The sequence below is a fragment of the Lycorma delicatula genome, chromosome 12 (genome assembly GCF_047948215.1).
Source record: "Lycorma delicatula isolate Av1 chromosome 12, ASM4794821v1, whole genome shotgun sequence".
Classification (NCBI taxonomy): Eukaryota; Metazoa; Arthropoda; class Insecta; order Hemiptera; family Fulgoridae; genus Lycorma; species Lycorma delicatula.
In genome coordinates, this window is record NC_134466.1 from 2,299,229 (window position 1) to 2,443,407 (window position 144,179).

Consider the following 144,179-nt stretch of genomic DNA (forward strand, 5'->3'; position numbering starts at 1 on the left):
ACAGTATTTTAAATGCAATTAAAAAAACTTTTGAAGAACTAATGTTACTTTATCGATGCATTTTTAAATAATACAAATAAAAAAACTTAAAGTTCTGCATCCTTCACAGTGTGTATATAAATGTCCTCAATTACTTTTTGTTAATGCCTTCTGATTTGAAGCTCATGACTTTTTCTTTTTCTTTCTAGCCTCCGGAACCACCATTAATTATTACATCAGAGAATGAATGAGGATGATATATATGAATGTTAAGTGATGTGTAGTCTTGTACAGTCTCAGGTCGACCGTTCCTGAAGTGTGTGGTTAACTCAAAACCCGACCACCAAAGAACACCAGTATCCACAATCTAGTATTCAAATCTGTATAACAGTAACTCCCTTTACTAGGATTTGAACCTTAGAACTCTTGACTTCAAAATTAGCTGATTTGCGATGTCGAGTTCGAAAAAGAAGTTGCTACTAGTAACTTCTTTTTTGAACTTTTTTTCAATGCCACTACTAGTGACTTCTTTTGATTTCATGACTGCTACACCATAGTCCAACAATGGACATGTTTCAAAGCAGCAGCTTACTGAGCAGTTCGTAAACTCCAACAATTCATTTGCTGCATTATATTAAAATTCCTTACCATTCATGACAACGGTTTAAAGAAACCGTCTGCAAAATTTTTCATTCTTTGTCTTGCACAACAAATATGAGACAAAAGAGATCACATTGGCGGCTGCTGCAACTGCACCAGTTGTATAATTTTCATTGCGAGGACTACTGTATTTGATAGAGACTTTGCATTGCCATCAACGTTTAACACGCGGTGAGACAAAGCATAAAATGGCAAACATTGAAGTTAATGTTTGAAACAAATTTGAGATCAATGTTACATTTGTACATTTCTTATTATAACCCGAATGTATTCTGAAAATTTAAGTAAATTTTTATTTTATTAAACTTATTTAACGGTTACGTGAATGAAAAATTATTTATTAAGTCTGTTGTGCAATATCATATGTGTGTGTTTGTGTATATATATATATTTATTTATTTTCATCATTATAACCAGATATCGTTTGTATTGAAATATACAAATACATGTGTTGGCGTCACTGTTTAGTAGATTGGGATCATTTGTTTATAAGCGTTGTTAAAGTGAAATTTGTATTGTAATATCAGTATTATTTATTTGTGTTCACTTTTGTTGACCAAGTAAGTAATTTTATACCATTCTAACATAAATTAATATAATTTAAGTTTGAATTTTTTGTGTTTATGAACTGATAGTGTAGCTTTAACTTGCGATGAAAATTTATTTAAGTTCGATGTAAAATCGTTTATTTAAGCAGCACATTAAAAAATTATTATATCGTGGGCATATTATTATTAGTCGTTTTGTAATTAGTAATTTAGGCAATTAAGCAGTTTGTTCCACCTTAACTTTTGTATCGTATACGTTATTACGCACGTGGTGTAAGGCAAGGTTAGCTTGCGTAGGTTAACCCACCGGGTTGGTCTATTGAACGCGTCTTCCCAAATCAGCTGATTTGGAAGTCGAGAGTTCCAGCGTTCAAGTTCTAGTAAAGCCAGCTATTTTTACACGGACTTGAATACTAGATCGTGGATACCGGTGTTCTTTGGTAGTTGGTTTTCAATTAACCACAATTCTCAGGTATGGTCTGACTGAGAATGTACAAGACTACACTCATACACATCATCCTCTGAAGTATTACCTAAACGGTAGTTACCGTTGGCTAAACAGGAAAAAAAAGAAAGAAAAGCTTGCGTAGGTTAAGTTTCGTTGAATTATATTTATAAAATAAATAAATAACAATGGTAATATAATGGTTATATTGGATGATATTAACTATAACCCAAAAGTTTGCTGTTTATAATTATAGATATAAATTAACCAAATTTAACCTCTGAATCTTAAGTCACTCTGAGGTCAGAGCGTAAAAAGTAACAACTTTTTACTTGTCTAGAAAATAAACTCCATAAATGCAGTCTGCATATCTAACCTTTAATGATTTTACATCAAATTTTCTTCTTTTTTTGTCTAGAATCCAAGCAAAACATTCAGTTCAAAAAATTCTGAGGTAGTTGATATTCCCTTCCCTTTTCAGAAACAACTCAACAGAGGCATTTCCTTTCATTTTTGTCAGTGCTGTTCTATTTATTGTATATGTAGCAGAAAGGACTGCTTCATTACTTCACCCCTAAGCAATTTGGGTAAGTTGAGTGCAGAATGCAACCAGGATCTTGCCACCTCACAAATGATTGTTTTCTTTCTCAGCTATGTTGTGGAGTATAAGATACCGTCATAAAATGTTAACACTTGCATTAATTTTTCCAAGCCTGATTCAACTATAGCAAAGTGTTGGTTTATTAGATGGACATTCATTTGATTTATGCCATATAATTTGCTTTTACAACAAATAAGTCCCACTTAACAATTTTTAGAGAGATGACCTAATTTTCTACAACAAAAACATTTCTTGCCGTTGTGATTAGCCTTAGCATGACTCCCTTTTGCTAAAGTTTGATCTAGAAGCATGCTTCCTGGGTTGACTGACAATCAACCTCGAGTTAAAGATGTTTCGTATCATAATCCCAACTCGTATTTAAAAGTAGTTTTGCAATTCAGACCGTGTCTTCTGTTGGCAAGTCATGCTATGTGATGTAAATGGGGTAAAACACATGAGGCAATGTTTATTAAAGCCTTGCGCACGCCATTCTCATATATTGTTTTGCCTAGGAGTATCATTTCATTTGAAGTTCACTGTACTTTGCAAGAGGAGTGTCAGATTTATTTTAATTTCAACCATACTTTGTGGGCAGTAGGATGTAACTACCCAATACAAAATTTCTATCTAGAGAAAGAATAATTCTTTCTTGACTATTTTTCTTTTTTCTATTTGCTATGATCCATTCACCAGTTTCTTCTGATAATCAACACTTCCAGTCTCAGACTTTTCAAAGGTTCTATTAACAACTTGAACAAAAATATGTTGCTCTAAACATGTCTGCACAATAATATGCCCATAAGTTTTTCAATTTTGTTTTCTTCTGATGTCTGTGAATATTCCATAATTTCCAACTAGATGTTGAAAAAAAACACCCCATCGCTTGATAACCGTAAACTTATATTTACAACAGTATAAAGGAAAAACCCCCACGTCAATTTTCCATCTAATGTGTTTACCGAAAATTGCCTGCTCACCTACTATATTTGGTAAAACTCGCTAAAAAAAATCTGAGATCGGTTACAAAAAACTATTTCTTTAATTTTTGATTGTGAGATCCATGTAATCCTTACAGGGATCACTTGATAAATTTTAATATTATTTACAAAGTATTCTTATATATAAAAAAAAAAAAAGTTATATTTATAACCCTTAAGGAAACTACCTATGTACATCTCTTAACTACTACTGCTATTATTACTTACATCATACTATGTTATAAAAAACTATTTACAGAAAACAATAACATTTCATTATATCTATCATTTAATTATGAATTTTGTTATAAATAATTCAATACAGATTTGTTTACACAAAATCATGATCAACAACGTTTCAATCAAAAGTTTTATGAGATAACAAAATTAGTTAACAGCTGAAGCAATTAAGATAAAATAAAGCTTCAAACACATAACATTTTGTCATTACCCTTTTGATAGTTTTTGCTGAGGTTTCTCTGTCTTCTGTCTGCATCTTTATTTTTTAGTAGCCACTGCAGCTCTGTCTTGCTGTTTTGATGACTTCTTACCTTCAGTGTTGATAAGCCTATATATAGAGACTGTTGCAGTCTCTTTTGTAGCTCAATCTTGACTGACTTAAATTTGCATATCATTGTTAAAAATTTGTAAAAAAAAATGTAAAGTCAATTCTTCCCTAAATATTTTGGTTCTCATTGGAAGTTTCTGTTGTTCAATAACAAGGTTGTACGAAAACCAAGCGCTGGCAATTGAACTTCAAACAGTATTTAAAAAATGATTTTTTAATATCACTTGATTGAATGTCGAAGGCTGTTGGAATATGAGCTCATTTGGTCAGACAAATGTCTGAAAAGTTTCCGAACTAAATTTAATAAAAATATGATTTAAAGATAAACGAATTTACTCACATTGCCCTTTACATACAACCCTTCTCTATTTATACACCTGTTCCAGTGCCGGTAGAGCCTGTCAAAACGCTCTGGAGAAATCACTTGGGGGATGCCCTCCAACTGCTCAGTGCAAGCCCATTGGGTGGCTGGAATGTCGTCGAAAAGCGGTCTTTCTTCTTCAACTTGAGTTTCAGGAACATTTAATAGTCTGGTGCAGCCAAGTCGGGTGAATAGGTGGTGATAAGACAGTGATTTTATTTGCAGCGTAATAACATGTTAAAACTGTTGCCATGTGTGCCGGGACATTATCGTTTCAAGAGATTCCAACTGCCTGGATCCTGGTACTCAGGCCACATTCGATGACTGCAGCAGATCAGGGGTTTCATTACTTCCAAACAGAGTTTAGAATTCACAGTTTAACCATTTACAACAAATTCATAATTCATGAATCAGACCCTTAAGTCAAAGAATGCAATCAACATTGTTTTTACTCTTGATTTTTGCTGCCTGACTTTCGCCGGTTTTTGTGCTTTAGGACTCAGCCAAGCAGCAGATGATGCTGCTTTGTTTGTGGTTCATACAAGAAGCATCAGCTTTCATCTCCAGTTACAATTTGTAAAAAATTTGGGTCACTATCGGCAGTTTCAATGAAGTCTTAAGCGCAAGAAAGATTCATCTATCTTTATTTTTTGGTTAAGAAATGTGGAACAAAACGAGAGCACATTTTCAGCAGTTCATTTTTTCTGTTTATGGTTATTTTTTTCTGTTCATTTTTTTTTGAGGTAGAAAAAGAGATGAGGTTTTTCCAGCAGGAGTGCATGCACTTTCGTAATGTTTTCGTCATGAACAGCTGTGATGGCCTCCCGCTTCGTTCATCATCTTTAAACTTTTTCCACCATGTGTATGTTGTAGTACAAGATCCGGCTTCATCACCAAATGCTTGCTGTATCATAAAATAAATTTCATTGAACGATTTTTGAAGTCGAATATAAAATTTTATCATGCTTCTCTGTTACATATATCGTGCTCGCACAAGATCACATAAACACAATGAATGTGGCCGAATATGTCTAGTTACTGGAGTGACAAAATGTGATGAAATTTTATACACACATTCGTCACACATTGTGCTACATAGTTCCTTGGTTGTCTGAGAGGTGGCGCTACTTGTATCGACTACAGAAATTTAGTTCGGGAACTTTTCAAACCTATTAATGTATAAATGCTTTTGCACTGTTGTTTATAACCACCTTGGGTTTCACTGTGGCCTTCACTTTCTTCTGTTTTGTCTGTGTTTTGATGAAATCCCTGCTATTTTTCCATTTCATTTTTTTTTTTGTATCTGAACATTGCGCTGTAACTATTTCACTCTTTCCTCTTCATCTTTCAAATCTTAAACATTTGTGAACAAATATTCGAGTTCATTTTCGTCACACCAACTGAATCCATCTACAGGCAATGGTTCCATCATACAACGACCATAAAGAGATCCGACATCATAATATTTAATAGATTTCATCGGTTTATTTTCATCATAATTATCTTCATTTGGATCATTTGCCAAGGCATAACGGTTGGGAATCATCAACACCCCGCCACGAATGCCTTTTTCAAAAAACAAATACATATCCGGGTCTGTAACAAGTTCCAATTGTACTTTCGTAGCCTTGAGTGCTGCAAACCATGATAAATGTGGACAAGGATTCAAACTGTTTATGTCAGTCATTTGATTACAAAAATTTTCAAATACACAACCAACAGCATAACGTCCAATTTCATATAGAAATCATGGTATTCACCAAGCGTGTTAATTTTAAAACTATTCCAAACATTTTGCGCGTGTTTATAATCGGATTCAGAGATATTTTCTCTCTTTAAATCATCATAAAAAGCCTCGGTGGGTTGTAATTGTGTTTCATTGAAAACAGAGCTGATGTAATATATGTATAGGGATAAACACCTTTTTGTCGGATTAACATATAAAACAAATCTTTTTCTTTATTATTTTCATCACAATTACTTTGTATACTTTTTCAAATTGAGAGTATGTTGTTTTAAACAACTTCTTTTTAAATGAACCATCACAATCAAGTAAACTATACACCAAATCATCTAAGCTGTAAGATAGAAATTGATAGGAATCTATAAATCAAGATGATATTTCATTCTTGAGTGTTAATTGATTCGAGTTTTTCACTGTTGTTTGCAATACAAGAAATTTCAAATTTATCTGTCAATTCATCCATCCCCAATACAATATGATGTGAATCGTATCCACATAAATTATGAAATACAATTGGAATAAATGTTACGTGTTTACAATTTTCATGCGCAGGGCCAATAAATTTATCACTTGTGTGAGAAAGATGTCTTACACGATTCCCATCAATCTCATCTCCACATATAATACATTTACTATGTTTTTCAAATTTTTTTTTTGAACTACCTTTTATCATCATCTATAGTAGTTCTGTGTAATTCAAAATCATAACAATATCCAGATGGTTTATGAGTGTGTGTTTTTGTAGTATTACTAGTGTCTGGTTCAGAGTTTGCAATTTGATTTGGAATGATAAACTATACGAAATCTGCATATATAACAAAAGGCACGCGTAATGTTGAAGAATCGTCTTTAAACGATACTATATTACCTCGTCTATGATTCTCTCCTTTGCCAATCCATTCATTTGGCATTCTAATTCTCTGAACCTTTCCTTGTTTACAATCTTAAATATGTTTTGCTAGCTTTTCTTTAGTTTCGCTTTTACTAGTCCAAGATTTAAAACAATAGGGGCAATATTCACGTTTTGTCTATAATGTCAGTTTAAACTTCAAAATCATTGTTAGTTCCTTATCTCGAAAATGGTGTGTCCTAGGCCAATTCTAACACGATTTTGAATGGGTTAACTGAATGGGTACTTTCCAACTTCCTGGAAAAATAGCTGCTAGTTTCATGCGTCTAGGTCCAACCATTCTCAAGATATGCTTTTTCTTCCAATATTTTTTGTATTTGATGATGAAATAAAATAAAAATATGTTTTTATTATCTAGCAATCAACAGGTTAACTGTTCTGATCACTTTTAAATTTATTACTATGTTTTGAAAAAATCGGTCATCATTACTTTAAGCGAAAGCGGGATGATATGTGATAAAGGTTGTGGAATGTTCATTTTTTTATTGTTGATATAGCTAATGACATTATCTTATGTATATTATACATAAAAAATTGATATTTATTATATTAAATAATGATTTCTAAAAAAGGGCGTATCTTGAAAAGGGTGCGTCCTACACAATCTTTGATGCGATTTTGAAAACCTTAACGGTTTAAAAGAATACTTTCCAGAACAATAGGTCCTAGTTTCATGCATCTAGGTCCAACCGTTCCCGAGATACTTGCGCGAGTAGAATTCGCTAATGTCAGTTTACCTCAAACCTATTTCATTATCAGTTTTTCAAATAATCTTCTTTATAGTATATGTTCCTTCAGATTTGCAAGGCTAAAATAATTTCACATAAAACCGGAAAAAAACAGTAAATGCTGAACAAACTCTATAATGCTATATTGAACCCGACGTTGAATGTGAACGTGTTCAGTGTAGCAAAAGTGAATAGCATAATATTTATACTCATCATTAGCTTGTTGTTTATTTAAAATTACAAGACAATTATCACTTTCATCATGTGGGAAATGTGTGATGACAAATATGGTGTGGGCATGGATTTTTACATTACCATTTCGTTAATTTGTAACTTGCGTTTTAAATTCTCATCTCCAAGTCTATTATTTTCTATATATTACAACTTTGAATGCAGCTGAATATTATCGTTTTGATATGAAAGTCTTTGATGAAATAATCTTTCATATCATAACATTTATCATAAAACTCTTTTGATAACCATGAAGCAATATCGAGTAATAATAATATTTTATAAACATACGTGTACCAGTAGTAATTGTAATAGTTTTATTTTATTATCACCCGTAATCTCATAAAAAGCCGATCCAGGATTCATTTAATTCTTTAGATTGTTTTTTTTTGTAACAAATTATCAAACTGTTTCCCTTCATCATGATATAACTTTGTCGCATTAAAAAAAGGGCCGATGAGATTTAATGTAATAATAGTTCTTTAGATTGACTCACCTTAACATTCTTCTTTTACTGTTGCTGTGATTTACAACTTATTAAACGTTTTTTTCATATAACATCTAACTTTTATATGTACCAGAAATTAGTAAATCTAATTGATTTTTATTACATTTTAGACTAACTTCATATATAGTGTTTGACTCATCGGAATTCTGAGTAGCCAAAGTTTCTGAATACTGAAATCGATTGCAGAATCCTGATTGCGGCTTTTCTATTATAAAACTCAATTAATTCTTTTGAATGAAATCAGCTTTAATGGACATTCCCCTTCTAAAAATAATAATATATTAAATCATCTAATTCTTGTTTTAAACTATCAATGTCGATTGCTGTATCAAAATGATTGCCTTTCCTTTTAAATTTAAGATCATGGCATGCATAATTGAAAAATTTAATACTGTTTGGCTCTTTTACTTTTCGATATAGGATTTCATAATCGGGATCTTTTTTTTAATTTAAAAGAATCATAGAATAATATACGAATCATCCGGTTGTATCTATAATTACAATACAATTATCTTCATTATCGTGTGTAAATGGTACTGCCATAGTTTTATGTCTCTGCTTTATTGTTTAATCTATCATTTTCAAACATATGATTTGAATTTTCATGCACAGTTGTTTTCTTTTTCGATTTGATGTAATTAATCCTCGATATTTTCAAGTTCTTTTAATTTTGCTTGTAACCGAGTGTTACACTCAGATATATGCATCTTGATATAACTTAAAATTTTTGATGAAAAATCAATTAAATTTTATTACATTTAATATAAAACTTGGGGATATCCAGGAAGCTATTGATAGTATTAAATTATCACAAACCTTTTATGACATTCATAAGACATTCTCTTATTACATTCCTCTTATGATTTCACACTTTGACCAGTGACTTTAGACATTTCCACAGCAGCCGGAATTCCGGCTGAGATCAGTGTTGTAGTTCCATTCATGTCATGATATATGCAACAAATATTTATTACCATTCATTGCTTAATATGAACTATTTTATTGTAATTTCAACTGTATGTAAAACATAAATTATTTATAAACCTCATTTATAGTTCAAAAATGATTTTGTAATTTACTTATTACAACAGTAATTATAGGTACTTAGTATTAACACCACCACAGCTATAGCTTTATTTAAAAACAAAGTAGTCAATCGGATTTCGGTGGAAAATGGGCCGAAAATAGAGTTTAACATAAATAAATATTTATTTTATAAATATAATTTAATCAAACTTAATCTACGCTCGCTAACCTTGACTAATTAACACTGTAATTTTTGGAGTATTTATTTAATAAATTCAGTAATTATTGCAATTTGATTATTTAAATAATAAATAATAGTAATTACTGAATTTATTAAAAAAATTACGGTGTTAATTAAGTCAAGGTTAGCGAGCGTAGGTTAAGTTTGGTTAAATTATATTTATAAAATAAATAAATATAAATAACCATTTATATTCTGTTTTGAATCTGTTTCAGCCCATTTTCCACCGAAATCTGATTGACTACTTTGTTTTTAAATAAAGCTGTAGCTGCGGTGGTGTTAATACGTGAGTACCATAATTATATATTAAAATGATCTCATGTTTACAGATTGCAGATATTTTAGAAAAATATGATGATTCTACATACAATATATCTGAATATCTTACATTGTTATATTCAAAATTACATGAAACTGTAAATGTTATTGATTATAAACTTAAATGTAAAAATAAAACTAAATATAAATTATATTGAACATGGAAAAATTGTCCAAGTTTACTATACATAATTTTCAATATAAAAACACAGCGTCAAATATATTGCATAATATTGCTTTTGAATTGGTATATCAGAAAGAAAATTTTAGAAAACGAAAGAAATCCTCTTTTAAAAAGAAGTTTATGTTTAATGTAAATCAAAATGATTATGTGTATGAAATGGTAGTTGAATTATATAAAAATTTAAAACCTATAATAAACTTTTTTATAATGTTCTTTATATATTAGATTATTAACAATTATATTCATATATCCAAATTTTTATAAAGAAATTTATAGTTCTAACCATATAATGCACCTACATAAACTATCAAGTTTTGTATATAACCAGTTTCTGATTGAATTAGCATACGTCTTAATGCCAAAGGGTGCCGTTTTTATTTTACTAAACTAGTTCAGCCTACCTTTCCAGTAAACTTTAATCAATCGCTAAATTTTTTCATGTGTATATACTTCTCTGAATCTGTTAACAAGATAACAGGTTTTATTTTTTGGAGATGGTTAAGTATTATTATCATCAGTAAGGTGGAGGAAATGTGACAGAAGTTTGGCTCTTACGGGATAATTTTTTTTCAAATCCAAGAGTTGTAAAAAGGGATTTGTGTTATAAATTTGAATTTTTGGCTTCCAAACAATTTCTGATAGCATATATACAGCTGCAAACAAGAGCATCTTATAATTATCAGTCTTTTTCCACAGGTGAAACCTCAAAAACCGGTTTAGTATTTTTTTTAAAGAAATTTTTGACATGAAGATTAGTCTGCTTCATAGAATATCAACTAATTTATTCGTAAAAAATCTAAATAATGAATACATTGAATAATATATTGTTAGGGTCATCAATTGGAAAGTTTATTCCTGGAGTTCCAGTAAATATTTGAGCATTACAAAGCTTTGTGGTAACATCGTATGTCAACCATTCTAAACCCAATCTTTTGTCTCTTTTTTTTGGCAACAGATATTCAAGGTCTTTTACCTATTTGAACAGGAGGCTGTAAATCCTGTCCCTTATCATGCTCATTATCGGTAATATATCCAAGAAAAAGAGCAACTAACATCAGCCATGTACACAGAACCCTTCTCTAGTTATACTCGTTGCAATGCCAGTAGAGCCTGTCAAACTTTCTGGAGAAATCACGTTGTGGAATCGTCTTCAACTATTGGGTACAAGCCCTTCGGGTGGCCGGAATTTCGTAGACAAAGCAGACATCCTATCGTCATCGAAATTTACAATGCAATCGCTGAGTTGAACCATCACGACACACAAGTGAGTTTCTGTTGGATCTCTAGCCATGAGGGGATTCTGGGTAATGAATGTGCAGATTCCGCTGCTATAAAGACGCATTTAGTCAACCCTCTTTCACTACTATTGTTACTACATCCTAATTTATTAACTGTGTAAAACTCACACTTTGCGCAAAGCGGCTAGATGACTGGATTGCTACAGTAGACAACAAACTTTGATATCAAAGATACTGTGTTGCTATGGGACTCCTATCACAGGAAAAGAGTGAGGGCAAAAGTGTTGTTTTTAAACTTCAGTGATATCTGAAATACATGTATTTTAACTTGTCGATAAGTTGTTTAAGTTTAACTTGTTCTCATTTTAATAAACTCTGGGTAATCGGTTGTTAATTGTATTCCCTTGTCATATTTGAATATTTATCAGATTAGTAATTAAAACTTGACCTGATACAGATTAAAGACAGTTGTGACATAATTTTATTAATGAAATGAAATTAATTATGTATTTACATTAGGAAAAGTTAACTATGATATTTACCATATTATTACAAAATATATTTGAAGTTAGTGCCCTGCAGAGCTAATGCAGCAACGCTAAAGTAATCATACTGAGAAACACCTGATGCAAAATGTTATCAGTGTAAACGTTCGTTTTTAGTTATCGATAGTGCAATTTCAAAAGTATGATAGTGTAGAAGGTTTTATATTTGTATAGTATTGTAATGTTATAAAAAGTATATATTCAAAAATAGTAATTTAAAAGTTTTTTTAACTTCTGTGTAAAATTCCCATATTCTTGTAAGGTAAAAGGATTAATCTATTTTTTCCTCAATGAATATGTTTAATTTACAAGTTCACCCACCTTGGGGGCGAAGAAATAATGAATATTTTTAATATCTTAATCTTCAAAGGAGTTAGGGCCTCTGTTGATGGCTTAAAACCTTCTCTGAGATAACCTTCCTGCAAATTTAAAAGTAATTGGTCAGTTGGTTCTCTGGTTCTTGCATGATGCATTAACAAACAGACAATAATATATATATATATTATTTTTTATTTATTTAATCAACCAAAGTACAGAATAAATAAAGTAGGATGAATTAACTTATTATACTACAACTGCATTATATATTCATCTCAAATTACATTACAAACTTCGTAAAATATAACATATCATGCATTTATTTATTTTATTTAAAATTTAAAACCTTTAATCTTTTTTTTAAACTTATTCAGTTAAATTAAAAATTAAAGAAAGTAGTAATTAGTAAAGTAGTTGGTGAAGTAAGTTCAGTTAAATGGACAACATGCATAATTAACTGCTTTACTTAAAATTATTTTTTTTTAATTTTAATTTGATTTTATGCCTTGATGTCATATTTTTAGATATGTTAAAATGTTTAAATGTTAATTTTAATTTTTCATATTTTAAATTTTGTTTAATTTTTAATTTAACCGAATAAGTTTAAAATAAAAATAAAAGGATTAAAGGTTTTAAATTTGAAATAAAATAAATAAATGCAATGATATGTTATTATATTTTACGAAGTTTGTAATATTTGAGGTGAATATTTGCATATATAGTGGAATAAGGTAAGTTATTCTACTTTATTTATTCTGTACTTTGGTTAATCTAATAAAATAAATATATTTATATATAGTGCAGAGGAGTATAATTCTTAAAAGAATTGTTTAAAACAAAAAATTTATATATATATACATTTCTAAATAATTGTGTTCTGTTAGATTTTGAGTGTACTTTGTGCATGCAAAAGTTAGCCTTTAACCTTCTAACAAATACCCCATTTGAAAATCAAATGATTGTTTGCAGACATATTATAAGAACACAACTCTGCCCTCCCAAAACAGTACCCCAGGGACATCCCATTTGTTACCAGTTGATGGTAATGATTGGTCTAGCCTCCCACGAGGTGCGCTCATATATCTCACCACTCTTGCCTCACACGCAGTCCCCACGGAAAGCCCATTATTATTGTTAAACAGAAATTTTTTTAATTTATTTAATATTATTCTTATTATTTTTGTAATATTATTTAGTTGAATGATACGAATAATTCAGTTCAAACCCAACTCACACAGTGATAGAAACACACAGTTTAATTAAATTCAAACTCTAATTCAATTCATTAGAGTTTGTGTTTTAACCGGCAAATCATATACTTATATACTCATATATATATATATTTTTTTTGAGATTGGTATAATATCTAAAATCTTCTTAGTTATGCTGAGAAATGTGGGTAAAAATCTGGTTTCATTGATCGAGTGGTTTTTTTTGTGTATCTCGAACAAACAAAAACCGTCTTCCTTTTTATATAATAGTATAATAAATCTTTATGACTAAGAATATACTTTGTTCTTAAATAATTTTTGATAATAAGTAGATCCATATTGTTTTTGAAACCTATGGAAGTTTTTCTTATTAAAAATTGTGATAATAAGTTCACTAGAGATAATAAATCACCGCTTTGAAAATTACATATTTTTATGAATATTTTTGGTATGTACCAAAAATATTATAGTCATGTGACTAAAAATATTGAATAGTCATGACTATCAATATTTTGATAGTCATGTGACTATCAACAATATTATTTATTAATACATAGTTGCAATTCCTAAGCAAAGATTTCTATATCATGATCAATATCAAATCTCAGTCAGGTGAGATATTTTTCATATCCTGTAAAATTCCGTTTCTATGTTTCACACATGAGCTTCATGCTTATGTGGCGATATAAAAAATAATTATTATTTACAATCAAACTCTCATTAAGTAAATGCTGTATATTACAAAATGAGTTTTTTTATAATTTGGTAAGTATTTATGAGAAATAAGATAGAATTCAAAATCTTAGATAACGTTATCTGTGATGATGTTTGTGATGTGATAAATGAAAAATTTCACCATAAGCAATATTAACACTAATGTCAGTAAGATGAGTAGCAGCATTTTTTGATAACGTTTAGCAAAACTTGGCATATTAAAGTCACCGAATAATAATAGTAAGTAAATTAGAGATACAATTTATTTTTATTTAATAAATTTTACAAAAAATCATAAACATATTTACTTTATAACATTCATGTTTTGCTTTTTATTACAGCAAGTAAATTTACTACAACTGGAAGAGGAAGTGCTTGATATTAGTAATGGTGATATTGAAAAAGATCCGTTAGCAATTGAAGAGACTGACTTAGTTAAATCAGAAAATTGAAAAGATGAAAATAAAGTGGTATAAGGGTATTAGATTTTACATACAGTGGAACACCAATTATTCAGATGGACCTTTGCAAGGCCAAATTTGGATAATTGTAAAGGACAATTTAAAAAAGTTTCATCATATATACTGCAGATATCATTTTAATGTTTAATAGGTAAGACACTAAGTAAAAAAAATAAAAAAGTAAATGTATTTCTGTAAAATTAAGAAGAAATTTGGAACATATGTACAATGTAAGAAAAAAGAGATATAGTAATACGGTACAATGTGTAGAAATTTGCTTTTATAATTAGTTTTACAGAGGCTGGTATCTATATGTTTTTGCTAAATGAATACAAAAACGTCAATTGAAAAACTCAGTAAAATAAATATCAATAAAAATAATTTACATTGAAGCAAAGATTTATTTTTTCAAATAATGTATTGGTTTTTTTTTTAAATTGCCTAGTTTGGATTTAAGTAGTCCAGTTAGTTAAACATCTGGAAAATTGGCATCCTACTGTATTTTTCATTGTTATTACTTTATTTGTAAATTGTAAATTTTGGATTACATGCAGTTCATTTCTTAACTCATATATATAAAATAACACATATATAAAAATGTTTTTGGGTCCATGCCCATCTTTAATGATATTTTTTATTTAATAAATTCTTCTTTGTTTACCTTTACACATTAATTTTAAGCTTTCTACATTTCATTTTTTAAAAATTGTTTGTTAATAAAATTAAAATATTTTAAAACTTTCAGAACAAATATTTTGTTCAGTCAAGAGAATGAAAACGTATTCCAATCTTATGATTAAAATTGATGTATGTATATATACACATTAATCAATTATATAATATATAAATATATTTATTTATTTATTAATATCACATTTGGGTGTAACATTTAAGATCAGACTTTCTAAATTTTCTTCAAAGTAACTTTTACAAAAGTCAGATTGAGCCTCCACAGATTAAATTCCACATATAGCTGTTGGCTGTATGTGGAACAAACATGAGAAAATTGTCTGGTGAACTGAATCCAAACAAACTTCATAGCTTCATTTATCATCAAATCACACCTCACTAGATCACATCTAGAGTTGTAACTCAGGACCTAGTCTCACTACAGGTGACCCCTTGACAGTCAACCATGAAAGGTCTTTTAAGAAATACTCCACCGTCTGAACTAAACAACACCAGAGTTCAGAGAAGGCAGCATTTGCATATGGTGGGCTGCCATTTAGAAGATAACATGCAACCGGAGGACTGGAATGCCTCAACACTACATACACAAATAACAAAAATACAAAGTCCAAAGTCAAACCAAAGCAAATGACCTACATTTCCATACACAATCTACGCTCACTGATGCAGACTGGTAAACTAAAAATAATAACTGGCTAAATTGACCACCGCAAAATTCTCATCATGGGTCTGCAAGAAGTAAGAAACACTGACAATGGCATGGAATCTCAGTAATTATAGAGTCTACAAAGTTATACCTGGATAGAAGTGGTGAAAAATGTCCCACAGTTTGGAACAGGCTTTTTAGTCAGCCTCAAAGTAATAAACTCCATACAAGGATTCAAGTCGCAGTCCCCAAGAGCCTTACCACTCAACCCAAATAAATGTAATAAAATCGGCACTATAGTAAATGCCCATGCATCCACTAATAATAAAAATAACTCTCCAAAAGACCATTAGGAAACAGAAATGTTCTTGGATCTGCTCGACCTAACTATAAATAACATCCTCAAAAATCATCTTAAACAATTAATTGCAGTTTTCAATGCTCAACTAGGCAGAGAAAGAAGATATCATGACGTCATCGGGAAATCCAAAAGAAAACAAAAATGAAAGAGGCTCGTCGATTTCTGCAGAAACTACAACCTTATTTCAAAATCCACATATTTCAAGAGGAAAACTCAAAACATGGAAACATCTTGACTACACTAAAGGAGATTGGCAACTGGACTATGTCTTCATGGATAAACACCAGCTCAAGGAGATCTGCAACGTAAAAGACCTCAGAGTAGACACAGGCTTAGACCACTATGTAGTCAAAATTAAATTTACTTCTCAAAGAAAGCAACAAAACCAAGCCCCTAAAACTAAAAGAAAATTGAATCCTACCCAACTGATCAAGAGTGAAAATGACCAAAAAGCAATAGAAAAAAATAACAGTTACAGGTACACTCGAATATCTAGTTGATAACATTAAACAAATCACAGAAGAATTAGCTCCAATAAAATCCTGTAAAAAACATCAATGGTGACGAACAGTGAAAAAAGACATCGAGCATGTCTATTTTACCAATCCCAAAACTCAGAGATATACTTCTAGAATCTAGTAAAACAAAGAAAAGAAACCATCCGAACCCGAAGGAGAATAAAGAGACAATATAAGGACACACTGAAATCAATAGAAGAATTCAATTAAACACAGTCGAGAGACTAGTACAAAATCTCCAAAAATACCAACTCCAACCCCAAACCCTGCTAATAAAGAATGAAAATGGTAAACTGGTCCATAATAATAAAAACTGTTTGGAAATCCTAGCTAAATATTTCAACAAACTCCTAAAACTGACTGAATTCCTAAATTTCAACACTAACACCCCAATAACAACACAACCATCATAACATGTACTCTCCCTCAATAAAAGAAATCTACCTAGCACTGGGTGAGATGAAGAATTACAAAGCGGCAGGAGAAGATCAAACTTTTGTAGAGATTTGGAAACTTGCCAGAAGATCAATAAAAATTGCACTTCATCAATAGCTTGTCAACATGTGGTTCAATGAAGAATTACCAGAACACTGGACGACAACCCTCATCCATCCGCTACACAACAAAGGGGACAAAACGACCCTAACAATTACAGGGGAATGTCACTCGCAACATAAAAACTTCTTTCAAGAATAATCTTCAGCAGGATCGGTCCACAACTCGAGAAAGAACTAGGAGAATACCAGGAAGGTTTCAGAGCCTGGAGGAGTTGTCCAGACCAGATCATGAGTCTCAAGCTAATAATGGATTACAACTGGAAAATAAAAAGAGACGTGGTCATAACATTTGGAGATTTCAAGAAAGCTTGTGACTGCATCCACAGAGAATCCTTACAAAAAATCCTGAGACACCCTGGACTATTTATCAAATTAATAAACATGATAAAACTGACCCTTGCATACATTGAGTCAGAATTAAAATTTAGAGGTGACCTCTCAGAACCTTTTGAGATCAAAACAGGACTATGCCAAGGTGATGGGCTCTCACCGCTATTATTCAACTGTGCTGTAGAAGTTTTAGTGAGGGAATGGAAAGTTTTAGTGAGGGAAAAACTGTTAAGTGTAATTTTGTATTCAATTTACGGCGCATAAAAATCAAATCTGTTAAAAAATGTGAAATTCTGTTTAGTTTTGTTTTGAAAAATGTATCTTCACTAATGCCAAATATGCCGACATGATTTTCATCTATGGATTTTGCAATTGAAGTGCCGCAGCAGCGGTTACGGAATATAGGTCTAAAATTATTGTACTTACTAGACACATCTGTTTTCTTTTTTGTAACATTTTCTTCTAAGTTTTCATTGGTTTTGTTGGTAATTAAAGTCGGCATGTTTAAAATTTTATTTCTTTTTTGTTGACATTATTTACATCAATCTTCTTATAATTAAATTCTCTACAATTTATGTTTAAAACATGTATGATTTATTGCCAATTTAATGTAATTGTACGTCAAACGTAAAAAATGTGTTTTTTGACCCTATTTTTGGCGTTTTACACGGGATATCTTAGAAACTAAGAGAGATACAGTTCTGGGACCTATTTTTTTTTATTTCCCAGCTCAAAACCCATAAGAAACAATTGAATTTGCCCATTAATTGACCTTCCCAGAATTTCAGAAAGCCTTAATTTACCTGGAGGAACTAAAACTCGGGTGAAATGTTTCACCTGTATAACTCGTTAACGAAGCGTTTTCAGACCTATGTTTATATGATTTTTTTCTTACTTTTCAAGAATGAGTTGTCTATATATATATATATATATATATATATATTTATATACACCATCATATGTATATTTACATAACTAATTTACCTCCTTGTTTTTTTTTCTTCAAAACATCCAATATTTAAATCCAGTAATTAAAATTGTAATTAGCTGCTATAATTTTGTTGTGCTCATGAACTAAGTATTGCATTTTCAAGGTTTCTCTTACTGTATCTACTAGATTTATTACTATAGTTAAATTAATGTTTTTACTAACAACAAGGTCTTAAACCTTTGCTGCTGAAACTAAAATAAATTTGTAAAATAACATTAATATTTTTTTATTTTAAATGAATCAACAAAACTATATTTCTTTTAAAAATGTACAATGCTTGTATTGTATTATATATTTTAATGTATTTTGTTATTAAATAAATTAATAAATAAAGGTGACAGAAAAGTTAAATATTATTTGTTTATTGCCGACAAAATATACCTACATCTTAATCAACTGTCATTATCAGAAATTAATTTTTTTACAGAAATAACAGGTTGAATGAAGAAACAACGATGAAATAGACCATTCTACAATTCAAGTAGATATAGAAATTCAGTATTTCCATTAACCTTTTCATTTTTAAAAATATGTTCCCATATAATAAGAGGTGTTGAATTATATGACAAATTGAAAACCATCTCTATTATGACCTTGTATTCTTTTAAATCTTTTTTGTTTCATCCATCTTTAATAATTCTACTTTCCAAATAACAGAATTCTTCTACCTTCATATTCTTTTCTCGCCCTGTTTTTATATTCAGTGGTCCATCTACATTATTTCAACTACATTTCATTACTTTCGTTTTGTTCATGTTTATTTGCATATGGTAGTTCTTGCGTCGGACATTATCCATCCTGTTCTTTGTTTCTTATAAATCTTTTTTACTCTTGGCTAGAATTACTGCATCATCAGCAAATTGTAGCATCTTTATCTTTTCACCTTGCACTGTTACTCTGGATCTAAATTGCTCTTTAACTGCTAGTTCTATGAAAAGATTAAAAAGTAGTGGGAATAGGAAACATCCATCCTTGTCAGACTCCCTTTTTTATTACGGCGTCTTAATTATGTTCTTCGATTATTACTGTTGCAGTCTGGTTCCTGTAAATGTTAGCAATTGTTCTTCTGTCTATATTTGAACCCTAAAGTTTTTAAAATACTGAACATTTTATTCCAGTCTGCATTAGCAAATGCCTTTGTTTTTCTTTAATCTTCTTTCTACTATTAATCTGAGCCTCAAATTGCTTCCTTTGTCCCCTATACTTTTCCTGAAACCAGATTTATCTTCTCCTAACACGTTTTCCACTCTCCTTTCAATTCTTCTGTGCAGACTTCTAGTTAACATTTTTGATGCACGAGTAGTTTAGCTAACTACTAACAATTAGCTATTGTTCTGTATTCTTCACATTTATCTGCTCCAACTTTCTGTGGTGTCATGACAATAACACTCTATTTGAAGTCTCACGGAACTTCCCCTTTTTTGTAAATATTACATACCAGTTTGTATAATCTATCGATCGCTTCCTCACCTGCACTGCGCAGTAATTCTGCAGGTATTCCGTCTATTCAAGGAACCTTTCTGCCATTCAAATCTTTTAATGCTCTCTTAAATTCAGATCTCAGTATTGCTTCTCTCCTTTCATCCTCTATAACACCATTTTCTAATTCATTTCCTCCATATAACTCTTCAATATATTCCACCCACCTATTGACCTTTCCTTTCATATTTAAATCGGTGTATCATCTTTGCTTAACACATTATTAGATTTTAATTTATGTACCACAAAATTTTCCTTACCTTTTCTGTATGCTCCGTCGTATTTTAACAATGTTCATTTCTCTCTCCATTTCTAAACACTTTTCTTTTGCTAGTTTGCACTTCCTGTTTATAGTATTTCTTAATTGTCAATAGTTCCTTTACGTCATCAGTAATAGTATTATATTTTCTACGTTCATCCATCAACTGCAACATATCCTCTGACATCCAAGGTTTTCTACCGGTTCTCTTTGTTATGCCTAAGTTCACTTCTGTTGATTTAAGAATTTCCTTTTTAACATTCTCCCATTCTTCTACATTTTTTAACTTATCTTTTTTATTCAGACCTCTTGCAATGTTCTTCCCAAAAATCTTCTTTACTTCCTCTTCCTTAAGCTTCTCTAAATTCTACAGATTCATTTGACACTTTTTCTTCAGGTTTTTAAACTCCGTTCTACATTTCATTATTACTAAATTATGGTTGCTATATGGTAAGTATCGTCACATACGAAATATGTTAGGTGAAAGCTGAAATATATGCTTATTTGGACTTTCGCCGGTATATGTCGACAAACATGGATAAGCTCTGGTGGGAATTGAAACAATAATTAAAAATTAAAAAAAAAGAAGAATACCTGATATCAATGTACAAAGTAAATTTTTTTTTTGTCTTCAGTCATTTGACTGGTTTGATGCAGCTCTCCAAGATTCCCCATCTAGTGCTAATCGTTTCATTTCGGTATACCCCCTACATCCTACATCCCTAACAATTTGTTTTACATATTCCAAACGTGGCCTGCCTACACAATTTTTTCCTTCTACCTGTCCCTCCAATATTAAAGCGACTATTCCAGGATGCCTTAGTATATGGCCTATAAGTCTGTGTCTTCTTTTAACTATATTTTTCCAAATGGTTCTTTCTTCATCTACTTGCGCAATACCTCTTCATTTGTCACGTTATCCATCCATCTGATTTTTAACATTCTCCTATAGCACCGCATTTCAAAAGCTTCTAATCTTTTCTTCTCAGATACTCTGATTGTCCAAGTTTCACTTCCATATAAAGCGACAAACCAAACATATACTTTCAAAAATGTTTTCCTGACATTTAAATTAATTTTTGATGTAAACAAATTATATTTCTGACTGAAAGCTCGTTTTGCCTGTGCTATTCGGCATTTTATATCGCTCCTGCTTCGGCCATCTTTAGTAATTCTACTTCCCAAATAACAAAATTCTTCTACCTCCATAATCTTTTCTCCTCCTATTTTCACATTCAGTGGTCCATTTTTGTAATTTCTAATACATTTCATTACTTTTGTTTTGTTCTTGTTTATTTTCATGTAATAGTTATTGCGTAGGACTTCATCTATACCGTTCATTGTTTCTTCTAAATCCTTTTTACTCTCGGCTAAAATTACTAATTATTATTATCAGTAAATCGTAGCATCTTTATCTTTTCACCTTGTACTGTTACTCCGGATCTAAATTGTTCTTTAACATCATTAACTGCTAGTTCTATATAAAGATTAAAAAGTAATGGGGATAGGGAACATCCTTGTCAGACTCACTTTCTTATTACGGCTTCTTTCTTATGTTCTTCGATTGTTACTGTTGCTGTTTGTTTCCTGTACATGTTTGCAATTGTTCTTCTATCTCTGTATTTGAACCCTAATTATTTTTAAAATGCTGAACATTTTATTGCAGTCTACATTATCGAATGCCTTTTCTAGGTCTATAAATGCCAAGTATGTTGGTTTGTTTTTCTTACAAAGTAAATAGATTATGAGAAATCATCGTAAAAAAAGGAAGTTAAAAATAAGCCAGACATAAGCTGTGTAACCCACTGAGTGGTGAATGCGTCTTTCCAAATCAGTTGAGTTGGAAGTCGAGAGTTCCTGTGTTCAAGTCCTTGTAAAGTCAGTTATTTTTACATGGATTTGAATACTAGATCGTGGATACCGGTGTTCTTTGGTGGTTGGGTTTCAATTAACCATACATCTCAGTAATGGCCGAACTGAGACTGTACAAGACTACACTTCATTTACACTCATATGAGTGTAAATATCCTCATTCATTCTCTGACGTATTATCTGAAAGGTTTTTACTGGAGGCTAAACAGGAAAAAGAAAGAAGACATAAGCTATACTCGCTAACCTCGTGTTAAATACACAAATTATATATGATATTCTCTAACACTCTGGAGGCGATTAATCAAATTCACCGCATTCAGTATCCACTGATGGTAGAAGTTGAATAAAGATATTTAAAAAAAAATTGAGCATTTTTGAACATTACCGTTCATCAATGCACTTAGCATATTCTTTATATCCTGATTGGCCCTTCCAAATTATAAAATGTGGAAAATTTGATTAACTTTTTTTATAAATGAGGTGAATTTGATTAATTGCCTCCAATATTAGAGATTAACATATATAATTTTTATATTTAACGTTAATTAGACGAGTTTAGCGAGCGTAGGTATGTTTTGCATAAATTTAAACTTTTTTTTTTAGAAAGGTTTCTCGTAAAAAATTATTTACCTTAGAGATTGGTATTAGATGATTTTTGTTTTTTTAATTATTATCGTTTCGACCCTCACCATAGGTTAACTGTGTTTGTCGACATATACCGGCGAAAGTCTGAATAAACAAATATTTCACTGACTTATTTGGTATGTGTCGACATTCAACGGAGAATATCGATATGTGCCATATATTGATTTTTCACAGTAACATATACTAAGCTTTTATTATGATGATTAGTCAAGAAATTAAATTGGTATTACGTAATAGATATATCCGCCATACTGTGTGTGAAACTTCTATTTCAGTTATGTCAATCTGTAACCTTATAAAATTAATACATTCAATCGAGCTTGAATATATATATATATATATATATATATATATATACGAGGTGTGTGAGAAAAGTAATGAGATTGACTTTTTACTTACTAAAGTTTTTATATGTTTCAAACAAAAATATTATACCCTTCAAAGTAGTTCCCTTGGGCAGCTATACACAGGCGGAGTCGTTGTTTCCACTCCTGGTAGCAGCGCTGGAAGGCTTCAACCGGTAGGGCTTTTAACTGATCGGTCACAATCTTTTGAATGTTCTCCAGAGTTCCAAAATGACGTCCTTTTAAGACACGTTTCAATTTCGTGGAAAGGAGAAAGTCACAAGGACTCGAATCAGATGAAGAGGAGGGTTGAGGAACGGTAGAAATGCGTTTTGAGGTTAAAAATTCCGTGATGGAAATAACTGTGACACGGGGCATTGTCATGATGAAGCATCCACTTGTCAGCAATGTCTGATCTCACGCGAATCACTGTTTTCCTGAGCCTTTCAAGGACACCTTTGTAAAACACTCGGTTGACAGTTTGTCGTGGAGGAACAAATTCTTTATGCACGATATCCCTACTGTCAAAAAAGCAAATCGGCACGGTTTTAATCTTTGATTTGCTCATTCGACATCTTTTCGGTCAAGGAGATGACGGAGTGTGCCACTCTTCGCTTTGTTTCAGGATCGTACTCAAATATCCAGGATTCATCACCTGTGGTCACACGATTGAAGAATTCTTGGTCATTGTCAATCCTCTCAAGAAGATTAACGCACACATTTCTTCGATTGTTCTTCTGTCCCGTTGTGAGGTTTTTTCGGCACCGATTTCGCATGTCCAAATCATCTGTCAAAATTTGATGTACGGTGAAAGAGTCTAAATTTAACTGTTCACTCATCATCCTTATAGTTAAACGACGGTCTGATCTCACAAGAACCTACACACGCTCAACATTTTCATCAGATTTTGAAGTTTAAGGTCTCTCTGAGCGAGGTTGATCTTCGACGTGTTCTCGGCCTTCCAAAAATGATTTGTGCCAGCTGAAAACTTGTGCTCTTGATAGACAGCTATATTTCAACAAAGTTTGTTTCGTTAAAGGACACTCAACTCAAAATCTAAGCTTACAAAATAAAATGCAACAGCCTGTGTTTGGACAGAAAATGAATACAGTAAAAGATCTGATGACATCTCATCCTTCTTTTTGATTGTTTGAATGCCACTAACCTTGAACCCTAGGGCATTGTTCGCCTTATAGGTGATGGGTGTGGAGAACAAAGTAACAATTCTATTTTGACAACTATGATAGGTAATTGGTTATAAATTGCACCACCCCATATTGCAAAGCTGCAGATTGTATTTCCTATGACCGGGCATAGTTTCCTATCTCTGGGCTGAGTATTCAGAAATATCGAAAAAGGAGAATAAATATGATAAATATAAATATATAAATATGATGCTTTTTACGATAGAAATAAGATGAAAATAATTACAATGCAAACTTTTTTTAAAACATATAATATACCATGAGGTTGACTGAAGACTTGAGGTTGTGTTTTGTTCTGCCCTGCGATAGTACAATTTGTGATACGGTTTTATGTTTGTTAAAAAGGATTATTTTACGTATTAAGATTAATTTGGATGATGGACTATAACATGTTGCTGTTATTTTTGCGATTGGACCTGTTACACATAGGATACAATCTTTTTTTATATATTTTATTGTATATAGTATAGTTTTAATAAAAAAAAGATGTTTATTTGTTTACTGCATCGGCAGTAAACAACTTGTTTTGTTTGAACATTTAAATTAAATTGTTTCTTATCAGTGATTAATAATTTATTTTGACTTTAATAATAAATACTGCTCGAGGCATTCCAGAGGTCACCTGTGCGGAGTAGTAGTCTTGGTTCAAGTTCTGAAAAATACCATATATTATTGAAGAAAAGTGGAATGCAATTGTTAAGGTGTTTTGGAAGACCGATATTTTATGTTTGTGATGTCTTTGCCTGGGACATCTACTCCAGTTGAGAGTTTTTTCAATTACAGAAAACATTTGGTCTGTAGAAAGGAGTAGACTATCAGTATCTACTGCTAACCATCTGCTAAATGTTAAAATTAAGTCAGAATTTTCTTGTTATGAATTTTATGATGTAATTAAAACAAATCTTTTCTGAGAAAGACATGTCTAGTAAAAAATACAACTGAGTAAATAAAGTTTAATGTTTCAGTAAACTGCTAAGACTTTTAAATTATTTCAAAAATATGTCCTGGGTCGGACCCAAAAAAATATGCCAAGCCAATTTAATTTCACGTAATACACACATTTGTGTAAGTAGACGGTTATGCTGCTAAACTCAACACAGTTGAATATCTGATATAAGTTGGCTGAACATTATTTTTGTAATCAAACTACTATTAACAGAGAACAAAGTCATGATTACATAGTGATATATTTTAACTGCCACAATGTTCAAGGAAAAAGGTATCCATGCAGCTTTAAAACAACACAAAATTCATGAACTTCATAAACAAATTTACAAAATATAGTAACTCAGGAGTATATGCCGATTGAAATTTAGTAACTTCACAAATATAATATTAGGTAGATTGGATGCAAATTTATTTTCAGATATTTGGAAGATATGCTAGCAATAATGCAGTATTTTTTTAATGAATTTTGTAATTAAATTATAACCAAATATAAATCTGTAGTAATAGTTGATTTTGATTGAACTGTATTTAACTGCAGTTATCTCGCCCCTCACATATTAATCGCAGCATAAATTGAATTCTTTGGGCCATGAACTAACAGATATCTTATTCTGATGTTGTCAGTGGAAAATCTCATTAGACACGATCACAAAATACGAGGCGTGAAAATTCTGGCAACGTTAGGACTGCTACCTAACAAATGTTTTACAGATTTGACGTATTATTGAAGAATGATGGATCACATAATTGATCTTGCGGAAATTATTTCCAGCAAGTGAATCGGGACAATCATTACTAATTTCACTGTAAGATGCAAACAGCTTGTTAGGAGGAAAACTATATTTTTTAAAATATAGCAACATTGATGTAATTTCTGAAGCGAGGTTATTTGCAGAATATCACCCTTAAGTATTTCAATTTTATCAGTCTCAAATAGTACAGAAGGCAATAACGAAAACAAATTTCCTTCCTAAGGTGTCTCTGCCAATGAAACGTTATAGTCCATGAGAAGTTCTGAAAGTGATTGATAAATAAATAAATGCAAATTTAACTCCAGGTTTCAATTTAATCACCAGTCATGTATTAGAAGCATCACCAGAAGCACGTATTAGAAGCATTACAGTCTAATTTTCTATCTTTAAATATATATAAAAATAAATCTATTTTTTAGTTAGTTATTTTCAACATAATTTTATGAATCTGACATTTCTGCAGACTTTTGAAAATACCATAACTATTATGATTCATAAGCTGGTAAATATCTATATGGTGTGAAATCTTACGGATCCATTATTCTCCTTCCAGTGTTTAACTGTTCTTCAGAAGCTGAAATCATTTTTCTTTGATTTTATGAAAGGACAGCCATAGAACAAGTTTTTCCATGTTGTCAGATCGGACAACATTATTTTTGAATCAAAGGAACTGTTTTGACTGTATCTGGATGTTTGATAAGGTGCGGCATTATTTTAAAATGTAAAAAGAAGAAAGCCCTACCATAATGTTTTATAGATAGTTCTATACCTTGAAGTAAGCTGTTTTTAAACTAGATTTAAGATTTTCTCACAGATTTGTACGATATAAAATCCAGTATTCAACAAGGAAGTGTTCTTGGCCCAATATTGTATTAAATGTACACTGCAGATTTGCTTTAAACTGACAGCCATTCTTGTTTATAGAAATCCACGTGTTACCTCAGAGAAACTGTAAATTTTTTAAATAGTCTTTGAAAGCAGTCAGGTTTACTTATGTCACGTTTACAGTATCTAGAAACAACTTCCTATACAGGAATACTCAACGGTAAGTTTTGTTGACATCACTCAAGCAGATGATGTACATAGGATTTTATCTTGACCATCACCTGTACATGAAGAAGCATATACTATCTAAAAAGGAGCATACATCTAAGTCTACAAAAAATTTATCGGTTACTTGGACGCAAATCTAAATGAAATAATTGAGCATTTGAAAGCAAAAACGCTCACAAAAGTGTTATCAGCAACAAGCATATCAAGATCTTAAAACGATTACTGTTATGCATGAAATAATCTAATTCAGTTCAAATTATCAATAAAGAGTAATCAGTTTATCATCAAGTAAAGTGTAATAAAAAAAAAAGAACTAGGTATCTTTCAAATAAGAGTGAGTAATGATTATGAAAAAGGAATAATAAGGAAACTATTTTGAAAGATAAAAAAACAAAAAAAGGAACAACAGAAGGCCAGAAGAAGAAAAACAAAATTGAGCAAAATGTACGGGGAAGAGAAATATAAAGTATTTTTTTTAATAAATATAAATAAAATATTTACCACAAATAATACTGTCACGAGTAAATTTAGAAATAATATAGAAGAAAGAAACTATTATAACAAAAATGGAGTATATCAAATAAAATGTGAGTGTAACAATGATGTATATAGGACAAATGAGATGACAATTTAAAACAGGATTTAATGAAGTATAAAATCATATAAATATGGAAAAAAGGATTCAAATAATGCAACGCATTTGGTACAAAAAAGGACATATTACCAGTGAAATGATAAAAATCCTTAAAAAAATTACACGCAGATAAAGGAAAACTTTTAAATATTCTAGAAGACATGGAAATATTCATGCTGAAATTTAAAGATCAGCTGATAATTAATGTACAAATAAACACTCGATTTGATGTAATTTTTTTATAAAAATTTAAAATTGTTAAAATGAAGAATCAGGATTATTTTCAAGAAATTATATAACTATTAGAGCAGGAGGGACAAAGTAGAATAGACCATGACAGTAGTACGGATGGGTAGTGGGAGTGATATTTATTCGATGATCCCATCTCAGGAAGACTCAGTGCTAAAAGTAGTTAAGAGAATGGAGGTACTCTGAAATGCGTAAACTACAAATGCTAGAGTAACAATGCTAGGACGGGCAGAAAATAACACTCAAATCAATCAACAAAGGCTAATGAACATCCAAATTTTTTAGCACTTAACCTCGCTGATAGTAGTTCATTTTGTAAGATTAAAAAGATACAATTTTATATAATTATAAGATTTTGATTTGACGGTTAAAATTTTGGGTAATTATTGTGTGTAATGTAAAAGTTTTAAATAGTTTAATTATATTAATATTGATGTTGCCATAACCGTGATGACATATCTTATCATTGACACCCTATTCTTCAACTTGTATAATTGCTGTATAAATAGCAAAAATAGTTCTAGAATCAGTAATGGATTTGATAATAAAAAAGTGGGATACATGTACACTTTTAAAGAAGAAGATAATATTGAATAATGTATCAGTGACCAGATTTCACAAGTCTTTTGTTACAGGATTGTTTTTAATTTCCTGGGATTATAGCTAAGAGCTATGCTGCAAGAAGTTAAGTATGGTAATCAGTCAAAAATGGGGTATGGGTTTTTTTGCATTTCTTGATGTTCCATGACCCAGGGACCCCAAAAAAAGTGGGGGGTAACATTTTATGTACATATGTACACGTGGATATACATACGATATCTTCTATCGGATCAATATCTCCACAGGGGGGGGGGAAGATAGTTTCTTTGGGATCAATTTTCTCAAAATTTTGCCAACATAATCCCGCTTCATATTAAGCTCAGCAAATGTGTGAATGTGTCTCAACCATTTAAAAAGAATTTTGCCCCCAAATTCTCGCTCTTTCTAAAAAATGCGTATTTTTTAATTGGATTTTTTTAATTTTCAATTAAAATATCGACTCTTAAACTTTTTTCATGTATATTTATTTCTCCACTATGTAGTAATAAGAACCGATGCCAGGAAAGTATAAAACTTTGTCGCCGAGTTTTTTTTATTAGTGAAGAATTTTTATTTCATTTTTCTGTACAGGCATTATATCGGAGAGCAAAAGATGAACTCTGGGTTCACTATAAACCTTTTTTATTCCAACATATTGGAACACAATCTTCTTTAGATTTTTAATGAGAAAGAGAATAAAAAGAAAGAGAAATTTCTGTAATGAAATTTCTTAGCGGCTAATGCATCAAAGAAGATTGCGACTAACCGATTTTTGAGAGTAATTTTATTAATTTTAATTATACGCTTTGTTCAATATCAACTAATAGGATACATAGATTTAAATAAATAATAATTTTCATTATATTAATATTATTAATATAGCAAAATATATAAAATACTAAATAACAAATTATTAAATTTGTGCTTAAATAGTTGGCAGCTCAAAAACATCCACTAGAAACTGTTGATTGGGAATGGTTGCCCCAACAAAACCAAGTAATTATTATTTTGTATTGAATATTGATTCATATTAGAAAAGCCAGGAGGTAAGTAAAGTTTACTTATTTTTTGTGAAATAATGGGACCGAATAATAACTGCCCCGTTGGAATATAGGAAATTAGTCATGATAAACAACAGTCAGATATTCAGAATGATACAGAAGGCATGGGAAACTCATTGGTTCCACACACGTTTGTTTAGTAGAAGCCTTGAGAATCCATGGTGGTTGCTAACTTGCTACCCTATTTCATTGTTTTTACATATAAGGTGGTTGGTAGTCATTAAAGTTATTTTTATTTAGTGAAAGAAGTGCGTTTTATATACGTGTCGTAAGTATATTAATATAACTAAATATAATAATATAGAAAACTCTATAATAACACATTTAATAATTAATCACATTTGCATAGCCAGAAGGTAAGAAATACTTACGTATTTTTTGTGAAATTATATAAGCTCACCGGTGATGGAGTCAGACTTTCTAATTAGCTAACGGGAAATTAGTCGTGAACAAGAGACAGATATTCAGAATTATTCTGGAGGCGAAATATTTTATGTATTCGCAAACAAGTATAATAAAAACATTAAACACATTTATGGAAATAGGCAGATTTCGATGTGCTTGTGTTTTTTCAGTTGAAATCATATCCTGCATATATATAATATTTTTGATTAAATTTGATGTAGTGGGGTCATGATTGTACAATTCTCTGAAAGATAGTTGTGGAAGGTTCTTGTAAACTTTCTATAAAAAAGATAATCTCATATTTTTCTGTTAAATTTTTAACTTTTCCACAATGGCTTCTTTGTACCACAGAAAATTAATGCAGTTTGGCTTTACAAGAAACAGTGTAATAAATTTAGATGTTTAGTTAATTGTATGCTTCTCCTGAAATTTTCATGCAAAAAATCAGTAATGTCTTTATTAATGGTGCAAAGGGCTTATGAGAGGCAGTACAAGTTTTCATGTCAAATGTTACTATGTCAGTTAATTAAAAGGGAAAGACGCTTGTCAATTACAGTAGCCAAATAGTATGCTTGTGTTAAAGTATAACATTGAAATGTCATATTATGCTAATCGATAAGTATCAACTCTGGCGTTTGTCAGTCGGACTTGTGTGACAGAGTTATAACTAGGGTCAGCTTAGGACACTCCTTTTTGACTCGTGTTCTTCTAATAGTTCATGGAAGACAGCCTTATTTTATGTTACTGGCATCTTAACTCTTGAATAATCTTTTTACCTAAAATTAAACTAAAAATTAAATTTTCATCTTTTATACAAGTGAATTTGCTTCCATTAATACTTAAAAAGCATGCAATAATCTTTGTTTAATTTAGCATCGAAGTCTATATACCTTGCCTTAAATAAAGGTGACTAACATATTCATTTTATACCCACATTTAACATCGTTTATGAAAATATTTTATTAAAAGAGTTCAAAGCTATCCTTGCCTTTATCAAGCATGTTCAGTTACGAGAAACTTTGTTATAGGTTTCGATAATCCTTATTCTGTGTCACTGCATTTTTGTTTCCAAACAAGGTTGATTGTTTTTTTATATTTACACCAACAACCTGTTTCTTTTACCAAACCATTTAGATTGTGGTTAAGATCATTTTTCTATTGATCTATTAATTTACTGCAAATGCCTACAATATTTCACTTTTCTGGAACTATCATGTGTGATTATATATTGAAAGGTTCCAGTTGAATATTATTATAGAAGTACTCACATGGATGAGTTATTTCTATGAAAACCAATTTGTTTTATCATTGTAAGAAAAGTAGATATATTTTTAATATTTGTTAATTATATAAAGATAATAAATTATTATTATTATTATTATTATTTTATGTTTTGCTGCAGAGTATGGATGCACAAACTGATAGTTCATTTTTTGATGAAGATCCATTATCTTTGAGTATTAAAAAAGAAATCAAGCATGAAACAGAGCGAACAGAACATTTGATTGCTCCTGTTGCTATGACAGATGATAAACCGACAACATCTAGACAAGTAAGATATTTTCATTTACTTTTTGACGGTTTACCTAATATTTAGCATTCTAGTTTAGCACTAGATATTTTGATTAAAAGCTTAAAAAAGTGATACCAAACTGTATGTGAAATGATAAAACAGTATGTGTAGGATAGTACGATTGACAAGTCACTCCTGAAAACTCGTGGCTTTTGATAAAGAATAAACATTCCGAGCGAGGTTTTATAAAAGGTCTCTTGTTTCTTTCTTCATATTGCCAAAATATACTGTTCCTCATCACGCAACAAACCTACTGAAATGCAGCTTATATATTCTTGCAAGTAAATTTATAATCTATTCACAGAAACCAGTTTTATGAAGAACATTGTTGTCCTCAGAGAAACTACTTCATTGTGTCTCTTATGGTACTGTAAATGTGGCACAGCCATAACAAATTCTGTAACATATCAAACTGTTTACTACCTCCCAACAGACAGCATGTTATATTATTGCTGTTAAAACATCCATAAAACATAGAAATGAATAAACATAAGAAATATTGTACTTCTTAATACCATTCTTATTGATCTTTGATAACAGCCATGAGACTACTCTTCCAGGATCTATAATTCATGCATAGTTTTTAGTATGGTATTTATGAGGGTTCCTGGTGATTTTTAATGTGGTTTTATGCCATTTCTCTAGAATTTTTCAGTATTCCTTGATTAGAATCTTTTTTTCATGTGTTTTAAATTATAATCGGTAATTATAATAAAATGATTATACAATAGTAATAATAGTACTGCATGATATAAACCTGAAAATTAGTAGAATGTATTGATATGCCACTATTTTTTAGCAAAAAAATTGCTTTTTTGAAGCCATGGTGTGCAATCAGCTTACTCAAAACAATTTCGTAGAGTTTCTTTGCACAGATAATTTTAGAAAACTTCTGTTTTAAGTACATGAACCAGGAGTATTTTCAATGTCCTTGACGAAATTGTTCATTAATCCTAGTTTGGTATGTAACAGAGGTAGATACACATTTTTAGGCTTTTATTTTCTAATAAATGGTTTTCTGTTCCTACTATCCCATTCACACAATAAACAACAGTAGTTTATGTAACCAAGCCGCAAACCACTAAATATAAATGCAATCGCTTTCAAATCACCACAAATACTACATTTATATACTGCATATTGAAGCTTTTCCAATATAGATTTAATATTTTTATAAGTTTCTTTCATAGTAGCAGAGTGGGCCACAGGTACTGACGGGAATTTATTGCCATTATGCAGAAGTCGGCTTTTAAACTAACTTTAGAGGAATCTATGAACAAGTGCCATTCTGTTAGGTTATGTTCATTACAAAGTGGCTGCATAAGAGAAGAAATGTCATTACAAAACGCTAAGGCATTTTCTTCAGAAAAACAACCTTAAATTCAGAATGATGATTACGATAAGTGCTACAGTTCTTTGTATTCCTTTGAAGAAGATTCCATCCTTTTTGCCGGGAAGCAAGCATTCCAGACTGTTTTTTTGATACTTTAAATCTTTTATGAGTTCGTTAAGATTTACTTTAATCAGTAAATGAGGCTCAGATGAAATGCTTTGTTCATAAGTTGTATCACCAGAATCTGTTTATTTTTCTTTCTTACTTCCACCAGACTCTGAGCTCCCTTCATCTAATGTCACATGTTCTGGAGACTTTGGTGTTGTCAATTCTTTGCAGTATGGATCTGTTCTCATTGCGGATTGTAAGTTTGATTACAACACTCTATGTTTTGATTTTGATGTAATCCCTTTAATGTTTGCTAAGCAGAAATAACAGTCGGAAGAGTGATTTTTGGGTTCCTCCAAATCATAGGGATAGCAATGGCATATAGCGTGTGGCATTTCTCCACACAGTGAGAAACCTAGAACATGATAAACAACAGATGTATGGGACCCAGGCCCTTGTTTTCAAGTTCAAGAAAGTAAAGTGATTTAACTAACATAATACAGATTCCTCTCCAGTATCTTAACATCAATTTTTTTTCATGAAAATATTTTTGAAAACCCTATTCAATAATTTGGAAAACTGCTGCCAGTGAACATTGCATTAATAATTTTTTAATCCATAAATTTGCAAAAAAGTAGAAGTTACATTTTGCACAAAACCCCTCAAAGAATGATAACAAGATAGAGATCTAAAAGTACTCGAGTAAAACTCAAAATTATAAGTATAATTTATTTTTTAATGATTTCTCAATTTAAGTTGAAGCTTAACAGATAATCATATAAACACATCACGAGATAACTGAATTTTAATGAGTGGTAGTATTTTAAATCTAGTGTTAAAATAACTATTTTTTCTTACTTAGTTTTGTTAGAACCAAGGCTTTTACAGAATTGTAAAACAGCTTATACTAACAATGCTGAACATGTGCCTCACCTCATCCAGTTAGGTGATTGCAGATTCTTCTTTCCTTTTATTCAACTGAGTTTTGTAAACAGTAAACTAACCCGTGGTACAATGAGATGTTGTACTATACAATTCCTTAAAAAATCAGGTTTTCTTTAAATTTGTATTTCTAAATTCCCTGCCCTTGCAGATCTGAAATCGCCATAAAAGTAGCTATAAGACTCCATTGAATGAAAGCAACATGTAAGTGGCATCAGCCACAATAATTACTTTATTCAAATTAATAATACTCACTATACAATTAGTTCCTTTCAAGGTGTCACTAGTAGGGTGGATTTACATTTTAGTAGGTTTGACATATAAATTTACAAAGAAGTATGATTAGCTCACAGAAGAAAGTAACGGAATACAACTTCACTTTTAAATTTCTTAAGGAAGCTCATCATGGGATTCTTTTATCATGAGATTGATTTTGCAAATTCAAGTGCCAAATATCTCATGTAATGTTGCCAATAACGATGGTCAACATGATTTTTGTCTCATGAGTACCAGTAGGTGTATTTAATGCAATTCTTTATCCTGTTTTCAAATATGTATTCATAATTTCTCCATTACCTACAGCTTCTTTGTTATTTTAATTTGTATAAATATTTAAAAATTTTTTTTTTTCATTGTCAACTAAAAGATCCTAGAGAATTATAAATATGATTGAACCAAATGAGCCAACTCAAAGAGTAGTGTTGTTATTGTTGTGTAGATTTAGACGTGTATAAATATGTACAAATGTTACCTAGTGCAGCATACATTCATCAGAACAATGCCAGTTGTGAGCTAGTGAACCAGGAAACACATCATTGTAAGTGCTTTGTGTGTTACATATTTACAATTTTATTTCTTTTAATTAGTCGTTAGTTACAAAATGCCTAGAGTTTTTTTAAATCTTTTAACTTCTTTTTTTATGTATGTGGTGAAGTAGTGCTCTAGTCCCAAAGGCAAACTTTATTTTGGGTGTAAAGTCAAGACCAAACAAGGGCCTGGGTCCCATATATCTGTTGTTTATCATGATCTAGGCTCCCCACTTCCTTCTCACTGTGTGGAGAAATGCCACACGCCATATGCCATTGCTAAATTTATTAAAATTACTCTTTTGACTAAATGATTTCTTCCAAAAATTACATGTGAATTTCTTCAACAGTAGGAATAGAGAAATGTGTTTTTAAACTACAGCTTTCATTAAAAGTTTTTTTGTAAAAATTAAAAGTGAAATTTTTCTCATCTGTATTAGTAGAGATATGTGTTTTTAAATTACTGTGTCGAATAAATGTTTTTTGTTTTTTTTGACAACATGAATATTTAAGTGTGACTTAAGTGTGTGTGAATGTTTAAGTGTGACATTTCTTTCTGTAATTTGCAAGCATGTTTCTTTAAAAGTAAAAGTGTTGAAATCATCATATTCTTCATTGAAGACAATCACAAATGCACTTATAATTTAATTTATTGCAAATCACACATTTTGATGTCTGTAAAATACTTCCAGTAATTCTTTCTTCCACATCATCGATAACTTCTTCAATAAGATCCTTAAAAAAAATGTAGCTGTTGAGTTAAAAATCTATCGTAAAAATAAGTTATTTTAAATAATGCCAACTACAAATTGAACACTTTATACTTTAATATTAAATATCTTATGTTCATATTTAAGCAAGCACTTTATATTTGTTTCAAAGTAGCAAAAATAAAAATTTCATTTATATTAGCAGTTAAAATACAGAGGACAAAATGTAACACAATCAAACTATATGCTACATAGCGCAGAAATTAAAACTGGTCAGTCAACAGGCAATTTCATAATACCAAATAAAAAAAAAAAATTTTTTAATTTACTGTAGTTTAATTCTGTTAATATTAACTGAAAATAGAACCCTGTAAATAAATGTAGATATTTTCCAAACTCATCCCCAGATTAAGTGATTGGTCATTACATTTGTTCTTAAAACATCAAAGACAGCGAAGAGTAATAAAATTGGTTTTATCATTTTTATTAGATATTCATCTACTGGAAGAATTGAATGAAATGAAAAATAAGAGAAAACAGGCTTAGTACTGGATGGGTGAGTCAAGTAAATAATGAAAGAATTATATACTGAAGATCCAAAATTATATTAATTGACCATGAAAATGTCAAACAAATTATTTTAATTTCTCTTTAATACATTCTGATGCACAAAAATGAGAGTGCCATGAGAAAAGCAGTGTAATAATTGTATGTTATTTATCTACAAGATTGAGCTACACATTTCTAGAGAAATGTTATCATGTTTCTAAATCACATATATTCGGATACATATCATAAGTTTTTAATGCAATTTATAACCTGCTGAGAAATTTCTTAAAATATTTTTAAATGTGTTTTGATTTTAAGAGAACTCTATGAGCAACAACGTTAGATCTTTAAAAACATATAAAGTAAAAAACGATTTAATAATTCATCATATTTGCATAGCCAGAAGGTAAGAAATACTTATGTATTTTTTGTGAAATTATATAAGCTCACCGGTGATGGAGTCAGACTTTCTAATTAGCAAAACGGGAAATTAGTTGTGAACAACAAGAAACAGATATTCAGTATTATTCTGGAGGCGAAATACTTGGAAGTATTCTGAAACAAGTTTAATAAAAACATTTAACATATTCTTGGAAATAGGCAGATTTCAGTGTGCTTGTGTTTTTTCAATTTAAATCATATCCTACATATAAATGATATTTTTGATTAAATTTGATGTACTGGTCTTGATTGTTCAATTGTAGAAGGTTCTCGTAAACTTTCTATAAGAAGAGATACTCTCATATTTTTTTGTTAAATTTTTCACTTTTCCACAACGGCTTCTTTGTGACACAGATAATTAATGCAGTTTGGCTTTACCAGAAACAGTGTAATAAATTTAGATGTTTAGTTAATCGTATGCTTCTCATGAAATTTTCATGCAAAAAATGTGTGATGTGTTTATTAATGGTTGGTTGATAATAGCATATGTGAGGCTGTAGTTTTACAAGCTTTTCATGTCAAATGTTACTGTGTCAGATTAATTAAAAGGAAAATAAGCTTGTCAATATTTTACTGGCATCTTAACTTTTGAATTATCTTTTTACATCTGAATATTTTTTGATTCTGTAAAAATTAAATTCTCTTCTTTTATACAAGTTAATACTTAAAAAAACTTGCTATAATCTTTGTTTAATTTAGCATCTATACCCATTACATACCACGTAATTATAATTATACCATTATAATTTAGTCTATATACCCGGTGAATACTTTTCTTATGAAAAATATTGTATCATTTTTAGTAATAAAAAATGATGACCTCTACTGTTATTGTCTACTCATGTATATTTTTTGGAGATTAAGAAACTCATTTGTATCATAAACTTTGGTTTTCATGTGGTGTTAGTTATAAATATAGATTATTTGTATAAAAAGTCATTTCCAGACATAACCGACACATATTAGTGCTTTAAAACCCGCTTTGATAGTCACACTATTAATATTACTTTTGTTTTGCAGAGTTTGGATCCACAAACTAGTGATTCAGTTTTGGAAGAAAATCCATTATCTTTGCCCATTAAAAAAGAAAAAATGCATGAATCTGTGCAAGAAGAACATTCTTTTGTACATCTTTCTAAGACAGATGATGGTCTGACAATATTTAAACAAGTAAGCTATTTTCTTCTTTATCTTGTTTTAAGTTAAAAACATAAAACCTAGTTATTGTAAGAATTCTTAATTATTCTATTCATTATGATATTTTTATTTGCTGTTTGTTGCTCACATATAATCATTTTGCATTTATGTCTAGCTTGAGATATTTTGATTTATGGTGTAAAAAACATTTTAGTAGAGTATAGGACGGTAAATAGCTTTGTTTAACCGATTGCATCTAACATTTTGTACAACAATACGTAACAAATAAAATACAGTGAGCAGGTGCCTCACGCCTTAAATGAAGGTGACTAACATAGTCATTTTATACCCACATTTAACATTGTTTATAAAAATGTTTTATAACAGTACAAAGCTATCCTTGCCTTTATGAACCTTGTTTAGTTTGTTACAGAAACTTTGTTATAGGTTTTGATAATCCTTATTCTATGACATTTTTGTTTCCAAACAAGGTTGATGTGTTTTTTTATATTTACACCAACAACCTGTTTCTTTTACCAAACCATTTAGATTGTGGTTAAGATCATTTTTCTATTGATCTATTAATTTACTGCAAATGCCTACAATATTTCACTTTTCTGGAACTATCATGTGTGATTATATATTGAAAGGTTCCAGTTGAATATTATTATAGAAGTACTCACATGGATGAGTTATTTCTACGAAAACCAATTTGTTTTATCATTGTAAGAAAAGTAGATATATTTTTAATATTTGTTAATTATATAAAGATAATAAATTATTATTATTATTTTGTTTTGCTGCAGAGTATGGATGCACAAACTGATAGTTCATTTTTTGATGAAGATCCATTATCTTTGAGTATTAAAAAAGAAATCAAGCATGAAACAGAGCGAACAGAACATTTGATTGCTCCTGTTGCTATGACAGATGATAAACCGACAACATCTAGACAAGTAAGATATTTTCATTTACTTTTTGATGGTTTACCTAATATTTAGCATTCTAGTTTAGCACTAGATATTTTGATTAAAAGCTTAAAAAAGTGATACCAAACTGTATGTGAAATGATAAAACAGTATGTGTAGGATAGTACGATTGACAAGTCACTCCTGAAAACTCGTGGCTTTTGATAAAGAATAAACATTCCGAGCGAGGTTTTATAAAAGGTCTCTTGTTTCTTTCTTCATATTGCCAAAATATACTGTTCCTCATCACGCAACAAACCTACTGAAATGCAGCTTATATATTCTTGCAAGTAAATTTATAATCTATTCACAGAAACCGTTTTATGAAGAACATTGTTGTCCTCAGAGAAACTACTTCATTGTGTCTCTTATGGTACTGTAAATGTGGCACAGCCATAACAAATTCTGTAACATATCAAACTGTTTACTACCTCCCAACAGACAGCATGTTATATTATTGCTGTTAAAACATCCATAAAACATAGAAATGAATAAACATAAGAAATATTGTACTTCTTAATACCATTCTTATTGATCTTTGATAACAGCCATGAGGCTACTCTTCCAGGATCTATAATTCATGCATAGTTTTTAGTATGGTATTTATGAGGGTTCCTGGTGATTTTTAATGTGGTTTTATGCCATTTCTCTAGAATTTTTCAGTATTCCTTGATTAGAATCTTTTTTTCATGTGTTTTAAATTATAATCGGTAATTATAATAAAATGATTATACAATAGTAATAATAGTACTGCATGATATAAACCTGAAAATTAGTAGAATGTATTGATATGCCACTATTTTTTAGCAAAAAAATTGCTTTTTTGAAGCCATGGTGTGCAATCAGCTTACTCAAAACAATTTCGTAGAGTTTCTTTGCACAGATAATTTTAGAAAACTTCGTTTTAAGTACATGAACCAGGAGTATTTTCAATGTCCTTGACGAAATTGTTCATTAATCCTAGTTTGGTATGTAACAGAGGTAGATACACATTTTTAGGCTTTTCTTTTCTAATAAATGGTTTTCTGTTCCTACTATCCCATTCACACAATAAACAACAGTAGTTTATGTAACCAAGCCGCAAACCACTAAATATAAATGCAATCGCTTTCAAATCACCACAAATACTACATTTATATACTGCATATTGAAGCTTTTCCAATATAGATTTAATATTTTTATAAGTTTCTTTCATAGTAGCAGAGTGGGCCACAGGTACTGACGGGAATTTATTGCCATTATGCAGAAGTCGGCTTTTAAACTAACTTTAGAGGAATCTATGAACAAGTGCCATTCTGTTAGGTTATGTTCATTACAAAGTGGCTGCATAAGAGAAGAAATGTCATTACAAAACGCTAAGGCATTTTCTTCAGAAAAACAACTTTAAATTCAGAATGATGATTACGATAAGTGCTACATTTCTTTGTATTCCTTTGAAGAAGATTCCATCCTTTTTGCCGGGAAGCAAGCATTCCAGACTGTTTTTTTGATACTTTAAATCTTTTATGAGTTCGTTAAGATTTACTTTAATCAGTAAATGAGGCTCAGATGAAATGCTTTGTTCATAAGTTGTATCACCAGAATCTGTTTATTTTTCTTTCTTACTTCCACCAGACTCTGAGCTCCCTTCATCTAATGTCACATGTTCTGGAGACTTTGGTGTTGTCAATTCTTTGCAGTATGGATCTGTTCTCATTGCGGATTGTAAGTTTGATTACAACACTCTATGTTTTGATTTTGATGTAATCCCTTTAATGTTTGCTAAGCAGAAATAACAGTCAGAAGAGTGATTTTTGGGTTCCTCCAAATCATAGGGATAGCAGTGGCATATGGCGTGTGGCATTTCTTCACACAGTGAGAAGGAAGTGGGGAGCCTAGATCATGATAAACAACAGATATATGGGACCCAGGCCCTTGTTTTCATGTTCAAGGAAAGTAAAGTGATTTAACTAACATAATACAGATTCCTCTCCAGTATCTTAACATCAATTTTTTTTCATGAAAATATTTTTGAAAACCCTATTCAATAATTTGGAAAACTGCTGCCAGTGAACATTGCATTAATAATTTTTTAATCCATAAATTTGCAAAAAAGTAGAAGTTACATTTTGCACAAAACCCCTCAAAGAATGATAACAAGATAGAGATCTAAAAGTACTCGAGTAAAACTCAAAATTATAAGTATAATTTATTTTTTAATGATTTCTCAATTTAAGTTGAAGCTTAACAGATAATCATATAAACACATCACGAGATAACTGAATTTTAATGAGTGGTAGTATTTTAAATCTAGTTTTAAAATAACTATTTTTTCTTACTTAGTTTTGTTAGAACCAAGGGTTTTACATAATTGTAAAACAGCTTATACTAACAATGCTGAACATGTGCCTCACCTCATCCAGTGAGGTGATTGCAGATTCTTCTTTCCTTTTATTCAACTGAGTTTTGTAAACAGTAAACTAACCCGTGGTACAATGAGATGTTGTACTATACAATTCCTTAAAAAATCAGGTTTTCTTTAAATTTGTATTTCTAAATTCCCTGCCCTTGCAGATCTGAAATCGCCATAAAAGTAGCTATAAGACTCCATTGAATGAAAGCAACATGTAAGTGGCATCAGCCACAATAATTACTTTATTCAAATTAATAATACTCACTATACAATTAGTTCCTTTCAAGGTGTCACTAGTAGGGTGGATTTACATTTTAGTAGGTTTGACATATAAATTTACAAAGAAGTATGATTAGCTCACAGAAGAAAGTAACGGAATACAACTTCACTTTTAAATTTCTTAAGGAAGCTCATCATGGGATTCTTTTATCATGAGATTGATTTTGCAAATTCAAGTGCCAAATATCTCATGTAATGTTGCCAATAATGATGGTCAACATGATTTTTGTCTCATGAGTACCAATAGGTGTATTTAATGCAATTCTTTATCCTGTTTTCAAATATGTATTCATAATTTCTCCATTACCTACAGCTTCTTTGTTATTTTAATTTGTATAAATATTTAAAAAAATTTTTTTTATTGTCAACTAAAAGATCCTAGAGAATTATAAATATGATTGAACCAAATGAGCTAACTCAAAGAGTAGTGTTGTTATTGTTGTGTAGATTTAGACGTGTATAAATATGTACAAATGTTACCTAGTGCAGCATACATTCATCAGAACAATGCCAGTTGTGAGATAGTGAACCAGGAAACATGTCATTGTAAGTGCTTTGTGTGTTACATATTTACAATTTTATTTCTTTAAATTAGTCGTTAGTTACAAAATGCCTAGAGTTTTTTTAAATCTTTTAACTTCTTTTTTTATGTATGTGGTGAAGTAGTGCTCTAGTCCCAAAGGCGAACTTTATTTTGGGTGTAAAGTCAAGACCAAACAAGGGCCTGGGTCCCATATATCTGTTGTTTATCATGATCTAGGCTCCCCACTTCCTTCTCACTGTGTGGAGAAATGCCACACGCCATATGCCATTGCTAAATTTATTAAAATTACTCTTTTGACTAAATGATTTCTTACAAAAATTACATGTAAATTTCTTCAACAGTAGGAATAGAGAAATGTGTTTTTAAACTACAGCTTTCATTAAAAGTTTTTTTGCAAAAATTAAAAGTGAAATTTTTCTCATCTGTATTAGTAGAGATATGTGTTTTTAAATTACTGTGTCGAATAAATGTTTTTTGTTTTTTTTGACAACATGAATATTTAAGTGTGACTTAAGTGTGTGTGAATGTTTAAGTGTGACATTTCTTTCTGTAATTTGCAAGCATGTTTCTTTAAAAGTAAAAGTGTTGAAATCATCATATTCTTCATTGAAGACAATCACAAATGCACTTATAATTTAATTTATTGCAAATCACACATTTTGATGTCTGTAAAATACTTCCAGTAATTCTTTCTTCCACATCATCGATAACTTCTTCAATAAGATCCTTAAAAAAAATGTAGCTGTTGAGTTAAAAATCTATCGTAAAAATAAGTTATTTTAAATAATGCCAACTACAAATTGAACACTTTATACTTTAATATTAAATATCTTATGTTCATATTTAAGCAAGCACTTTATATTTGTTTCAAAGTAGCAAAAATAAAAATTTCATTTATATTAGCAGTTAAAATACAGAGGACAAAATGTAACACAATCAAACTATATGCTACATAGCGCAGAAATTAAAACTGGTCAGTCAACAGGCAATTTCATAATACCAAATAAAAAAAAAAATTTTTTTAATTTACTGTAGTTTAATTCTGTTAATATTAACTGAAAATAGAACCCTGTAAATAAATGTAGATATTTTCCAAACTCATCCCCAGATTAAGTGATTGGTCATTACATTTGTTCTTAAAACATCAAAGACAGCGAAGAGTAATAAAATTGGTTTTATCATTTTTATTAGATATTCATCTACTGGAAGAATTGAATGAAATGAAAAATAAGAGAAAACAGGCTTAGTACTGGATGGGTGAGTCAAGTAAATAATGAAAGAATTATATACTGAAGATCCAAAATTATATTAATTGACCATGAAAATGTCAAACAAATTATTTTAATTTCTCTTTAATACATTCTGATGCACAAAAATGAGAGTGCCATGAGAAAAGCAGTGTAATAATTGTATGTTATTTATCTACAAGATTGAGCTACACATTTCTAGAGAAATGCTATAATCATGTTTCTAAATCACATATATTCGGATACATATCATAAGTTTTTAATGCAATTTATAACCTGCTGAGAAATTTCTTAAAATATTTTTAAATGTGTTTTGATTTTAAGAGAACTCTATGAGCAACAACGTTAGATCTTTAAAAACATATAAAGTAAAAAACGATTTAATAATTCATCATATTTGCATAGCCAGAAGGTAAGAAATACTTATGTATTTTTTGTGAAATTATATAAGCTCACCGGTGATGGAGTCGGACTTTCTAATTAGCAAAACGGGAAATTAGTTGTGAACAACAAGAAACAGATATTCAGTATTATTCTGGAGGCGAAATACTTGGAAGTATTCTGAAACAAGTTTAATAAAAACATTTAACATATTCTTGGAAATAGGCAGATTTCAGTGTGCTTGTGTTTTTTCAATTGAAATCATATCCTACATATAAATGATATTTTTGATTAAATTTGATGTACTGGTCTTGATTGTTCAATTGTAGAAGGTTCTCGTAAACTTTCTATAAGAAGAGATACTCTCATATTTTTTTGTTAAATTTTTCACTTTTCCACAACGGCTTCTTTGTGACACAGATAATTAATGCAGTTTGGCTTTACCAGAAACAGTGTAATAAATTTAGATGTTTAGTTAATCGTATGCTTCTCATGAAATTTTCATGCAAAAAATGTGTGATGTGTTTATTAATGGTTGGTTGATAATGACATATGTGAGGCTGTAGTTTTACAAGCTTTTCATGTCAAATGTTACTGTGTCAGATTAATTAAAAGGAAAAGAAGCTTGTCAATATTTTACTGGCATCTTAACTTTTGAATTATCTTTTTACATCTGAAAATTTTTTGATTCTGTAAAAATTAAATTATCTTGTTTTATACAAGTTAATACTTAAAAAAACTTGCTATAATCTTTGTTTAATTTAGCATCTATACCCATTACATACCACGTAATTATAATTATACCATTATAATTTAGTCTATATACCCGGTGAATACTTTTCTTATGAAAAATATTGTATCATTTTTAGTAATAAAAAATGATGACCTCTACTGTTATTGTCTACTCATGTATATTTTTTGGAGATTAAGAAATTCATTTGTATCATAAACTTTGGTTTTCATGTGGTGTTAGTTATAAATATAGATTATTTGTATAAAAAGTCATTTCCAGACATAACCGACACATATTAGTGCTTTAAAACCCGCTTTGATAGTCACACTATTAATATTACTTTTTTTTTGCAGAGTTTGGATCCACAAACTAGTGATTCAGTTTTGGAAGAAAATCCATTATCTTTGCCCATTAAAAAAGAAAAAATGCATGAATCTGTGCAAGAAGAACATTCTTTTGTACATCTTTCTAAGACAGATGATGGTCTGACAATATTTAAACAAGTAAGCTATTTTCTTCTTTATCTTGTTTTAAGTTAAAAACATAAAACCTAGTTATTGTAAGAATTCTTAATTATTCTATTCATTATGATATTTTTATTTGCTGTTTGTTGCTCACATATAATCATTTTGCATTTATGTCTAGCTTGAGATATTTTGATTTATGGTGTAAAAAACATTTTAGTAGAGTATAGGACGGTAAATAGCTTTGTTTAACCGATTGCATCTAACATTTTGTACAACAATACGTAACAAATAAAATACAGTGAGCAGGTGCCTCACGCCTTAAATGAAGGTGACTAACATAGTCATTTTATACCCACATTTAACATTGTTTATAAAAATGTTTTATAACAGTACAAAGCTATCCTTGCCTTTATGAACCTTGTTTAGTTTGTTACAGAAACTTTGTTATAGGTTTTGATAATCCTTATTCTATGACATTTTTGTTTCCAAACAAGGTTGATGTGTTTTTTTATATTTACACCAACAACCTGTTTCTTTTACCAAACCATTTAGATTGTGGTTAAGATCATTTTTCTATTGATCTATTAATTTACTGCAAATGCCTACAATATTTCACTTTTCTGGAACTATCATGTGTGATTATATATTGAAAGGTTCCAGTTGAATATTATTATAGAAGTACTCACATGGATGAGTTATTTCTAAGAAAACCAATTTGTTTTATCATTGTAAGAAAAGTAGATATATTTTTAATATTTGTTAATTATATAAAGATAATAAATTATTATTATTATTTTATGTTTTGCTGCAGAGTATGGATGCACAAACTGATAGTTCATTTTTTGATGAAGATCCATTATCTTTGAGTATTAAAAAAGAAATCATGCATGAAACAGAGCGAACAGAAAATTTGATTGCTCCTGTTGCTATGACAGATGATAAACCGACAACATCTAGACAAGTAAGATATTTTCATTTACTTTTTGACGGTTTACCTAATATTTAGCATTCTAGTTTAACACTAGATATTTTGATTAAAAGCTTAAAAAAGTGATACCAAACTGTATGTGAAATGATAAAACAGTATGTGTAGGATAGTACGATTGACAAGTCACTCCTGAAAACTCGTGGCTTTTGATAAAGAATAAACATTCCGAGCGAGGTTTTATAAAAGGTCTCTTGTTTCTTTCTTCATATTGCCAAAATATACTGTTCCTCAGCACGCAACAAACCTACTGAAATGCAGCTTATATATTCTTGCAAGTAAATTTATAATCTATTCACAGAAACCAGTTTTATGAAGAACATTGTTGTCCTCAGAGAAACTACTTCATTGTGTCTCTTATGGTACTGTAAATGTGGCACAGCCATAACAAATTCTGTAACATATCAAACTGTTTACTACCTCCCAACAGACAGCATGTTATATTATTGCTGTTAAAACATCCATAAAACATAGAAATGAATAAACATAAGAAATATTGTACTTCTTAATACCATTCTTATTGATCTTTGATAACAGCCATGAGGCTACTCTTCCAGGATCTATAATTCATGCATAGTTTTTAGTATGGTATTTATGAGGGTTCCTTGTGATTTTTAATGTGGTTTTATGCCATTTCTCTAGGATTTTTCAGTATTCCTTGATTAGAATCTTTTTTTCATGCGTTTTAAATTATAATCGGTAATTATAATAAAATGATTATACAATAGTAATAATAGTACTGCATGATATAAACCTGAAAATTAGTAGAATGTATTGATATGCCACTATTTTTTAGCAAAAAAATTGCTTTTTTGAAGCCATGGTGTGCATCAGCTTACTCAAAACAATTTCGTAGAGTTTCTTTGCACAGATAATTTTAGAAAACTTCTGTTTTAAGTACATGAACCAGGAGTATTTTCAATGTCCTTGACGAAATTGTTCATTAATCCTAGTTTGATATGTAACAGAGGTAGATACACCTTTTTAGGCTTTTCTTTTCTAATAAATGTTTTTCTGTCCCTACTATCCCATTCACACAATAAACAACAGTAGTTTATGTAACCAAGCCGCAAACCAAGAATAAATGCCATCACTTTCAAATCACCACAAATACTACATTTATAATACTGCATATTGAAGCTTTTCCAATATAGATTTAATATTTTTTAAGTTTCTTTCATAGTAGCAGAGTGGGCCACAGGTACTGACGGGAATTTATTGCCATTATGCAGAAGCCGGCTTTTAAACTAACTTTAGAGGAATCTATGAACAAGTGCCATTCTGTTGGGTTATGTTCATTACAAAGTGGCTGCATAAGAGAAGAAATGTCATTACAAAACGCTAAGGCATTTTCTTCAGAAAAACAACTTTAAATTCAGAATGATGATTACGATAAGTACTACATTTCATTGTATTCCTTTGAAGAAGATTCCATCCTTTTTGCCGGGAAGCAAGCATTCCAGACTGTTTTTTTGATACTTTAAATCTTTTATGAGTTCGTTAAGATTTACTTTAATCAGTAAATGAGGCTCAGATGAAATGCTTTGTTCATAAGTTGTATCACCAGAATCTGTTTATTTTTCTTTCTTACTTCCACCAGACTCTGAGCTCCCTTCATCTAATGTCACATGTTCTGGAGACTTTGGTGTTGTCAATTCTTTGCAGTATGGATCTGTTCTCATTGCGGATTGTAAGTTTGATTACAACACTCTATGTTTTGATTTTGATGTAATCCCTTTAATGTTTGCTAAGCAGAAATAACAGTCAGAAGAGTGATTTTTGGGTTCCTCCAAATCATAGGGATAGCAGTGGCATATGGCGTGTGGCATTTCTTCACACAGTGAGAAGGAAGTGGGGAGCCTAGATCACGATAAACAACAGATATATGGGACCCAGGCCCTTGTTTTCATGTTCAAGAAAGTAAAGTGAGTTAACTAACATAATACAGATTCCTCTCCAGTATCTTAACATCAATTTTTTTTCATGAAAATATTTTTGAAAACCCTATTCAATAATTTGGAAAACTGCTGCCAGTGAACATTGCATTAATAATTTTTTAATCCATAAATTTTCAAAAAAGTAGAAGTTACATTTTGCACAAAACCCCTCAAAGAATGATAACGAGATAGAGATCTAAAAGTACTCGAGTAAAACTCAAAATTATAAATATAATTTATTTTTTAATGATTTCTCAATTTAAGTTGAAGCTTAACAGATAATCATATAAACACATCACGAGATAACTGAATTTTAATGAGTGGTAGTATTTTAAATCTAGTTTTAAAATAACTATTTTTTCTTACTTAGTTTTGTTAGAACCAAGCGTTTTACAGAATTGTAAAACAGCTTATACTAACAATGCTGAACATGTGCCTCACCTCATCCAGTGAGGTGATTGCAGATTCTTCTTTCCTTTTATTCAACTGAGTTTTGTAAACAATAAACTAACCTGTGGTACAATGAGATGTTGTACTATACAATTCCTTAAAAAAATCTGGTTTTCTTTAAATTTGTATTTCTAAATTCCCTGCCCTTGCAGATCTGAAATCGCCATAAAAGTAGCTATAAGACTCCATTGAATGAAAGCAACATGTAAGTGGCATCAGCCACAATAATTACTTTATTCAAATTAATAATACTCACTATACAATTAGTTCCTTTCAAGGTGTCACTAGTAGGGTGGATTTACATTTTAGTAGGTTTGACATATAAATTTACAAAGAAGTATGATTAGCTCACAGAAGAAAGTAACGGAATACAACTTCACTTTTAAATTTCTTAAGGAAGCTCATCATGGGATTCTTTTATCATGAGATTGATTTTGCAAATTCAAGTGCCAAATATCTCATGTAATGTTGCCAATAATGATGGTCAACATGATTTTTGTCTCATGAGTACCAATAGGTGTATTTAATGCAATTCTTTATCCTGTTTTCAAATATGTATTCATAATTTCTCCATTACCTACAGCTTCTTTGTTATTTTAATTTGTATAAATATTTAAAAATTTTTTTTTTTCATTGTCAACTAAAAGATCCTAGAGAATTATAAATATGATTGAACCAAATGAGCCAACTCAAAGAGTAGTGTTGTTATTGTTGTGTAGATTTAGACGTGTATAAATATGTACAAATGTTACCTAGTGCAGCATACATTCATCAGAACAATGCCAGTTGTGAGCTAGTGAACCAGGAAACACATCATTGTAAGTGCTTTGTGTGTTACATATTTACAATTTTATTTCTTTTAATTAGTCGTTAGTTACAAAATGCCTAGAGTTTTTTTAAATCTTTTAACTTCTTTTTTTATGTATGTGGTGAAGTAGTGCTCTAGTCCCAAAGGCAAACTTTATTTTGGGTGTAAAGTCAAGACCAAACAAGGGCCTGGGTCCCATATATCTGTTGTTTATCATGATCTAGGCTCCCCACTTCCTTCTCACTGTGTGGAGAAATGCCACACGCCATATGCCATTGCTAAATTTATTAAAATTACTCTTTTGACTAAATGATTTCTTCCAAAAATTACATGTGAATTTCTTCAACAGTAGGAATAGAGAAATGTGTTTTTAAACTACAGCTTTCATTAAAAGTTTTTTTGTAAAAATTAAAAGTGAAATTTTTCTCATCTGTATTAGTAGAGATATGTGTTTTTAAATTACTGTGTCGAATAAATGTTTTTTGTTTTTTTTGACAACATGAATATTTAAGTGTGACTTAAGTGTGTGTGAATGTTTAAGTGTGACATTTCTTTCTGTAATTTGCAAGCATGTTTCTTTAAAAGTAAAAGTGTTGAAATCATCATATTCTTCATTGAAGACAATCACAAATGCACTTATAATTTAATTTATTGCAAATCACACATTTTGATGTCTGTAAAATACTTCCAGTAATTCTTTCTTCCACATCATCGATAACTTCTTCAATAAGATCCTTAAAAAAAATGTAGCTGTTGAGTTAAAAATCTATCGTAAAAATAAGTTATTTTAAATAATGCCAACTACAAATTGAACACTTTATACTTTAATATTAAATATCTTATGTTCATATTTAAGCAAGCACTTTATATTTGTTTCAAAGTAGCAAAAATAAAAATTTCATTTATATTAGCAGTTAAAATACAGAGGACAAAATGTAACACAATCAAACTATATGCTACATAGCGCAGAAATTAAAACTGGTCAGTCAACAGGCAATTTCATAATACCAAATAAAAAAAAAATTTTTTTTAATTTACTGTAGTTTAATTCTGTTAATATTAACTGAAAATAGAACCCTGTAAATAAATGTAGATATTTTCCAAACTCATCCCCAGATTAAGTGATTGGTCATTACATTTGTTCTTAAAACATCAAAGACAGCGAAGAGTAATAAAATTGGTTTTATCATTTTTATTAGATATTCATCTACTGGAAGAATTGAATGAAATGAAAAATAAGAGAAAACAGGCTTAGTACTGGATGGGTGAGTCAAGTAAATAATGAAAGAATTATATACTGAAGATCCAAAATTATATTAATTGACCATGAAAATGTCAAACAAATTATTTTAATTTCTCTTTAATACATTCTGATGCACAAAAATGAGAGTGCCATGAGAAAAGCAGTGTAATAATTGTATGTTATTTATCTACAAGATTGAGCTACACATTTCTAGAGAAATGTTATCATCATGTTTCTAAATCACATATATTCGGATACATATCATAAGTTTTTAATGCAATTTATAACCTGCTGAGAAATTTCTTAAAATATTTTTAAATGTGTTTTGATTTTAAGAGAACTCTATGAGCAACAACGTTAGATCTTTAAAAACAAATAAAGTAAAAAACGATTTAATAATTCATCATATTTGCATAGCCAGAAGGTAAGAAATACTTACGTATTTTTTGTGAAATTATATAAGCTCACCGGTGATGGAGTCAGACTTTCTAATTAGCAAAACGGGAAATTAGTTGTGAACAACAAGAAACAGATATTCAGTATTATTCTGGAGGCGAAATACTTGGAAGTATTCTGAAACAAGTTTAATAAAAACATTTAACATATTCTTGGAAATAGGCAGATTTCAGTGTGCTTGTGTTTTTTCAATTGAAATCATATCCTACATATAAATGATATTTTTGATTAAATTTGATGTACTGGTCTTGATTGTTCAATTGTAGAAGGTTCTCGTAAACTTTCTATAAGAAGAGATACTCTCATATTTTTTTGTTAAATTTTTCACTTTTCCACAACGGCTTCTTTGTGACACAGATAATTAATGCAGTTTGGCTTTACCAGAAACAGTGTAATAAATTTAGATGTTTAGTTAATCGTATGCTTCTCATGAAATTTTCATGCAAAAAATGTGTGATGTGTTTATTAATGGTTGGTTGATAATGACATATGTGAGGCTGTAGTTTTACAAGCTTTTCATGTCAAATGTTACTGTGTCAGATTAATTAAAAGGAAAAGAAGCTTGTCAATATTTTACTGGCATCTTAACTTTTGAATTATCTTTTTACATCTGAAAATTTTTTGATTCTGTAAAAATTAAATTATCTTGTTTTATACAAGTTAATACTTAAAAAAACTTGCTATAATCTTTGTTTAATTTAGCATCTATACCCATTACATACCACGTAATTATAATTATACCATTATAATTTAGTCTATATACCCGGTGAATACTTTTCTTATGAAAAATATTGTATCATTTTTAGTAATAAAAAATGATGACCTCTACTGTTATTGTCTACTCATGTATATTTTTTGGAGATTAAGAAATTCATTTGTATCATAAACTTTGGTTTTCATGTGGTGTTAGTTATAAATATAGATTATTTGTATAAAAAGTCATTTCCAGACATAACCGACACATATTAGTGCTTTAAAACCCGCTTTGATAGTCACACTATTAATATTACTTTTTTTTTGCAGAGTTTGGATCCACAAACTAGTGATTCAGTTTTGGAAGAAAATCCATTATCTTTGCCCATTAAAAAAGAAAAAATGCATGAATCTGTGCAAGAAGAACATTCTTTTGTACATCTTTCTAAGACAGATGATGGTCTGACAATATTTAAACAAGTAAGCTATTTTCTTCTTTATCTTGTTTTAAGTTAAAAACATAAAACCTAGTTATTGTAAGAATTCTTAATTATTCTATTCATTATGATATTTTTATTTGCTGTTTGTTGCTCACATATAATCATTTTGCATTTATGTCTAGCTTGAGATATTTTGATTTATGGTGTAAAAAACATTTTAGTAGAGTATAGGACGGTAAATAGCTTTGTTTAACCGATTGCATCTAACATTTTGTACAACAATACGTAACAAATAAAATACAGTGAGCAGGTGCCTCACGCCTTAAATGAAGGTGACTAACATAGTCATTTTATACCCACATTTAACATTGTTTATAAAAATGTTTTATAACAGTACAAAGCTATCCTTGCCTTTATGAACCTTGTTTAGTTTGTTACAGAAACTTTGTTATAGGTTTTGATAATCCTTATTCTATGACATTTTTGTTTCCAAACAAGGTTGATGTGTTTTTTTATATTTACACCAACAACCTGTTTCTTTTACCAAACCATTTAGATTGTGGTTAAGATCATTTTTCTATTGATCTATTAATTTACTGCAAATGCCTACAATATTTCACTTTTCTGGAACTATCATGTGTGATTATATATTGAAAGGTTCCAGTTGAATATTATTATAGAAGTACTCACATGGATGAGTTATTTCTATGAAAACCAATTTGTTTTATCATTGTAAGAAAAGTAGATATATTTTTAATATTTGTTAATTATATAAAGATAATAAATTATTATTATTATTTTATGTTTTGCTGCAGAGTATGGATGCACAAACTGATAGTTCATTTTTTGATGAAGATCCATTATCTTTGAGTATTAAAAAAGAAATCAAGCATGAAACAGAGCGAACAGAAAATTTGATTGCTCCTGTTGCTATGACAGATGATAAACCGACAACATCTAGACAAGTAAGATATTTTCATTTACTTTTTGACGGTTTACCTAATATTTAGCATTCTAGTTTAACACTAGATATTTTGATTAAAAGCTTAAAAAAGTGATACCAAACTGTATGTGAAATGATAAAACAGTATGTGTAGGATAGTACGATTGACAAGTCACTCCTGAAAACTCGTGGCTTTTGATAAAGAATAAACATTCCGAGCGAGGTTTTATAAAAGGTCTCTTGTTTCTTTCTTCATATTGCCAAAATATACTGTTCCTCATCACGCAACAAACCTACTGAAATGCAGCTTATATATTCTTGCAAGTAAATTTATAATCTATTCACAGAAACCAGTTTTATGAAGAACATTGTTGTCCTCAGAGAAACTACTTCATTGTGTCTCTTATGGTACTGTAAATGTGGCACAGCCATAACAAATTCTGTAACATATCAAACTGTTTACTACCTCCCAACAGACAGCATGTTATATTATTGCTGTTAAAACATCCATAAAACATAGAAATGAATAAACATAAGAAATATTGTACTTCTTAATACCATTCTTATTGATCTTTGATAACAGCCATGAGGCTACTCTTCCAGGATCTATAATTCATGCATAGTTTTTAGTATGGTATTTATGAGGGTTCCTTGTGATTTTTAATGTGGTTTTATGCCATTTCTCTAGGATTTTTCAGTATTCCTTGATTAGAATCTTTTTTTCATGCGTTTTAAATTATAATCGGTAATTATAATAAAATGATTATACAATAGTAATAATAGTACTGCATGATATAAACCTGAAAATTAGTAGAATGTATTGATATGCCACTATTTTTTAGCAAAAAAATTGCTTTTTTGAAGCCATGGTGTGCATCAGCTTACTCAAAACAATTTCGTAGAGTTTCTTTGCACAGATAATTTTAGAAAACTTCTGTTTTAAGTACATGAACCAGGAGTATTTTCAATGTCCTTGACGAAATTGTTCATTAATCCTAGTTTGATATGTAACAGAGGTAGATACACCTTTTTAGGCTTTTCTTTTCTAATAAATGTTTTTCTGTCCCTACTATCCCATTCACACAATAAACAACAGTAGTTTATGTAACCAAGCCGCAAACCAAGAATAAATGCCATCACTTTCAAATCACCACAAATACTACATTTATAATACTGCATATTGAAGCTTTTCCAATATAGATTTAATATTTTTTAAGTTTCTTTCATAGTAGCAGAGTGGGCCACAGGTACTGACGGGAATTTATTGCCATTATGCAGAAGCCGGCTTTTAAACTAACTTTAGAGGAATCTATGAACAAGTGCCATTCTGTTGGGTTATGTTCATTACAAAGTGGCTGCATAAGAGAAGAAATGTCATTACAAAACGCTAAGGCATTTTCTTCAGAAAAACAACTTTAAATTCAGAATGATGATTACGATAAGTGCTACATTTCATTGTATTCCTTTGAAGAAGATTCCATCCTTTTTGCCGGGAAGCAAGCATTCCAGACTGTTTTTTTGATACTTTAAATCTTTTATGAGTTCGTTAAGATTTACTTTAATCAGTAAATGAGGCTCAGATGAAATGCTTTGTTCATAAGTTGTATCACCAGAATCTGTTTATTTTTCTTTCTTACTTCCACCAGACTCTGAGCTCCCTTCATCTAATGTCACATGTTCTGGAGACTTTGGTGTTGTCAATTCTTTGCAGTATGGATCTGTTCTCATTGCGGATTGTAAGTTTGATTACAACACTCTATGTTTTGATTTTGATGTAATCCCTTTAATGTTTGCTAAGCAGAAATAACAGTCAGAAGAGTGATTTTTGGGTTCCTCCAAATCATAGGGATAGCAGTGGCATATGGCGTGTGGCATTTCTTCACACAGTGAGAAGGAAGTGGGGAGCCTAGATCACGATAAACAACAGATATATGGGACCCAGGCCCTTGTTTTCATGTTCAAGAAAGTAAAGTGAGTTAACTAACATAATACAGATTCCTCTCCAGTATCTTAACATCAATTTTTTTTCATGAAAATATTTTTGAAAACCCTATTCAATAATTTGGAAAACTGCTGCCAGTGAACATTGCATTAATAATTTTTTAATCCATAAATTTTCAAAAAAGTAGAAGTTACATTTTGCACAAAACCCCTCAAAGAATGATAACGAGATAGAGATCTAAAAGTACTCGAGTAAAACTCAAAATTATAAATATAATTTATTTTTTAATGATTTCTCAATTTAAGTTGAAGCTTAACAGATAATCATATAAACACATCACGAGATAACTGAATTTTAATGAGTGGTAGTATTTTAAATCTAGTTTTAAAATAACTATTTTTTCTTACTTAGTTTTGTTAGAACCAAGCGTTTTACAGAATTGTAAAACAGCTTATACTAACAATGCTGAACATGTGCCTCACCTCATCCAGTGAGGTGATTGCAGATTCTTCTTTCCTTTTATTCAACTGAGTTTTGTAAACAATAAACTAACCCGTGGTACAATGAGATGTTGTACTATACAATTCCTTAAAAAAATCTGGTTTTCTTTAAATTTGTATTTCTAAATTCCCTGCCCTTGCAGATCTGAAATCGCCATAAAAGTAGCTATAAGACTCCATTGAATGAAAGCAACATGTAAGTGGCATCAGCCACAATAATTACTTTATTCAAATTAATAATACTCACTATACAATTAGTTCCTTTCAAGGTGTCACTAGTAGGGTGGATTTACATTTTAGTAGGTTTGACATATAAATTTACAAAGAAGTATGATTAGCTCACAGAAGAAAGTAACGGAATACAACTTCACTTTTAAATTTCTTAAGGAAGCTCATCATGGGATTCTTTTATCATGAGATTGATTTTGCAAATTCAAGTGCCAAATATCTCATGTAATGTTGCCAATAACGATGGTCAACATGATTTTTGTCTCATGAGTACCAGTAGGTGTATTTAATGCAATTCTTTATCCTGTTTTCAAATATGTATTCATAATTTCTCCATTACCTACAGCTTCTTTGTTATTTTAATTTGTATAAATATTTAAAAATTTTTTTTTTTCATTGTCAACTAAAAGATCCTAGAGAATTATAAATATGATTGAACCAAATGAGCCAACTCAAAGAGTAGTGTTGTTATTGTTGTGTAGATTTAGACGTGTATAAATATGTACAAATGTTACCTAGTGCAGCATACATTCATCAGAACAATGCCAGTTGTGAGCTAGTGAACCAGGAAACACATCATTGTAAGTGCTTTGTGTGTTACATATTTACAATTTTATTTCTTTTAATTAGTCGTTAGTTACAAAATGCCTAGAGTTTTTTTAAATCTTTTAACTTCTTTTTTTATGTATGTGGTGAAGTAGTGCTCTAGTCCCAAAGGCAAACTTTATTTTGGGTGTAAAGTCAAGACCAAACAAGGGCCTGGGTCCCATATATCTGTTGTTTATCATGATCTAGGCTCCCCACTTCCTTCTCACTGTGTGGAGAAATGCCACACGCCATATGCCATTGCTAAATTTATTAAAATTACTCTTTTGACTAAATGATTTCTTCCAAAAATTACATGTGAATTTCTTCAACAGTAGGAATAGAGAAATGTGTTTTTAAACTACAGCTTTCATTAAAAGTTTTTTTGTAAAAATTAAAAGTGAAATTTTTCTCATCTGTATTAGTAGAGATATGTGTTTTTAAATTACTGTGTCGAATAAATGTTTTTTGTTTTTTTTGACAACATGAATATTTAAGTGTGACTTAAGTGTGTGTGAATGTTTAAGTGTGACATTTCTTTCTGTAATTTGCAAGCATGTTTCTTTAAAAGTAAAAGTGTTGAAATCATCATATTCTTCATTGAAGACAATCACAAATGCACTTATAATTTAATTTATTGCAAATCACACATTTTGATGTCTGTAAAATACTTCCAGTAATTCTTTCTTCCACATCATCGATAACTTCTTCAATAAGATCCTTAAAAAAAATGTAGCTGTTGAGTTAAAAATCTATCGTAAAAATAAGTTATTTTAAATAATGCCAACTACAAATTGAACACTTTATACTTTAATATTAAATATCTTATGTTCATATTTAAGCAAGCACTTTATATTTGTTTCAAAGTAGCAAAAATAAAAATTTCATTTATATTAGCAGTTAAAATACAGAGGACAAAATGTAACACAATCAAACTATATGCTACATAGCGCAGAAATTAAAACTGGTCAGTCAACAGGCAATTTCATAATACCAAATAAAAAAAAAATTTTTTTTAATTTACTGTAGTTTAATTCTGTTAATATTAACTGAAAATAGAACCCTGTAAATAAATGTAGATATTTTCCAAACTCATCCCCAGATTAAGTGATTGGTCATTACATTTGTTCTTAAAACATCAAAGACAGCGAAGAGTAATAAAATTGGTTTTATCATTTTTATTAGATATTCATCTACTGGAAGAATTGAATGAAATGAAAAATAAGAGAAAACAGGCTTAGTACTGGATGGGTGAGTCAAGTAAATAATGAAAGAATTATATACTGAAGATCCAAAATTATATTAATTGACCATGAAAATGTCAAACAAATTATTTTAATTTCTCTTTAATACATTCTGATGCACAAAAATGAGAGTGCCATGAGAAAAGCAGTGTAATAATTGTATGTTATTTATCTACAAGATTGAGCTACACATTTCTAGAGAAATGTTATCATCATGTTTCTAAATCACATATATTCAGATACATATCATAAGTTTTTAATGCAATTTATAACCTGCTGAGAAATTTCTTAAAATATTTTTAAATGTGTTTTGATTTTAAGAGAACTCTATGAGCAACAACGTTAGATCTTTAAAAACAAATAAAGTAAAAAACGATTTAATAATTCATCATATTTGCATAGCCAGAAGGTAAGAAATACTTACGTATTTTTTGTGAAATTATATAAGCTCACCGGTGATGGAGTCAGACTTTCTAATTAGCAAAACGGGAAATTAGTTGTGAACAACAAGAAACAGATATTCAGTATTATTCTGGAGGCGAAATACTTGGAAGTATTCTGAAACAAGTTTAATAAAAACATTTAACATATTCTTGGAAATAGGCAGATTTCAGTGTGCTTGTGTTTTTTCAATTGAAATCATATCCTACATATAAATGATATTTTTGATTAAATTTGATGTACTGGTCTTGATTGTTCAATTGTAGAAGGTTCTCGTAAACTTTCTATAAGAAGAGATACTCTCATATTTTTTTGTTAAATTTTTCACTTTTCCACAACGGCTTCTTTGTGACACAGATAATTAATGCAGTTTGGCTTTACCAGAAACAGTGTAATAAATTTAGATGTTTAGTTAATCGTATGCTTCTCATGAAATTTTCATGCAAAAAATGTGTGATGTGTTTATTAATGGTTGGTTGATAATAGCATATGTGAGGCTGTAGTTTTACAAGCTTTTCATGTCAAATGTTACTGTGTCAGATTAATTAAAAGGAAAATAAGCTTGTCAATATTTTACTGGCATCTTAACTTTTGAATTATCTTTTTACATCTGAATATTTTTTGATTCTGTAAAAATTAAATTCTCTTCTTTTATACAAGTTAATACTTAAAAAAACTTGCTATAATCTTTGTTTAATTTAGCATCTATACCCATTACATACCACGTAATTATAATTATACCATTATAATTTAGTCTATATACCCGGTGAATACTTTTCTTATGAAAAATATTGTATCATTTTTAGTAATAAAAAATGATGACCTCTACTGTTATTGTCTACTCATGTATATTTTTTGGAGATTAAGAAACTCATTTGTATCATAAACTTTGGTTTTCATGTGGTGTTAGTTATAAATATAGATTATTTGTATAAAAAGTCATTTCCAGACATAACCGACACATATTAGTGCTTTAAAACCCGCTTTGATAGTCACACTATTAATATTACTTTTGTTTTGCAGAGTTTGGATCCACAAACTAGTGATTCAGTTTTGGAAGAAAATCCATTATCTTTGCCCATTAAAAAAGAAAAAATGCATGAATCTGTGCAAGAAGAACATTCTTTTGTACATCTTTCTAAGACAGATGATGGTCTGACAATATTTAAACAAGTAAGCTATTTTCTTCTTTATCTTGTTTTAAGTTAAAAACATAAAACCTAGTTATTGTAAGAATTCTTAATTATTCTATTCATTATGATATTTTTATTTGCTGTTTGTTGCTCACATATAATCATTTTGCATTTATGTCTAGCTTGAGATATTTTGATTTATGGTGTAAAAAACATTTTAGTAGAGTATAGGACGGTAAATAGCTTTGTTTAACCGATTGCATCTAACATTTTGTACAACAATACGTAACAAATAAAATACAGTGAGCAGGTGCCTCACGCCTTAAATGAAGGTGACTAACATAGTCATTTTATACCCACATTTAACATTGTTTATAAAAATGTTTTATAACAGTACAAAGCTATCCTTGCCTTTATGAACCTTGTTTAGTTTGTTACAGAAACTTTGTTATAGGTTTTGATAATCCTTATTCTATGACATTTTTGTTTCCAAACAAGGTTGATGTGTTTTTTTATATTTACACCAACAACCTGTTTCTTTTACCAAACCATTTAGATTGTGGTTAAGATCATTTTTCTATTGATCTATTAATTTACTGCAAATGCCTACAATATTTCACTTTTCTGGAACTATCATGTGTGATTATATATTGAAAGGTTCCAGTTGAATATTATTATAGAAGTACTCACATGGATGAGTTATTTCTACGAAAACCAATTTGTTTTATCATTGTAAGAAAAGTAGATATATTTTTAATATTTGTTAATTATATAAAGATAATAAATTATTATTATTATTTTGTTTTGCTGCAGAGTATGGATGCACAAACTGATAGTTCATTTTTTGATGAAGATCCATTATCTTTGAGTATTAAAAAAGAAATCAAGCATGAAACAGAGCGAACAGAACATTTGATTGCTCCTGTTGCTATGACAGATGATAAACCGACAACATCTAGACAAGTAAGATATTTTCATTTACTTTTTGATGGTTTACCTAATATTTAGCATTCTAGTTTAGCACTAGATATTTTGATTAAAAGCTTAAAAAAGTGATACCAAACTGTATGTGAAATGATAAAACAGTATGTGTAGGATAGTACGATTGACAAGTCACTCCTGAAAACTCGTGGCTTTTGATAAAGAATAAACATTCCGAGCGAGGTTTTATAAAAGGTCTCTTGTTTCTTTCTTCATATTGCCAAAATATACTGTTCCTCATCACGCAACAAACCTACTGAAATGCAGCTTATATATTCTTGCAAGTAAATTTATAATCTATTCACAGAAACCAGTTTTATGAAGAACATTGTTGTCCTCAGAGAAACTACTTCATTGTGTCTCTTATGGTACTGTAAATGTGGCACAGCCATAACAAATTCTGTAACATATCAAACTGTTTACTACCTCCCAACAGACAGCATGTTATATTATTGCTGTTAAAACATCCATAAAACATAGAAATGAATAAACATAAGAAATATTGTACTTCTTAATACCATTCTTATTGATCTTTGATAACAGCCATGAGGCTACTCTTCCAGGATCTATAATTCATGCATAGTTTTTAGTATGGTATTTATGAGGGTTCCTTGTGATTTTTAATGTGGTTTTATGCCATTTCTCTAGGATTTTTCAGTATTCCTTGATTAGAATCTTTTTTTCATGCGTTTTAAATTATAATCGGTAATTATAATAAAATGATTATACAATAGTAATAATAGTACTGCATGATATAAACCTGAAAATTAGTAGAATGTATTGATATGCCACTATTTTTTAGCAAAAAAATTGCTTTTTTGAAGCCATGGTGTGCATCAGCTTACTCAAAACAATTTCGTAGAGTTTCTTTGCACAGATAATTTTAGAAAACTTCTGTTTTAAGTACATGAACCAGGAGTATTTTCAATGTCCTTGACGAAATTGTTCATTAATCCTAGTTTGATATGTAACAGAGGTAGATACACCTTTTTAGGCTTTTCTTTTCTAATAAATGTTTTTCTGTCCCTACTATCCCATTCACACAATAAACAACAGTAGTTTATGTAACCAAGCCGCAAACCAAGAATAAATGCCATCACTTTCAAATCACCACAAATACTACATTTATAATACTGCATATTGAAGCTTTTCCAATATAGATTTAATATTTTTTAAGTTTCTTTCATAGTAGCAGAGTGGGCCACAGGTACTGACGGGAATTTATTGCCATTATGCAGAAGCCGGCTTTTAAACTAACTTTAGAGGAATCTATGAACAAGTGCCATTCTGTTGGGTTATGTTCATTACAAAGTGGCTGCATAAGAGAAGAAATGTCATTACAAAACGCTAAGGCATTTTCTTCAGAAAAACAACTTTAAATTCAGAATGATGATTACGATAAGTGCTACATTTCATTGTATTCCTTTGAAGAAGATTCCATCCTTTTTGCCGGGAAGCAAGCATTCCAGACTGTTTTTTTGATACTTTAAATCTTTTATGAGTTCGTTAAGATTTACTTTAATCAGTAAATGAGGCTCAGATGAAATGCTTTGTTCATAAGTTGTATCACCAGAATCTGTTTATTTTTCTTTCTTACTTCCACCAGACTCTGAGCTCCCTTCATCTAATGTCACATGTTCTGGAGACTTTGGTGTTGTCAATTCTTTGCAGTATGGATCTGTTCTCATTGCGGATTGTAAGTTTGATTACAACACTCTATGTTTTGATTTTGATGTAATCCCTTTAATGTTTGCTAAGCAGAAATAACAGTCAGAAGAGTGATTTTTGGGTTCCTCCAAATCATAGGGATAGCAGTGGCATATGGCGTGTGGCATTTCTTCACACAGTGAGAAGGAAGTGGGGAGCCTAGATCACGATAAACAACAGATATATGGGACCCAGGCCCTTGTTTTCATGTTCAAGAAAGTAAAGTGAGTTAACTAACATAATACAGATTCCTCTCCAGTATCTTAACATCAATTTTTTTTCATGAAAATATTTTTGAAAACCCTATTCAATAATTTGGAAAACTGCTGCCAGTGAACATTGCATTAATAATTTTTTAATCCATAAATTTTCAAAAAAGTAGAAGTTACATTTTGCACAAAACCCCTCAAAGAATGATAACGAGATAGAGATCTAAAAGTACTCGAGTAAAACTCAAAATTATAAATATAATTTATTTTTTAATGATTTCTCAATTTAAGTTGAAGCTTAACAGATAATCATATAAACACATCACGAGATAACTGAATTTTAATGAGTGGTAGTATTTTAAATCTAGTTTTAAAATAACTATTTTTTCTTACTTAGTTTTGTTAGAACCAAGCGTTTTACAGAATTGTAAAACAGCTTATACTAACAATGCTGAACATGTGCCTCACCTCATCCAGTGAGGTGATTGCAGATTCTTCTTTCCTTTTATTCAACTGAGTTTTGTAAACAATAAACTAACCCGTGGTACAATGAGATGTTGTACTATACAATTCCTTAAAAAAATCTGGTTTTCTTTAAATTTGTATTTCTAAATTCCCTGCCCTTGCAGATCTGAAATCGCCATAAAAGTAGCTATAAGACTCCATTGAATGAAAGCAACATGTAAGTGGCATCAGCCACAATAATTACTTTATTCAAATTAATAATACTCACTATACAATTAGTTCCTTTCAAGGTGTCACTAGTAGGGTGGATTTACATTTTAGTAGGTTTGACATATAAATTTACAAAGAAGTATGATTAGCTCACAGAAGAAAGTAACGGAATACAACTTCACTTTTAAATTTCTTAAGGAAGCTCATCATGGGATTCTTTTATCATGAGATTGATTTTGCAAATTCAAGTGCCAAATATCTCATGTAATGTTGCCAATAACGATGGTCAACATGATTTTTGTCTCATGAGTACCAGTAGGTGTATTTAATGCAATTCTTTATCCTGTTTTCAAATATGTATTCATAATTTCTCCATTACCTACAGCTTCTTTGTTATTTTAATTTGTATAAATATTTAAAAATTTTTTTTTTTCATTGTCAACTAAAAGATCCTAGAGAATTATAAATATGATTGAACCAAATGAGCCAACTCAAAGAGTAGTGTTGTTATTGTTGTGTAGATTTAGACGTGTATAAATATGTACAAATGTTACCTAGTGCAGCATACATTCATCAGAACAATGCCAGTTGTGAGATAGTGAACCAGGAAACATGTCATTGTAAGTGCTTTGTGTGTTACATATTTACAATTTTATTTCTTTAAATTAGTCGTTAGTTACAAAATGCCTAGAGTTTTTTTAAATCTTTTAACTTCTTTTTTTATGTATGTGGTGAAGTAGTGCTCTAGTCCCAAAGGCGAACTTTATTTTGGGTGTAAAGTCAAGACCAAACAAGGGCCTGGGTCCCATATATCTGTTGTTTATCATGATCTAGGCTCCCCACTTCCTTCTCACTGTGTGGAGAAATGCCACACGCCATATGCCATTGCTAAATTTATTAAAATTACTCTTTTGACTAAATGATTTCTTACAAAAATTACATGTAAATTTCTTCAACAGTAGGAATAGAGAAATGTGTTTTTAAACTACAGCTTTCATTAAAAGTTTTTTTGCAAAAATTAAAAGTGAAATTTTTCTCATCTGTATTAGTAGAGATATGTGTTTTTAAATTACTGTGTCGAATAAATGTTTTTTGTTTTTTTTTGACAACATGAATATTTAAGTGTGACTCTAAAGTAGAACTCTGAGTGAAAGACTCCTGACAAAAAACACATGAGTGAATAAGAAGATGAGAAGATATGACATTCCTTTCTGTAACAGGTTTTTCTGTAATTTGCAAGCATGTTTCTTTAAAAGTAAAAGTGTTGAAATCATCATATTCTTCATTGAAGACAATCACAAATGCACTTATAATTTAATTTATTGCAAATCACACATTTTGATGTCTGTAAAATACTTCCAGTAATTCTTTCTTCCACATCATCGATAACTTCTTCAATAAGATCCTTAAAAAAAAATGTAGCTGTTGAGTTAAAAATCTATCGTAAAAATTTGTTATTTTAAATAATGCCAACTACAAATTGAACACTTTATACTTTAATATTAAATATCTTATGTTCATATTTAAGCAAGCACTTTATATTTGTTTCAAAGTAGCAAAAATAAAAATTTCATTTATATTAGCAGTTAAAATACAGAGGACAAAATGTAACACAATCAAACTATATGCTACATAGCGCAGAAATTAAAACTGGTCAGTCAACAGGCAATTTCATAATACCAAATAAAAAAAAAAAATTTTTTAATTTACTGTAGTTTAATTCTGTTAATATTAACTGAAAATAGAACCCTGTAAATAAATGTAGATATTTTCCAAACTCATCCCCAGATTAAGTGATTGGTCATTACATTTGTTCTTAAAACATCAAAGACAGCGAAGAGTAATAAAATTGGTTTTATCATTTTTATTAGATATTCATCTACTGGAAGAATTGAATGAAATGAAAAATAAGAGAAAACAGGCTTAGTACTGGATGGGTGAGTCAAGTAAATAATGAAAGAATTATATACTGAAGATCCAAAATTATATTAATTGACCATGAAAATGTCAAACAAATTATTTTAATTTCTTTTTAATACATTCTGATGCACAAAAATGAGAGTGCCATGAGAAAAGCAGTGTAATAATTGTATGTTATTTATCTACAAGATTGAGCTACACATTTCTAGAGAAATGTTATCATCATGTTTCTAAATCACATATATTCGGATACATATCATAAGTTTTTAATGCAATTTATAACCTGCTGAGAAATTTCTTAAAATATTTTTAAATGTGTTTTGATTTTAAGAGAACTCTATGAGCAACAACGTTAGATCTTTAAAAACATATAAAGTAAAAAACGATTTAATAATTCATCATATTTGCATAGCCAGAAGGTAAGAAATACTTATGTATTTTTTGTGAAATTATATAAGCTCACCGGTGATGGAGTCGGACTTTCTAATTAGCAAAACGGGAAATTAGTTGTGAACAACAAGAAACAGATATTCAGTATTATTCTGGAGGCGAAATACTTGGAAGTATTCTGAAACAAGTTTAATAAAAACATTTAACATATTCTTGGAAATAGGCAGATTTCAGTGTGCTTGTGTTTTTTCAATTGAAATCATATCCTACATATAAATGATATTTTTGATTAAATTTGATGTACTGGTCTTGATTGTTCAATTGTAGAAGGTTCTCGTAAACTTTCTATAAGAAGAGATACTCTCATATTTTTTTGTTAATTTTTCACTTTGCCACAATGGCTTCTTTGTACCACACAAAATTAATGCAGTTTGGCTTTACCAGAAACAGTGTAATAAATTTAGATGTTTAGTTAATCGTATGCTTCTCATGAAATTTTCATGCAAAAAATGTGTGATGTGTTTATTAATGGTTGGTTGATAATGGCATATGTGAGGCTGTAGTTTTACAAGCTTTTCATGTCAAATGTTACTGTGTCAGATTAATTAAAAGGAAAAGAAGCTTGTCAATATTTTACTGGCATCTTAACTTTTGAATTATCTTTTTACATCTGAAAATTTTTTGATTCTGTAAAAATTAAATTCTCTTCTTTTGTATATACAAGTTAATACTTAATAAAACTTGCTATAATCTTTGTTTAATTTAGCATCTATACCCATTACATACCACGTAATTATAATTATACCATTATAATTTAGTCTATATACCCAGTGAATTCTTTTCTTATGAAAAATATTGTATCATTTTTAGTAATAAAAAATGATGACCTCTACTGTTATTGTCTACTCATGTATATTTTTTGGAGATTAAGAAATTCATTTGTATCATAAACTTTGGTTTTCATGTGGTGTTAGTTATAAATATAGATTATTTGTATAAAAAGTCATTTCCAGACATAACCGACACATATTAGTGCTTTAAAACCCGCTTTGATAGTCACACTATTAATATTACTTTTGTTTTGCAGAGTTTGGATCCACAAACTAGTGATTCAGTTTTGGAAGAAAATCCATTATCTTTGCCCATTAAAAAAGAAAAAATGCATGAATCTGTGCAAGAAGAACATTCTTTTGTACATCTTTCTAAGACAGATGATGGTCTGACAATATTTAAACAAGTAAGCTATTTTCTTCTTTATCTTGTTTTAAGTTAAAAACATAAAACCTAGTTATTGTAAGAATTCTTAATTATTCTATTCATTATGATATTTTTATTTGCTGTTTGTTGCTCACATATAATCATTTTGCATTTATGTCTAGCTTGAGATATTTTGATTTATGGTGTAAAAAACATTTTAGTAGAGTATAGGACGGTAAATAGCTTTGTTTAACCGATTGCATCTAACATTTTGTACAGCAATACGTAACAAATAAAATACAGTGAGCAGGTGCCTCACGCCTTAAATGAAGGTGACTAACATAGTCATTTTATACCCACATTTAACATTGTTTATAAAAATGTTTTATAACAGTACAAAGCTATCCTTGCCTTTATGAACCTTGTTTAGTTTGTTACAGAAACTTTGTTATAGGTTTTGATAATCCTTATTCTATGACATTTTTGTTTCCAAACAAGGTTGATGTGTTTTTTATATTTACACCAACAACCTGTTTCTTTTACCAAACCATTTAGATTGTGGTTAAGATCATTTTTCTATTGATCTATTAATTTACTGCAAATGCCTACAATATTTCACTTTTCTGGAACTATCATGTGTGATTATATATTGAAAGGTTCCAGTTGAATATTATTATAGAAGTACTCACATGGATGAGTTATTTCTATGAAAACCAATTTGTTTTATCATTGTAAGAAAAGTAGATATATTTTTAATATTTGTTAATTATATAAAGATAATAAATTATTATTATTATTTTGTTTTGCTGCAGAGTATGGATGCACAAACTGATAGTTCATTTTTTGATGAAGATCCATTATCTTTGAGTATTAAAAAAGAAATCAAGCATGAAACAGAGCGAACAGAAAATTTGATTGCTCCTGTTGCTATGACAGATGATAAACCGACAACATCTAGACAAGTAAGATATTTTCATTTACTTTTTGACGGTTTACCTAATATTTAGCATTCTAGTTTAACACTAGATATTTTGATTAAAAGCTTAAAAAAGTGATACCAAACTGTATGTGAAATGATAAAACAGTATGTGTAGGATAGTACGATTGACAAGTCACTCCTGAAAACTCGTGGCTTTTGATAAAGAATAAACATTCCGAGCGAGGTTTTATATAAGGTCTCTTGTTTGTTTCTTCCTAGTGCCAAAATATACTGTTCCTCATCACACAACAAACCTACTGAAATGCAGCTGATATATTCTTGCAAGTAAATTTATAATCTATTCACAGAAACCAGTTTTATGAAGAACATTGTTGTCCTCAGAGAAACTACTTCATTGTGTCTCTTATGGTACTGTAAATGTGGCACAGCCATAACAAATTCTGTAACATATCAAACTGTTTACTACCTTCCAACAGACAGCATGTTATATTATTGCTGTTGAAACATCCATAAAACAGAAATGAATAAATGTAAGAATTATTGTACTTCTTAATACTTCATGTATAGTTTTTAGTGTGGTATTTATGTGTTTTCTGGGGGTTCCTTGGGATTTTTAATGTGGTTTTATGGGGTTTTTCAGTACTCATTGATTAGAATCTTTTTTTCATGTGTATTAAATTATAATTGGTAATTATAATAAAATGATTATTCAATAGTAATATGACTATTGCATGATATAAATCTGAAAATTAGAATATATTTAAGTGCTATTATTTTTTAGCAAAGTATCAGCTTTCTCAAAACAAGGTTAATTTCTTAGTTTCTTTTCACAGAGAATGGAATTCATATTTAAATGGTAGTATAAATTAAATTTGTGCTTAAATAGTTGGCAGCTTTAAACATCCACTAGGAACTGTTGAAACCATTCCCAGTATTGAATTCACTTTGCACAGTCTCTGGCCAATAACTGTTGAATCGCTTTATATTGGACAAGACTGAGCTTATTACAAGTTGCAGTTGTTTTTCTGTTAAGCTAACTTTTGCATGGATTTGTTAAGATTACATCACATAGTTGTCTATACGTCTTCACCAAAGTACTTATGGTGTACCACTTCACTCATATTTCTTTACTGATCCAATCTCCCCAAAGTCTTCGATTAGTATTCGTACGCTATATCGATTAGGAACCAGTATACCTGGAAATCTAATAAAATACTAATCTTTCACTGTCTGTATATACTCCTTATGCTTATGAAGATGTGTTAAATGAGAAATATCCACTGTTCAGTGTGCACATGGAATGACAGCTTCAATCATATCTTCTTTAGTTGAGACACATATTCTTGTCGCAACATCCTGATCGGGTCATGGAAGCTAACTGCATTCAATACAGAATTACAAACCTTTGTAGAAAACATTACTCATATTAACACAGAATAAAATCCCTCAACCTATAATCATGTTTATGTTGGTATGTAGTTACTTTTCGAATGCACTGGATTATGAACTTCCTGTTAGAGCTCGCGCTTTAGAATGGTATATTTTCATCAAGTTAGATGGTACCAGTGAATTTAATTGACAGAATCTGATAACTGCTGAATATTTTGTCTACAAAGATGCTAATGTTGTTACCAAAATAGCTGTGAAAAAAATATGTTTGGCTTTGTGTGAGTTGTAAAGGGTGAGACAAATTCAGTCTCCTTCTTTAAAAATTGACCATAAAATACAAACAACTTAGTGATTGATTTGCCCTGTTAACCAGTTTTAGAGATCTTAGCAATGAAATTTATATAATTTATTTATAAAGAGATGGTTTCATCATTACTCGAAATTTGATCAATATTGACTGTTGAAGAAAAATAAGTAACTTCTTAATAATCAACTAATTTTTTCTAAACTATGTGTTACTGAATTTGGATCTCAGGTGTTAATTACATGCTAAGATGCTATTGTACTGTTTTATCACATTGTTTGGCCAAAATTGTGCAAGAATGTTTCCCAAACTTTGATACAATAAACTGTAGCTTTGATACTGCAATAAATCCACAATTGATCCGAAGTGATGTTCACTTTTTTTTGTCTTCAGTCACTTGACTGGTTTGATGTAGCTCTCCAAGTTTCCCTATGCAGTGCTAGTCATTTCATTTCGGTATACCCCTACATCCTACATCCCTAACAATTTGTTTTACATATTCCAAACGTTGCCTGCCTACACAATTTTTTCCTTCTACCTGTACGTCCAATATTAAAGCGACTATTCCAGGATGCCTTAGTATGTGGCCTATAAGTCTGTCTCTTCTTTTAGGTATATTTTTCCAAATGCTTCTTTCTTCATCTATTTTCCGCAACACCTCTTCATTTGTCACTTTATCCACCCATTTGATTTTTAACATTTTCCTATAGCACACCATTTCAAAAGCTTCTTATCTTTTCTTCTCAGATACTCCAATTGTCAAAGTTTCATTTCCATATAAAGCGACACTCCAAATGTATACTATAAAAAATCTTTTCCTGTAATTTATATTAATTTTTAATGTAAACAAATTATATTTCTGACGAAGGCTCGTTTCCCCTGTGCTATTTAGGATTTTATGTTGCTCCTGCTTCGTCAATCTTTAGTAATTCTACTTCCCAAATAACAAAATTCTTCTACCTCTATAATCTTTTCTCCTATTTTCACATTCAGTGGTCCATCTTCGTTATTTTTACTACAATTCATTTCTTTCGTTTTGTTCTTGTTTATTTTCATGCAGTAGTTCTTGTATAGGACTTCATCCGTGCCGTTCATTGTTTCTTCTAAATCCTTTTTATTCTGAGCTAGAATTACTATCATCAGCAAATCGTAGCATCTTTATATTTTCACCTTGTACTGTTACTCCGGATCTAAATTGTTCTTTAACATCATTAATTGCTAGTTATATGTAAAGATTAAAACGTAACGGGGATAGGGAACATCCTTGTCGGACTTCCTTTCTTATTATAGCTTATTTCTTATGTTCTTCCATTATTATTGTTGCTATTTGGTTCCTGTAAATGTTAGCAATCATTCTTCTATCTCTGTACTTGAATACTTTTCCTGAAACCAAATTGGTCTTCTCCTAACACTTCTTCCACTCTCCTCTCAATTCTTCTGTACAGAATTCTTGTTAAGTTTTACTGCGCAGTAATTCTACAGGTATTCCGTCTATTCCAGGAGCCTTTCTGCCATTCAAATCTTTAAATGCTTTCTTAAATTCAGATCTCAGTATTGCTTCTCCCCTTTCATCTTCTTTGAAATCCACTTCTTCCTCTATAACATCATTTTCTAATTCATTTCCTCCGCATAACACTTCAATATATTCCACCCACTTGTCGACCTTTCCTTTCATATTATAAATTCGTGTACCATCTTTGTTTAACACATTGGATTTTAATTTATGTACCCAAAAATTTTCCTTAACTTTCCTGTATGCTCCATCTATTTTACCAATGTTCATTTCTCTTTCCACTTCTGAACACATTTCTTTAATCCATCCACTCTTCTTTTGCTAGTTTGCACTTCCTGTTTGTTGTATTTCTTAATTGTCGATAGTTCCTTTTTACTTTCTTCATCACTAGCATTCTTATATTTTTTACGTTCATCCATCAGTTGCAATATATCATCTGAAACCTAAGGATTTGTACCAGTTCTCTTTGTTCCACCTAAGTTCGCTTCTGCTGATTTTTAAGAATTTCCTTTTTAACATTCACCCATTCTTCTTTTACATTTTCTGCTTCATCTGACACCTTTTCTTCAGGCTTTTAAACAACAATCTACATTTCATTATCACTAAATTATGGTCGCTATCAATGTCTGCTCCAGGGTAAGTTTTGCAGTCACTGAGTTTATTTCTAAATCTTTGCTTAACCATGATATAATCTATCATCAGATAGATTATATCTTGCAGTATTGCCTGGCTTTTTCCATGTGTATATTCTTCTACTATGATTTTTAAACTGGGTGTTGGCAATTACTAAATTATACTTCGTGCAAAACTCTATAAGTCGGTCCCCTCTTTCATTCCTATTGTCCAGCCCGTATTCACCCACTATATTTCCTTCCTTGCCTTTTCCAATGCTTGCATTCCAGTCTGCCAACTGTTATTTAATTTTCATCTCCTTTTAGGAGTTTAATTGCTTTGTCAATTTCTTTGTATACACACTACTTCATCATCATCGTAGGCGCTTGTTAACAATCATTGTCGGTTTAAGTTTTGATTTTATCCTTATTACAATGATTTTATCGCTATGCATTTTGAAATACTCTACTCTCTTCCCTATCTTCTTGTTCGTAACAAAACCTACTCCTGCCTGCCCATTATATGAACCTGAGTCAATTATTCTAAAATCACCTGATTAAACGTCGTTTTCCTCTTCTCACTGAACCTCGCTATTTTTTACTACAGCTACATTTATCCTATCCATTTCCCTCTTTAAATTTTCTAACCTACCAACCTTTTTTAGACTTCTAACATTTCACGCCCCGACTCGTAGAATGTTATTTTTTAATTTTCTGGTGACCCCTTCCTTAGTACTCCCCAGCCGGAGATCCGAACAGGGGACTAGTTTACCTCCGGAATATTTTACCAAGGAAGGCACCTCAATCATTGCTATACGAAAATGCAGAGAGCTACATTTTCTTGGAAAAAAAGCAGCTGTAGTTTTCCATTGCTTTCAGCTGCGCAGTACTCAGTCCTCTGAGTACTACTGATATGACTGATAGGACTGAGTGATGTTGATATGACCATTTAAGTCGTCCTGACCTACACCCTTAACAACTACTGAAAGAGCTGCTGCCCTCTTTCAGGAATCATTCCGTAGTCTGGCTCTCAAGAGATACCTCTCCGATATGATTGCACCTTCAGTCCAGCTACTCTGTATCACTGAGCACTGAAACCCCTGGCAAGACCTTGCTGAAACGGCAAGGTCCCATGATTTATAGAGGGAGATGTTCACTAGCTAACACTAAATGTCATTACTACGTGTTAATTAATTTTGTTATTTTTTTAAAGATCTATTTGTTGCTCATAGAGTTCTCTAAAATCAGAACACATTTAAGAATCATTTAAACAAGACAAATTATTTCTCAGCAGATTATAAATTGCATTTTAAAAACTTATGGTATGAATCTGAATATATGTGATTTAGAAAGATGATAACATTTCTCGACAAATGTATAGGTCACTCTTATAGGTAAATAACATACAATTATTTCAGGTTTTATCTCAGCATACATTGCTTTTCTCATGGCACTCTCATTTTTGTGTATTAGAATGTATTAAAGAGAAATTAAAATTCTTTGTTTGACATTTTCATGGTCAATTAATATAATTTTGGATCTTCAGTATATAATTCTTTCATTATTTACTTGACTCACCCATCCAGTACTAAGCCTGTTTTCTCTTATTTTTCATTTCATTCAGTTCATCCAGCGGATGAAAATCTAATAAAAATGATAAACCGATCGTATTACTCTTCTGTGTGTTTGATTTTTTAAGAACAAATGTAATGCCCAATCACTTAATCTGGGGATGAGTTTGGAAAATATCTACATTTATTTACAGGGTTCTATTTTCAGTTAATATTAACAGAATTAAACTACAGTAAATTAAAAATTTTTTTTTTTATTTGGTATTATGAAATTGCCTGTTGACTGACCAGTTTTAATTTCTGCGCTATGTAGCATATAGTTTGATTGTGTTACATTTTGTCCTCTGTATTTTAACTGCTAATATAAATGAAATTTTTATTTTTGCTACTTTGAAACAAATATAAAGTGCTTGCTTAAATATGAACATAAGATATTTAATATTAAAGTATAAGTTGTCAATTTGTAGTAGGAATTATTAAAAATAACAAATTTTCGATAGATTTTTAACTTAACAGTTACGTTTGTTTTTTAGGATCTTATTGAAGAAGTTATCGATGATGTGGAAGAAAGAATTACTGAAAGTAGTTTACAGAGATCAAAATGTGTGGTTTGCAATAAATTAAAATATAAGTGCATTTGTGATTATGTCATCGATGAAGAATATGAAGATTTCAACACTTTTTCTTTTAAAGAAAAGTGCTTGCAAATTACAGAAAAACCTGTTAAAGAAAGGAATGTAATATCTTCTCATCTTCTTATTCACACGTGTGTTTTTTGTCAGGAGTCTTTCACTCAGAGATCTACATTACAGTCACACTTATCTATTCATGTAGTCAAAAAAAACTTAAAATGTAATTTTTCTAAAAAAACCTTTAATCAAAGCTGTATTTTAAAAACACATATCTCTACTAATAAAGATGAGAAGAAATTCACTTGTAAATTTTGTAAAGAAACTTTTAATCAAAGCTGTAATTTAAAATCACATCTCTATATTCATACTGGTGAGAAGAAATTCACTTGTAATTTTTGTAAGAAATCATTTAGTCAAAAGTATCATTTAAAAAGACATCTCTCTATTCATACTGGTGAGAAGAAATTCACTTGTAATTTTTGTAAGAAATCATTTAATCAAAAGAGTAATTTAAAAAAACATCTCACTATTCATACTGCTGAGAAGAAATTCACTTGTAATTTTTGTAAGAAATCATTTAGTCAAAAGTATCATTTAAAATCACATCTCTCTATTCATACTGGTGAGAAGAAATTCACTTGTAATTTTTGTAAGAAATCATTTAGTCTAAAGCATCATTTAAAATCACATCTCTTTATTCATACTGGTGAGAAGAAATTCACTTGTAATTTTTGTAAGAAATCATTTAGTCAAAAGTATCATTTAAAAAGACATCTCTCTATTCATACTGGTGAGAAGAAATTCACTTGTAATTTTTGTAAGAAATCATTTAATCAAAAGAGTAATTTAAAAAAACATCTCACTATTCATACTGCTGAGAAGAAATTCACTTGTAATTTTTGTAAGAAATCATTTAGTCAAAAGTATCATTTAAAATCACATCTCTCTATTCATACTGGTGAGAAGAAATTCACTTGTAATTTTTGTAAGAAATCATTTAGTCTAAAGCATCATTTAAAATCACATCTCTTTATTCATACTGGTGAGAAGAAATTCACTTGTAATTTTTGTAAGAAATCATTTAGTCAAAAGTATCATTTAAAAAGACATCTCTCTATTCATACTGGTGAGAAGAAATTCACTTGTAATTTTTGTAAGAAATCATTTAGTCAAAAGTATCATTTAAAAAGACATCTCTCTATTCATACTGGTGAGAAGAAATTCACTTGTAATTTTTGTAAGAAATCATTTAATCAAAAGAGTAATTTAAAAAAACATCTCACTATTCATACTGCTGAGAAGAAATTCACTTGTAATTTTTGTAAGAAATCATTTAGTCAAAAGTATCATTTAAAATCACATCTCTCTATTCATACTGGTGAGAAGAAATTCACTTGTAATTTTTGTAAGAAATCATTTAGTCTAAAGCATCATTTAAAATCACATCTCTTTATTCATACTGGTGAGAAGAAATTCACTTGTAATTTTTGTAAGAAATCATTTAGTCAAAAGAGTAATTTAAAAACTCATCTCACTATTCATACTGGTGAGAAGAAATACACTTGTAATTTTTGTAAGAAATCATTTAGTCTAAAGCATCATTTAAAAAGACATCTCTATATTCATACTGCTGAGAAGAAATTCACTTGTAATTTTTGTAAGAAATCATTTAGTCAAAAGTATCATTTAAAAAGACATCTCTATATTCATACTGCTGAGAAGAAATTCACTTGTAATTTTTGTAAGAAATCATTTAGTCAAAAGTATCATTTAAAATCACATCTCTCTATTCATACTGGTGAGAAGAAATTCACTTGTAATTTTTGTAAGAAATCATTTAGTCTAAAGCATCATTTAAAATCACATCTCTTTATTCATACTGCTGAGAAGAAATTCACTTGTAATTTTTGTAAGAAATCATTTAATCAAAAGAGTAATTTAAAAAAACATCTCACTATTCATACTGCTGAGAAGAAATTCACTTGTAATTTTTGTAAGAAATCATTTAGTCAAAAGTATCATTTAAAATCACATCTCTCTATTCATACTGGTGAGAAGAAATTCACTTGTAATTTTTGTAAGAAATCATTTAGTCTAAAGCATCATTTAAAATCACATCTCTTTATTCATACTGCTGAGAAGAAATTCACTTGTAATTTTTGTAAGAAATCATTTAATCAAAAGAGTAATTTAAAAAAACATCTCACTATTCATACTGCTGAGAAGAAATTCACTTGTAATTTTTGTAAGAAATCATTTAGTCAAAAGTATCATTTAAAATCACATCTCTCTATTCATACTGGTGAGAAGAAATTCACTTGTAATTTTTGTAAGAAATCATTTAGTCTAAAGCATCATTTAAAATCACATCTCTTTATTCATACTGGTGAGAAGAAATTCACTTGTAATTTTTGTAAAAAAACTTTTAATCAAAGCTGTAATTTAAAATCACATCTCTATATTCATACTGGTGAGAAGAAATTCACTTGTAATTTTTGTAAGAAATCATTTAATCAAAAGAGTAATTTAAAAAAACATCTCACTATTCATACTGCTGAGAAGAAATTCACTTGTAATTTTTGTAAGAAATCATTTAGTCAAAAGTATCATTTAAAATCACATCTCTCTATTCATACTGGTGAGAAGAAATTCACTTGTAATTTTTGTAAGAAATCATTTAGTCTAAAGCATCATTTAAAATCACATCTCTTTATTCATACTGGTGAGAAGAAATTCACTTGTAATTTTTGTAAGAAATCATTTAGTCAAAAGTATCATTTAAAAAGACATCTCTCTATTCATACTGGTGAGAAGAAATTCACTTGTAATTTTTGTAAGAAATCATTTAATCAAAAGAGTAATTTAAAAAAACATCTCACTATTCATACTGCTGAGAAGAAATTCACTTGTAATTTTTGTAAGAAATCATTTAGTCAAAAGTATCATTTAAAATCACATCTCTCTATTCATACTGGTGAGAAGAAATTCACTTGTAATTTTTGTAAGAAATCATTTAGTCTAAAGCATCATTTAAAATCACATCTCTTTATTCATACTGCTGAGAAGAAATTCACTTGTAATTTTTGTAAGAAATCATTTAATCAAAAGAGTAATTTAAAAAAACATCTCACTATTCATACTGCTGAGAAGAAATTCACTTGTAATTTTTGTAAGAAATCATTTAGTCAAAAGTATCATTTAAAATCACATCTCTCTATTCATACTGGTGAGAAGAAATTCACTTGTAATTTTTGTAAGAAATCATTTAGTCTAAAGCATCATTTAAAATCACATCTCTTTATTCATACTGGTGAGAAGAAATTCACTTGTAATTTTTGTAAAAAAACTTTTAATCAAAGCTGTAATTTAAAATCACATCTCTATATTCATACTGGTGAGAAGAAATTCACTTGTAATTTTTGTAAGAAATCATTTAGTCTAAAGCATCATTTAAAAAGACATCTCTCTATTCATACTGGTGAGAAGAAATTCACTTGTAATTTTTGTAAGAAATCATTTAGTCTAAAGCATAATTTAAAATCACATCTCTTTATTCATACTGGTGAGAAGAAATTCACTTGTAAATTTTGTAAAGAAACTTTTAATCAAAGCAGTAATTTAAAAAGACATCTCTCTATTCATACTGGTGAGAAGAAATTCACTTGTAATTTTTGTAAGAAATCATTTAGTCTAAAGCATAATTTAAAATCACATCTCTTTATTCATACTGGTGAGAAGAAATTCACTTGTAATTTTTGTAAGAAATCATTTAGTCAAAAGTATCATTTAAAATCACATCTCTCTATTCATACTGGTGAGAAGAAATTCACTTGTAATTTTTGTAAGAAATCATTTAGTCTAAAGCATCATTTAAAAAGACATCTCTCTATTCATACTGGTGAGAAGAAATTCACTTGTAATTTTTGTAAGAAATCATTTAGTCTAAAGCATAATTTAAAATCACATCTCTTTATTCATACTGGTGAGAAGAAATTCACTTGTAAATTTTGTAAAGAAACTTTTAATCAAAGCAGTAATTTAAAAAGACATCTCTCTATTCATACTGGTGAGAAGAAATTCACTTGTAATTTTTGTAAGAAATCATTTAGTCAAAAGTATCATTTAAAATCACATCTCTATATTCATACTGGTGAGAAGAAATTCACTTGTAATTTTTGTAAGAAATCATTTAGTCTAAAGCATCATTTAAAAAGACATCTCTCTATTCATACTGGTGAGAAGAAATTCACTTGTAATTTTTGTAAGAAATCATTTAGTCTAAAGCATAATTTAAAATCACATCTCTTTATTCATACTGGTGAGAAGAAATTCACTTGTAAATTTTGTAAAGAAACTTTTAATCAAAGCAGTAATTTAAAAAGACATCTCTCTATTCATACTGGTGAGAAGAAATTCACTTGTAATTTTTGTAAGAAATCATTTAGTCAAAAGTATCATTTAAAATCACATCTCTCTATTCATACTGGTGAGAAGAAATTCACTTGTAATTTTTGTAAGAAATCATTTAGTCTAAAGCATCATTTAAAATCACATCTCTTTATTCATACTGGTGAGAAGAAATTCACTTGTAATTTTTGTAAGAAATCATTTAGTCAAAAGTATCATTTAAAAAGACATCTCTCTATTCATACTGGTGAGAAGAAATTCACTTGTAATTTTTGTAAGAAATCATTTAATCAAAAGAGTAATTTAAAAAAACATCTCACTATTCATACTGCTGAGAAGAAATTCACTTGTAATTTTTGTAAGAAATCATTTAGTCAAAAGTATCATTTAAAATCACATCTCTCTATTCATACTGGTGAGAAGAAATTCACTTGTAATTTTTGTAAGAAATCATTTAGTCTAAAGCATCATTTAAAATCACATCTCTTTATTCATACTGGTGAGAAGAAATTCACTTGTAATTTTTGTAAAAAAACTTTTAATCAAAGCTGTAATTTAAAATCACATCTCTATATTCATACTGGTGAGAAGAAATTCACTTGTAATTTTTGTAAGAAATCATTTAATCAAAAGAGTAATTTAAAAAAACATCTCACTATTCATACTGCTGAGAAGAAATTCACTTGTAATTTTTGTAAGAAATCATTTAGTCAAAAGTATCATTTAAAATCACATCTCTCTATTCATACTGGTGAGAAGAAATTCACTTGTAATTTTTGTAAGAAATCATTTAGTCTAAAGCATCATTTAAAATCACATCTCTTTATTCATACTGGTGAGAAGAAATTCACTTGTAATTTTTGTAAGAAATCATTTAGTCAAAAGTATCATTTAAAAAGACATCTCTCTATTCATACTGGTGAGAAGAAATTCACTTGTAATTTTTGTAAGAAATCATTTAATCAAAAGAGTAATTTAAAAAAACATCTCACTATTCATACTGCTGAGAAGAAATTCACTTGTAATTTTTGTAAGAAATCATTTAGTCAAAAGTATCATTTAAAATCACATCTCTCTATTCATACTGGTGAGAAGAAATTCACTTGTAATTTTTGTAAGAAATCATTTAGTCTAAAGCATCATTTAAAATCACATCTCTTTATTCATACTGCTGAGAAGAAATTCACTTGTAATTTTTGTAAGAAATCATTTAATCAAAAGAGTAATTTAAAAAAACATCTCACTATTCATACTGCTGAGAAGAAATTCACTTGTAATTTTTGTAAGAAATCATTTAGTCAAAAGTATCATTTAAAATCACATCTCTCTATTCATACTGGTGAGAAGAAATTCACTTGTAATTTTTGTAAGAAATCATTTAGTCTAAAGCATCATTTAAAATCACATCTCTTTATTCATACTGGTGAGAAGAAATTCACTTGTAATTTTTGTAAAAAAACTTTTAATCAAAGCTGTAATTTAAAATCACATCTCTATATTCATACTGGTGAGAAGAAATTCACTTGTAATTTTTGTAAGAAATCATTTAGTCTAAAGCATAATTTAAAATCACATCTCTTTATTCATACTGGTGAGAAGAAATTCACTTGTAAATTTTGTAAAGAAACTTTTAATCAAAGCAGTAATTTAAAAAGACATCTCTCTATTCATACTGGTGAGAAGAAATTCACTTGTAATTTTTGTAAAAAATCATTTAGTCAAAAGCATAATTTAAAATCACATCTCTATATTCATACTGGTGAGAAGAAATTCACTTGTAATTTTTGTAAGAAATCATTTAATCAAAAGAGTAATTTAAAAAAACATCTCACTATTCATACTGCTGAGAAGAAATTCACTTGTAATTTTTGTAAGAAATCATTTAGTCAAAAGTATCATTTAAAATCACATCTCTCTATTCATACTGGTGAGAAGAAATTCACTTGTAATTTTTGTAAGAAATCATTTAGTCTAAAGCATCATTTAAAATCACATCTCTTTATTCATACTGCTGAGAAGAAATTCACTTGTAATTTTTGTAAGAAATCATTTAATCAAAAGAGTAATTTAAAAAAACATCTCACTATTCATACTGCTGAGAAGAAATTCACTTGTAATTTTTGTAAAAAATCATTTAGTCAAAAGCATAATTTAAAATCACATCTCTATATTCATACTGGTGAGAAGAAATTCACTTGTAATTTTTGTAAGAAATCATTTAATCAAAAGAGTAATTTAAAAAAACATCTCACTATTCATACTGCTGAGAAGAAATTCACTTGTAATTTTTGTAAGAAATCATTTAGTCAAAAGTATCATTTAAAATCACATCTCTCTATTCATACTGGTGAGAAGAAATTCACTTGTAATTTTTGTAAGAAATCATTTAGTCAAAAGTATCATTTAAAATCACATCTCTCTATTCATACTGGTGAGAAGAAATTCACTTGTAATTTTTGTAAGAAATCATTTAGTCTAAAGCATCATTTAAAATCACATCTCTTTATTCATACTGCTGAGAAGAAATTCACTTGTAATTTTTGTAAGAAATCATTTAATCAAAAGAGTAATTTAAAAAAACATCTCACTATTCATACTGCTGAGAAGAAATTCACTTGTAATTTTTGTAAAAAATCATTTAGTCAAAAGCATAATTTAAAATCACATCTCTATATTCATACTGGTGAGAAGAAATTCACTTGTAATTTTTGTAAGAAATCATTTAATCAAAAGAGTAATTTAAAAAAACATCTCACTATTCATACTGCTGAGAAGAAATTCACTTGTAATTTTTGTAAGAAATCATTTAGTCAAAAGTATCATTTAAAATCACATCTCTCTATTCATACTGGTGAGAAGAAATTCACTTGTAATTTTTGTAAGAAATCATTTAGTCTAAAGCATCATTTAAAATCACATCTCTTTATTCATACTGGTGAGAAGAAATTCACTTGTAATTTTTGTAAAAAAACTTTTAATCAAAGCTGTAATTTAAAATCACATCTCTATATTCATACTGGTGAGAAGAAATTCACTTGTAATTTTTGTAAGAAATCATTTAGTCTAAAGCATCATTTAAAATCACATCTCTTTATTCATACTGCTGAGAAGAAATTCACTTGTAATTTTTGTAAGAAATCATTTAATCAAAAGAGTAATTTAAAAAAACATCTCACTATTCATACTGCTGAGAAGAAATTCACTTGTAATTTTTGTAAAAAATCATTTAGTCAAAAGCATAATTTAAAATCACATCTCTATATTCATACTGGTGAGAAGAAATTCACTTGTAATTTTTGTAAGAAATCATTTAATCAAAAGAGTAATTTAAAAAAACATCTCACTATTCATACTGCTGAGAAGAAATTCACTTGTAATTTTTGTAAGAAATCATTTAGTCTAAAGCATCATTTAAAATCACATCTCTTTATTCATACTGCTGAGAAGAAATTCACTTGTAATTTTTGTAAGAAATCATTTAATCAAAAGAGTAATTTAAAAAAACATCTCACTATTCATACTGCTGAGAAGAAATTCACTTGTAATTTTTGTAAAAAATCATTTAGTCAAAAGCATCATTTAAAATCACATCTCTTTATTCATACTGCTGAGAAGAAATTCACTTGTAATTTTTGTAAGAAATCATTTAATCAAAAGAGTAATTTAAAAAAACATCTCACTATTCATACTGCTGAGAAGAAATTCACTTGTAATTTTTGTAAGAAATCATTTAGTCTAAAGCATCATTTAAAATCACATCTCTTTATTCATACTGCTGAGAAGAAATTCACTTGTAATTTTTGTAAGAAATCATTTAATCAAAAGAGTAATTTAAAAAAACATCTCACTATTCATACTGCTGAGAAGAAATTCACTTGTAATTTTTGTAAAAAATCATTTAATCAAAAGAGTAATTTAAAAAAACATCTCACTATTCATACTGCTGAGAAGAAATTCACTTGTAATTTTTGTAAAAAATCATTTAGTCAAAAGCATCATTTAAAATCACATCTCTTTATTCATACTGCTGAGAAGAAATTCACTTGTAATTTTTGTAAGAAATCATTTAATCAAAAGAGTAATTTAAAAAAACATCTCACTATTCATACTGCTGAGAAGAAATTCACTTGTAATTTTTGTAAAAAATCATTTAATCAAAAGAGTAATTTAAAAAAACATCTCACTATTCATACTGCTGAGAAGAAATTCACTTGTAATTTTTGTAAAAAATCATTTAGTCAAAAGCATCATTTAAAATCACATCTCTTTATTCATACTGCTGAGAAGAAATTCACTTGTAATTTTTGTAAGAAATCATTTAATCAAAAGAGTAATTTAAAAAAACATCTCACTATTCATACTGCTGAGAAGAAATTCACTTGTAATTTTTGTAAAAAATCATTTAATCAAAAGAGTAATTTAAAAAAACATCTCACTATTCATACTGCTGAGAAGAAATTCACTTGTAATTTTTGTAAAAAATCATTTAGTCAAAAGCATCATTTAAAATCACATCTCTTTATTCATACTGCTGAGAAGAAATTCACTTGTAATTTTTGTAAGAAATCATTTAATCAAAAGAGTAATTTAAAAAAACATCTCACTATTCATACTGCTGAGAAGAAATTCACTTGTAATTTTTGTAAAAAATCATTTAATCAAAAGAGTAATTTAAAAAAACATCTCACTATTCATACTGCTGAGAAGAAATTCACTTGTAATTTTTGTAAAAAATCATTTAGTCAAAAGCATCATTTAAAATCACATCTCTTTATTCATACTGCTGAGAAGAAATTCACTTGTAATTTTTGTAAGAAATCATTTAATCAAAAGAGTAATTTAAAAAAACATCTCACTATTCATACTGCTGAGAAGAAATTCACTTGTAATTTTTGTAAGAAATCATTTAATCAAAAGAGTAATTTAAAAAAACATCTCACTATTCATACTGCTGAGAAGAAATTCACTTGTAATTTTTGTAAGAAATCATTTAATCAAAAGAGTAATTTAAAAAAACATCTCACTATTCATACTGCTGAGAAGAAATTCACTTGTAATTTTTGTAAAAAATCATTTAATCAAAAGAGTAATTTAAAAAAACATCTCACTATTCATACTGCTGAGAAGAAATTCACTTGTAATTTTTGTAAGAAATCATTTAATCAAAAGAGTAATTTAAAAAAACATCTCACTATTCATACTGCTGAGAAGAAATTCACTTGTAATTTTTGTAAGAAATCATTTAATCAAAAGAGTAATTTAAAAAAACATCTCACTATTCATACTGCTGAGAAGAAATTCACTTGTAATTTTTGTAAAAAATCATTTAATCAAAAGAGTAATTTAAAAAAACATCTCACTATTCATACTGCTGAGAAGAAATTCACTTGTAATTTTTGTAAAAAATCATTTAATCAAAAGAGTAATTTAAAAAAACATCTCACTATTCATACTGCTGAGAAGAAATTCACTTGTAATTTTTGTAAGAAATCATTTAATCAAAAGAGTAATTTAAAAAAACATCTCACTATTCATACTGCTGAGAAGAAATTCACTTGTAATTTTTGTAAAAAATCATTTAATCAAAAGAGTAATTTAAAAAAACATCTCACTATTCATACTGCTGAGAAGAAATTCACTTGTAATTTTTGTAAAAAATCATTTAATCAAAAGAGTAATTTAAAAAAACATCTCACTATTCATACTGCTGAGAAGAAATTCACTTGTAATTTTTGTAAAAAATCATTTAATCAAAAGAGTAATTTAAAAAAACATCTCACTATTCATACTGCTGAGAAGAAATTCACTTGTAATTTTTGTAAGAAATCATTTAATCAAAAGAGTAATTTAAAAAAACATCTCACTATTCATACTGCTGAGAAGAAATTCACTTGTAATTTTTGTAAGAAATCATTTAATCAAAAGAGTAATTTAAAAAAACATCTCACTATTCATACTGCTGAGAAGAAATTCACTTGTAATTTTTGTAAAAAATCATTTAATCAAAAGAGTAATTTAAAAAAACATCTCACTATTCATACTGCTGAGAAGAAATTCACTTGTAATTTTTGTAAGAAATCATTTAATCAAAAGAGTAATTTAAAAAAACATCTCACTATTCATACTGCTGAGAAGAAATTCACTTGTAATTTTTGTAAAAAATCATTTAATCAAAAGAGTAATTTAAAAAAACATCTCACTATTCATACTGCTGAGAAGAAATTCACTTGTAATTTTTGTAAAAAATCATTTAATCAAAAGAGTAATTTAAAAAAACATCTCACTATTCATACTGCTGAGAAGAAATTCACTTGTAATTTTTGTAAGAAATCATTTAATCAAAAGAGTAATTTAAAAAAACATCTCACTATTCATACTGCTGAGAAGAAATTCACTTGTAATTTTTGTAAAAAATCATTTAATCAAAAGAGTAATTTAAAAAAACATCTCACTATTCATACTGCTGAGAAGAAATTCACTTGTAATTTTTGTAAAAAATCATTTAATCAAAAGAGTAATTTAAAAAAACATCTCACTATTCATACTGCTGAGAAGAAATTCACTTGTAATTTTTGTAAAAAATCATTTAATCAAAAGAGTAATTTAAAAAAACATCTCACTATTCATACTGCTGAGAAGAAATTCACTTGTAATTTTTGTAAAAAATCATTTAATCAAAAGAGTAATTTAAAAAAACATCTCACTATTCATACTGCTGAGAAGAAATTCACTTGTAATTTTTGTAAAAAATCATTTAGTCAAAAGCATCATTTAAAATCACATCTCTTTATTCATACTGCTGAGAAGAAATTCACTTGTAATTTTTGTAAGAAATCATTTAATCAAAAGAGTAATTTAAAAAAACATCTCACTATTCATACTGCTGAGAAGAAATTCACTTGTAATTTTTGTAAGAAATCATTTAATCAAAAGAGTAATTTAAAAAAACATCTCACTATTCATACTGCTGAGAAGAAATTCACTTGTAATTTTTGTAAAAAATCATTTAATCAAAAGAGTAATTTAAAAAAACATCTCACTATTCATACTGCTGAGAAGAAATTCACTTGTAATTTTTGTAAAAAATCATTTAATCAAAAGAGTAATTTAAAAAAACATCTCACTATTCATACTGCTGAGAAGAAATTCACTTGTAATTTTTGTAAAAAATCATTTAGTCAAAAGCATCATTTAAAATCACATCTCTTTATTCATACTGCTGAGAAGAAATTCACTTGTAATTTTTGTAAGAAATCATTTAATCAAAAGAGTAATTTAAAAAAACATCTCACTATTCATACTGCTGAGAAGAAATTCACTTGTAATTTTTGTAAGAAATCATTTAATCAAAAGAGTAATTTAAAAAAACATCTCACTATTCATACTGCTGAGAAGAAATTCACTTGTAATTTTTGTAAAAAATCATTTAATCAAAAGAGTAATTTAAAAAAACATCTCACTATTCATACTGCTGAGAAGAAATTCACTTGTAATTTTTGTAAAAAATCATTTAGTCAAAAGCATCATTTAAAATCACATCTCTTTATTCATACTGCTGAGAAGAAATTCACTTGTAATTTTTGTAAGAAATCATTTAATCAAAAGAGTAATTTAAAAAAACATCTCACTATTCATACTGCTGAGAAGAAATTCACTTGTAATTTTTGTAAGAAATCATTTAATCAAAAGAGTAATTTAAAAAAACATCTCACTATTCATACTGCTGAGAAGAAATTCACTTGTAATTTTTGTAAAAAATCATTTAATCAAAAGAGTAATTTAAAAAAACATCTCACTATTCATACTGCTGAGAAGAAATTCACTTGTAATTTTTGTAAAAAATCATTTAGTCAAAAGCATCATTTAAAATCACATCTCTTTATTCATACTGCTGAGAAGAAATTCACTTGTAATTTTTGTAAGAAATCATTTAATCAAAAGAGTAATTTAAAAAAACATCTCACTATTCATACTGCTGAGAAGAAATTCACTTGTAATTTTTGTAAGAAATCATTTAATCAAAAGAGTAATTTAAAAAAACATCTCACTATTCATACTGCTGAGAAGAAATTCACTTGTAATTTTTGTAAAAAATCATTTAATCAAAAGAGTAATTTAAAAAAACATCTCACTATTCATACTGCTGAGAAGAAATTCACTTGTAATTTTTGTAAAAAATCATTTAATCAAAAGAGTAATTTAAAAAAACATCTCACTATTCATACTGCTGAGAAGAAATTCACTTGTAATTTTTGTAAAAAATCATTTAGTCAAAAGCATCATTTAAAATCACATCTCTTTATTCATACTGCTGAGAAGAAATTCACTTGTAATTTTTGTAAGAAATCATTTAATCAAAAGAGTAATTTAAAAAAACATCTCACTATTCATACTGCTGAGAAGAAATTCACTTGTAATTTTTGTAAGAAATCATTTAATCAAAAGAGTAATTTAAAAAAACATCTCACTATTCATACTGCTGAGAAGAAATTCACTTGTAATTTTTGTAAAAAATCATTTAATCAAAAGAGTAATTTAAAAAAACATCTCACTATTCATACTGCTGAGAAGAAATTCACTTGTAATTTTTGTAAAAAATCATTTAGTCAAAAGCATCATTTAAAATCACATCTCTTTATTCATACTGCTGAGAAGAAATTCACTTGTAATTTTTGTAAGAAATCATTTAATCAAAAGAGTAATTTAAAAAAACATCTCACTATTCATACTGCTGAGAAGAAATTCACTTGTAATTTTTGTAAGAAATCATTTAATCAAAAGAGTAATTTAAAAAAACATCTCACTATTCATACTGCTGAGAAGAAATTCACTTGTAATTTTTGTAAAAAATCATTTAATCAAAAGAGTAATTTAAAAAAACATCTCACTATTCATACTGCTGAGAAGAAATTCACTTGTAATTTTTGTAAAAAATCATTTAATCAAAAGAGTAATTTAAAAAAACATCTCACTATTCATACTGCTGAGAAGAAATTCACTTGTAATTTTTGTAAAAAATCATTTAGTCAAAAGCATCATTTAAAATCACATCTCTTTATTCATACTGCTGAGAAGAAATTCACTTGTAATTTTTGTAAAAAATCATTTAATCAAAAGAGTAATTTAAAAAAACATCTCACTATTCATACTGCTGAGAAGAAATTCACTTGTAATTTTTGTAAAAAATCATTTAATCAAAAGAGTAATTTAAAAAAACATCTCACTATTCATACTGCTGAGAAGAAATTCACTTGTAATTTTTGTAAAAAATCATTTAATCAAAAGAGTAATTTAAAAAAACATCTCACTATTCATACTGCTGAGAAGAAATTCACTTGTAATTTTTGTAAAAAATCATTTAGTCAAAAGCATCATTTAAAATCACATCTCTTTATTCATACTGCTGAGAAGAAATTCACTTGTAATTTTTGTAAGAAATCATTTAATCAAAAGAGTAATTTAAAAAAACATCTCACTATTCATACTGCTGAGAAGAAATTCACTTGTAATTTTTGTAAGAAATCATTTAATCAAAAGAGTAATTTAAAAAAACATCTCACTATTCATACTGCTGAGAAGAAATTCACTTGTAATTTTTGTAAAAAATCATTTAATCAAAAGAGTAATTTAAAAAAACATCTCACTATTCATACTGCTGAGAAGAAATTCACTTGTAATTTTTGTAAAAAATCATTTAATCAAAAGAGTAATTTAAAAAAACATCTCACTATTCATACTGCTGAGAAGAAATTCACTTGTAATTTTTGTAAGAAATCATTTAATCAAAAGAGTAATTTAAAAAAACATCTCACTATTCATACTGCTGAGAAGAAATTCACTTGTAATTTTTGTAAAAAATCATTTAATCAAAAGAGTAATTTAAAAAAACATCTCACTATTCATACTGCTGAGAAGAAATTCACTTGTAATTTTTGTAAAAAATCATTTAGTCAAAAGCATCATTTAAAATCACATCTCTTTATTCATACTGCTGAGAAGAAATTCACTTGTAATTTTTGTAAGAAATCATTTAATCAAAAGAGTAATTTAAAAAAACATCTCACTATTCATACTGCTGAGAAGAAATTCACTTGTAATTTTTGTAAGAAATCATTTAGTCTAAAGCATCATTTAAAATCACATCTCTTTATTCATACTGCTGAGAAGAAATTCACTTGTAATTTTTGTAAGAAATCATTTAATCAAAAGAGTAATTTAAAAAAACATCTCACTATTCATACTGCTGAGAAGAAATTCACTTGTAATTTTTGTAAAAAATCATTTAATCAAAAGAGTAATTTAAAAAAACATCTCACTATTCATACTGCTGAGAAGAAATTCACTTGTAATTTTTGTAAAAAATCATTTAGTCAAAAGCATCATTTAAAATCACATCTCTTTATTCATACTGCTGAGAAGAAATTCACTTGTAATTTTTGTAAGAAATCATTTAATCAAAAGAGTAATTTAAAAAAACATCTCACTATTCATACTGCTGAGAAGAAATTCACTTGTAATTTTTGTAAAAAATCATTTAATCAAAAGAGTAATTTAAAAAAACATCTCACTATTCATACTGCTGAGAAGAAATTCACTTGTAATTTTTGTAAAAAATCATTTAGTCAAAAGCATCATTTAAAATCACATCTCTTTATTCATACTGCTGAGAAGAAATTCACTTGTAATTTTTGTAAGAAATCATTTAATCAAAAGAGTAATTTAAAAAAACATCTCACTATTCATACTGCTGAGAAGAAATTCACTTGTAATTTTTGTAAAAAATCATTTAATCAAAAGAGTAATTTAAAAAAACATCTCACTATTCATACTGCTGAGAAGAAATTCACTTGTAATTTTTGTAAAAAATCATTTAGTCAAAAGCATCATTTAAAATCACATCTCTTTATTCATACTGCTGAGAAGAAATTCACTTGTAATTTTTGTAAGAAATCATTTAATCAAAAGAGTAATTTAAAAAAACATCTCACTATTCATACTGCTGAGAAGAAATTCACTTGTAATTTTTGTAAAAAATCATTTAATCAAAAGAGTAATTTAAAAAAACATCTCACTATTCATACTGCTGAGAAGAAATTCACTTGTAATTTTTGTAAAAAATCATTTAGTCAAAAGCATCATTTAAAATCACATCTCTTTATTCATACTGCTGAGAAGAAATTCACTTGTAATTTTTGTAAGAAATCATTTAATCAAAAGAGTAATTTAAAAAAACATCTCACTATTCATACTGCTGAGAAGAAATTCACTTGTAATTTTTGTAAGAAATCATTTAGTCTAAAGCATCATTTAAAATCACATCTCTTTATTCATACTGCTGAGAAGAAATTCACTTGTAATTTTTGTAAGAAATCATTTAATCAAAAGAGTAATTTAAAAAAACATCTCACTATTCATACTGCTGAGAAGAAATTCACTTGTAATTTTTGTAAAAAATCATTTAGTCAAAAGCATCATTTAAAATCACATCTCTTTATTCATACTGCTGAGAAGAAATTCACTTGTAATTTTTGTAAGAAATCATTTAATCAAAAGAGTAATTTAAAAAAACATCTCACTATTCATACTGCTGAGAAGAAATTCACTTGTAATTTTTGTAAGAAATCATTTAGTCTAAAGCATCATTTAAAATCACATCTCTTTATTCATACTGCTGAGAAGAAATTCACTTGTAATTTTTGTAAGAAATCATTTAATCAAAAGAGTAATTTAAAAAAACATCTCACTATTCATACTGCTGAGAAGAAATTCACTTGTAATTTTTGTAAAAAATCATTTAGTCAAAAGCATAATTTAAAATCACATCTCTATATTCATACTGGTGAGAAGAAATTCACTTGTAATTTTTGTAAGAAATCATTTAATCAAAAGAGTAATTTAAAAAAACATCTCACTATTCATACTGCTGAGAAGAAATTCACTTGTAATTTTTGTAAGAAATCATTTAGTCAAAAGTATCATTTAAAATCACATCTCTCTATTCATACTGGTGAGAAGAAATTCACTTGTAATTTTTGTAAGAAATCATTTAGTCAAAAGTATCATTTAAAATCACATCTCTCTATTCATACTGGTGAGAAGAAATTCACTTGTAATTTTTGTAAGAAATCATTTAGTCTAAAGCATCATTTAAAATCACATCTCTTTATTCATACTGCTGAGAAGAAATTCACTTGTAATTTTTGTAAGAAATCATTTAATCAAAAGAGTAATTTAAAAAAACATCTCACTATTCATACTGCTGAGAAGAAATTCACTTGTAATTTTTGTAAAAAATCATTTAGTCAAAAGCATAATTTAAAATCACATCTCTATATTCATACTGGTGAGAAGAAATTCACTTGTAATTTTTGTAAGAAATCATTTAATCAAAAGAGTAATTTAAAAAAACATCTCACTATTCATACTGCTGAGAAGAAATTCACTTGTAATTTTTGTAAGAAATCATTTAGTCAAAAGTATCATTTAAAATCACATCTCTCTATTCATACTGGTGAGAAGAAATTCACTTGTAATTTTTGTAAGAAATCATTTAGTCTAAAGCATAATTTAAAATCACATCTCTTTATTCATACTGGTGAGAAGAAATTCACTTGTAAATTTTGTAAAGAAACTTTTAATCAAAGCAGTAATTTAAAAAGACATCTCTCTATTCATACTGGTGAGAAGAAATTCACTTGTAATTTTTGTAAGAAATCATTTAGTCAAAAGCATAATTTAAAATCACATCTCTATATTCATACTGGTGAGAAGAAATTCACTTGTAATTTTTGTAAGAAATCATTTAATCAAAAGAGTAATTTAAAAAAACATCTCACTATTCATACTGCTGAGAAGAAATTCACTTGTAATTTTTGTAAGAAATCATTTAGTCAAAAGTATCATTTAAAATCACATCTCTTTATTCATACTGGTGAGAAGAAATTCACTTGTAATTTTTGTAAGAAATCATTTAGTCAAAAGCATAATTTAAAATCACATCTCTATATTCATACTGGTGAGAAGAAATTCACTTGTAAATTTTGTAAAAAAACTTTTAATCAAAGCAGTAATTTAAAATCACATCTCTCTATTCATACTGGTTAGAAAAATTTTACATGTAATTTTTATCTAAAAACTTTTACACAAAAGTTAAATAAGGTTGTCAGAGTGGTATAAATTATCTCTTATTTAGTATAGGGTCTTTGCAGTTTGTAGCTAGTTTTTTTCTTCTTTTTTTTGCATTGCATATACACTATTATTAAAACTAATTATTTTATACATCAGATCATTTGGAATGATTTATATAATGTATGTACAATTCTTTTAATAAAAGAAACGTTTTAATAACTTGTATATTAAATGATTCATATTTCCTTTATTTCAGTTTGTCTAAGAAATTTGGAGACATTGTATGCCAAAATTGTGAATACATTTATGGTTATTGAAAATTAACATTTTGAGACCGCATGCAACATTTTTTTCGATAAACTTCTACAATTTTTGCGTCCACACAATAAACCCTACACTATAGAACTTCTACGGTTTCTGTTCACCGACCTTTTGGTGTACGGCTTATGTTTTTCACAGACCTTTTTTGAAACTAATTTAACACCATTCAGGTTGTTGTTGCAGAGACTGAAACAAATCGATTATTCTGATAAGTAGAAATAATAATAAAGATAGATTTCTAAAAATCTTTATAATTTATTTTTTTTATTTTTAACGAGCTGATAAACTGCATTTGAAACACCGAAACACAAAATTTGAGTTTAATAATATTAACGTATTTATCTGAGTGTTGAGAGTATGAAATAACCCCTCCCTATCGTTTACACAAAACATTTAACGGGATAAACCGTTTTAAATAGTTCTAGGTATGTCAAAATGAATAAACGAAAACAAAATTTTCACACGGTTATTATCGCTTGACTTGCAGTAAATAGTTTATGTTCAGCTTATGGTTTTTTGAGAAAAATATTATAATACACAGAAATAGATACACGCCGATTTAAAGTTATTTTATATAAGACATAGGCATTTGAAAAGAAAATAATAATTAAATAATATTAAAGCCTTTTGCTTTAACGTGAATATAATTTATTTTAAACAAAAAATATTGCAGCAAGATGTTCTAATAAAATGTTATTTTTATTGAAATTACTTAAATTGTATTCCTAACAATCTATAGACAATCAGAAAAATGTATTGGGATTTGGGAAAAAGATTCATAGTACCCTTCTGATCGAAAATACTCTTTAAAGATTAATCGATGCAAAACTCTATTATTAATTTTACCTATAGAATAAAAAAAATTGTTTTTATTGTATAAAATTAGGGTATTTTTAAAAACCGTGTGAAAAATAGTAATAAAATTCTTAAAAAAATTTTAGAAAACATTTTTTTTTTTCATTTAATCCATTTATCTTAAAAATATAGTTTTATGTTATATTTAGTTAATCGTGTTTCTAACTTACTAGAAATTTTATAACTCGTTGAAAGGGGTCCATTAAGTGTTGCTTTCACAATCTTTATGACTGTAACGTATGTGAAACATGTGTTGTACAAATGATATAGTTTAAGAGCAGTAATGCCGATCTGTATACCCAGTCCATGCGCCGTCCCAGTCCCAGCGCTGAATACATCATCTACTTTTGAACGGCATTGTCATGCTGATACGTGAAAGTAAATTTGGTTCAGCGAAGAAGGTATGGAAAAGATACTTCATGCCTCGTTTATTTTAGTAAGCCTGACACGGGATGTTTGTAATTATCGGGAACGGCTACTTAATTTTTAAAAGTGATTTTTCCTGTGTCAGGTTGTCTATAATCCTTTTAATTACGAAACCCGTTATAACGGGTACCGAATTAAAAGAGAACCGCTAACGACTAAACCCAGTCGCCGCATGTAACATTTTACGAATGAAATGAAACGATGAAGACGTAAGTTAAATTAAATTCTATAACTACATTAGCAAAAGTTTATATATTTACCAAATTTTTACAAAACACGTTCGAAATAACCGTCCGACGGAAGCATGCATCTTTGTGCTCGAAAGAGCTTATTGAGAGACGCGTGACGCAAAATGTTGTTGAAAATTCGTTTTCAGTTCATCGATAATGGTGGAGGATTTGGTTCGTAAACTCTTTCCTTGAAAAAGCCCCAAACGAAAAACTGAAGAGAAATCTGGCAAACGCTGAATCCATCGTCCTCTACTGACAATTCGTTCTTTTACACAAAAAAAAAACCGTACGAACGCGTGCTAGTGAATTTTTTTATGTTTCTCCGTCGTATTTGAAGAAGCCGTCCCCTTTTCACCATTTGTTAACCGATAGTAGAAATCTACAAATATTGTACGGTAATACTTCTGTATCGACAATCCGGTCGCAAAATGGTGCTGTTCGATATCAGAATCGTATCGTACACCGAATTTCTCATCATGAAATGGACGAATAAACATCCGCTGTGGCTTTTCAGTCATCCTGTACCTGGTGCCAATCGAATTAACACGCCCGGTTAAATGAAACCGTGTTTCAACCGACATGAAATTGAGCATCATCGGGTCTATTTCTTCATAGGTTTTTAAACGCCGGATAGAACAATTAAAACTTTTCGGTTTCTATTCTCTTAAATTTTTGCAAAATCGTTACACGATACGATTTCAAATTAAAATCGTGAAGATTCTTACGGCAAGATCTGCATTTTTTACCGCTTTGTTGTGATAACTTAAGTATAAATGTTTTCCGACCGGCAGAAATTCTTTGAATATCAGCTTTTGCCTCCGGAATCGTTCATTTCGTTTTGCCTTTGAAACCGATCCCGTTGAACGCTACTTTTTAAACAAATCGTGTACGCTATTCTGCTGAGCTACTGGCATTCGGAAATCTTTCCGCGAGTATTTGACGCGTTTCCTGAAAGGATCCAGAACGCACTTACCGTTTCCCTTCAAAACCCCTTTCCTCGACCTAATAAGGCGTTTTAGAAAAATATAACGGTAAAGAACAAAACTATACAGCGCTGAAGCACGAACGGTTTGCAACCGACAGTTCAGACGTAGTAGTAGAAAGAAGCAGCGTTAAAAGTGACCTCAAATAATTGTATTTGGAACCGGGTTCGGTTCTGTTTTAAGTCTCTCATCTTGTGCATATGTATGTAATTTCGCTCCGTAATAGATCATTTCGAACTAATATAAACTGTAAAATAATCAAATACAGAATTAGTATACGGAGTAAAATATGTGAGAACTTATTAAATGAATTTCATTATGCTAAAACAAGTTAAAAAATTATTTTACGAATTATTTATTAAATTAAAATCTGCTAGTAATTCAATAAATATAACGTTTGATATACGAAATCTGTTGAGAAAATTACCGAACGCTTTTAATTACTCGTCAACGGATATATTTAGTGACGTGCGGCTGGCAGAATTTGTTTCGCATACCCTCCTCTGAAACCACATGTTCTTGGATTGTTATTTGAGTGCAACTCAAATAACAGTAGAAAGAACATCGAGTGGATGTTTGTCGGCGATTTCTTGAACAGACCGATCACGTCAATTTCGAAGCAATGTTCACTTTTTTCGATTTTAGTGAATTCTTGCCTGTATGTGAAACAATGTGTTTTTTGACCCTATTTTTGGCGTTTTACATGGGATATATTAGAAACTAAGAGAGATACAGTTCTGGGACCTATTTTTTTTCGATTTCCCAACTCAAAACCCATAAGAAACAATTGAATTTGCCCCTTATTAACCTTCCCAGAATTTCAGAAAGCCTTAAATTTACCCGGAGGAACTGAAACTCGGTCAAAATCTTTCACTCTGTATAACTCGCTAAAGAAGCGTTTTTGGATCTATGTTTATATGAACTTTTTTCTTATTTTTAGCCTCTAGAATGAGATGCTGAAGTCTTTCTCTATCACTCTGTATAACGGAATTTCGAAATAAAATACAATACTATACTCTTTTTTTTTTCCCAATTTGTCACTTAGTTTATTTCTACTTTCCGGCTACAGCGATATATACTGCTACAACAGTTACAGCTGCAACGGGAAATTACTAGTAAATCGGTCAAAAAAATGTCTAAAAAATTAGTATTTTTTTTTTTTTAAGTTTGGTGCCTTAAGGTAACGTTAAACCCCCCCTCCCTCCAAATAAATTTTAAATAATCTGTTTAAATAAATTTTATATAATCTGAAAAATAAATTTTTTATTCCAATGCTCCAAATTCAAAAAAAATATTTGTATCGGTCGGACGTTTGTGCGTGTGTATGTTGGCTTGTGTTTTGTCTTATAATTTTGGAACCCGTGGACCGATTTTCTTTAAACTTGGTAGACAACAGGCACTATCTTGGAGGGGGAAATGTATTAAACGTTTGCGAAAACTGGAAAACGGGATCAGGGTGTTTGGCCGAAATAAAATTTCAAATTTTTAACCGAGGCACTTTAACAAACAAAAGTTGAAAACATTTTTAATCGATATGAGAAATAACAAAAAAAAATTTTATTTAATATTTTCCCCCAAAGAATTTTTTTAAATTTACTTTACTTTAATTAGGGGTACGGCCGGACCGGGATTAAATTTAATAGAATTACACTTATGCAGAGAAATATTTTTCCCGTTTTATGAATTTTTAGTTACCCTTTTTGGAAATATATTATAGAAACTCTATAACAGTTAAGCTACAGACTATCGACTGACAGACTTCAATACTGCAAACAACTGGTATATACAGCACTGTACCAAATTTTTAGATCCTATAATGCCTCTACAAAAATTAAAAATTTTTAAACGGCGATAAATACCCAGCTTTTTTAAATAAGTACAAAATTTTATGTTATCAATGCCTTATATTTATATGTAGATAAACCGCAATATTTGAGCTAAATTTCAATTTTTAATGGATAACGGGGTCACATTAAGTCGGCATTAAGCAGATAATGAAAACAATTACAACAAATATAATTATAAATACGAGGGTTATTTTTTTTTCAAGGCCCAATCACTCACAATGGTGCACCATTGGTGAGAGACTTCAATACCGCAAACTGTGTGCGAGATGAGTTCCCAAGATGCTGTCCGACCATCACAAATAATGAGAATGGATGCCTCCCTAACGTTTCTCCAGCACTACCACAATGAAGGAGAAGATTTTTTGAACAAAATTGTCACAGGGGACGAGACACGGGTCCATTTCGAAACTGAAGAAACAAAAGAACAATCCAAACAGTGGATGCATTCTCCTTCTCCCAGTAAACCGAAGAAGTTCAAGCGAACCTTCCTTCTCCAACAGAAAGTGTATGGCTACTGTGTTCTGGGACCAGAATGGAGTTCTCTTGGTGGAATTCATGGAACGTGGCACGACCATCACTGCGTGACTCTTCAACGTCTACGAAGGGCGATTCAGAATAAGGGGAGAGGAATGTTGTCATCAGGCATTGTCATTCTCCATGACAATGGTCGGCCGCACACTGCAAAGAAGATCCTGCAGCGTTTTCATCGGGAAGTGTTTGATCACCCACCATACAGCCCGGACTTAGCTCCATCTGATTTTCACCTCTTTACTCACATGAAACGCCGGCTAGGAGGACAACATTTTGGCACAGACATCGAGCTGCAGACCACCGTAGAAACATGGCTGAAAACAGGCAGCTCCGTTCTATGACGAGGGTGTCGGAAAGTTGGTACCTCGCTATGACAAATGTCTAAATCGGAGTGGCGACTATGTAGAGAAATAGCGTAACTATGTAAGTACTTGTTACAAATAAAAAATTTTTTATTTTCACTGTGTTTTTAATTTCATGACTGATCGGACCTAGAAAAAAAATAAACCTCGTAAATAATATTTGTTTTTCTTATTTTAAATGCGATTAAGGATACCAAAGTATGCCATGTTCCGGCATTTGCCCTATTGTATCAAGGGAAACCGTGGGAAAACCTTGATAAGAACAGCTTGAAAATATTTTTGTCTATGATACATTATCAGATTACAGGCAAATAACATAAGTAAAAAAAAAACTTATAGGTTATGATAATACTAAAATTTTAATTATAATAAATCTTTATGATTTATAAATTTCTTCCACATCTGATATCCATCCTTTTTCCCTGTTAAAAAAAAAAAAAAACAAAAATTATTGTAATAACGATCTACAATCTCTTATCAATAAACTATTGTTACCTGTTATCCCTATCTTCAGGAGAATATACAAAGAATTGAGTGAAAAAACACATCTATAATGATGGTTCATTGCAAGTAAAAAAAAAAAATCAGTTATTTTTCCATTATAAATAAATAAAAAAATTATTGTGCTTTAATGAGCAACGATTGTTTACTATGCTCAATTTACAATGTATGAACATAATTCTGCCTTTCGTATGAACAACGTAAACAAGCAAATCGATTTCAACTTTAGATGACTGAGATAACATTTAACGAATCAATCTTTTTTTAACTAATATTTCTTCTGCTACCTCTTTAGGCTTCGTATTGATGGCATATAGACCCACAGTCTGGTCATTGGAACTCTTGCTAATTGTAATCTTACGTAGCAATTAATTTACTGTTAAAGCTAAATATTTAAAACTTATATTTAGGTATAAAATAAATAATAGGGTACATAGGCATACTAGGAACAGACTTTCCTTTTATAACTAGACTGATTTGGCTCTTTGATTGATTTGGCTTTATTCATCTGATTTGGCTCCTAATGATTACTTCCCTTCCCAAACCTGATGAAATGGCTCGCTTGACAAACATTAATTTCAATGATGCTCTAAGGTGAGGGAACAGCTTGCATCACAGAGTTAGAAAAATCACATGATAATGAAAGTATTCAAAAGTTGAAAAATCTGAGTAAATGTATCGAATTGTAAATGAACTAAGTTGAACGTTTGAAGAACTTATTGCAAAATTTTCGGTTTTCTTTATCAAGCTATAATTTTTCTGAACAACCCCTATATTTGTTTTAAGTTGACTTATAATTTCTCAGAATTAAATTTGTAATAACTGTGTTTCCTAATTTTTTTTATCAGTGATTTACAAATAATTTACACTTGTCATGTGTAAAACAATTAATTTTGCCTCATAATTTATACCAAAAAAATTACAGTGTATTATTATTTTTCATTACCTACAACTAAAAAATAATATGTTAGTGGTACTGACATGTATCCGAGTGCATGAATGAATTACAAGGGACTAGTGGAAAGATTAAAAGAATTTCCACAAAATTTTGGGTTATCTTTATCAGAACAAGAGTAGTTAATATTCGTCGTAATATTGTAAAATGACTCTTAGAGATGCATTTGTCTAATGGAGGTAAAACATTTATGAATTATCTCGTACAGCCTGAAAGTCGTTTTCTTTCAACCATTTTAAAATGTTATCTTTCAACTGTTTTAAAATAATTTAAATTTCTCACTTGTCTCTTACTGTGATATGTAGATTAATCTTTTCAACTATGAGTAAATTAAAAATCGTGAAGAATTAGATTTTTATTTGATAAGTGAAAAATTAATTTACGGTATAAATATTTTAACATTTCTGGCAACATAATAATTTTGGCAAGAGACATAGAGATGAAAATCAAAATTCAAGATTTAGAAAATTGTTTAAACAAAACTGGTACATATTGCATACAATTAAACAACATAGTTTCCTAATAATAGAAACAAAATCCCAATATTGAAAATTTCAGAAGGATAATAGAAGAAGGAATAGATAAAAAAATCAAAAATTTTAATATTTAAATATCAAAAAATTACATATTTAGGTGAAATGATTATCATTAATGTATATCCAAAAATATCTGTATATTGGACAGTGGTGGCATTACATTTTGGAGATTACCGAGGCTGAGGTTCAGCAGGTTACTTGCAGTTTTGCAAGACATAAAATGACTCCCGGGTATGATGGGATCACCGTGGAATGCTTGTTCGCTCATTAGGTGTCAGCAGTGGTGTTCTCACAAGAGTTTTAGTTTTGAATAGGTTAATAAAAGGACACCAACTTGGTGGCCCTCGGCCTTGTATCAGTTGCATCGTTGGGCATGTACTGTTGAAGAGATAGGGAAGAGATGCTACAAAGTTACTTTTGTAACCGAAATGTATTGCTTCATGATGGTGGCATTGAAGTGAGCAAGATGCTGTCCAAGGGGTGTCCCTAAGGCAGTGTGCTGAGCCCTCTGCTTTGGGTTGTTTATCCTGTTTTTTTTTTCACGTATTCCAGATTGTTGTGGATTATTATCTATTAAAATAGTATAGTATTTATCTGTTAAAATTTTATTTGGCTATAACTCTGGAACCGATGAAAATAAGTACCACTTATGATATTGTTGAAAAGCTCTCGATGAGAGAGTTTATTACTATCGTTAAGAAAAAGTCTAAAATCCAAATTTTTTTGGATTTTGTGCTTTTTTGACACTCTTGGTTCGGTCAATTGCAATCAAAAGGGGAGGTGCACAAGTAGATGTTATGACATCCCTAAATCCAAAATGTCAACATCCTACGGCTAATTGTTTTTGAGTTATGCGAGATATATACTATACGTATGTACGGACATCACTCCAAAACTAGTCAAATTGGATTCAGGGATGGTCAAAATAAATATTTCCATTGAAATCTGAAAAGTGAAATTTTTCATGATAATACTTCGTTTACATCATACAAGCAAGTAAAAAGAAAAAAAAGACGAAAAATCACATACTTTACTAAGATTCAAAGAATCAGTGAGACATGGTCTCACAGACAGATTTAATGTGAGCCACATGGCAATCAATATGTTAATATTATTTGCTTGTTCTTATATTTTTAATAAAGATAGCTTGCATTAGAATCAAGTATAACCTCATTCAAGCCACCATAAAGCATAAACCAGGACAATCGTTAAGTAATTACAAGTGAGATGCTTATGAACATTCTTTTTTTATACATATATTTTTTTTATTATGGATGTTTATTTTAATCTTTGTTTCTGTTTTTTGGCTTTTTTGTACAGATAATGAATGGGCCTGAAAATAATACTTTTATTAATGAATCTATTCCTCTTAATAAAGATATTAAATTAGAGAGACCGATCAGCAGAAACGATATGCTTTTATTTACCACATTACACAACTGAAACTGATGCATCTGTGCGTGTAAGCTTTTTTAATTTTATTTTGTATGTTTTGCTGACTGAGGACCATGAAGTAGTATTTTGCATTCATTTCTTATTCTTCTATTTATTTTCATTTCTTGTTTTCTAAGAGTTCTTCATTCTTTTGCTTTAAAGAAATCAAACAATTCTTTATCTAAATCATTCATTTATTATTTCTCCGACGTATATTTAAAATTTACTTATTGATTTTTCCATATTTTGTTTTTTGGGTCCTGGGGGGGATCTTGGTCGGTTACAAATTCTGCCTTTTTGAAATAAATTTTTAGCCTTATTTTCCGTGCAATTTATTTTAGCTGGTTTTCTTGTTCTGCTGCCTTTTTGAGGTTCTCCAAGAAAATTGTAACATCATCAGCTAAGGTTAAGTAGTTAATTGCAATTTCTTTCTATTTCCAATCCGATTCTATTTAGGTTGTCTCAACTTTTTTCATGTTCTTATCCCATTCTATTATTACTTTCCCTAGGACACAGATAAAAAGAGTTTATGTTAAACCGATTTGTTGTCTTCTGTTTTAATTTCCAATTATCCTGATATTTCAAACATGAATTTTACTTCTGAAGTTCAGCTTTTTTTTTGGCTGTTTTCATGATTTTTTCTGTAATTCCGGTTCAATCAAGCTTGCACCGTTGCCTTGTTGTTTATTTTCTGGATGATTTTTTCATTAGGTAGTTTGGATTTTTTAGTTCATATTGCTGAATTTGGAATTGAAATCTAACCTCAGATTCCTGATAGTTTAATAATTTTCAAAGTACTTGTTAGAATTTTGTGATTGTTGTTTTTCCTAAACCAAAGGCTGGTTGTTTGGTATTTGGTAAGTTTATAAATTTTGGAAGTGTTGTTAATTTTAATTCAGATAGACAAGCATAAAACCCATCGATACAAGATCACATTAAAAAAATAAAAAACATAAGTACATAACAAAATTAACATTCATAAGCAAGGATAGCTCTGTAATAAACACTTCAATTGTACTAATCAGCTACGTCAGAATATTCCGTCAAAGAGTGGTAAGGGGTTAATAATAGTAATTATAAGTACAGTAGAAAAACACTTTGAAAATTGTGTTTTTTTTGTAAGTACTTTTGGTGCAGGACAATCAAGAACATTTTTAATTTCAAATTTCAAATTTTTAATTCAGTTCTGCAAACTTTTTCCATCCAGGATATATTACTCACACATTACAAACATATGCAGGTGTGTACATATGCACGCTCAAACATTTGCAGATTTTTCATTACATATATACAAAAATTTACACAGTAAGCTTTATAATTTTACCTACACACAAAATATTTCCATAATAATACATTTATATACTGGTATATTTATAGATAATTTCACTTTGTACAATATAATACACATATATACACATTTGTATAAATATGTATACACACACACATATATATATTCACATATGTGTGTATATATATATATATATATAGATATATATTTTACACATGAAAATCTGTCATTTTATACTGTAATAAACAAACAGTTGGTGTTATCTATTATTGCAGAATACTACTAAAAAAAAAAAAAATTATGAAATGGTGAATTATTATGACAGAATGAATTGTCACCAGACAAAAAGTAGACATCACATAGTTCCAATAAACACTTCAATTGTACTAATCAGCTACGTCAGAATATTCCGTCAAAGAGTGGTAAGGGGTTAATAATAGTAATTATAAGTACACTAGAAAAACACTTTGAAAATTGTGTTTTTTGTAAGTACTTTTGGTGCAAGACAATCAAGAATATTTTTAATACATTGTTGCAATTCATCTGCAAAAATTTCTATTTGAATATCAAGTCCCAGTCAAGCATGGCAATTTTCTTTTCCTACAAAATTCCATTTCCATGTTCCAGTCAAAAGCTTCATGTTTAAGTGGCTGTAAAAAAATTAATATTATTTAGAACCAAACTCATCAAGGAAATTTTGTATCTTCCAAAATTTATATTTTTATAATCTGGTATATATTTTTCAGATATGAGATAAGAATTCAAATTATGGTCAATGCGGTAAATGATATTTATCACGATAAAATATTTCACCATAAGCAATATTAACACTAATGTCAGTAAGATTAGAAAAAACTAAATCAGGAGAATTACTGCAACAGTAATTCAATCAAACACTTGTTTGATTGTAAATATTACAATTTGTAGCATAAGTTTTAAGGTGAGTAGCAGCACTTTAAGACTTAAATTTGGATGTTAAAATTTTACAAAAGAAACATTTTAGTGGTTTTCCCACGCAAAACCTTGCACATTAAAGTCTAATAATAATAATAATAATATAACAGTCGCTGAACTGTTAATGTGTGTTGAAAGTGAATTAGAGTTGCAATTTATTATTATTTTATAAATTATACAAATAATCATAAATATATTTACTTTATAGCATTCAAATTTTGTTTTGTATTACAGGAATTAGGTTTACTACAACTGAAAGAGGAACCGCCAAATGTTATTAATGGTGATATTGAAAAAGATCCTTTAGCAATTGAAGAGATGAACTTGGTTATATTAGAAAATTTAAAAGTTGAAAATGAAAGAGTAAGGATACATATTATTTTTGCTAAACGAATTACAAAGATTCAGTTAAAAAATCCAGTAAAATAAAGATTGATAAAAAAAATCCTTTTGAAAAAAATATTTATTTGAATAGTCTTTAAATTTTTAAAATAATGTATTAATTTTTTTTTAAATTACTAAGAAGTGTAGTTAGTTGGATATCTGGAAAATTGGTGCTCCACTGTGTTAACTTTTTATTATGTAAATTTTGGATTACATACAGTTTATGTAAGCTTGTTTGTGTGTGTGTATATTTAGTCTACCAAGCTGATCTAATAGTTAACTCTTTGGAAATCAGTTGTTTAACAATTGAAAATTGTTTAAAACAATTCTTTTTTGGCCTATTTTTTCTTTCAATTCTTGGATTATTCATTCAATTTTGTTTTATGCCTTTTTCTAACTGAATTGTATATGCTGCTCTTAGCTGGGATTCTATTATTCAGAAATTTTTTAGCGAATATTTGATGTGTTCCTGGAAAGGATTTAAGAACACTGATTAGCAACCCATTCCTTGATCTATTAAGGCGTCAGAAAAGCACAACTCAAGGAATGAAACTTATTGCAGTGAAGCATGAATAGTTAACAACTGACAGCAGTAGGTTAGAGTAGTAACATACGCACCAAAAATGATGTTAATAGAAGCAGTGATAAAGGTACATTTAAATAACTGCAGTTCAAGCTCTCTCAGTTCAGTTTTATGTTTCTCACCCTGTATGTGTAAATATACATATTAGCGCTCTTGCAGTGTGCACCACTTCATCAGACGTATTAAATACATTGATGAAAAGTTGTGTACCACACAAATGCTAATTTGTAAGAATTAAAAAAAAGCAAACAGTAGGAGGTGTTTTTATTTTAATTATTATAAATTTATCATTGTATTATTTATATATATATATATAGCAATAACTAATCTTAATATAATTTAATAACTTTCTTTCTTTTTTTTTAAAATAAACTTAGCAACTCGTCATGTTTTAATGTACGTTAGTCAACTTCAGTGTATGCACTTTTTTTTAGCTGGTCAGATGCCTAGACAATAATCTAACTCTTGCCAGATGTTTGGGAGCATCTGCGGCATTATAAGACTTTTTTTTTTGTCTTCAGTCATTTGACTGGTTTGATGCAGCTCTTCAAGATTCCCTATCTAGTGCTAGTTGTTTCATTTCAGTATACCCTCTACATACTACATCCCTAACAATTTGTTTTACATATTCCAAACGTGGCCTGCCTACACAATTTTTCCCTTCTACCTGTCCTTCCAATATTAAAGCGACTATTCCAGGGTGCCTTAGTATGTAGCCTATAAGTCTGTCTCTTCTTTTAACTATATTTTTCCAAATGCTTCTTTCTTCATCTATTTGCCGCAATACCTCTTCATTTGTCACTTTATTCATAAAGTGGTTATTCATAAAGGTTTGTATATGCTGCTGACTCTAAGAGTATACTGAACAAATTTTTGAGATACATTCTGTCATTTGACCCTACATTTAAGAGATTACTATGACCGTTTTCTTAAATGTAGGCAATTAGTTTTGGATGCTTTCAGCCCAGACTTCCTGTATATAAAACGCATGGGTAGGTCTGATACATGCATATTGATAAAACGTATATAATAAATATATTTACCTGTTATAAATTTGCAAAATAGTTTTGTTTTCCTAAAACATACTTGTGATAATAAAGTTTCAACCAAATGTGTAAATATAAGATAAGTAAAGTACCTTATTATAATTAAGTTAACTCATTGATGATTAATTAATATCCAAAACCACTTTGATTATGAATATATCTTTAAAATATTCAATTTTTTTATACGTGTTAATGTTATTGTAATTCAAATAGTTTTACGTTATTCATAATTACCTTTGAATTATTAGTAATTTTTTATTTACAGGAACCTCCAAGGGAAGTACCAAGAATCGCATTACTCAAAAGAGATGTGTAAATAAATAATTCAGTATATGATGGAATTATGAAAGAAAAATCCATTGAATATAATCAAAGTTATAATTCAAAATCACATTTAAATATTCATACAAAAACGAAAAATTATGATTGTAATTTCTGCCAAAAATGTTTTAGTGATGTTTCTTAATTAAAGATGCATATTAATTTACACACCAAGGAGAAAAATTATGTATGTAAATTTTGTCAAAAGTCATTTAATATTAAAAGCAATTTAACGACACATCTTAATATTCATAAAAATGAGAGAAATTATGTTTGCAACTTTTGTCAAATGTCATTTAATTGTAAAAGCTATTTAAAGAGACATCTTAATGATCATACAAAAGAGAAAAATTATGTTTGTACATTTTGTGAGAAGTCTTTTAATCAAAGTTCTATTTTAAATATATTTAAATACATAAAATATAATATTTAAATTACATTTAAATATTCATACAAAAGAGATAAATTATGTTTGTACATTCTGTCAGAAGTCGTTTAATCAAAGTTCTAATTTAAAATCGCATTTAAATATTCATACTAAGGAGAAAAGTTATATTTGTAACTTTTGTCAAAAGTCATTTAATAATAAAACTTGTTTCGACACGCATATTAATATTCATACAAAAGAGAAAAATTATATTTGTAATTTTTGTCAGAAGTGTTTTTATGAAATTTCTAATTTAAATATTCATACTAAGGAGAAAAATTATATTTGTAACGTAATTATATTTGAAAAATTATGTATGTAAATTTTGTCAAAAATCATTTAATGCCAGAAGCAATTTAGAGACATGTAAATATTCATACAAAAGAATAAAAATAATGTTTGCAACTTTTGTCAGAAGTCTTTCAGGGAAAGTTATGCTTTAAAAGTACATTTAAATATTCACAGAAAAGAGAAAAATTATGTTTGTAACTTTTGTCAGTAGTCTTTTAATCAAAATTCTACTTTAAAATCACATTTAAGAATTCATACTAGGGGAAAAAATATATTTATAATTTTTGTCAAAAGTCGTTTAATAATAAAAATCATTTAAAGAGACATCGTAATATTCATACAAAAGAGGACGATTTTACTTGTAACTTCTGCCAAAAGTTGTTTTATCGCATTTGTGATTTTAAAAAACACATTTATTTCCACTCTAAAGAAAAAAATTAATGCTTGTAACATTTATCAAAAATCTTTTAAGTTTTTTAAGCATGGCACATTGGTATGTAATATTTTTATACATAAAAAATCTTTTAATAGAGTTATATTTTAGAAAGACATCTTAACGTTATTCTTATTAGAGAATCGTTATGACCTTTAAAATTCTTATAGTAAGAAAATTGATTAAGAAAAAATTAATAGCATTCTTTCAAGTGTGTGTAATTTAAGATTCGGATAACAAAATTTATTTAATGTTTATAATTTATTTAACATTACATTTTTCTCACTTTTATATGTTGCAACTAAAGGTGGAGAGGTTTCAATTTATATATTACTGTATTTTATAATGTGTGGGTATGTTTATGAACATTTTAAGTCCAGAACCATGGCAATCAGAAAATTTGGTGTAAAGAGGTGTGTGTAAAGTTCTTAAGTGAGACTTGTTATACAAATCACAAGTTACATGTGTTTTTCTTGAACATTTTTTCCTCAAGTGCATTTTCACAAATAACAGTGACATGAATGAATTTAAAGCCTCATTGTGATTTTATATTAAAGTTAACTTATCTGATATCTGTGCCGCAACTAGTTTCACTGTTTTCCTCCATGCTTTTATGAATACCATCGTTTAATTTTAATGGTTCTGAAAATTCATAATAAATTAAACTTTAGAAAAGGCAATAGAAATTGTTTGTTCAGTTTAAAAGATTATAATTTATCCAGCTTATTAATTTTACACATACTATTTGTTCCGCACAAGATCTTCCCTTTCTAAACCACCCTGATGTATTCTCAAAGTTGTTTATTGATGTGCAATGTGTATTCTCTACAACTTTTGTAAGATTTTATAGATTACTGAAAGAAGAGAAATTCCTTTGAAATTATTAACTTCCATTTTGTCTCTTTTTTCTGTGTCCCAAATGTTCTAAAAATAATTTCTCTAATAGATCATATATTAATTATCTAATATTCATAATTTTAAACATTGCATTGTTATTCTCACCAGATGCTTTATTATTTTTTAGAAATATAATTATATATTCTTTATTTTTTGTTTATTTGGGGGATTTGAGTTTTTTAGTTAAGTTACTGGTTTCAAACAGTTGAGCTTTTCTTTGGGGTTCTTAGCTGTTTCAATAGTTTTTCATAATAATTTGCTAAAGTTTTTCTATCACAAGTTTATTCGACTTAATTAAAAATATTTTTACTTAAATTTTATCTGCAATTAATTTTTTAGAAATTAATTTTCTTTGTGAGTAGACTTATTTTATTGTAATGAAAATTTCAGTTTTAGAAATACACGTATAAAATATAAATTGTAAGTCTTATGTGATAATAATATTTTGTTTATAATATAAAATATTTCAGAATTATGTATTTTGTTTTTTTATTATATCTGTGAAATTGAAACTTATGGATTAAATGATAATTTATATATGTTTATTTAATTTTAAAAGTTGTATTATCGATTAATTTTCAAATGTACATTCCACGTGGTTCATTTTTTAATCTAATAAACAAAGTTTTACAGAAAACAGATTGTTTTTTTATTTAAAACATTCCTTTTTATAAAAATAAATAGATTGTATTATTAGTGTGACTGAATGCAAGTTTATTAAAAATATTTTGTGTTATTATGATCATTAAAACTAAATTAAGCTACCCTTTTTGCCCAACCTACATATGGTGAAAGTGTTACTAAAGTATGTGTACATCCAGGTCCTTGGATTTCTGTAACCTTAACCTTTCCATTTTAAATGTTTAGTGTTCCAACTGTGGAGTTCTGATTTTGGTGGCATCTTATCAAAAAATAGATTGTTTTGAGATGCAGCATTTATAAAAATATCATTTTTTTATCTTTAGTGATCAAATAGTAATTAAGTGTCTTTAGGGGCATAATTAGAGGTTTTTAGGGGCATCGAATACTTCGGTCATTAGCCCCATCCCACTTCAAAAAAAAAAATTAAAAAAAGGTTCAATAAACACATTCTCATGAAAAAATGATCAAAATTTCACATTCTTCTATAATTTCAAATCCAAAAGTTACCGCCTAGGCTTTCCTTTCAGCCATCCTTTCTTGCGTTTTTCCATTCTGCGAACGGCCTCAACTTCCGATGACAGTGTGTCTGAGGCTTCGGACATGGCATCGTCTTCTCTTTCTGATGCCAATGACGTTCTGCCGGCTTACATCAGGTGATGAAAGCTTCATTGGTGCTGTAAGCATCGTTGCAATTGAATCTAAACTCGCAAGCAATGCACTTTCGGCGGCTGATGAACTTGATTCAATGTCTAAGGCTGTGCTTGGGCCGGCTGATACAGATGCTCTCGCCACAGCTGTTCTCTGAGCTTTTGGAGCCTCTGTACGTACAGTTTTATTATCGTCTGAGTCTGGTGCTTTTTCAATAATTACTTGCACCTTCATTTTGGTTGACTCAGATTTTTCTTGTACTCTTGTCACAGTATCACTTTGACTCGTCGTCAGAGTGATCTTTTGATCTTTGTCAGATAAATCAAGACTTTTCTTCATTACGTCTATTGATGGCGTTATAATCGAAGGTTTTGCCAGTTTTTTAAACTGCGCTGGTACGGGTCTTATGTCAACAATGTCATTCCGGGAATGAGCCTTCTCATGTTTACTTAGTTGTGTCTGATGAGTCGACTCGATCTTGGAATCGATGATTCTTTCTATCATTGTTGTGAGACATGGCCAATAAAGTAATACATCCGAGGAATTTACTCGTTAGCCCCGTTAGCCAGCTATACGTATTGTACATAAGTACAGCTGTTGCCGCCCTGGACGTGGAATGTAGATGTTGTGTTCCAGACGTGGGGATTACCTACCTCAGGGCAAATCTTTTATTTATCATTATTGTAATGTTACTTTATTTTCTTGTTATGGATAATAATTTAAAGATAATTTGTTCCAGCATTTTTTTTATTTTTTATTTTTGACTCATTTTCATTCTCTTTTTTTCAGTTCGTTTCTTGTTTACATGTGTTGTTTTTACACAAGTTTACATGTGTTTTAACCTAACAGAAAGTACATCAATGAAGTACTGAGAAAGTTCTTTTTGTCGGCTTCAAAAGCCTAAAATTTTTGTATTTTTTTAAAGTAAATTCCAACCTTGCAGTCTTGATCCTAACAGTTCAGCTTCATCTTTTCATAAATTTAAATCCCAAATCAAGTCATTTAATTCACGTTGTGATATAAGATGTGTCTTATTGGAAGATAATTCAAAATCAAAATCATTGTTGTTTTCTTCAGTACTGCCTGATTCTTCATCGCTGCTTTCCAAACATACATTCTCAGATGGCTCAGGAACCAGAATAATTTCACTATAGGTACAGGCCTGATTGTAGATTGCAATGAAGGGTATTTTACAGTCAGTATGTTTAGAATTTTTTACAAATTCCAGACACACTTGTTAAAAAAAAGTAACAATCGGTTACATGATCCTATCGTTCACACCAAACCATAGGTACACCAAATGGCAAAGCCTTTTGTGTACCTTTCAGCCATCCTATTAAACATACAGAAAAATTAATACATACTATATGAGGAGCCTGCATCTTATCCTGATCAATTTTACACTGAAAGTTCAATTGACATGCTTTTTTAATTAAAGGTGTAAATGTTTTTTTCTATTTGATTTTACGGTAAACTCGCCACATACATAACAAAGGCCACCCCCATCATATACACAATTTCGAGGCATTATGACACTGCACTATTAATAAACTTAAGACATCAATAAGACTGAACAAAATTAATTCATTCCTAAATTCTGGCTCATCAGGAATACAGAAAATCGCCCAGCATGAGAAATCTTGTACAACCTGGTGTTAGTCTTGTCCAGGCTCTCTCTAACAATGTACAAAAAGAGAATGAATACTCATTGTACAAAAAACTAACCAAAATGGTAAAGGGTCTTTTAGACTAAGTAAAGTCTCACACATCTGCTAATGTAACATTGAGCACAGGCAAGGAGAGAATGGTTACTTCTGCTACTAAGACCAATACTGGTTTACTGAAAACCACTTCAATCAATCGCTATTATATAAAATTCAATACACCAATTAACACAGCAAACAACAATGATCTCTGTGAAGGGATCTATTAAAACATTGCCTGTTTTCCCAGAGAAAACAAAATGCATCTGCTTTTCTCGGTTGAGGGAAGATGTTGACCTCATCTGTTTTTATGTGGTGAACTATTTGAACCATGCATCCAGATTAGAATTTTAAGATTTTGTTTTGACCAGTGATTGTCACATAAAGGAGCTGAAGGTAAAATATCTAAAAATGCTAGACATGCTGAGATTTCTGTCTAATACTTGTTGGGTGGCTGATCAGGTATGAATGTTACGATACTACCAAGCTCTGGTCCGTTCCTTCTTGGAGTATGTTTGTGTGGCTTATTTGTCTACACAAGCCCCCACTCGAACGAGGATGCTCACGGCAGTCCATCATTCATTTGCCCATCTTGCTACTGGTGCGTTTCGTTCAAGCACTGTTGTATGTCTCTTAGTGAACAGTAGTAAGCCAACTCTTTGGTATAGACAAACTAAATGATGTGCTCCTATATGGCTTGTCCAACCCCTTTGACATGGTGTTCTCCATCCCACATCGTAATCAATATGAGGAACACCCCAGACTAGTGCCCTGCTAGGCATCAGAGCTTACCGCCTAGGTTTCTGTAGATATATAATTATCTACAGATCTCAATATTATTATCTTTGGCAGCTCTCTCTCTCTTTTTTTATAAATTACTGCTTTAGTTTTTGTCAATATCATAAATAGTTATATGAATCAGGTTATTTTACAACAAGAATTTTATATTATTTTAAATAATATGAATCCGGATGCTATAGTTTATACAGATCGCTCTAAACACGGTAATGCTTTTGTAGTTGTCAAACTATGAAAGCATGTCTATTGACATAGAACATACATGCCTTACCAGCATCGTCAGTGTTTTGTTGTGGAGCTGTGCTATTAATAAGGCTTAAATATAATTACAAACATATCGTCACGTACTTTTCTGTTCAGATTCCATGAGTTCCTTTCAGGCAATTAGTAACTTGTACTTTCAACTACCTGTTCCCTGTGAGATTCAATCTGTTATTTCTGGGATGATTTAATGTAATACAAGTGTGAGCTTCTGCTGCTTCCCTAGCCATAACACAATTTCAGCCAATGGGCACGTTGATAGCCCACAACAGCAGCTTGTTTGCAGGCTGCTTTCACTGATCGCATTGTTTTGAATGATCTTGTCTGTTTTCTGAAGAGGATGGTTCATGATGAGTGGAGGGAAAGTGAGTGGAATGCTACCATCAGCAATAAACTTCACCCAGTTAAGAACAGTAAGGGATACCACATCCCTTATGGCTGTGTTTGTTATGCAGCATTGCATCGGAAATTTAAATTAGGGCTAACTAAATAAAATATTTAGAAATATTTCAGGTAATAATATGTCAGTTTTATAGATTGCGTTGTAATTTCTTAAGACCTTGCATCTGTATTCGAATACTTTGTTATTGTAGTGTTTTGTATATTTATGTTATTTGGCGTATACCAGATTGTAATTTTGTTTTAATCTAGATTTTTACTATTGCTATTTCATTGTGATATTGCAAGTTTTAATTATTAATTTTATTTGTTTTGTATTATGGTTGTTCAATTTTTAAGTTTTACATTTGATATTGTTAACTTATAATAATAATAATAATATTGTATCCGGTCTGTAATTACAACTCTTCATTGTGTGTCCACGAATAAAAAAAATTCCTTTTTAAATTTCAAATTTCCTCTTACAACCGGTTTTATCAGCTATATTCAACCCGTGGAGCTCTGGGAAACCATTGAGGTGAACTGTTTTCTAAATCGAGGCCAGTATGGCTTCACGAAAGGGGTTGGCACCGAGGATTGCATCTTAAATTATATTTCCGAGGTGGAAAGCGCTAACTGTAAACATATTTTAGCAATTTTTATAGACATACAGGCAGCATTTCCTTCCTTGTGTTGGAGTTCTGTCCTCTACGAGTTGGAACGCAATGTTCCCGTAGCCCTGCAGTCCGTGGTACGTGACTATTTGTCAACCTTACGGCTCTTGTTTAAGTATGCGTACCTTGTTGTGGAAAAATCCGTCACCAGCGAAAGCCCGCAGGTTTCCGTTCTCGGTACCCTGCTGTGGAAGCTGGTATTCGATGGATTTCTGGGATTGACATTTCCAGAAGGGGTTACGGCCCAGTCTTTCGCTGATGACTGTCTTCTTTTAGTTCGTGGTAATTCACGACCACAGGTGAAAGACCGGGCGCAGGCAGCCTTGTCAATCGCAGAGGGCTGGATGAACATTTAAAATTTAAAGATTTCTGTGCCCAAGACTGTTTATGTTTCTCAAGGATGCAGACAAATTATCGTACAGTCGTAACCCTCACATTAAAGACTGTGAAATCAGCCGTGTTAGAGTTCATAAGTACCTAGGTGTTTTGTTTGATGAAAAGTTACTGTTTAGCAATCACATTAGGCAAGTAGCGGCGGACGGCGTCTCAATAATGCACAAACTTAGGAGGATTGCTCGGAAACGCTATGGGTTGTTGGGCATGGTATACCGAGGAGTCTTCGAAAGCATGACCTCATACGCGACGCCAGTTTGGGCGCTTAGGTTGCATATGAATAAAGCACTTGTCGAAATTTAAGGAGTGCCCAGCACAGAGCCTTAATTGTATGCACTGGTATTTTTAAAACAACCTCCTACAAGGCTACCACTATATTGGGAAAGGCTCTTCCACTCGATTTAGTGGTAAAGTTCGGGCAGCTATGTGGAGATTGCGAAGAGGTCGGGATTGCCAAGAAGTACTTGGATGCGGTTTCGATCCGGGCCTGTACCGGAGCGGAACGGTGATCACAATGCACCGGATCTAAATTTCGTTCATTTAAACCCGTCTCCCGCCCGCGGAAGAAGCTGCTAGCCTCGTGATGGAAGCATGGCAGCTGGAATGGCACACTACGACTAAGAGAAGATCGTTGTATAAGTTTATACAGGATCTGGGGGGATGATTTCCCTGGAGCTCGTTTTTAAGGACAACGGGTGCCCGGGTCCTCACCAACCATGTTAATTTAAACCAATATCTGTTTCGGTTGCTTCTTGCAGCTGATGATCTATGCGTCTGCGTGGAGGTCCAGTCAAATGAACACCTGATGTTTGATTGCCCTGCTCTTGTTGGAGGGGAGGAGGGCAGAGACCGGGCCACCCTGGAACTTCAGAGGTCAAGAGTAAAATTGGCCACTCACAAGTGGCGAGAGCCGCATTGTCGGACTGTGTGTAAGTTCCTTGGTGCGGTTTCTACGTTGAACCGACATCAGTAGTTTACCTAAGGGAAAAGGCTCCTACCGCACTGTTGTGTGAAGCTAACCTAGAGACGTATATGGCTGACCATATACGTATATGGCTGACCATATTAAATCGCTTGGAGCCAATTAAGGCTCCAAGCGATTTAATATGGTGGACAGGTACTTGCTGGCATACAGCGATCTAGGTGTTGCAACGAATTGCTGTCTAGACGAAGTAAATTTTAATTTATGGATATCATATTTATTTTTAGTAGTTGACAGGGTGCCCATTTTAGTAAATATATGACACAAATTCGTAAAATAATGAAATTTATGTAGTTTATAATCTGTGCAGTTGAAGAAATCAAAATTTTATATAAAAAATGGGGTACAGTCTTTATTTTTTGAAACTGTTGATTTCATATGACTGTTGAATTCATAATTTTACTAATTTCTAGATTGTCCTTTTTGTAAACTAAACTTTTCCTACCGCATTTAGTTTTCCTCCATTCTTTTTACTATCTAGAACACAATTAAAAGGGACCATAATCTCATTACCTTAAGCATTTTTTGAATTTAATGGTACTGATAATTCAAAATAAATTTAACTTTAGAAAAGGCGTGGAAATTGTTCAGTTAAAAAGTTTAACATTTATGTCCATTTCTACCAGCAGAATCGCATACCTTTTTAAAATATAATTATATAGTTCTTATATTTCACCATACTTTCTCAGATTATTAATCTTACACAAACTATTTGTTGTGTTCATTAACTTCCCTTTCTAAACCGTCCTGATGTATTCAAATTGTTTATTAATGTGCCCTTCTATTATTCTCTAAGTATAAGTGACTGAAACAATAGAAGTTCCTCTTTGATTACACTGATAAACATAATTTTTGTGTATTAACATGTAAAACATGATTTTAATCTGTTTTAAGTATGAACTCAGAATCTTTCTATCGGCCACCATTTTTGAAAATTTTTTTTTATTTTAATTAAAGTATGTTTTTCATTTTTCCGTAAAGTTAGCATTTTAAGCTCCTATATATTGTATTTTGTTAGCTCATTTTTATCGCTTAATTTTAACATAATTTGTAAGATATAAATAAACAATACTAGAAAAAGAATTAAATCCGTTCGCAGTCACATATTATGACATCATGTCTAATATGTGACTGAAGAGTGTCACATATGTCTAATACTGAAGAGTGAGCCTTCACGGACAATATTAATCATGTCTAAATAGGCCAAAACATGTAGCTGAAAACACAGCTGTGTTTGTATTAAGCACTGAATTTAGGAATGAATTAATTTTGTTCAGTCTTATTGATGTCTTAAGTTTATTAATAGTGCAGTGTCATAATGCCTCGAAATTGTGTATATGATGGGGGTGGCCTTTGTTATGTATGTGGCGAGTTTACCGTAAAATCAAATAGAAAAAAACATTTACACCTTTAATTAAAAAAGCATGTCAATTGAACTTTCAGTGTAAAATTGATCAGGATAAGATGCAGGCTCCTCATATAGTATGTATTAATTTTTCTGTATGTTTAATAGGATGGCTGAAAGGTACACAAAAGGCTTTGCCATTTGGTGTACCTATGGTTTGGTGTGAACGATAGGATCATGTAACCGATTGTTACTTTTTTTTAACAAGTGTGTCTGGAATTTGTAAAAAATTCTAAACATACTGACTGTAAAATACCCTTCATTGCAATCTACAATCAGGCCTGTACCTATAGTGAAATTATTCTGGTTCCTGAGCCATCTGAGAATGTATGTTTGGAAAGCAGCGATGAAGAATCAGGCAGTACTGAAGAAAACAACAATGATTTTGATTTTGAATTATCTTCCAATAAGACACATCTTATATCACAACGTGAATTAAATGACTTGATTTGGGATTTAAATTTATGAAAAGATGAAGCTGAACTGTTAGGATCAAGACTGCAAGGTTGGAATTTACTTTAAAAAAATACAAAAATTTTAGGCTTTTGAAGCCGACAAAAAGAACTTTCTCAGTACTTCATTGATGTACTTTCTGTTAGGTTAAAACACATGTAAACTTGTGTAAAAACAACACATGTAAACAAGAAACGAACTGAAAAAAAGAGAATGAAAATGAGTCAAAAATAAAAAATAAAAAAAATGCTGGAACAAATTATCTTTAAATTATTATCCATAACAAGAAAATAAAGTAACATTACAATAATGATAAATAAAAGATTTGCCCTGAGGTAGGTAATCCCCACGTCTGGAACACAACATCTACATTCCACGTCCAGGGCGGCAACAGCTGTACTTATGTACAATACGTATAGCTGGCTAACGGGGCTAACGAGTAAATTCCTCGGATGTATTACTTTATTGGCCATGTCTCACAACAATGATAGAAAGAATCATCGATTCCAAGATCGAGTCGACTCATCAGACACAACTAAGTAAACATGAGAAGGCTCATTCCCGGAATGACATTGTTGACATAAGACCCGTACCAGCGCAGTTTAAAAAACTGGCAAAACCTTCGATTATAACGCCATCAATAGACGTAATGAAGAAAAGTCTTGATTTATCTGACAAAGATCAAAAGATCACTCTGACGACGAGTCAAAGTGATACTGTGACAAGAGTACAAGAAAAATCTGAGTCAACCAAAATGAAGGTGCAAGTAATTATTGAAAAAGCACCAGACTCAGACGATAATAAAACTGTACGTACAGAGGCTCCAAAAGCTCAGAGAACAGCTGTGGCGAGAGCATCTGTATCAGCCGGCCCAAGCACAGCCTTAGACATTGAATCAAGTTCATCAGCCGCCGAAAGTGCATTGCTTGCGAGTTTAGATTCAATTGCAACGATGCTTACAGCACCAATGAAGCTTTCATCACCTGATGTAAGCCGGCAGAACGTCATTGGCATCAGAAAGAGAAGACGATGCCATGTCCGAAGCCTCAGACACACTGTCATCGGAAGTTGAGGCCGTTCGCAGAATGGAAAAACGCAAGAAAGGATGGCTGAAAGGAAAGCCTAGGCGGTAACTTTTGGATTTGAAATTATAGAAGAATGTGAAATTTTGATCATTTTTTCATGAGAATGTGTTTATTGAACCTTTTTTTAATTTTTTTTTTTGAAGTGGGATGGGGCTAATGACCGAAGTATTCGATGCCCCTAAAAACCTCTAATTATGCCCCTAAAGACACTTAATTACTATTTGATCACTAAAGATAAAAAAATGATATTTTTATAAATGCTGCATCTCAAAACAATCTATTTTTTGATAAGATGCCACCAAAATCAGAACTCCACAGTTGGAACACTAAACATTTAAAATGGAAAGGTTAAGGTTACAGAAATCCAAGGACCTGGATGTACACATACTTTAGTAACACTTTCACCATATGTAGGTTGGGCAAAAAGGGTAGCTTAATTTAGTTTTAATGATCATAATAACACAAAATATTTTTAATAAACTTGCATTCAGTCACACTAATAATACAATCTATTTATTTTTATAAAAAGGAATGTTTTAAATAAAAAAACAATCTGTTTTCTGTAAAACTTTGTTTATTAGATTAAAAAATGAACCACGTGGAATGTACATTTGAAAATTAATCGATAATACAACTTTTAAAATTAAATAAACATATATAAATTATCATTTAATCCATAAGTTTCAATTTCACAGATATAATAAAAAAACAAAATACATAATTCTGAAATATTTTATATTATAAACAAAATATTATTATCACATAAGACTTACAATTTATATTTTATACGTGTATTTCTAAAACTGAAATTTTCATTACAATAAAATAAGTCTACTCACAAAGAAAATTAATTTCTAAAAAATTAATTGCAGATAAAATTTAAGTAAAAATATTTTTAATTAAGTCGAATAAACTTGTGATAGAAAAACTTTAGCAAATTATTATGAAAAACTATTGAAACAGCTAAGAACCCCAAAGAAAAGCTCAACTGTTTGAAACCAGTAACTTAACTAAAAAACTCAAATCCCCCAAATAAACAAAAAATAAAGAATATATAATTATATTTCTAAAAAATAATAAAGCATCTGGTGAGAATAACAATGCAATGTTTAAAATTATGAATATTAGATAATTAATATATGATCTATTAGAGAAATTATTTTTAGAACATTTGGGACACAGAAAAAAGAGACAAAATGGAAGTTAATAATTTCAAAGGAATTTCTCTTCTTTCAGTAATCTATAAAATCTTACAAAAGTTGTAGAGAATACACATTGCACATCAATAAACAACTTTGAGAATACATCAGGGTGGTTTAGAAAGGGAAGATCTTGTGCGGAACAAATAGTATGTGTAAAATTAATAAGCTGGATAAATTATAATCTTTTAAACTGAACAAACAATTTCTATTGCCTTTTCTAAAGTTTAATTTATTTTGAATTTTCAGAACCATTAAAATTAAACGATGGTATTCATAAAAGCATGGAGGAAAACAGTGAAACTAGTTGCGGCACAGATATCAGATAAGTTAACTTTAATATAAAATCACAATGAGGCTTTAAATTCATTCATGTCACTGTTATTTGTGAAAATGCACTTGAGGAAAAAATGTTCAAGAAAAACACATGTAACTTGTGATTTGTATAACAAGTCTCACTTAAGAACTTTACACACACCTCTTTACACCAAATTTTCTGATTGCCATGGTTCTGGACTTAAAATGTTCATAAACATACCCACACATTATAAAATACAGTAATATATAAATTGAAACCTCTCCACCTTTAGTTGCAACATATAAAAGTGAGAAAAATGTAATGTTAAATAAATTATAAACATTAAATAAATTTTGTTATCCGAATCTTAAATTACACACACTTGAAAGAATGCTATTAATTTTTTCTTAATCAATTTTCTTACTATAAGAATTTTAAAGGTCATAACGATTCTCTAATAAGAATAACGTTAAGATGTCTTTCTAAAATATAACTCTATTAAAAGATTTTTTATGTATAAAAATATTACATACCAATGTGCCATGCTTAAAAAACTTAAAAGATTTTTGATAAATGTTACAAGCATTAATTTTTTTCTTTAGAGTGGAAATAAATGTGTTTTTTAAAATCACAAATGCGATAAAACAACTTTTGGCAGAAGTTACAAGTAAAATCGTCCTCTTTTGTATGAATATTACGATGTCTCTTTAAATGATTTTTATTATTAAACGACTTTTGACAAAAATTATAAATATATTTTTTCCCCTAGTATGAATTCTTAAATGTGATTTTAAAGTAGAATTTTGATTAAAAGACTACTGACAAAAGTTACAAACATAATTTTTCTCTTTTCTGTGAATATTTAAATGTACTTTTAAAGCATAACTTTCCCTGAAAGACTTCTGACAAAAGTTGCAAACATTATTTTTATTCTTTTGTATGAATATTTACATGTCTCTAAATTGCTTCTGGCATTAAATGATTTTTGACAAAATTTACATACATAATTTTTCAAATATAATTACGTTACAAATATAATTTTTCTCCTTAGTATGAATATTTAAATTAGAAATTTCATAAAAACACTTCTGACAAAAATTACAAATATAATTTTTCTCTTTTGTATGAATATTAATATGCGTGTCGAAACAAGTTTTATTATTAAATGACTTTTGACAAAAGTTACAAATATAACTTTTCTCCTTAGTATGAATATTTAAATGCGATTTTAAATTAGAACTTTGATTAAAAGACTTCTGACAGAATGTACAAACATAATTTATCTCTTTTGTATGAATATTTAAATGTAATTTAAATATTATATTTTATGTATTTAAATATATTTAAAATAGAACTTTGATTAAAAGACTTCTCACAAAATGTACAAACATAATTTTTCTCTTTTGTATGATCATTAAGATGTCTCTTTAAATAGCTTTTACAATTAAATGACATTTGACAAAAGTTGCAAACATAATTTCTCTCATTTTTATGAATATTAAGATGTGTCGTTAAATTGCTTTTAATATTAAATGACTTTTGACAAAATTTACATACATAATTTTTCTCCTTGGTGTGTAAATTAATATGCATCTTTAATTAAGAAACATCACTAAAACATTTTTGGCAGAAATTACAATCATAATTTTTCGTTTTTGTATGAATATTTAAATGTGATTTTGAATTATAACTTTGATTATATTCAATGGATTTTTCTTTCATAATTCCATCATATACTGAATTATTTATTTACACATCTCTTTTGAGTAATGCGATTCTTGGTACTTCCCTTGGAGGTTCCTGTAAATAAAAAATTACTAATAATTCAAAGGTAATTATGAATAACGTAAAACTATTTGAATTACAATAACATTAACACGTATAAAAAAATTGAATATTTTAAAGATATATTCATAATCAAAGTGGTTTTGGATATTAATTAATCATCAATGAGTTAACTTAATTATAATAAGGTACTTTACTTATCTTATATTTACACATTTGGTTGAAACTTTATTATCACAAGTATGTTTTAGGAAAACAAAACTATTTTGCAAATTTATAACAGGTAAATATATTTATTATATACGTTTTATCAATATGCATGTATCAGACCTACCCATGCGTTTTATATACAGGAAGTCTGGGCTGAAAGCATCCAAAACTAATTGCCTACATTTAAGAAAACGGTCATAGTAATCTCTTAAATGTAGGGTCAAATGACAGAATGTATCTCAAAAATTTGTTCAGTATACTCTTAGAGTCAGCAGCATATACAAACCTTTATGAATAACCACTTTATGAATAAAGTGACAAATGAAGAGGTATTGCGGCAAATAGATGAAGAAAGAAGCATTTGGAAAAATATAGTTAAAAGAAGAGACAGACTTATAGGCTACATACTAAGGCACCCTGGAATAGTCGCTTTAATATTGGAAGGACAGGTAGAAGGGAAAAATTGTGTAGGCAGGCCACGTTTGGAATATGTAAAACAAATTGTTAGGGATGTAGTATGTAGAGGGTATACTGAAATGAAACAACTAGCACTAGATAGGGAATCTTGAAGAGCTGCATCAAACCAGTCAAATGACTGAAGACAAAAAAAAAAGGTCTTATAATGCCGCAGATGCTCCCAAACATCTGGCAAGAGTTAGATTATTGTCTAGGCATCTGACCAGCTAAAAAAAAGTGCATACACTGAAGTTGACTAACGTACATTAAAACATGACGAGTTGCTAAGTTTATTTTAAAAAAAAAGAAAGAAAGTTATTAAATTATATTAAGATTAGTTATTGCTATATATATATATATAAATAATACAATGATAAATTTATAATAATTAAAATAAAAACACCTCCTACTGTTTGCTTTTTTTTAATTCTTACAAATTAGCATTTGTGTGGTACACAACTTTTCATCAATGTATTTAATACGTCTGATGAAGTGGTGCACACTGCAAGAGCGCTAATATGTATATTTACACATACAGGGTGAGAAACATAAAACTGAACTGAGAGAGCTTGAACTGCAGTTATTTAAATGTACCTTTATCACTGCTTCTATTAACATCATTTTTGGTGCGTATGTTACTACTCTAACCTACTGCTGTCAGTTGTTAACTATTCATGCTTCACTGCAATAAGTTTCATTCCTTGAGTTGTGCTTTTCTGACGCCTTAATAGATCAAGGAATGGGTTGCTAATCAGTGTTCTTAAATCCTTTCCAGGAACACATCAAATATTCGCTAAAAAATTTCTGAATAATAGAATCCCAGCTAAGAGCAGCATATACAATTCAGTTAGAAAAAGGCATAAAACAAAATTGAATGAATAATCCAAGAATTAAAAGAAAAAATAGGCCAAAAAAGAATTGTTTTAAACAATTTTCAATTGTTAAACAACTGATTTCCAAAGAGTTAACTATTAGATCAGCTTGGTAGACTAAATATACACACACACAAACAAGCTTACATAAACTGTATGATCCAAAATTTACATAATAAAAAGTTAACACAGTGGAGCACCAATTTTCCAGATATCCAACTAACTACACTTCTTAGTAATTTTAAAAAAAATTAATACATTATTTTAAAAATTTAAAGACTATTCAAATAAATATTTTTTTCAAAAGGATTTTTTTTATCAATCTTTATTTTACTGGATTTTTTAACTTAATCTTTGTAATTCGTTTAGCAAAAATAATATGTACCCTTACTCTTTCATTTTCAACTTTTAAATTTTCTAATATAACAAAGTTCATCTCTTCAATTGCTAAAGGATCTTTTTCAATATCACCATTAATAACATTTGGCGGTTCCTCTTTCAGTTGTAGTAAACCTAATTCCTGTAATACAAAACAAAATTTGAATGCTATAAAGTAAATATATTTATGATTATTTGTATAATTTATAAAATAATAATAAATTGCAACTCTAATTCACTTTCAACACACATTAACAGTTCAGCGACTGTTATATTATTATTATTAGACTTTAATGTGCAAGGTTTTGCGTGGGAAAACCACTAAAATGTTTCTTTTGTAAAATTTTAACATCCAAATTTAAGTCTTAAAGTGCTGCTACTCACCTTAAAACTTATGCTACAAATTGTAATATTTACAATCAAACAAGTGTTTGATTGAATTACTGTTGCAGTAATTCTCCTGATTTAGTTTTTTCTAATCTTACTGACATTAGTGTTAATATTGCTTATGGTGAAATATTTTATCGTGATAAATATCATTTACCGCATTGACCATAATTTGAATTCTTATCTCATATCTGAAAAATATATACCAGATTATAAAAATATAAATTTTGGAAGATACAAAATTTCCTTGATGAGTTTGGTTCTAAATAATATTAATTTTTTTACAGCCACTTAAACATGAAGCTTTTGACTGGAACATGGAAATGGAATTTTGTAGGAAAAGAAAATTGCCATGCTTGACTGGGACTTGATATTCAAATAGAAATTTTTGCAGATGAATTGCAACAATGTATTAAAAATATTCTTGATTGTCTTGCACCAAAAGTACTTACAAAAAACACAATTTTCAAAGTGTTTTTCTAGTGTACTTATAATTACTATTATTAACCCCTTACCACTCTTTGACGGAATATTCTGACGTAGCTGATTAGTACAATTGAAGTGTTTATTGGAACTATGTGATGTCTACTTTTTGTCTGGTGACAATTCATTCTGTCATAATAATTCACCATTTCATAATTTTTTTTTTTTTTAGTAGTATTCTGCAATAATAGATAACACCAACTGTTTGTTTATTACAGTATAAAATGACAGATTTTCATGTGTAAAATATATATCTATATATATATATATATATATACACACATATGTGAATATATATATGTGTGTGTGTATACATATTTATACAAATGTGTATATATGTGTATTATATTGTACAAAGTGAAATTATCTATAAATATACCAGTATATAAATGTATTATTATGGAAATATTTTGTGTGTAGGTAAAATTATAAAGCTTACTGTGTAAATTTTTGTATATATGTAATGAAAAATCTGCAAATGTTTGAGCGTGCATATGTACACACCTGCATATGTTTGTAATGTGTGAGTAATATATCCTGGATGGAAAAAGTTTGCAGAACTGAATTAAAAATTTGAAATTTGAAATTAAAAATGTTCTTGATTGTCCTGCACCAAAAGTACTTACAAAAAAAACACAATTTTCAAAGTGTTTTTCTACTGTACTTATAATTACTATTATTAACCCCTTACCACTCTTTGACGGAATATTCTGACGTAGCTGATTAGTACAATTGAAGTGTTTATTACAGAGCTATCCTTGCTTATGAATGTTAATTTTGTTATGTACTTATGTTTTTTATTTTTTTAATGTGATCTTGTATCGATGGGTTTTATGCTTGTCTATCTGAATTAAAATTAACAACACTTCCAAAATTTATAAACTTACCAAATACCAAACAACCAGCCTTTGGTTTAGGAAAAACAACAATCACAAAATTCTAACAAGTACTTTGAAAATTATTAAACTATCAGGAATCTGAGGTTAGATTTCAATTCCAAATTCAGCAATATGAACTAAAAAATCCAAACTACCTAATGAAAAAATCATCCAGAAAATAAACAACAAGGCAACGGTGCAAGCTTGATTGAACCGGAATTACAGAAAAAATCATGAAAACAGCCAAAAAAAAAGCTGAACTTCAGAAGTAAAATTCATGTTTGAAATATCAGGATAATTGGAAATTAAAACAGAAGACAACAAATCGGTTTAACATAAACTCTTTTTATCTGTGTCCTAGGGAAAGTAATAATAGAATGGGATAAGAACATGAAAAAAGTTGAGACAACCTAAATAGAATCGGATTGGAAATAGAAAGAAATTGCAATTAACTGCTTAACCTTAGCCGATGATGTTACAATTTTCTTGGAGAACCTCAAAAAGGCAGCAGAACAAGAAAACCAGCTAAAATAAATTGCACGGAAAATAAGGCTAAAAATTTATTTCAAAAAGGCAGAATTTGTAACCGACCAAGATCCCCCCCAGGACCCAAAAAACAAAATATGGAAAAATCAATAAGTAAAATTTAAATATACGTCGGAGAAATAATAAATGAATGATTTAGATAAAGAATTGTTTGATTTCTTTAAAGCAAAAGAATGAAGAACTCTTAGAAAACAAGAAATGAAAATATATAGAAGAACAAGAAATGAATGCAAAATACTACTTCATGGTCCTCAGTCAGAAAAACATACAAAGAAAAATTAAAAAAGCTTACACGCACAGATGCATCAGTTTCAGTTGTGTGATGTGGTAAATAAAAGCATATCGTTTCTGCTGATCGGTCTTTCTAATTTAATATCTTTATTAAGAGGAATAGATTCATTAATAAAAGTATTATTTTCAGGCCCATTCATTATCTGTACAAAAAAAGCCAAAAAACAGAAACAAAGATTAAAATAAACATCCATAATAAAAAAAATATATGTATAAAAAAAGAATGTTCATAAGCATCTCACTTGTAATTACTTAATGATTGTCCTGGTTTATGCTTTATGGTGGCTTGAATGAGGTTATACTTGATTCTAATGCAAGCTATCTTTATTAAAAATATAAGAACAAGCAAATAATATTAACATATTGATTGCCATGTGGCTCACATTAAATCTGTCAGTGAGACCATGTCTCACTGATTCTTTGAATCTTAGTAAAGTATGTGATTTTTCGTATTTTTTTTCTTTTTACTTGCTTGTATGATGTAAACGAAGTATTGTCATCATGAAAAATTTCACTTTTCAGATTTCAATGGAAATATTTATTTTGACCATCCCTGAATCCAATTTGACTAGTTTTGGAGTGATGTCCGTACATACGTGTAGTATATATCTCGCATAACTCAAAAACAATTAGCCGTAGGATGTTGACATTTTGGATTTAGGGATGTCATAACATCTACTTGTGCACCTCCCCTTTTGATTGCAATTGACCGAAAGTGTCATCATGAAGCACATTTCGGTTACAAAAGTAACTTTGTAGCACCCCTACCTCTTCAACAGTACATGCCCAACGATGCGACTGATACAAGGCCGAGGGCCACCAAGTTGGTGACCCTTTATTAACCTATTCAAAACTAAAACTCTTGTGAGAACACCACTGCTGACACCTAACGAGCGAACAAGCAGTTCCATGGTGATCCCATCATACCCGGGAGTCATTTTATGTCTTGCAAAACTGCAAGTAACCTGCTGCACCTCAGCCTCGGTAATCTCCAAAATGTAATGCCACCACTGTCCAATATACAGATATTTTTGGAGCCATTTTCAAAGAATTTATGTGGAGCCAATCTGGAAGTATTAAAATGCTTTCTAATATGTGTATACATACATCTTCCACAAATCAATATGGTTTTTTCTGTATTCTTTGGACTAAATTTTATGTGGTTTTATTTAAACCGCTCACTCTGTTCTCTCAAATATGATAAGGCTTCACAATTAGCCAACGCAATTGGAAACATTGTTCGACAACCTTGACTGTTGTTTCATTGCACTACTGGCTTGTTTCACAAGCACTACATTATTATTTGTGCACTTCGGATTAACATGTACTTCATCGCTAATGATGTCAAATTTATAACGATCTCATGATAAATATATCACTACAATATATATTTTAATGTTATTTTTCAGGAAAATGTTTATCATATTTTCCCTGGATGGGTTAGATAAGTTATTTTATAATAAATTACACCTTGCAAAAAAACTATTATTATAATTTTTTTTTTAATATGAATTTATTATTTCTGGAGTATTACAAAAGACATTAACAATATATACATTTTATTTTTTTTAATGTGTACGTTGCAATTTGTCCGACTAGTGAACAATAAAGTAATTCTACTATGATCCAATTAGATGAGGATGATCTGTAATCTTTTACACTTAGGCCTACCATTCCTATCCCATTGACGTATGGTTAATTGAACCCCTACCACCAAAGCAAATAATTAGTATGCACGGTTTAGTTTTTAAATCCATATAAAAGCAACTAACTTTTACTAGGTTTAAACCTGAGAACCTTTGACTTCGAAAATCAGCTGTTAAACAACTGATTTATGAGTTAACCACTAGACCAGCTTGGTGGGATAAATATATATATATATATACACATTCACGCACACTTGAGTTAAGAAATTAACTATATGGAATCCAAAATTTATTATGTAATAATAATGAAAAGTTAACAGTAGGGCACCAATTTTCCAGATGTCCAACTAACTACAATGCTTAAATTCAGAGTAGGTAATTTTTAAAAAAACTAAAACATTACTTGAAAAATTTTAAGACAATTCAAATAAATATTTTCCTTAAAAGGACTTTTTATCAATCTTTATTTTACTGGATTTTTTTAACTGACTTTTTGTAATTCATTTAGCTAAAACAACGTGTATATTTAGGCCTTTGTTAAACTAATTTCTACACACTGGTTTTTTAGTAGCACTTTACAGTTTTTTCTTACACTACATATATTCAAAAATTTATTTTAATATTACTGAAATACATTTATTTTTCTATATTTTTTTTCCATAGCGTATTACTTATTAAATATTAGAATGATATGTACGGTATGTATAATAGCCATTTTATAAATTACCCTTTCCAATTATCCAGCTTTGGCCTTGCAAAGATCCATCTGGGTAATTGGTTTTCTATTGAATACAAAATCTAATACACTTACCCTTTCATTTTCAACTTTAAAATTTTCTGATTTAACCAAATTGATCTCTTCAATTGCTAAAGGATCTTTTTCAATATCACCATTAATAACATCTAGCGGTTCCTCTTTCAGTTGTACTAAACCTACTTCCTGTAATACAAAACAAAATTTCAATGCTATAAAGTAAATATATTTATGATTATTTGTATAATTTATAAAATAATAATAAATTGCAACTCTAATTCACTTTCAACACACATTAACAGTTCAGCGACTGTTATATTATTATTATTAGACAACTTTAATGTGCAAGGTTTTGCGTGGGAAAACCACTAAAATGTTTCTTTTGTAAAACTTTAACATCCAAATTTAAATCTTAAGTGCTGCTACTCACCTTAAAACTTATGCTACAAATTATAATAGTTACAATCAAATAAGCTGTTGAACTGTTGCAGTAATTCTAAATCAATCATAAATGCCATGTTCCAACTAAGAGAGAAATAACTACGATAAATATAAAAAAAAGTCAAAGATTTCTGGGAACTCCAGAACGAAACAAACCAAAGAAATAGAAATTGCACAAATTCAAATAGGAGGTTTTAATATCCAAATGGGCAGAGAAAGAAGGTACAGAAATATCATCGAAAAAAGGACACCACAGAAAAGGACCAACAAATATGGACAAAAACTTGTGGCACTCTACAAGACATATCACCTCATATCTAAATCAACATACTTTAAAATGAAAAAGAATAAACTTAAGACATGTAAACACCCAAATTGGACGAAAGGAGAGTGGCAACTAGAATATGTATGCATAGACAAGGAATTAAGAAAGGCAACGTCTGACAGAATGAAGAAATACTGTGAGAACAGGAAACTAAAACATCCTAACTAAACTTGACTAAAGTGGTCCTATGAAGGCTGTAAAGGTAGGAAAAAAATAATACATTCTGCATGCCAAAAAAATTGTACTTAAATTATAAAATTACATATTAGGTAATTATTAGTAAAAATACATACATTAAACAAAAAAAACAAGATACATTCATTTCTGTAAAAAAAAAAACAAAAAACAAAGAAACTGGTAATGGGCTAATAAAAAAAGCTCCATAAACTTCATAAAACTACTTATTATCAAAAATTACTTAATAACAAAGTGTACGAGAGGGTGCTGAAAAGTTCCTGGCTTTGATGCCTTGTGGTTGAAATAGAAAAACAACTTTGGGCTCATCTGAAAGTTTGAAATCTTAGTACGTGCAAATATCAGGTGTTCAGGAATCACACTTTTTTTATTTTGTAGGTAAAACCCAAGGTGGCAGGGTTTCAAGCAAGTTTCTCGTCAGTGGAGTTACGGGTCCTCATGAAGTTTTTGTTTCTCCAGGGAAAGTCAGCAAAGTCATTCACAATGAGATGTTACAAACACTGGGAGAGAAGCGTGCTTCCTACAGCACTGTGAAAACTTTGATATCCTGTTTCAAGACTGGCCATTTCACTGTTGAAGATGAGCCCCACAGTGAGCACCCTCAAATCACAGCTGACACTGCAACATGCAATGCTGTTCACGAGCTCATTCTTGAGGACCGGCGAATATCTGCCAAAAAGATACCCAGATACTGGACATCTCCAGGGAGCATGTTGGTTTCATTAGTAATACAATCCTTTGGGTGCCCAAATGTTTGAACTGTGATCAATGGAAGGAACGAGTTGAGACATCCAAAGCTGTTTTGCACAATTCTGAAGTTCCAAAAGCCTTTTTGGCTAGGCTGGTGACTGAGGATGAAACTTAGCTTCACATTTACGATCCTGAAACCAAGGAAAAGTCAAAGGAATGGTACCACGGCGGTTCCCTGCAGCCGAAGAAGTTCCGCACCCAGAAATCGGCCAAAAAAGTGATGGTATCCATTTTTCTGGGACAAATACAGTTTTCTGTTTGTGGACTATTTACCTCAAAGATCTAGTATAACCAGACAGTATTATGCTAGCCTGCTGAACCAGTTGAAGGAGGTAATTAGGAAAAAATGTTGAAGAAAGTTGGCCAAAGGAATCCTTCTGTTGCATGAAAATACACCTGTGCACACGTTCAATGTTGTAACTACCAAACTGATAACCTTGGGCTTCCAACCCGTTCAATCATCCTTCCTACTCACCAGACCTAGCCCCTTCGGAATATTATCTGTTTCTGAACTTGAAGAAACGCCTGCAAGGTATTCATTTTGAAGACATTGAAGATGTCAGACTGCTGAGAGCTGGTTTTGCGCCCAATCACAGGTATTTGATTTGCACAGACCAGAAAAGCTGCAACAACGATGTACTAAGTATATCAGTCTCAGGGAAGAATATATTGAATAAATAGATAATTTCAAAACTCTGGCTCTATTCCTTCTAGGCAAAGCAAGGAAATTTTCAGCGTCCCCTCGTACGTAGTACTCTTATAAAAATAATACTCTATTTATAAAAATTAAAATAAATTGCAACTCTAATTCACTTACAACACACATTAACAGTTCAGCGACTGTTATATTATTATTATTATTATTAGACGACTTTAATGTGCAAAGTTTTTCATGGGAAAATCACAAAAACCTTTCTTTTGTTAAATATTAACATCCAAATTTAAATGTTAAAAATGCTAAAGACAGTAACAAAATTCTAGCAAGTACTTTGAAAAACTATTAAACTACGAGGAACCTAAGGTCAGATTTCAATTCCAAAATTCAGCAATATGAACTGACAAATCAAAAACACATAAGGAAATAAAAATAGACAAACTCATCAAGAAAATAAACAAGGTAACAGGTGATGGCTTGATTGCAGCAGAATTACTAAAGGATCATGCAAACAGCAAAGAAAAAACTTAAGTAAGCGATATGGAAAACTCAAAAAAATTCCACAAGATTGGAAAAAAGCATTAATACATCCACTACACAAATATGGAAATGATACAGAAGTAAATAACTACAAAAGGATTAACCTCTTACCTATGACATACAAAATCCTTTCAAAAGGACTTCAAATTAGAATTAATTAATCGCAGACTAAGGCTAAAAACATTTTTCAAAAAGACAGAATTCATAACCGTCCAAGATTCCTTAAAGTTCCTAAATAACAAAATATGGGAAAATCAATAAAGTCAACAAATTTAAATATATGGGAGAAATAACCCAAATTAGTGGTTTAGATAAAAAAGCCAATCAAGCACGAATGAGAATATTAAAATAAGCCTACCAACTAACAAATGATATCTTCAACAAAAAGAATATCTCAGAAGATGCCTAAATCAGATACTAAAATAATCAAGTAGAAATAAGTACAGATGTACCTGTTACATCAGATGCATATTCAGTTTAAAAACAGACAACTTAGTCCAACAGAATAAAAGAAGGTAAAAACTTGAGAAAAGTCCTATGACCAATAAGAATACAAGAATATAAATGGAAATTACGAATACAATGAAACCAAGAAAATGCCAATATCCACCTGAAAAAGAAGAGCAAAATCATTTTTAACCCTCACAAAACCGATCTTCTACCACATTTACAGCAAAAAGAATGGAAATCAACAATAGATTTCAGTGGTTTCAAATGAAATGAAAATATTTGAAGGCGATAGTACATTATAGAAAAATGTTAAGATTTCAAACAGAAGGATAAACAAAAAAACAGTAAAACACAAAGAATGAGAAATTAATGCAAAATATTGCTTCATAGTCCTCAGATGGCCAAACATAAAAAAAAGCTTACATGCTCAGATGATTTATCAGTTTCAGTCACATGGGGTGGTAAAAAAAAGCATGTCATTTCTGCTACATTTTCTTGTTCAGTCTCTAATTTAACATCTTTATTAAGAGGCAGAGCTTCATTAATAAAAGTATTATTTGCAGGTGCGGTCATTATCTGTAAAAACAAATAAAAATAAAAAATATATCCATAATAAAAATATACATTTACAAATACTGTTATAAACACTCTCTTGTAATTACTGAATGGCTGTTCTTGTTTTATGGTGGCTTAAATGAAGTTATGTTTGATACTGATGCAAGTATTCTTAGTGAAAAGAATAAGAACAGCAAAATAATATTAACATAATGATTACCACGAGCACCTCACCTTAAATCTATCTGTGAGGCCGTGTGACACAGCTTGTGGCTCACTGATTCTTATACAGAGTAAAGACGTTACTGAAAAACCCAAAATGACTAGGAAATAATTTGATTTCTAAAGAAGAAACAACAGCTGAAAATTTGATTTCACATGCAGTAGCAACAGATAATAACGAGGATAGCTACCAAAACCTTCCAGTTATCAAAAAGGGTACTGGTTCTCTTTTTCAAGAAACACTTTCAAATCATAAAGAGGCTATATAGAATGTCAAAGCATCTGAATGAAATGAAGCGATAGGTAAAGAAATAAATTCTTTTCATCAGAATCAAACATAGCAGCTACCGAAGAAATATCCAGATTGCCAAGGGTGGATAGGTGTTTACTGTCAAAACTGATTTGGAAGACATAATTAACTATAAAGCAAGACTCATTGCTAAGGGCTATATCCAACTTCCAGCAAACTTTTCGTTTACTCCTCGGAAAAAGGATGGAACATAACGCCGTTTCATGTAAAGACATTGTTCCTCAATGGACAACTAAACAAGAATGTACTCAAGTGATAACCTTAAGGATATGAGATTGAAAAAATATGTATGCAAACTATGAAAAAGTTGTTACGGCCTTAAACAAGCTTCAAAGTGTTGGTATAAATACTTAACGTACTTCTTATAACAGTATGTTCTAGAAGAAAGCAAGAATGATCCTTGTATGCATCACATTAAGAAATTGTAGTGTTTTTCATGTTGATAAGTCTTATTATAAGTCCTTCTTCAAAGATCATGGGCATAATAACAAAGTTAAATTCTGAATTTGAATTATAATCACATGAAGTTGACAATTATCTTCGGATAAAGATTACTTTAATGGAAAAATTTATACAGATAGATAAGTTATGCAATAGATATGACCATGCAAAGATAATTTTACAAAAATATAGTTTTGACAACTGTAAACCATTACTTTTACCACTTAAATTTGGTTGTAAATCTGGAAACTCTCCTCTAATCTCCCGGTGGACATTACAGGGAAATGGTTGGAAACAAATTATTTAGCTAGTGGAACTCTCCTTAATTCTTTAAAGACCACCTGACAGTTCTTCATCAGGTTCAGTTTATGCTAAAAAGACCAACAGCTGATTTTTTGTCAATCTCATTTTGAGCGAGAAAGAAGAACTGATGAAATTTCATCAGTATCAAAATGATGTTTCTACTGATCACATGTTTGGGTGTCAGGACAGTCCACTTGATAAGAGGTTACATTTGTTATTGTTCAAAGTCAAATATAACATCGCAATTAATATTCAGATGGTAAACAAAAATAATTACTTTGAACTTAACAACTGTTTATGCTTTTATTTTTATAGAACATTTAATCATGTTTGTTGTGTAATATAACAAACAAATAATTGTTATTGTATTGAGTTGGCTGTGAAATCATAGTTTGTTCAGAATGAAAAGGAAGCTTTATTACAACACAGTATTCTTGTGCGAACATGGCAGGTTCGCACAGGATGAGGTGATTGCCGCAATTAACAAGTTAAATAACAAGAAGAGTCCGGGCCCAGATGGAGTTCCGGCAGCGGTCATTAAAGGCCTGGCCAGAATAGTACCGTGGGAGATGACGGAAATTTTGAGTTATGGGCTGCAACACCGCACTTCCCTCAATTCTGGAAGGAGGCCAGAACGGTTTTTCTTCCCAAACCGAATACAAACCCAGGCGTTTGCGAGTACCATCCTATCAGCCTCATAAATAATATGGGTAAGGCTGCTGAGAGACTTCTTGCTACCAGGATCCAAGAGGAGCTGGACCTAAACGGAAGACTACATTTGGAGCAATATGGATTCCGTAAGGGCCGTTCGACACTGGATGCGATAAACAGGGTGGTTAGCTGGGCGGCAGAGGTATGGAGCGGTACTTGGAGGACCAGAAGGATCCCATTGATGTTCCAGTTAGATATCAAAAATGCGTTTGGCTCGGTACCGTGGACGGCCATTGTAGCGGCGCTCAGAGAAATGAATGTTAGTGACCACTTGCTAAACCAGGTTGACTGCCTGATAGATGGACGGAGGTTCGCACTTTGGAGGGGGTGGTGAAGATTTCCGGTCTTCGGTGGAGTTCCGCAGGGGTCTGTGTTAGGCCCCTTGCTATGGAACATCTTTTACGACCGGGTGCTCCGGTTGCCTTATCCGGAGGGAATCAGCGTAGTCACTTACGCTGACGACATTGCACTATTGGTGGAAGATAAGGAAATTGGTGATGCAGAGAATAAAGCAAATCGCTCCCTCCGACTCATAGACAACTGGCTAATAAACAACAACATGGAGGTATCCCCGGCAAAAAGCAAGTGTATCCTCTTCACGGGTAGGAGAAGACTGCGCGGCGTTCTGGTCGTGATCCGTGGAGAGGTTATAACTGAGGTCAAGGATACAAAATATCTAGGGATGACAATAGATAAAAGTCTCAAGTTCGGTAGGCATATAGAAAATGTGTGCAAAAAAGTAGGGCTCACCATAAAAGCCATCAGGAGATTATTCGTGGAACACACAGTACCGGGGGCCTCTAAACGGAAACTGATTGCGTCGGCGGCGGTGTCTGCGGCGTTATACGCGGAGCCGGTTTGGGCTGACGCAATCAGGATACAAAGAAACAAGGATAAACTGCAAAGAATGCACAGAACGGCATTGTTGAGAGTGGTGGCAGGGTATCGTACTCTGTCATATGAAGCTATATGTGTGCTTGCGTCGGTCCCGCCGATAGAACTTCAGATCAAGAGCAGGAAAGCGAGAGCGGAAGGGTGTAGTAGAGCTGAGACCGAGGCGATGACCCAACAGTGGTGGAAAGAAGTACGGGCAGAGACTAACGCTGAGGCCTTGACCAGAAGGTTAATAAGTGATTTGGACGCATAGCTGGATCGCCAACATGGCGAGGTGATCACAGATGATGTCGGGTCATGGATGTTTTGGTTACTATTTAAAAAGATTCGGCAAGAGAGTCACACCCAACTGCGACTACTGCCAGGAGGTGGACGACGCAGAGCATACGATGTTCGAATGCCGAAGATGGGCACAATACAGACAATTCATAGCAGTCAATAACCTGAACGCGAATAACATAGTAGTGTGGTCGCTAAGGAGGGAGCAGAACTGGAACGTTTTTAACAATTTCGCCGGTACGGTTCTTCGCACTAAGGAAGAGGAAGTGCGACCAAGGAATCGTTAGGTTCAATCGTAAATAGGGATAGGTGGACAGCCCCGTCTCTGAGAGCCTGTATGCCCTGGCGTGCAGGTTTCGGTGAGGGGACGGGGACTCCGGGGAGATTTCGCGGAGATAAAATTAAAAGACCTAGACCCGACCGGCGTGGCTGGTTTTGGGGGTGCGCGCGCTCCTTGTGCTGGTCGCGCCGGTTTGAGGCAAATGGCATAAAGACCGAGATCGGGTTTCTGTCGGCGGGGGTGGGGAACGGCATAGCCGGGCTTTGCCCTCGTCGGCGGGAATTAGAGGCAGGCAAGAAAAGATCTAGTACCGGGGCGGTTGACCTGCCGCGCCGGGTGTAAAACCGGTGGGCGGGAAGACCGCCTTAGAGTCAAAAGACACGTCTCTGAGCCGAGTATACTTAATTGGATGTCCGGCCCTGGGATGTAGGAAAAAAAAAACACTGTATTTATTGGCCTGTGGTATAGTTTATAGATAAGCAGAGAACACTGTACGTTTATCATTGTTTCTGATGTTTGCTATAATACATAAAATGGGAGGTAAATTTCAAACACGATTAAGATTGATCAGAATCTTAGGAATGTTCAATCTGATAGTGATTTGTGTACTGACAGTTCTAAAAAAACTTAATTTTACAGATTTGAATAAAATTTATCAATTTCTAGTCAAAAATCATGAAATTTTAAGGTTTAGGCACTGCACAGTTTTTTTACAAACAATAATATAAGCATTTTTTTTAAACAATCTCCAAAAAATGTTCGAACCTCAAAGGGTTAAAAACTGTGGCAGACCAGTTGTGTGGTAAAGTAATTGCAGAAATGAGCATCACTCTCTTCTATGAAACCTGAATGTTGCTGCAATAGAGACAACCAAATGGTTGGTTTGGCTTGACATCTAGTTAAAGGAAGTTTGTGCACTTGATGTTAATTCAAAGCCATATTAATCAGAGTGCCATTAAAGTTAAAAAAAAAAACCCGATGTTCCACAATAAATACAAATCATATCGAAACTAGATACGACCATTATGTGAGGAAGCTTGTGAAAGCGGATAGCTTCATTGTCTGAAAAACAGGCAGCAGATACATTCACAAAAGGATCATCATCTGCTTAAAGGAATGGAGATTCTCATCGGTATTAAAATTCAGTATGAATTATAAAATTCTGTGAACTTGAATTATGAACAACGAGAGGCAATGTCATGGAATAAATATTTACGTAAAATGATTTACATCACAGGATTACGCCCACATTATCGATTTTTCATTAGAAAAAATAAATCAAACTTAAATTCTAATTATAGTATAAAATTACTTACTTAGTTAGATAAACAATTGAGAACCCCAACGAAAAATTAGTAAATAAATTAAATATATAAGTTTCTGTCACAATCCTTCAACAGAAATAGTAACAGTGATCAATGATGCCAAAACATAAAACTTTATACTACAATAAACGATGAGTTTGGGAAAAAAATATATATATATAAAAGATAATGCACATCAGAATTAATAAATAAATGTTTTTCACGAACATTTAAAAAAGTTCAATGAAAAAAAATGAATTTACTGAAATTTTTAAACATTTTTTTTAAACATAAAAATCAAATAATATTAACGTTAATATATTAAACAACCGTTAATAATTTTTAATTACTTTACAGATACATGTCCATGATCGGAGATCTGTATAGCGACAAACTGACCCAAATTTTATATATATATTTTTTTATACTTCAAATATTTTATAAGAAATTAGTTTTTAGTTTTTTGGGTTTTTTTACGTCGTTGAGGACATCTACATACGCAAATAATAGCGTCCGGTAGGCATCGTGAATACCAGTGCTCTCTGGTGGTTGGGTTTCAAATAACCAGACATCTCGGAGCCGGCCCTGATGTGCGAGTGGTAGCGTCTCGGCCTTTCATCCGGAGATCCCGGTCAGGCATGGCAGTTTTATACGCTACAAATCGTTCATATCTCATCCTATGTAGCAATACCTAACAATGGTCTCGGTCGACCTGATTGTACAAGACTATACTTCACTTACATTCACACATATCATCTTCTGAAGTAATACCTTACGGTGGTTCCCGAGGCTAAATAGAAAAGGAAAAGGCATGAGACTATCGACTAAATTCTTTAATCTATTAATTCGTCGGCGATTAATTTTTATAATCGACTACTCCGATTAATATTAGTCGGGAAAAGTAAGTATTAAATAAGGCGCACTCATACGGAACAAAGATGAGGCCGGTTTTATTCATCATTGTACAATTAATTACAAATAAGACATTCACTCACATTAATATTCCATCACATTCTCTATTTATCTGCATAAATATTTAGTGCAACGCATTTTATACTAAACGACGTGTTTAATTGTAATATCTGCTGTTTGTCTTTGCTGGACGGTAATAATCTTAAGTAACTATTTAAAATACTGGATTCATTCTTATTTTATAATTCTCTTTCTATGTAGTTTATTAGGTCCGACACATAATAAATAATTTTTTTTCGTAATTTTAAGTTAGTTACTCTGTCCCGTTATAGTCGTTTACGAATTTTTTGGTTTGCTTTGTATTTCTCCCATCACCACCCCAATCGGTCGCCCAAAAGCATAAGACTAAATGTCTGTGCCACAAACTGCTACTGGGCCTCGAAACAGTTTAGCGACCAGTGTCCTAAATAGCTCCTAGAGCTTACCTAACAGCGTGAGCGGGCTAAGCGCGGTGCCATACACCACCGGCTTACGTTTCTCAACTGCTCACTTGTCATATATTTACTAAAATGGGTAGGCGCACCCTGTCAACTACTAAAAATAAATATGACATCCATAAATTAAAATTTACTTCGTCTAGACAGCAATTCGTTGCAACGCCTAGATCGCTGTATGCCAGCAAGTACCTGTCCACCATATTAAATCGCTTGGAGCCTTAATTGGCTTGTGGTCAGAGACGTATATGACGTCTCTAGGTTAGCTTCACACAACAGTGCGGTAGGAGCCTTTTCCCTTAGGTAAACTACTGATGTCAGTTCAACGTAGAAACCGCACCAAGGAACTTACACACAGTCCGACAATGCGGCTCTCGCCGCTTGTGAGTGGCCAATTTTACTCTTGACCTCTGAAGTTCCAGGGTGGCCCGGTCTCTGCCCTCCTCCCCTCCAACAAGAGCAGGGCAATCAAACATCAGGTGTTCATTTGACTGGACCTCCACGCAGACGCATAGATCATCAGCTGCAAGAAGCAACCGAAACAGATATTGGTTTAAATTAACATGGTTGGTGAGGACCCGGGCACCCGTTGTCCTTAAAAACGAGCTCCAGGGAAATCATCCCCCCAGATCCTGTATAAACTTATACAACGATCTTCTCTTAGTCGTAGTGTGCCATTCCAGCTGCCATGCTTCCATCACGAGGCTAGCAGCTTCTTCCGCGGGCGGGAGACGGGTTTAAATGAACGAAATTTAGATCCGGTGCATTGTGATCACCGTTCCGCTCCGGTACAGGCCCGGATCGAAACCGCATCCAAGTACTTCTTGGCAATCCCGACCTCTTCGCAAACTCCACATAGCTGCCCGAACTTTACCACTAAATCGAGTGGAAGAGCCTTTCCCAATATAGTGGTAGCCTTGTAGGAGGTTGTTTTAAAAATACCAGTGCATACAATTAAGGCTCTGTGCTGGGCACTCCTTAAATTTCGACAAGTGCTTTATTCATATGCAACCTATGCGCCCAAACTGGCGTCGCGTATGAGGTCATGCTTTCGAAGACTCCTCGGTACACCATGCCCAACAACCCATAGCGTTTCCGAGTAATCCTCCTAAGTTTGTGCATTATTGAGACGACGTCCGCCGCTACTTGCCTAATGTGATTGCTAAACAGTAACTTTTCATCAAACAAAATACCTAGGTACTTATGAACTCTAACACGGCTGATTTCACAGTCTTTAATGTGAGGGTTACGACTGTACGATAATTTGTCTGCATCCTTGAGAAACATAAACAGTCTTGGGCACAGAAATCTTTAAATTTTAAATGTTCATCTAGCCCTCTGCGATTGACAAGGCCGCCTGCGCCCGGTCTTTCACCTGCGGTCGTGAATTACCACGAACTAAAAGAAGACAGTCATCAGCGAAAGACTGGGCCGTAACCCCTTCTGGAAATGTCAATCCCAGAAATCCATCGAATACCAGCTTCCACAGCAGGGTACCGAGAACGGAAACCTGCGGGCTTTCGCTGGTGACGGATTTTTCCACAACAAGGTACGCATACTTAAACAAGAGCCGTAAGGTTGACAAATAGTCACGTACCACGGACTGCAGGGCTACGGGAACATTGCGTTCCAACTCGTAGAGGACAGAACTCCAACACAAGGAAGGAAATGCTGCCTGTATGTCTATAAAAATTGCTAAAATATGTTTACAGTTAGCGCTTTCCACCTCGGAAATATAATTTAAGATGCAATCCTCGGTGCCAACCCCTTTCGTGAAGCCATACTGGCCTCGATTTAGAAAACAGTTCACCTCAATGGTTTCCCAGAGCTCCACGGGTTGAATATAGCTGATAAAACCGGTTGTAAGAGGAAATTTGAAATTTAAAAAGGAATTTTTTTTATTCGTGGACACACAATGAAGAGTTGTAATTACAGACCGGATACAATATTATTATTATTATTATAAGTTAACAATATCAAATGTAAAACTTAAAAATTGAACAACCATAATACAAAACAAATAAAATTAATAATTAAAACTTGCAATATCACAATGAAATAGCAATAGTAAAAATCTAGATTAAAACAAAATTACAATCTGGTATACGCCAAATAACATAAATATACAAAACACTACAATAACAAAGTATTCGAATACAGATGCAAGGTCTTAAGAAATTACAACGCAATCTATAAAACTGACATATTATTACCTGAAATATTTCTAAATATTTTATTTAGTTAGCCCTAATTTAAATTTCCGATGCAATGCTGCATAACAAACACAGCCATAAGGGATGTGGTATCCCTTACTGTTCTTAACTGGGTGAAGTTTATTGCTGATGGTAGCATTCCACTCACTTTCCCTCCACTCATCATGAACCATCCTCTTCAGAAAACAGACAAGATCATTCAAAACAATGCGATCAGTGAAAGCAGCCTGCAAACAAGCTGCTGTTGTGGGCTATCAACGTGCCCATTGGCTGAAATTGTGTTATGGCTAGGGAAGCAGCAGAAGCTCACACTTGTATTACATTAAATCATCCCAGAAATAACAGATTGAATCTCACAGGGAACAGGTAGTTGAAAGTACAAGTTACTAATTGCCTGAAAGGAACTCATGGAATCTGAACAGAAAAGTACGTGACGATATGTTTGTAATTATATTTAAGCCTTATTAATAGCACAGCTCCACAACAAAACACTGACGATGCTGGTAAGGCCAAACATGTATGTTCTATGTCAATAGACATGCTTTCATAGTTTGACAACTACAAAAGCATTACCGTGTTTAGAGCGATCTGTATAAACTATAGCATCCGGATTCATATTATTTAAAATAATATAAAATTCTTGTTGTAAAATAACCTGATTCATATAACTTTTTATGATATTGACAAAAACTAAAGCAGTAATTTATAAAAAAAGAAGAGAGAGAGAGAGAGAGAGCTGCCAAAGAGAATAATATTGAGATCTATAGATAATTATATATATACAGAAACCTAGGCGGTAAGCTCTGATGCCTAGCAGGGCACTAGTCTGGGGTGTTCCTCATATTGATTATGATGTGGGATGGAGAACACCATGTCAAAGGGGTTGGACAAGCCATATAGGAGCACATCATTTAGTTTGTCTATACCAAAGAGTTGGCTTACTACTGTTCACTAAGAGACATACAACAGTGCTTGAACGAAACGCACCAGTAGCAAGATGGGCAAATGAATGATGGACTGCCGTGAGCATCCTCGTTCGAGTGGGGGCTTGTGTAGACAAATAAGCCACACAAACATACTCCAAGAAGGAACGGACCAGAGCTTGGTAGTATCGTAACATTCATACCTGATCAGCCACCCAACAAGTATTAGACAGAAATCTCAGCATGTCTAGCATTTTTAGATATTTTACCTTCAGCTCCTTTATGTGACAATTACTGGTCAAAACAAAATCTTAAAATTCTAATCTGGATGCATGGTTCAAATAGTTCACCACATAAAAACAGATGAGGTCAACATCTTCACTCAACCGAGAAAAGCAGATGCATTTTGTTTTCTCTGGGAAAACAGGCAATGTTTTAATAGATCCCTTCACAGAGATCATTGTTGTTTGCTGTGTTAATTGATGTATTGAATTTTATATAATAGCGATTGATTGAAGTGGTTTTCAGTAAACCAGTATTGGTCTTAGTAGCAGAAGTAACCATTCTCTCCTTGCCTGTGCTCAATGTTACATTAGCAGATGTGTGAGACTTTACTTAGTCTAAAAGACCCTTTACCATTTTGGTTAGTTTTTTGTACAATGAGTATTCATTCTCTTTTTGTACATTGTTAGAGAGAGCCTGGACAAGACTAACACCAGATTGTACAAGATTTCTCATGCTGGGTGATTTTCTGTATTCCTGATGAGCCACAGAAAAGGACAATTTGTGCTAAGTACAGATCTTTAATATAGGCTTTTCTTCCTTACAAAGGGATCGAGACCTTACCAAATGTGGACCTACACATTTAATACATTTTTCTATTTCATCCCATGTGCTATCATCATGTCCGGTACACCTGCAATGCACAAAAATTTGTTCCTTCATCTAACCAATTTTGTTGTGAAAAAACTCCTGACACTGAAACAATGTCTGGGGTTTGCGTACATAATCGCACATGGACAGAGAGGTAACCAACTTTTATTCAGTCACAGTAGAAAAAGCAAGGATGTTGGCACATCAACACCATTCTCCTTCATAATGCTCTGCACAGACATGACTGACAGCAGTAGTAACTCTTCTGTAATTTCCGAGAACTCAAAACATCCCTTCCATGCTGAAATTTAGCGCCTTATGGGGCTTTCTTTCTTTTTTTTGTGTTTATCTCTGCACCGTTTCATTATATTTAGTTCTACCACTCATTTTATGGCGCTAGTTTATGCTTCAACTTTTACAAACTTCAATATATGTTTTCCAGTTACACAATGATTAGCAGTAAAAAGGTAAGTAATGAAATTGAATTTACTCGTCAAGTGGTAAACTCGTCATCGTAATTCATTTGTTTAACAGCAGAGGTTCGCTGAAGGCTCAGAAGTTCTAATCCTAGTAAAAATAGTTTTTTTACTTTTATAAGAATTTGAAAAATAGGGGATACAAATTTGGCTAAAATATTTCTATATATGAGGCATTAATCATATTCATTTTTTTCAAAATTCATTAAAGTGGTTGTGGGATATTGTGAAAAAAAGAATTTCGATTTTTTTTTCGGAGGCATTTTAGAGAACATTATGAAAGAAAATTTATTACCTACAATTCATATCCAATAATTTTTAAAAAAAATCTTCCCAAAAAATCAACTCCCCCTCTTAAAATTGAAATAGGTTTTTTTGCTTTATCTGCCTTTGGAGATAGAATCTTAATATTAAATTTGTCAATTTCAAATTCCCTATCGCATCTAGTAGAAACTACAGCTTTGAAATTTCTCACACATTTAAATACAACTTTATCACATCAGCTGATACTTTTTCATATTACTAAATTTAAATTTTCTAAAACTTTTTATCAGTTTTTTGGAATTGTTAGCATCATTATACTAAGACTGAAAAAGATTACATGTCAAAAAAAGTATAACTAGCTGTACTAATACACTACATAGTTTCTCAGAAAATTTCATTTTCCAAGTTGAATGGTTCTCATGAAAAGGGTACAGAAAGTTAAAAAAATCTAATTTATGGAAAACGTGAATTAAAAGCGGCTGCTTATCTTGTTTTAGTGTATCCCTTCACCATATGACTGGTCATTTGGATTATCCTCTTCAGGAACAACAAATTAGCTGCCAAATCTTTAAACACAGGCTTAACAACTTTGGCTGTAGCAAGTGGTACTGGTTTTTTTACAAGCACAATTTGCACCCTACCCTACATATATTTTTTCTTTAATCTCCAGGACCACCGTTACGTATTGCTTCAGAGGATGAGATGAATGATTTGTAGCGTGTGTGAAAATGCCATGCCTGACCGGAATTCGAATCCAGGACTTCCAGATGAAAGGCTGAGGCGCTACCACTCGCACCACGGAGGCCGGCTACCCTATATTTTGGCTTTATTACACTACACCAAGTTTTTCAATAACTAGAGCACAGTTCAAATAAATAAAAATTAGTAAAGTCTCAGTATTATGTTCTAAGTAGCAGCTGTGACAGATAAAAAAATATGAGTTTTTTTATATTTTGAATATATTTTTGGACATAATATGAGTTAATTCAATTCATATAAATTAAACTGAGAATCCAAAAACAATTCATATAATTGAAAATTGATTTTTACAACCAAAATTGTCATGCCTGTTCCCCTTAAGCATAAAATATCTCTCTCTCATATTATATACACAGACAGATATATCTGAGTAGTATACAGAAATACATTTGGTTGCTATCTATCTCGAACTGCATAGTCCCCTGTTCCGTGTCCAGTTGTCTGACATGCAAATAGTTGTTAATGGAAACTACAAGATATTCACTAATTCCATGCACCCTTGTGCCTCAACCGCCACGGACCAAGGGCTATTAAAAACACACCTGACCCCATTTCACTTTGTTTTGTGTTAACTCTTAACCTCAACATATTTATCACAACTACATCCTAAATTATATGTTTTATTTATCCAGTTTTTTACCTTCTACATGTTACAAAGTTTAATCATAAAATTAACTAAACGTAGATTATTTAATATGTGACCCTAGCTAATATAGTTTTTCAAAACTCTCACAAATTTGATCATCTCTTATTCATCTTAACACCTTTTCAGTTTGGATTTATCTAATATTAGACTTACCTTAATAAACGTTTTCCTGTAATTGCACATTTCAAAGGTATCTATTTTTTTCCTCTTTTTATCTATTTACCTTTCACTATCATGAACTGCTACACTCCATACAAATAATTTAAAGAATCTCCTTTTAATACTTAGGTCTATATTTGATTTCAGTAGAGTTCTTTTGGTCTACTGAGGTCTGAGTGACTACCCATTTCTTTGAAACCGGTGAAGCTCATATTTCACAGTAGAAGTACCTACATGTGGGCGATATCTATGTACAGAAAATAGTAGCAGCCTAGAAACTGGTTATAAACAAAGAAGTAAGGTATTATGCCAATGGCTGAAACCAAATTTAATAAACCAGTTTCTCCTACAGATTACCAAAGTTAAATAATATTAAGTTCTATCTCATTGGATGCTCTTGTAATTTTATTATTCATCGCAACAATTGACTTTTTTAATTGCTGGAGCAGTTTATATAACTAACAAAATAAAAACTTTCAGCTTTTTGGATGGTCCTTTATCTCGCTTATCTAAAAGTTGATTCAGAATCTGTCACTTTTCTTAAGTCTTTGTTCAGAATTATTTATTTTTTATATCAAATTAACAGGATATTCCATGAAAACAAAAAAAAAATTAATAATAATACAATCTATAATAATAGAATTGCTGTAAGATAGTAGTACAAATATAAAATGTCTTCTTATAGTAATTAATCCTAGGATTTGTTTGCAGCAGTCTTCCTCCTCCAGACAGTTCTATCTTGTGCTAATTAAGGTTTTTCCATTTACATATTATACCCAATATCTTGTATGGTTTGTTCCATATACGCTAGCGAAAAAAAAACTATTTGCCAGCACTGAAGCATTTTTCAAATACAAGACATTACTAATAACAAATTTAATTTATTTATTCTCAACTGCAACATGAATACAATACGTATACACAAAAGACAAGTAAAACAATATAATGCATTATATAAAATATAAAGCACTTAGGTAATTAAAAAATTTAGGTCGCACTGATATTTAATCACATTAATATGTAAATAAATTAATATTCCGATAAAGATATTACTGTAATTGCATATGAAAATATATTACCTGCAAAGCAAAAGCTTACAATTTTAATTAGAAAAACACTAAAATAAAATAATAACTTCTTACACACACCCAGTTTTCTTCAGTTATCTTTTTTCTCTCACATACACACTTAAACACACAACACAATATTGTTGCCAACCACGTATGAATATAAGTATATTAAGATCCCATTTAGATTTAAAATTGGTAACTTTCATGACTAAATCACCACTGAATACAACGCTTTCACCTCATCGATTGCTAAGCAGAAATTCTATTCCTTTAAGTTAAATTTAAATTGATTCAGATTACAGGTGCTTCTTACATTACCAGGCAGTAAACTAAAGAACTTAGGTGTTAGAAAAAGAAAATTATTTTATACAGTATACAGTAAGGCCTAAGAACAGTAATATTTTCTGTAAAAATCTGCTAGTTATATAATAGCTTTCACCCTTAGGTATCACCACTCTGACATTACCACTTCTTTTGTAAAAGATTAGAAGCACCTTATAAAGAAAGAAATCTAATGGAAAACAAAGATATTTTCTAAAAAAAAAAAGAAGTAATGTTCTATCACACCACACATTACCTGTACAATAACTTCTTACAAAATTATAATCAGATAAAAATAAGTGATGTAGATTGAGCCTCAGCAATGCAATCCATAATTTAATTTCGAATGAACTAGAAGCAAGTAAATTTGATTAAAAATATTTACTGGAAAAAACCTTTTTAATGCTTGAATTAAACTAATCATGATAATTCTGCATCATTCTATCATTCACGTACCAGTGCCACTGATAACTTCATTAGATATTGTAACAAAGATTCATTAAAAATATTAGTAGCATCACCTTCAACACAAACAACATTACTATCTACACATTCTTTAATAGTAGAAATACCAGCAATCATTGTTTAATTCGTTCATCAAAGTGAATGATAATTTTTTTATTGATAAAAGCATCTCTGCTTTCATCAATATCATCCAGTCTTCCTTCATTTAGTTTTTAACACAAATCTTGATCTGCATTAAATGGTAATTTCATTAAACATTTTTCCCAAGAACAATTTTCAGCATCGGTATCTGCACCAGAATCAATCAACAATTAAATAACATCGATATCATCACCGCTAAAAAAATTACTTACTGCTAGCAGTAAGTAATATTGAATTTCCTACACGGTCATATGTTACATTAACATCTGCACCCATTTCTAATATTTATTTT

At 30.4% G+C, this 144,179-nt stretch overlaps 2 protein-coding genes and 1 long non-coding RNA gene across 3 annotated transcripts; 2 read left to right on the forward strand and 1 right to left on the reverse strand.

Annotated features, from left to right (window-relative positions):
• Positions 1 to 1,105: 1,105 nt before the first annotated feature.
• LOC142333406 (uncharacterized) lies at positions 1,106 to 14,903 on the forward strand. Its single transcript, XR_012758593.1, has 3 exons — positions 1,106 to 1,199; positions 9,743 to 9,813; positions 14,397 to 14,903. It is a non-coding gene; the product is annotated as an uncharacterized LOC142333406 (long non-coding RNA).
• Positions 14,904 to 29,837: 14,934 nt separating this feature from the next.
• Positions 29,838 to 90,630, forward strand: LOC142333331 (uncharacterized). The gene is made up of 14 exons (XM_075380352.1): positions 29,838 to 29,957; positions 31,497 to 31,646; positions 37,577 to 37,726; positions 38,500 to 38,649; positions 44,591 to 44,740; positions 59,546 to 59,695; positions 65,702 to 65,851; positions 72,673 to 72,876; positions 73,342 to 73,401; positions 73,618 to 74,670; positions 76,207 to 78,870; positions 79,081 to 79,440; positions 81,844 to 83,608; positions 90,563 to 90,630. Exons 2-14 carry the CDS (start codon positions 31,500 to 31,502, stop codon positions 90,628 to 90,630), a joined length of 7,071 nt encoding a protein of 2,356 aa, XP_075236467.1. The 5' UTR covers positions 29,838 to 29,957; positions 31,497 to 31,499.
• A 29,958-nt stretch (positions 90,631 to 120,588) lies between these two features.
• Positions 120,589 to 134,284, reverse strand: LOC142333488 (uncharacterized). Its single transcript, XM_075380731.1, has 5 exons — positions 134,184 to 134,284; positions 129,296 to 129,448; positions 125,574 to 125,702; positions 123,124 to 123,259; positions 120,589 to 120,673 (listed from the first exon to the last, which is right to left on the reverse strand). Exons 2-4 carry the CDS (start codon positions 129,443 to 129,445, stop codon positions 123,137 to 123,139), a joined length of 402 nt encoding a protein of 133 aa, XP_075236846.1. The 5' UTR covers positions 129,446 to 129,448; positions 134,184 to 134,284; the 3' UTR covers positions 120,589 to 120,673; positions 123,124 to 123,136.
• Positions 134,285 to 144,179: the final 9,895 nt, after the last annotated feature.

Bases quoted from the DNA above. Each gene is read 5' to 3' on its own strand.
- LOC142333488 (XM_075380731.1), bottom strand. From the start codon at position 129,445: ATGACCGCACCTGCAAATAATACTTTTATTAATGAAGCTCTGCCTCTT. The intron at 125,703-129,295 runs GTAAGCTTTTTT...TTTGTATTACAG, and splicing joins CTGATAAATCATCTGAGCAT to GAAGTAGGTTTAGTACAACT. The intron at 123,260-125,573 runs GTAAGTGTATTA...TTTTTTGTACAG, and splicing joins TTAAAGTTGAAAATGAAAGG to ATAATGAATGGGCCTGAAAA.
- LOC142333331 (XM_075380352.1), top strand. From the start codon at position 31,500: ATGGATGCACAAACTGATAGTTCATTTTTTGATGAAGATCCATTATCT. The intron at 59,696-65,701 runs GTAAGATATTTT...TTTGTTTTGCAG, and splicing joins AACCGACAACATCTAGACAA to AGTTTGGATCCACAAACTAG. The intron at 78,871-79,080 runs TGTAATTTTTGT...AAGTATCATTTA, and splicing joins CTGGTGAGAAGAAATTCACT to AAATCACATCTCTCTATTCA.